Source organism: Camellia sinensis, chromosome 8 (assembly GCF_055761805.1).
Source record: "Camellia sinensis isolate YWXY chromosome 8, ASM5576180v1, whole genome shotgun sequence".
NCBI lineage: Eukaryota > Viridiplantae > Streptophyta > Magnoliopsida > Ericales > Theaceae > Camellia > Camellia sinensis.
The window spans coordinates 164367296-164509015 of NC_138968.1; the positions used below are offsets into that span (position 1 = coordinate 164367296).

The following is a 141720-nucleotide window of genomic DNA, read 5'->3' on the forward strand; positions in this document are numbered from 1 at the left end:
CGAAAGTAGGATAGGTATTTTAGATTTTAAGATAATTCAGAATTACCAAGATCTGTCTAGATTCGTTGACCGTTACGCAAATCGGTTTTTCTCTCAAACCCCTCACTCTCTTGAGTTAAAACAAATTTTAGTTAAAATATAACACCAAGATTAAGATTTTTACATAAAATTGGGCTCAAGATTAGTTTTCTGAAATTTTATAAAAATAGAGAAAGTGGACTGTTTTTCTGGTTCTGTGAGTAACAAACTTATAAAAATTGTTTAGGTGTTAAAGATACATATGTAGGCCCTACCAAAATTATCACATACTCTAGACATACCAAATATTGCACCATAAAAACAGATTTCGAGTTTATGGAGTTGTGATTGGAAAATAAATTCAAGAGAGGGAAATGATTTGCTGCTGGAAATTTAAGAAAGAAAATGAAGCATACCATTTCTTGATTAATACACACTTATACAAGAGTGTAGGCCTAGACTACAACATATATATACAAAGAGCATGTATTAGGAGGGGAAAAACAAGTGGTAAGAGAACTTGAGAGAAGAGGTGTTGTATGTTTACCTTTGTTGTACAAGACTCAACACAATTCTTCATTTTCTTCTTCTCTTCTCTCTCACACTCTCTCTCTCTCTTTTTTTCCAAGATCACTCTCTCTCACTCCTCTAGTGAATGGCTAAAAATGTATATAATAAGGGGGAGAAGTGTGCATATATATATATATAGAGAAAAGATTGGGAAGGTTTCTTGGGGACTAAGTTCCCTAAGTGCAAATTGTCAAAGTTGCCATTATGGCCCTTTCATCTATCACATGGTCAACGACTTGGGCTCCAAGACATATATATATATATATATATAATATATTTGTATGAGATATTTGTATTTATAAACATTATATAATACAAGTACATTAATTAATAAAATATTACAATTAAGGGTTGGAATGAAATAAAATAAAAGTATATAGGGATCAAGTCTAAATTTATGAAACTTTGATATTTAGCATACAATATATTAGCCTTAGAAAATAATGAAAATAATAAATTTGGATCCTGTTAAATTAAAGCGCAAACAAAGGCGAGAAACCGAGCAAAAACGACGTTACCGGGAATTAAGATTTTAAAGCGATGAATCTATAATTATAGGGTCTAATAATTAATAATATGGTTTTAAAGGTGATTATTAATCTACCGGGATCGATTAGGGTTTACTTGAATTAATCCGCGATGCTTTCCGATTCTAGGGTTTAAAACGCAATTAAATAAAAATTCAAGGGCTTTATTGAAATAAACTGAAGGTTAGGGATTTAATGGTAATTAAAAAAATTAGGGTCTCTACAATGTCGTCGAGATATGGGAGCATGCTTTAGATGCGGTCAAGTTGGCCACTTGCTAAGAGATTGCCCAAAACTTATCAATCCTACAGCCAGCCCCTTTGGACTAGCCCCAAAACCCGCTACACCTGGAGGAATGAGGAAGGACCAAGAATGCCGAGGAAGAGCTTTTGCCTTGGTACCTAGAAACCCAGAACTTACCGAGAATGTTGTGTTAGGTACACTTTCTATCTATGGCCACTTAGCTCATATTCTCTTTAACTCTGGTTTAACTCATTCTTTTGTTACACCACACTTTGCTACCAAGTTGGCCTCAACACCCGAACCCTTAGGATATTTACTATCTATGTCTTTCTCTTCTGGTAATTCCACCATTGGTACAAACATGTACAAATCTTGTACTATATCCTTAAAAGGTGAAACTTTACATATAGACTTGATTCCCCTCTGCATTAGTACCTTTGATGTGATCGTAGGAATGGATTGGTTGGCTGCCAACCATGCCTCTATCGATTATGAAGTCAAAAAAGTCTCCCTTCGGTAACCAAACCAACTTGAACTTGTCTTTGATGGAACTGGAGTCTCTCTCCCTCCAGGTGTTTTATCCTTCATGACAATCCAACGGCTTCTAAGAAAGGGTTATTGTAATTGTATCTGTTATGTGATCGATACGTAACAAGAAACCCCCATACTTAATACTATCATTGTGGTTCGAGAATTCCCAGATGTATTTCTTGAAGACCTACCTGGTACCCCGGTTCACTGAGAAATCGAATTTACCATTGCAACTCAACCTGGTACACAACCAATCCAAAAGCCCCTTACTATATGTCCATGACAGAATTGAAAGAACTAAAAACCCAACTTTAGGAACTCTTGGACAATGGCTTCATCCGACCAAGTACCTCACCATGGGGAGCTCTAGTACTGTTTGTGAAAAAAAGGATGGCACGATGAGGCTATGCATCGATTACCGAGAGCTGAACAAAGTCACTATCACGCATCAATACCCTCTACCACGAATCGATGACTTGTTTGATCAACTTCAAGGCGCCCAAGTATTTTCGAAAATCGACTTGCATTTTGGCTATTATCAACTTAAAGTCAAAATGGAAAGTATCGAAAAAACTGCTTTCAAAACACGTTACGGACACTACGAGTTTCTTGTCATGCCATTTGGCATCACCAATGCTCTAGCGGCATTCATGGATCTCATAAATCGAGTGTTCAAACCCTATCTTGACAAATTCATCATTGTCTTCATTGATGACATTCTCATATACTATAAATTGCCAGAAGATCATGAACACCACTTGCGAAGAGTTCTACAGACACTACGTGATCACAAGCTTTATGTTAAGTTGAAGAAATGCGAATTCTGGATCATTAGTGTACACTTCCTCGGTCACGTCATTAATAAAGACGACATCTCAGTTGACCCCCAAAAAGTTACAGCAATCATGGATTGGCCACGAGCTACTAACGTATCTGAGATTCGAAGCTTCTTGGGTCTAGCCGGTTACTACTGACGCTTCATACAAGATTTCTCGAAGATAGCATCACCCTTAACCCAACAAACTCAGAAGAACACACCTTTCGAATGGATGGACAAGCATGAACGTTGCTTCCAAGAATTGAAAAACAGACTTGTGACAGCTCCTATACTAGCACTTCCCGCAAAATGGGAAGGTCATTGCATATGCCTCACGTCAACTAAAGACCCACGAGAAGAACTACCCGACCCACAATCTGGAATTAGCCGCAGTAATCTTTGCCCTAAAAATCTGGCGTCATTATCTCTACGGAGTAACCTGTGAAATTTACACAGATCACAAGAGTCTCAAATATCTGTTTACACAGAAGGAACTGGATATTAGGCAACAACGATAGCTAGTATTTATGAAGAACTACGATATGGAGATCCATGACCATCCAGGCAAAGCTAACATAGTAGCAGACGCATTGAATCGAAAGATTACCAGAAGTTTGGCTTGTACCCTCGTTCCCCGCAAGATCAATAGACTGCTTGCCAACATAATCGTGGAACTCACGTTGATTAAAGAAATTAGAGCACGCCAATGCGAAGACAAACTTTTGAAGAAAAAGTACGAGGAGCAAAGAAGTACGCTCGATCTTGACTTTACGATGAGCAATGGGATGCTAAAATTTCATAATCGAATTTGTGTACCCGATCTTCCAGAACTCAAGAATAAGATATTGGTAGAAGCTCATAGCTTGAGGTTTACGATCCACCTTGGCAATACAAAGATGTATCAAGATCTGAAGGAATGCTTCTGGTGGACAAGAATGAAGAAAGACATAGCAAGTCACGTCTCCAATGCCTGCATTGTCAATGGGTTAAAGCATAACATCAGAGACCTGTAGGAATGTTGCAACTACTCCCTATTCTTGAATGGAAATGGGAGCACATTACTATAGACTTCGTCGTCGGGCTATCATAATCAGTCTTGAAGAATGATGCAATATAGGTTATCGTAGATCGATTGACGAAGTCGACGCATTTTCTGCCAATCAAAATCACGTACTCCCTTACTAAGTTCACCACTCTATATATTAAGGAAATCATTTGTTTACATGGTACCCCGGTTTTAATCGTGTCTGATAGAGGCCCCCGCTTCGTGTATCACTTCTGAAACAAATTGCAAGAAGCTTTAGGAACCGCTCTGAAGTTTAGCACGGCTTATCACCTTCAAACTAATGGGCAATCTGAAAGAACAATCTAGACTTTGGAAGATATGTTACGCGTGTGTGTGCTAGACCTCAAAGGTAATTAGGATGATCACCTACCTTTGGTGGAGTTCGCCTATAATAATAGCTATCATGCAAGCATTGGAATGGCACCATACGAGGCACTGTATGGAAGAAGATGTCGATCACCTCTGTGCTGGACGGAAGTTGGAGACAGGAAACTGATAGGTCCCGAAATCGTGCAAATTACAAGTGACAAAATTCAACTCATCCAACAGCGAATTCGCACTGACTAGAACCACCAGAAAAGTTATGCAGATACCTAGAGACAAGACTTAGAATTTCAAATAGGCGATCATGTGTTCCTAAAGATCTCACCAACAACAGGGGTTGTCCGATTTGGGAAGCGGGGAAAGTTAAACCCATGTTACATTGGGCCATTCGAGATATTGGAAAGGATTGGTCCTGTGGCATATCGCATAGCACTGCTACCTGAATTGTCCAATGATCACAATGTGTTCCACATTTCGATGCTTCGTTGATATCTTCAAGATCTAGAGCATGTTGTCGATTATGAGAACCTGGAAGTTCAAGGAGACCTCTCTTATGAATAATAATCTGTACAGATTCTCAATCATCGTGATTAGGTCCTTCGAAACAAAACTGTACCCCTTGTAAAAATTTTATGGAGAAATCATCGTGTCGAAAAAGCAATGTGGGAAACAGAGAGTCAAATGCGGACCAAGTATCTACACCTTTTCGAAAACTCAGGTACGACAAGTTTGAGGACAAACTTCTATTTAGGAGGGGAGAAATGTGACACCTCAACTGCTTAATTAATTTAATGAAAATAAAGAAATAAATATAAAAAAATAAATGATAAATAAATATTTAACTATAATACGTACTAAAATATAACAATGTGATTAATATAATGTTTGGGGCCAGATCAAAACAATTATGAAATTATTGAAATCTTTGAGGTCAACGTGAAATTAAGGAAAAGATAAATAATGGTAGCACTTTTAGCTTAGCACACCTGTGCACAAAGGTGGCATCTCAAATTTAGGCCACCTAATGCAAGGATGATGATTCACCTTGGTAAAAGGTAAATCACCTCCTTGGATTCAAGTATAAAAAGGGGCCGAGTAATAACTTGGAAAAAACAAACAAAAACAAATCAATAAGTTAGTAAGTTTGAGGAGCCACGGAAATCCAAGAAAATAAGAAGAAAATAGGGGAATTGACCAGTAAATTCCATTTTGTGGACTTGTAATCTATAAGGTCCTGAATGTTTTCTTGGTGACTAGGTGGTCCCTTAATTTGTTTGTTGACAGTTTTGCCACTGCTAGTATTATTGATTGACATTTGGTGTGGGTTTGTATGGGAGAAGGTGAATGTGTGTTTGTGTCACGTTGATCGAAAAAGTACACTAATACATTTTTTAATTTAGTGAGTGTGTGACACTCACAGCATAGGACGTGAGTTGTGACGTGAACACAAGTAGTTAGAGATTTTTTTTTTTTTTTTTTTTTGGGAACTAATTAATTTGACACAGTTTGACACGTTTCGGCTTTCCCACAGTTTGACCCTTTTTTTCCCCGATTGCCATTTGTGACGTTTCGACGTGAACCTAGCATTTGTGTGTCACGTTCTCTGTATCCCACTTCACAAATCGATAAGGTGTGGGAGTTGTGGCTGTTGGTGGCGGACTCCGAGCAGAAGCTTGACATCTTCAACAATGAATGTTGAGGTTCCTGCTGCAGTCGTTGTCGGTAGCGGAGTCCGCAGCATTGATCTCCAGCGGACCTCCCTATGGATCTCTACCATACATGCACCTATGGCAAATCTAATCAGAACCCAGATCTGAAATGGTGTTTTCAGATCATCGTCGTCTACCCAGATTTGAAGAAGTGGACATTAACATTAGAAAATTCAGTATTGATTAGTACAAAAACTGAAACCAATAGAGAGAGAGAGAGAGAGAGAGAGAATTTGAGATAATTCAGGTCCGAGCATAGCAGTGAGGGACGAATTAAACCAACCTGAAATCAATTCTTGTTTGAGAAAGGTGAAACCGCCGAGAAGAGGATTCGGAGCTACAAGAAGAAGAAAAAGAAGTAAGACTCTTCAATGACACCGACTGAGAAAGAGAGTCCTGTAGTTACGTGTTTTATATAGAGACGATGAGAAGCGAGCCACATTAATAAAATACAAATTGCAGTTGCTCATGACTCTGCTTCTATAAATAGACTCTCCAATGAATAGAGAGAGAGAGAGAGAGAGAGAGAGAGAGAGAGAACACCGGTACCACATCTCACCTCACCAAGACAGTCGGAGCCGTGTGTGTATGTACACGTAGGTGTTTCGATCTTCTCCGACCGACGTGGTACACCGACCGCCTTGCCAGATTGATGACCATCGACGTGGTACGCCGACCTGCCGGATTGATGATCATCTTGTACCCATTGTTCACGTCGATCTGACGATGCCGAGTTACCAAACGTGGAACAGGGAACGTATCTCACAAAATATGCATTCCATCCCAATATACGCCTCTAAAGGAAAAACAAAAGAGGGCCAAATCCGTCCACACACACATCATATAAATTTAAAACGGGACTTGATTGTCCACAAAACATGTTAAATAGGACTTTTCAATGCAAGAGAATGAATATGGGACCAGATGGAGTAATGGATTGGTAAATAGGACTTTCTGATAATTTCCCCAAGAAAATAGTATGGGCAATATTAAGGTGAATTATATTATATGTTGAGTTATCATAATATATTTTACGTATATTTTGAGTTACCATAATTTATTTTACACAATTTATGTTTTATAAATTATATTAAAATTTTGATTACGTAAATTATTTTCTGACCTCTATTTACTTAAATGGAAACCCATGGATATGTTTGTTTAAATTTTAGAAAGTATTTGACAATGATCTTGTAAACAATTATTTTCTGTAAGTACCATCACGGGAATCTCATACCTTGGGGGACTTAAATAACCATTGACCTCTGTTTGGCCACTTTGTGGTCCTCTGTTTGTCATGAATCCATTGACCCCTGTTCTGATTGTTACTCCAGTGACCCTTGCTCTGTTCTGTTTTGTACCGTGGTTATGATTATTTGCTTATATGATTTGCACATTCTACTTCTGTTAATTAAAATTAGTTATGTATTTCAGTTACCAAACAAATTTTTGTTTAGCCTAATAATTATCCATGGATTTTGTTTGGACCCTTGTGCTCACTGTATAATATTTCTCACTCTGCTATGTTCTTATAGTTGTTATCCCTTTTCAGGTGATGAGATTTAACGGGATCAGGATTCGAAATGAACCGCAATGTTTATTTATTTATTTATTATTTTTACTATCTGTAATTATGATCAGACTCTTGTAATAACATGAAACCCAGCTGACTATTTTCTTTTTACTAAACATTTTGGTACCCATTTATTTTATTTTAATTTATTTAATTTATCCGCTTGCACTGCTGCTATTACTACTACTACTACTACCAAAAATAAAGAATTATTTCATTTCTATTATCTTATTACAACACCAAACCTTTAAGTACCAAGTTTGGGTTGTGACATGATGAAATGGCATACTTACACCTATGACATAAGACTAGTGTTGACAAGCGAACTGAATGTATGTTGCATTTTTTTCATGTATCATTGACTTTCACTACTACTAAGGGTTGTTTGAGATGTCCTAAATATGTGTAATTTTTATTTTTTTAGACTAAAAAATTGAGGAAAAAAATATGGATGTTTGGGTTAATTTTTTGACTTTTTATGGAAAAATGTGTATTAAAAAATTGTATAAATTAGTGTGTAAGGAAAAATTAGGATTGGGAGTTGTGCAGCCATAATTTTTGACTTTTGATAAATAGTGATAACTTTTTAACTTTTTGGTCATTTTTTATTCACAAGACTAATAGTGAAATATTAATAATTGTATTAAATTAGTGTAGTATTCACTATCTAATTGGATTAATATCCCCATTACTAATAATTCTACAAATTTGTTGGATTAATTATCCATTGGATTAATAATTTCTAAACCAAAATATTAAAGCAAACATAGGATAATTGGGCCTACGGATTAATAATCTCAATCCTATGCTCTAATCCACCCAATCAAACATGCCCTTTGAATAATTTTTTAACTGTTTAACTTTTTTTCAACTTGTCAAACTTGGCCTAAATAAATATGAATACTATCATCTATATACAACCACATTTGTTCCGACCACGAAACCGACCGCTGGCTGCCTCAACAAAAAAGCGCACTGACAATGCCTTAATAAAAAGGAAAATGTCTCGTAGCTCAAAAAGGAAAATGTCTCGTTTTGGCCATTTTTATGTTGTTCTGTATTCGAAACGACGTCGTTTTGGCCATTTGAGCCATTTTTGAGCCACAAAATTTGAGCTACGTAGCATTGTCGTAATAAAAATCGGACTGACAAAAGGCGTGGATCGATTTCTGAAACTATGCAATTAAATACCGGAGGTCCTCAATTCAACAAGTTTTCGAAGGGCTCCTCTCTTGGATAGACACAATCCCGGACTTTGTGCTTCAGCTGGTCTACTTCATAAATTCTTTGCACTTTCTCATCTATATTTTGGGCTTATCCCCTGAAAAATGACATGACGAGTGTGTCATACTTTCAAACATCACAAGTAAAAAATTAATGGATGAACCTCAAATTCAAAGTATAGATGTGAATGAGAAAAGTCATCTGGAGGTAGATTATTAACGGAAACGAGGGGATTTCAATAATTGGATATTCCTCTAAGGGGATCCCATGAAATGAGCAATAAAAAGCAAAGTGGATAATATTCCAAAAAGTTTCACAAACTTGAAAAGTTAAACACATAAATGCAGGCAATCAAAGCTATAATAAAAATAAAACTAAAAAACTATAAAAGCCAAAAGTTCAAAATGTCTCAATTCAATGAACTTTTCATGCTCTCATTTGTCCACTGGACAGGGAAAAGGGGTAGAAACTCACGTATGGACTCCGGATCGATACGTACAAAGAAACTTGCAGAAACTATCATATAGCAGAGGAGGAGCATTAGTCCCTTGAAGTAATTAGAAGTCCCCTCCTGCAAGCACAATGAAGAATGACTATTGAATAAACCATGAAAAATATGAGGCGTTCAAATGCTTCAGAAAAATGATATTGAAAAGAGAAAAGTTAGGAATCATAAAATTTTTTTACGAAAATGATCATGAAAGATTTATAATCTTTAGATTACCTTGGTTAGTGTGTGGTGCTTTATTCTAAGTGTAATCCAATGGTTACAAAACTTTTATGATTATTTTCATGAAAGGTTTTTTATGATACCTAGCATTGCTGTATTGAAAAATTATTCTTTACCTAAAATTATTTAAAATTAAATAGAAACTTTATCACAATTAAAAAGCAAAAAATAAATAAATAAACAAAAGAAAGGGCAGTAACGGAAAATAAGGAAAATATATCTTTGTCAATGGACAAACCTGCAGCATGAAGGCTACAACTACAACTGTCATGAAAAGAGTTGCTGTCTCAAAAAGTTGAAAATTTAAGTCCATAGGATGCCCTAAGAACCATCCATAAACCACACGAAACGGAATATGTGTGCGACATAATAAAAATAAAAAAAATAAAAAAAGAGTTAAGAGGTAATTCACCCAAAGAACAAAAACATAAACACATTATTTGAATAATGAATTTAATATAATATGCATACATATCCAGAAAACCCATTGAAAGGATATGCAAGTTATATGGTATTAAAAGGTGTATTTCTTTATTAACAAATACATAGCATGGCATTGATGAAGCACTGGATGTAATTACAATGACAAAAATAGTTCTCAGCTAGACGGAACATTTCAGAATTTGTTATAAGCTACAAAGCTAAGCAAATCAAGAAGAAACCCAAGCCATGCCCATTTAACCAATTGTTAAGAATGCTTTATTGCTCCCAGTTTTTTCACGATGGAAACAGATGGTGCACTTCTATCAGCATCTACAGATACCGTTTGAGGATCATATTTTTTTAGTCAAAAAATTGAAAAGTCATTAAATGTTATCACATTATTCTTTATATATATATATATATATATTTATAAAAAATCAAAAAAATCAACTAAAATATGAGAATAGACAATTCTCAAACTAGGTGTGTTATGAAATCAATACAATTGACAGATTCTTCAAAAAAAAAAAAATAAACAAATAAAATAATTAATTAATTAATTTTGCATCACAACAAGTCTTGTTTGTGCATTTTAAACATAATTTTTTAAGTCTCACCAATTGATGACTTATTATCGGATGTGTAATATATGCTTTTCTATGAGGAAAAAAAAAAAGTCTCTTAATAGTCTTCAAAACTTAAAAAAATAAAAAATAAAAAATAATAAAAAAAACATCTTGGTTATAGTTGTTACATAATAGTTTTAGATAGATTCATGTATAACTAATAAAAAAAAAAAGTATTCTTTTTTTTTTTTATCAGCAAAAGTGAAACTTTATTAATGAAAAAAGATATACAAACGAAGGACTTACATCAATAAAGTAGGAAAGTGCAACAATCATCATAACTACACTCAAACAATCTCAACTAGGTTCGCACTGAAGAGGTAGCACAATCATATGCCAGTACTACACCCATGATTGGTGAGGATCCAATCAACCAGCCAATAGAAATAGCAGAATATACCCAAAGTAAAAATACCCCCAACCCAGCAAGTAAACACCCAAAGTAAACACCCCAAGCCTAATACTGCTCTTTAGCAGCAGTAGACAACTTGCAGGTAATCAGCAGTAGCAATGGAACTATCAAACTACTGGCATCAGCAACGTAACTTAACTGTCTCACCCAACTCTTCCAGATTATGCTGTTTTCCATTTAAACCACATTCATTTTTCAGTTGCCAGATTGAACAAAGCATTGAATTGGAAACAACCCTATATCCCTTTCAAAACTATAATCTCCACCCAACAAAACAACAACAGCTTCAAAACTCAACAACAACAACAGCAACCTAGCAGCAATGGCAAAGCCCACACTTCGACCTAGAAACAACCAACAACCAATACACCTATGGCAGCAAGCCAAACAGAATAGAAAAACAGAACACCCGTAGAAAAAGAACACAAATAGTAGCAAAAATTAAATAATAATAAAAAAAAAAAACAGCAACAACCAAATACAGACAGTAGCCAAAAACAATAGCACACAGATCATTAACTGAGGGGAAAAAAAAAACCAGCAGCACCTTCACTGTATCAGTAGTGAATTTGCACCAAAAAAAAAAAAAAAAACCAGTAGCACCTCCACCATATCACAGGCAACTCAAGAGGACCCCAAACAATTTCTGACTTGATTAAAGTTGAAAAACAACATCATTAACTGAGAATGAGGTACCACTGATGTAAGATCTCAGCCATATTGCTACTCTCACCTTGATACATTCACACAGATCATTAAAATTGGGTTGAACCTCCTGGAAAACACACTCATTCCTATACCTCCCCACAAACCACAATATTGCTGCAGGTAAACCCCTTCAAACCTGATTAACTTTCTTCTTAAACTTCCAACCCAACCACCAAAGTAATAGCCCTTCAATGGAACTAGGCATAGCCCATTGAAAACCCCACCATAGAGCAATAGCAGACCATATTTGCCAAACAAAAGGACAATGAAACAAAATATGGCCAATTCATTTAATTGCCTCATGACAAAAAATGCAATTTAGAACATCAACACCCTCCAAGATGCCAAACCTGTGAAGCAGTTCTTTTGTTTTCAATCTCCCTCTCCAAGCTAACCAAGAGAAAAATTTAGCTTTTGGTGGTGAGAAGTTATTCCAAATTAGGTCAACTGGTCTCTAAATGGGGCCATCATTTACCAAACCCCCTGTCTGTGTAGACTTCCAAACCAAACAATCAACTGAGTCACTTCGTAGAATAGGGCCATCCCCCAAAACAGTGGTTAATCTGACCAACTCATCTTCTTCCCAAGCCCGAAGTGCTCTTCTGAAATTGAAGGCCCACCCAGATTGATTAGATCTTCTAGCTATTTGCAGACTCAAGGATAGCTCTTTGTCTTCCACCAACTGGAACAATCTTGGAAATTGACTTGAGAGATTTGTTGAACCCAAAAAAGGATCTCTCCAGAAACTAACTCTATCTCCATTCCCTATTAAAATTTCCACATTATCCTTGTAAAAATGAAACAATCTGCCATTCCTTTGAACCACAGATAATATATCTTCCCATATCTTCAATGTAGAGCCATTAGCAGCCAAAACAGGGAACCACATTCCCCCTATAGAACCATACTTCTCACAAATAACCAACTTCCACAGAACATCATCCTCCTGGCCATACCTTTGCCACCACTTTTATAGCAAACTGTCATTGGCTAACCTAATATTCTTGATCCCCAGACCCCCTTGTTTTGTACTCCTACAAACCTCAGACCAATTTACTAGATGGAGCTTCCTATTATGCTCTAAATCTCCCCATAAAAATGATGCTTGAATCATATCAATCTCTTTTGCAACACCCTCTGGCATTTTAAAAAAAGACATATAATATACAGGTAAAGTAGACAACATAGACTTTATAAGTGTAACTCTACCTGCAAAAGATAAAACTCTTCCCTTCCACCCAGATAACTTCTTCTTGAATTTCTCCACAACTAGTCTACCTCCTATTAGAACTGGCCCCCAATGGGAGCCCTAGATACTTCAATGGTAACTTTTGACTTGAACAATTTAATTTTGCAGCAAACTCTTCAACCACCACATCTGCCACTTCCACTCCACACACAACACTTTTATAAAAATTAATCCTTAGACCTGAGATTACTTTAAAACACCTAAGGATTCTTTTGATAGCCATAATTTCCGACCATTGAGCCTCACAGAAAATCACTGTATCATCAGCAAATTGCAAATGAGATATAATCAAACCATTGCCTCCTACTGATACACCTTTAAAAAGACCCAATGCCTTAGCTCTTGATATGAATAAATTCAGTCCCTCCGCAACAACATTAAACAAGAACGAAGATAATGAATCACCTTGCCTTAAACTTTTTTGAGTGCAGAACTCAAGTGATGGTAACCCATTGATAGGAACTGAAACTCTTCCAGAAGAAATGCAGACCTTCTTCCATTTGGTCCAAGTAGATCCAAACCCAATATTCTCCAACATATGAATGAGAAAGTTCCAATTTACAGTGTCATAAGCTTTTTCAAATTCGAGCTTTAGAATTAGCCCTTTTCTATTGGACTTCTTCTACCAGTCCACAACCTCATTTGCTATAAGAACTCCATCCATAATACTCCTCCCACTCAAGAATGTTGATTAAACTCTATCAATAACGCTTGGCAATACTACTTTCATCCTTCAAGCTAGCACTTTAGACAACACTTTATAAATGGAACAGATAAGACTGATAGGTCTAAAGTCTTTAATTGATTCAGGACTATCAACTTTGGGGACTAGGGTCACAAAGGAGCAATTAATTCCATTTCCCAACACACCATTATCATGGAACTCTTTCATGAACTCCATGATATCACCGTTCATAAACTTCCAGCCCTTTTGAATGCAAGTCATATTAAACCTATTTGGACATGGTGCCTTATTTCCATCGCATTCCTTGATTGCAGCCCACACCTCTACTTCTGAGAAATCCTTCACCAAACAGTTCTGAAGCTGATGTTGATCAATGCATCTAAACTCACCCCCCTAGACTTGGCTTACTTTTCCAACCTTCTGTGAACAATTCTTTAAAGTAAGCCCACACTGCCTTTTTCATCTCCACAGGATCCTCATATAAAATACGATTAATCTTTATTGAATCAATGAGATTCCTACTTTGCCTTCTGGATGCCATTATGTGAAAGTACTTGGTATTTTTATCCTCTTTTAAGGCCCAATTCAATCTCGATTTTTGCAACCATATCCACTCTCTCCTTTTCCTAAGCTTCCATACTTCATCTCTGACTTTAATTCGTTTCCAAACTTCAGCTTCTAAAAGATCTCTTTCTTCCGCAGTTAAGTCCCAAAAATGTAACTCTGCTTCAGTTGCTTTGAGCTTGGACTCCACATTACCGAATACCTCTACATTCCAAATCCTCAATGCCTATTTAGTAATCTCGGCTTTACCATTAGTCTGAATCCAGCCCATCCCACCACTTGTGAACCATCCCAAACCTTTTTAAGTTCTTTGTTAAAGCTGGGATGTAACACCCAAGCATTCAAAAATTTGAATGGCTTTGGATCCCAATCCCTCTCATCTTCCTTCAATAAGAGTGGGCAGTGATCAGAAAACGTTTTGGGAAGGCCCCATAACTTAAAGCTAAACCATTCAAACCACTCCAGATTTAAAAGAAATCTATCAATTCTACGCCAACATACTCCTGACTGCGAATTACTTCAGGTATATTTCCTACCACACATAGGAACATTAACCAATTGAAGATTATTCAAAAACTCATTGAACTCCTACATCCCCCTATCACTTCTCACACATCCTTTCCTTTCCCCTATACTTCTGATTTCATTGAAATCTCCCCCTAAACACCACGGTTGTGGAAAGGATACTTTTAAATTGGCTAGGACCACCCAAAGATGACTTCGATCTCTACTATAATTAGGGGCGTAGACATTGCCTATGACACAATCAAGCCCATGGAAAACCAAACCTGATAGCAAAATGAAGTTCCTGGAACCACAACAATCCTTAAGCCGAAAAACATCAGGCTTCCACAAGCACAACAAGCCCCCTACACTTCCTTCTGCATCAACCCCTACATAGCCCAGATCATCTTTTGGCCAAAGAGATCTAACAAAAATTTCATCAAAACTTGGCTTCTTCGTTTCTCGAATTAAAACCATATCCACCCTTTTTCCTTTATAAAATTTCTGAGACTCCTTTTCTCAGGCTTACCCAAGCCTCTAACTTTCCATGGTAGCACTTTCATTGTAAAAACTTCTGACTCCTAAATCTCCTCAGGTGCAAAACTTAAGCACCACCATCAATCCCCTTTTTGGCTAATCTTTCCTCATCTTGATGCTCCATCTCCATGATTTTGCAAATAACACTTTCTTCATTATCCCCAAAATCAAAACCCAGATCTTTCCCCATTTGAACAGTTGCTTTAGATTCATTTCGGCTCAAAATCTGTCTATACGCCCCATTGCTGACTGACATGGAAGAAGAAATCGCAGAAGTTGCCCCTCTAAATATTACTCCTCTTTGAAATCCTTTGCAAAACTATGCATTGCCTCTTAATTTCTTTTTCCTTCTTGAACTTGACCCCTTTCTTTTACTGGTAGAAGCTTGGTCAACTTTATGTCCTTTTTCTCTTCTTGCCAAAAATAGTTGCTCCCCATGTGAAACAACATAAGCCACAAAACCATTCTTCTCTTCCCTATATCTCTGTTTTTGACGGGTAAATGCTTAGAAACTGGCATATTATAACCATCCATAACCTTCTTACCATTATCAGATCTAATAAGAATTTGCTGGTCAAAACCTACACTACAAGAAATGTCACTTTTGGCTACCAAAATATTGGTCGCCAAAAGTCCAAAATTTGGTCGCCGAAACCATTTAGCGACCAAAATTTTTTGTCGCTAAGCTCGTCGCCTTTACCCTGTCGGCGATAGTATTGGCGACTAAAATTTATTTTGTCGCCGAAAGTGTACACATTTGGCTACTAATCTTAGTTTAGTCAGCAAAAGGTATGTTTCCGCCACTAAAGTATTAGTCGCCGAATGTGACTTTTGGCTACTAACATTCGTTTGGTCGGCGAATGTGTCACTTTTTGCTACGAAAGAATTAGTCACTAAAAGTTAACATTTGGCTACAAATCCATACTTAGTCGGCAATAGTGACATTTCGGCTACTAATTTTTTAGTCACTAAAAGTTCTACATGAAAATTTTAACCAACTATTCCTTACTTTTTGCTACCAAATGTTTTAGTCGCCAAATGTTTTTGCTACTAAATTATTAGTAGCCAAAAAATTCCAACTATGTATTTGGCTACCAAAATATTTGGTGGCCAAATATTTTCTGTTTTTTTTTTATTATTTTCCAAAAAAATTCTAAACAACCTACATCCATGTTTAATACAACCTGTACGTACATAACCCAGGATTCAATATAACCCATCAACGCTAAATATATTATCAAGCATTCAACAACGTGCACACATTCTAGTTCCAACCATCCAAAACATTAAAAATAAACGTCCAATTCTATATATAATACAAATTCCATACGAACCAAGTCTAATCCAATGTCAATAATTTCATTTCATACATAATACAGGACTAACCAAATTAATTTCCAAAAAGGACATATGTACCACATGTCCTAACTTAAACTTGTTTGTCAGAATCTGTCTTTTACATACATATTTTAAGCAGATTATATGAAGGCTTATAAATACTAGACTAGGCACAAGTGCAAAAAAATAGTGAATGTTTCGATTTCTCTCAGCATTATCAAACCAAAGAATCTTTTTGAATCATGGCAGTGCAGCCATCATTGTCCGTTTTGCAGCCTCACGCTTCATCTCTGCTGCTTTGCCACTGCCACGGAAGTACATGTAAACATCCTGCATAATATAAATAAAATGAAAAACTAATAAGATTAATACCAAGTGAAGCTAGTTCCACTAAATAAAAATGGACATTTACACTCCCCAGTTTGACATCCACTAAATTAGCCTATCTCTATGCATAAAAATAGTAAACAGGTTCAACATCCACTAAATTAGTCTGATAAAGTCAACTTACCCCAGTTTGAGGGGTTTAATGAATGAAGAGCATTACAACAACAACCCACAAAAATCATAAATAAAAATGGAGATTTATATATAGGTGGGTGAAGAGGAAAAAAATAACTAACATATGAGAAACAAGCAACATTTGCACTCCCATAATATTCAAGCTGGTAATGATGAACATAGTAAAGGCCAGAAATATTCTATTTAGAAGGCAAACAATTTAGCATTTGCAGTTTGCTTCCTAAGGTAAGACAGAATCACATTAAAAGCATTGAACAAGCTTCAAGAAATTTTGTAATTGAAACCAAGTGTATTTGGATTTACGTCACATTGGGACTGATAATGATGTAAATGATAGCTAACTCTCATGCTTGTAGTTTTGTCTCCTTTTTGACTTCACTGGCAATATGGACACCAACCCAACCTCACCTCTTGTTTTGTATAGTTAAAAATGATAATATATATATATATATATATACTAGCGTATGCCCGTGCCTAAAGGCACAACGTAAATAATATTAAGATTAAAATACAGTGGTAATTTATTTTGATGATATAATTTGTGGATTAAATTTTATAATAACTAATCATCCTTAAATTTTAAAAATTTGTAATTATATCAAGTGATATCAAGGGCAACAGTGATATCAAATTTTTTTGTAACTAATTATATCAAGTGATTATATCAAGTGATATCAAAATTTGTAACTAATCAAGTGATTATATCAAGTGATATCTTTCTTGTTATTTCATCTTTCTTCTTTATTTCTTCAAATACCAAAACAAAAAATATTTTTAGTATTACTTCTTTAAATAAGCATGCACACAAATGAGCACGTACTTCCGATCATCATCTTTGGACTCTAGTTCTTTAATCCACATGCTCTTACAAAAATTTTATCCTGGCTCTCTCTTACAAAAATTTAGTGGTTTTCCACATTTAGTTGTTATGATTTAGGCGGCAGTTTTTTTTTCTTGGAGCAACAACTGCTGTTCAATAATAATTTAAGGATGAATAATAATTTAAGGATGATTGCCTCAAGTTTGGTTTATGAGACTGGAGATACTTTTTTCATGATTATTTTGGTTAAATCACATTATCAATAACATGTATGGTGTTGCTGAAGGTGAAGTATTATTTCCCATTTTTGATATAACAGGAGGTACAAAAACTACACCTACCAGATTGGAGGCAGAAATTGTGTGCTTTTACAAATGACTACACCATGATTTATAGTAGCAGAAGCAAAACAATTCCAAACCAATATGAAAGACTCATATAATTTTGATGCCCATATAATTTTGCTAAAATCAGATTTGATAACAAAAACTTAAAGCAAGATTTTTTGATGCAAAACAAATTTGATCGATGCAGTGCTATATCATGTGTAAAGCAGCTTAGACCTATAATTCTCTCCTATATTTTTCTCTAATATTACTGTTTCATATGCCTGGATAAATAAGACTATGCGCAAGAAGGTACAGTTTCAGCTTGCCAAGCTTCTATGCTGCAGAACTTACATTATTAGATGCACAGAGTTGACCGGGCAATGAAGGCAAATCCTTGTGAACAGGGGCACCCTTTATCATCTTCACTTCACAGTTTCCACCCGATCCGGGTGGGGCTTGGATTTTCCCATCAATTGACAATTCTGGGAAGCCCCAATCTTTAGTTGGGTTGGAGGAATCATAAGTTGACAAGGAGGCCAAGTATTTTGCACTAGGACTTCTCAACTTATACACCTGCCCTGAAAAAAGCAAATTTAAGTCATATCAATTATAGTCATTAACACCAAATTAGGGGAGAGATGTAACGCCCTCAAAATAATAACTTTAAACCCATTAAATAAGACATGCATTGATATTCAAAAGCTTCACATTCTTTCATTTATCAGAGTTTCATTACAAAAAGTATTACATGTTAACAACAAAAGCAAATGCCCTATGGGCTTACAGCTTTCCAAGTTAACACTTGGTTACAACAAAAGAGTACTAACTCAAACACGTTAAGCCCTTGGCTTGAATTTACAAGTAATACATCAAAAGTAAAACAACAAAAAGATCCGCCTCTGGCCTCCCAAGCTACGTCCTTGGAGGTGGCATGCTACCGGTACCTGAAAATGATATTCCCATATAGGGTGAGCCACAACCCAGTAGAAATACACTAAACCAACCATGAACAATGACTAAAAGATTAGCAACTGATAGTTGGTCAACACTGACACTTCCATTTACATCTCCCTACGTTACCATGACAGCCAAGTCTATGTTACAATTAACTTTTCATTTTTTGTTCAACTTTGAGTTTGAAAACAAGGTTCAGTACTCTGGCCAGAACGTTTGATGAGATTATAGTTCATCACTAGAACACTTTCGAAATCCAAGGTGGATACACATTATGGTGTTGTATCAATAACACATAAACTACTCCCATACTTCGCAAACAATGATGATATACATTTTAGTGCTATATCAAATCAAACAAACTTTTCAATAGATAAGCATATGAGCTATATCACTATTACAACAGATAAGCATATGAGCTGTATCAACACTTCAACCGATAAGCATATGAGCTATATCAACATTCCAACAACCGGTTTAGAGGTACATCCCCCATCTTCCCCTAAACCATTAACCGGTTTAGAGGTACATCCCCCATCTTCCCCTAAACCGTGGAGTACATCCCCTATCTCCTCCCATACACAAGTAATGCATATAAACACAGAATCACATATGCAATCAATCAATACATAAAATTAATGTATTCTATCAACCGACATGCTCTATGACACATCCAATTGATTAGTTTTAGTTTGCCTAATCATCAAGCATTGTCTACAACAATCAACACTACCCTCCACCGGTAGCCCAAAGCAATTATTTCTAAGCAGGAAATAAATGCACAATGGATATTCAATCGACATTTCAATTCGGTGAGTGATAAATAATTCAACTACACCCTTTAACCCCATGCACTCCCAATCTCAACAATTCCATTTTATTTCCTCATTTCCCACAATTAATTATCTCAATTAATTAAACAATGTAATTAGGTCATTTTCCATAATTACCATCACCACCCTTAGGTCCCATTTTCATCAATGATTCAACATTTATTCCATTTCTCTATACCAAACATGCATCTAGGTTTATTACAAATAAAACCCCAACTTTTGTAAAATAACACAAAAGGCCCAAACTTTCACAAAATTACCAAACCAACCCCAACATCTCAAATTACCAAAATTTAAAGACAAAATCCATAGAGAGGAGTAGGATATCCCTACCTCAAATTCAGAGCTCCAAGGGAGAAGATGAGTAAAACTCAGAAGTGCTCCAAATCCCAAATTTCTCAGATCTCAACAAAGCCCTCGACGATCAACACACTTCTTACAAAGGCCCAAGGTGAGGAAAACACTCTAGGTAGATCAATCCTAAGAGAGAAGTTCGGTTTTAGAGTGAGGTGCTCTCCAATGGAGGTTTTGAAAAAGTAAGAGAGAGAAAGGAAATCAAAAAGTGATCAAAAAGGTGGTTTCACGAACTGATATAAAAGCAGGTCCGCTCGAGCGTACAACACCCCGCTCGAGCGTACAGACACAGGTTCACGCTCGAGCATCCAAAGATCCGCTCGAGCGCCGGGTGCACTCTCCCAGAATTTTCTGCAGACGACCAAAATGCTGAGAGAAAGAAATTCACGCTCGAGCGTCCAAACTGCCGCTCGAGCGGAGAGGCAACAACAAAATCCCGCTCGAGCGTCAAATCGCCGCTCGAGCGGAGAGACCAAAATCTGGGCAAAATTTCTAAGTTTTAAAACACGACCCACTTATTCCCAACCTGCCCAACACAACCCAAAATTCTAATTAAAAGAGTAAGGGATAGAAATGAGGATAAGATAACAACGAATCTACGGAACCGAGTCCGGATTATAGTTAAACAACAACAGGAAATATCGGGACCGCTATAACCTCCCCCCCTTAAAGAATTTCGTCCCCGAAATTAAGGGTACGCCAAAACACAAGGTCAACTGATAACAGAGCATTCAACAATCGAGCCCCAAGGAAAGAAATTACTTTCACAACAAACCTCCGACTTACTCTTAGCAAGGAAGATACTAACCAAGGAAACACATTCTAAACAACCACACCTTAGGTACGCAAGCCTCAACAAACCAAACCTCCCCCGAAACAATTCACCAACAACCGACTAGCATTCCAAGCTAAGTCACTACTCAACAACACGACCAAAGCAAATCTTTAGAGTAGATAATAAGAAAACATTTTCTTGTTCAAGAGGCATTTCCCAAAGATGTTTAAATTTTCAACGTTAACGTTCCGGAATAAATCTTGCATGTTCCGTACGAAAACTCAAAAGCTTTGCAAACATTTTTCACAAATACGGTGTTACCCAAAAAGCAGAGTCATCCACAGTTTATTTGCCAAAAGATTAATCTGGAATTCTTTAAAATTCTTGAATTAAATCAACTTTTCAACAACGCATTTATATGGTCCAAACACTGGAAAAATTTTGTTTTCCATTTCTTTCCAAAACAGCACTATCCACAACCATCACTCATACAGTGATGCCACAACCGACACAGAACATAACATTTCTATAATGATAGTTAATAGAAATAACAACAGTACTATCAACACATAAGGTATAAGAAATTCATGGTTTTGCAATTTTATCCCGCCTCCCTTTACTTAACCACTTTATAATCATAAACACGGCTCAGAAATACACAAATGATACACATTATAGTGCTGTATCAACATCAAACTAAACACCATGCATTCATAATGTATAAAAAGCCAATCATTCACAATGATCAATCAATACATATATTAGATGTATTATTCCAACCGTCAGACTCAACGACAAAACATGTTCGATTAATTTCAGTTTTCCTTAATCAACATACGTAGTCTACAACGAACGAGACTAAACTCAAGGTGACCAATGCCATCCCAACACCCGATACCGACAAGCTGACTAGTCAACTCAATAAACTCTACACTCAGTAATCCACACACTGATGTGCTACTCAGACCACTAACCCCAACCACGGAGTTCTCTACACGAACCACAAATTTTGGAATCTCACTGGATTTCCTAAAATTTAACCGCCTCAACATCGCGTCTAAGGGAATCACCATCCCCCGCCATGGTTATCTAGCAAGCCTGCTCACTTCCTTGACCGAAGACCGACATGGTCAACCTCAATCACAACATCCCGAATACGAAGGACTACTTTGACCCACGCTATACCCATTACTTTAGAACACGAATTGCTCTTCCTTCAAAGAATGTTGGCAGCATCCACTCATAACCCACACCCAACAATGGATAACCAATCACAATATGAACACTACCCCTATACAACCAAGGGGGGTCACCACAGACTCACTATCTAGCAAGGCCCAACACACGAACCAGCATACAGGTACCATTCCCACTAACTCGAGATACAAATCTCACGTTCCCTCGAACATTCTCATATAGTCCTGCCAACACCGCGCAACTCTCGAAACCATCCCATCTAACACATTCAACCATACTAGGCAAAACCTCCTTATTTTGCAAGCCCTCTTACTCCTACACCGAATCCTCCAATAACTCATAGGGTCCACTCGTTACTCTATATCTTACTTGTCACTCATCTCGAGAGTACCATCAAGAGGCCCGGCCTCCGTGCTAAACCACTAGTCCACACTACCGCTAGGCAACCATCATGAACCAAACCCCGACACCGTCACAAGTCGCCGATAGGGCTTCCAAAGATTCACTCATCTAACTTTCCAGAGGGGTAAAAGTCCTCGCCTCCCTCGTCATTAACCCACATCTTCATCCGCAAACACCATACCACTGTGACTCCACCCACGGGTCACACTCTAACCATAGGCTATATACCCAATTAACGCTTCTGATAATATCCTCTGACTTGACCAGTGCTAAGGTACGAACTTATCACATTCAATCCAAATAAAGAAATTTGAAAACTTAGGGAGACATCCATTATACTACAGCCCGAGGTATAGTACCAGCTACTCACAACACATCGCTCCCGATACAACAATCACAACCTTATATAGGGACTGACATCCCTTCACTTGAAACGGCCAATCAGTACACCTGCAATCTTGACAACGTTACTTACCACGAAGGTACGAGTCCAACCTTGACAAAATTATGTGCCATGCCCCCGTAGGACACCATATTAAATACGTGTTACATCTAGTATTAATCGTACACTTCACATCCTCTCAAGTTCACCCGACAGTAGATCAAAAGCCATATCACGCACAAACTTTAAATGGGTAGTACTCATGTAATTCCACACACTCGGCAAGTAAAACAGTTCTCGCTCCAATATTACCTTGGCTAGGACACGTACCCCTCGGTGGTTCTTCCAAATTTTGAAAACATGGCTCTCTAGCCCTCATCCTCCCCAAATCAAGTCACAAGCATAAATTTTTTTTTTTTTTATATAGGAACTTTATACATTAATAAAATTTTAGAGCTACGACATGCTCCAATTCACCCACTCTAGGGAATTTAACAAACAAAGCATATATGTATATATATATAGATAAACAAACAATTTAGATGTTTCAACCTTCCCAAAACACATTGGTTACACAACGGAACCCAATGATCACAAAACAATAATCCACTGATTACAAAACGGATTAGTCAAAACAAAACCATCCCATCAGTATTACTACTACTACCGTCCCTTGTTGGACCGCCGAAGTTGGTCATCCCCGAACATAAGGCAACCTACGAGCTTACAAGTCACGGACAAGAACCACTGGTATGCCCCCTCTGCCCACACCTGGAACAACTACAAACTTCCCTAGCTGGGGCTTGGGAACTCGACTCTACTGAGGCCCTCGCAATCTGGCCTGCTAGTCCCCCAAAACGATACTGTTCCTGCCCAGTCGAAAGAAACTGAGCCTGGTTAGGTTGCAAAACCCCTAAAGAAGCTCCCGGCTGAGTACAAGAACGCCGAATATGACCCGGCTGATTACACACCCAACAGGTAGGCAGTGCCTGAGCACGAGATTGGTTCAGAATCTGGGCTGATGAAGACCCCAACAACTGCCTCCCCACTGAGCATTTAATCGGTCCAAAACCCGGCTGGTTGGATGATCCTGGTGGTACAACTACTGGTTGAACTGCTAACCCCACCCCTTTCTTCTGTGGGCAAACCGAAACCCTGTGACCCAGCAGACCGCATCTGAAACAAATGATGCCCCTCTGCTTACTTTCCCCCGAACCCAAATCTGACATTGGAAGGGCAGTTCTAGCCCGTCCTCCCTGTTGCGAGTTTAAAACCCTCTGCCTCTTAAAAGGCCTACCAACACCCTGAGTCACAGGAGTCACCGAGATGGCTTCCTCCCCACTCTGCCCCATTGCTAGCACTGCAGCCTCTACATGGGCGGCCGCCTCAACAAGCGCCCTATATCTTTTATGCCAAGACCCCGCTATCCTTACACGGATGTCGTCACGCAGCTTACTCTCAAACTCAAAACAACGTAAGTCCTCCGTCTCCACCAATTCTGGAGCAAACCTCGACAGATTAGCAAACCATCTTTCGAATCGCACCAAAGGTGTAGTACCTTGGCGTAATTCCACAAATTGTTTCCGCAGCTCTTCCCGAGCGGAAGGAGGGAAATCGCAACTTCCTCGCCTAGGCATCCTAGTAAAAGTAACGGAGACACGTTAGCACACTCATACATGTGCCGAAGCTAAACACTTACATCCTAACACATGGACAACTGTAATTCACTCCACATAAGCACATAAACATGTAAGCACTTACGAATTTCATTTCCAGATAATGATAGTCCCGAGGCGTTACTAGAGTTCCGATTAGAAACAGCATTGATCAAGTGCCTTTCCAACTGGACTCCCAGAAACCCAAGGATCCAATCAACATCCAAGAAACTACATTCCATACCCAAATAGTCACATAAACATGTTATCACAAAAGTACGTAACATTACGTCTAAGTCTCTAACAAGCGAGAGAAACCCATTGTGATACTAATCACTTCCTACGTACCCAAAGTATTCGAACCCGGTACGCTCTGATACCAAGTTGTAACGCCCTCAAAATAATAACTTTAAACCCATTAAATAAGACATGCATTGATATTCAAAAGCTTCACATTCTTTCATTTATCAGAGTTTCATTACAAAAAGTATTACATGTTAACAACAAAAGCAAATGCCCTATGGGCTTACAGCTTTCCAAGTTAACACTTGGTTACAACAAAAGAGTACTAACTCAAACACGTTAAGCCCTTGGCTTGAATTTACAAGTAATACATCAAAAGTAAAACAACAAAAAGATCCGCCTCTGGCCTCCCAAGCTACGTCCTTGGAGGTGGCATGCTACCGGTACCTGAAAATGATATTCCCATATAGGGTGAGCCACAGCCCAGTAGAAATACACTAAACCAACCATGAACAATGACTAAAAGATTAGCAACTGATAGTTGGTCAACACTGACACTTCCATTTACATCTCCCTACGTTACCATGACAGCCAAGTCTATGTTACAATTAACTTTTCATTTTTTGTTCAACTTTGAGTTTGAAAACAAGGTTCAGTACTCTGGCCAGAACGTTTGATGAGATTATAGTTCATCACTAGAACACTTTCGAAATCCAAGGTGGATACACATTATGGTGTTGTATCAATAACACATAAACTACTCCCATACTTCGCAAACAATGATGATATACATTTTAGTGCTATATCAAATCAAACAAACTTTTCAATAGATAAGCATATGAGCTATATCACTATTACAACAGATAAGCATATGAGCTGTATCAACACTTCAACCGATAAGCATATGAGCTATATCAACATTCCAACAACCGGTTTAGAGGTACATCCCCCATCTTCCCCTAAACCATTAACCGGTTTAGAGGTACATCCCCCATCTTCCCCTAAACCGTGGAGTACATCCCCTATCTCCTCCCATACACAAGTAATGCATATAAACACAGAATCACATATGCAATCAATCAATACATAAAATTAATGTATTCTATCAACCGACATGCTCTATGACACATCCAATTGATTAGTTTTAGTTTGCCTAATCATCAAGCATTGTCTACAACAATCAACACTACCCTCCACCGGTAGCCCAAAGCAATTATTTCTAAGCAGGAAATAAATGCACAATGGATATTCAATCGACATTTCAATTCGGTGAGTGATAAATAATTCAACTACACCCTTTAACCCCATGCACTCCCAATCTCAACAATTCCATTTCATTTCCTCATTTCCCACAATTAATTATCTCAATTAATTAAACAATGTAATTAGGTCATTTTCCATAATTACCATCACCACCCTTAGGTCCCATTTTCATCAATGATTCAACATTTATTCCATTTCTCTATACCAAACATGCATCTAGGTTTATTACAAATAAAACCCCAACTTTTGTAAAATAACACAAAAGGCCCAAACTTTCACAAAATTACCAAACCAACCCCAACATCTCAAATTACCAAAATTTAAAGACAAAATCCATAGAGAGGAGTAGGATATCCCTACCTCAAATTCAGAGCTCCAAGGGAGAAGATGAGTAAAACTCAGAAGTGCTCCAAATCCCAAATTTCTCAGATCTCAACAAAGCCCTCGACGATCAACACACTTCTTACAAAGGCCCAAGGTGAGGAAAACACTCTAGGTAGATCAATCCTAAGAGAGAAGTTCGGTTTTAGAGTGAGGTGCTCTCCAATGGAGGTTTTGAAAAAGTAAGAGAGAGAAAGGAAATCAAAAAGTGATCAAAAAGGTGGTTTCACGAACTGATATAAAAGCAGGTCCGCTCGAGCGTACAACACCCCGCTCGAGCGTACAGACACAGGTTCACGCTCGAGCGTCCAAAGATCCGCTCGAGCGCCGGGTGCACTCTCCCAGAATTTTCTGCAGACGACCAAAATGCTGAGAGAAGGAAATTCACTCTCGAGCGTCCAAACTGCCGCTCGAGCGGAGAGGCAACAACAAAATCCCGCTCGAGCGTCAAATCGCCGCTCGAGCGGAGAGACCAAAATCTGGGCAAAATTTCTAAGTTTTAAAACACGACCCACTTATTCCCAACCTGCCCAACACAACCCAAAATTCTAATTAAAAGAGTAAGGGATAGAAATGAGGATAAGATAACAACGAATCTACGGAACCGAGTCCGGATTATAGTTAAACAACAACAGGAAATATCGGGACCGCTATAAGAGAAGTGAAATAGTGCAAATTGAGAAGAATCAAAATGACTTAAAATTTAAAAATAGAAGTGACAGTAGAACATATTAGGGGGAAAAAAATTATTATATCAAAAGCACTCAAAAACGCAACCAGATTCTTGTCTAAAAAGCTTCAAAGAGATTAGAATTTGACATCATAAAGAAGCTTCACAATGTAGCATTTTCTACATGAAGAATATGTAAGCTACAATTCACACTACTATATTCTGCTGTTCAACCAGATTATCACTTGGTGGTAACAATGAAAATATGAAAAATGATGTCAATAAAGTAACCAATTAACAAGAAATGCAAAGAATTCTCCATCCTATTCTGAAGTATGTGGCTATGGAAACAAAATACACACTTCACATATTTTGAAGTACATAGTATAAAATTTTCATCTCTGACTCAATCCAAGAAATCCAAGCAGTATATTATGAAGTACACAGTATATAATCTTAGAATGTAAAAAAAAAAAAAAAAGAATTGATTGAATAATGGTTCCACCATACATGTACATTTATTTTTCCATTGCATGCTGGGTCTTTAAAAGCTCAGGTTTTCATGAATCCTGGTAACAGACAGATTATAGAGTACAACTGCCCATCTAATAAAGAAATTAAAATATCAGACCCAAACAAGTACATGTACTTAGAGTTAGTACCTGAACTACCAATGATGTTAGAGGCAAAGGAGAATCAGCAGAAGGTCTCACAGCAAATGCTTGAGCCATCCTCTCAAATTCACTGTTTACTAACTCATCATCAAAGTGCAATGTGCAATGTGGAAACATTTTGGCAGTTCGTAGGTTCTTCAACAGCTGTCACACCCTCCCTGAAATAAATAATTCTTCTTTATGATAAACAAGAGAAAAATGTAAAGAAGTGAATCCCAAAAGGTAAATTCAATAACTACCTGAAGTTCCCAAGCATAAACCCCACAGTTGGTTTTCCCTGTACAGAATATCCAACTGAAAATTCACACTTGTTACGGTATCCATTTACCATGGTGATTCGACTATACCCTCTAGTTTGCATGGAAGACCCCCTGCTCCAAAATACAATCAGAGGATAGCATCTGAAACTATAATAAAAATAAAGAGCACAGTTTGCATCTCCATAGAGCAATGAAGAGTGTTCCAATCACATGAGCTCAATGAGCTCAATGCATAATTCTTCCCCAAAATGTGCTATCAATTAGTGTTTACCAAGAGCATTTGAATTTGGTGCTATCAATTTGTTTTGCTATTATAGCTTGATATATACATACATACATATATATATATATATATATATTTACAGTAAAGTAGACTTTGCTAAACTATGTAAGCAAATTTTAGTAATTTTAGTCAAGCAAACTTTAGTTTTCAGTGAACGAAAATATAGAGAGAGCCTCATCTTGAGAGTTTGCTTAGGGCCCCAAAAAGTTCACAGTCTGCCCTGATTTTGAGCTAAGAGGAGCACGAAAACATATATAAACAAACACATACACTAAAAGATTATACCCGGAGGACATTGAATCCTTAATTTCCATAAATAAAATACGCCACTGGACCGTAATGATAAAAAACTGCACACTATAAATGCACTCACATGTAAATAACTAAACTGCAATCGGAATCAAATTGATAAGGAAATTCTATAAACTAAAACGAGCTCATCATGGAAACTTTCACAACAAATTTCAAGTATTTTGGAGCTGACCCAGGTGATCATTTCAACCCATTAACAAAACACAAACGATTACGTAGAGTAATTTCAAGAAAACAACAAATTATGCCTCCAAGTTACAAAGACATATATATATATATATATATATATACGTTTATAGAATTCCCAATATATATAATCAAGAAAACATCCATTTATACCTCCGACGTGAATCTGTGGTGACTCGGCAAAGATCATCGATGGAGGAGGAAGAAGGCAAAATTCCCAAATCTATACGCCATTGGACCCCTCTGAGCAAGGGGCGTCCGAGCTCGCCAGTGTCAAGAATAGAGCTGCAAATGGAAGACGAAAACCCTAGAGGCTGAAATTAGGGGAAGAGAGACTGAAAGATAGAGAGAGGGCAAAATAGAGAGAGGACATACCTGCCGTACCCGACGACGATGGAGACAAAAGCGAGAGAGAGAGCTGGAGGAGGGCAGAGGCGTGAGAGAGTGAGAAAGAGAGAGAAAGAGAGAGAGTCAAAGAGTGAGAGACAGAAAAACGAAATCTGAAATCTGAAGCCAATGAAATCGGAAATCTTAAACCTTTCTTTCCCGACCAATCTTTGTAGTCGCCAATGAAATTTCCCTCCGAAGTTTCCCTCCGAAGTCTGAAGCACAATTTTAAAATTTTGTAATTATAATCGCCGACTAAAATTTAGTTGGTAAAAAATATATTAAAAATATATATTAAAAGTAACAAAAAAAAATTTAAATAAAAGTAACAAATATATTAAAATTATATTTAAATAAAAATATAAGTAATAAAATTAAAAATTAAAAATATTAAATTATCTTAAATATTTGCCCTAATATTTTTTTTACTAAAAAATATAATAATATATTTTATAAATTTTATAAATTTACTCATAAGTCATGAGTGAATTTTTTTTACACACTTAGCCCTCATTTTGATAATGAAATTTTTTTCAAACTTTTTAAATATATGTTTTGTGTCTGTGAAATGATTATTTCATTAGTACTGGTAATAATATTGAAAAATTTATTAAAATGATAAATAATTGGGATATTTTGTCTTTTATTTGTGAATTTTGATTTATTCTTAATTTATTAGTGTTATTGAAATATGATGATGTAAAAAGTATAAATAGTTTAATTGTACTTTTTAAAAATAATAAATTTAATATTAAAAATTAAATTCATCAGACTGACCTGTAACTATGCCTTTAAATTTTTGCAATGTAAAATTATTGACAAACAGACAATAACAAGTTGCCCATTTTAGCATACCTTTCGCGTGAGGGTGGTGGCAGCTGCAAGGCAAGCATGCACAGAGTAAGTGGGTCTTCAATAGATGGCTTTGATTGCCTACCAAAATCTTATAAATCGTACGCTAAAGATAATAGAAATTAAAATCAATGTGAAAATTGATTCATTTTGGCCAGCTTCATTTACCTGTATAAAATAAAATAATAGATCTTCAAAGTTCAAACACAGTAAAGACTAAGTAATTGAATTTCATTTAGCACCCTTTGAACTTTTTTAAATAAAATATGGCAAGTTCCAATTTCTTGTATAAAAATACAGTTAAAAAATTTCCAAATTTTGGATTTTATTTAGGTTTGCCCAAGACATAAAATGTAATTGATACAGCAATAAAAAGTTCATAAGCAAAAACCATCCGCTGATCTCGTTCAGGATCAACCTCTGGATTTTGTAATTGATACAGCAATAAAAAGTTCATAAGCAAAAACCCTTTGGATTTTATTTAGGTTTTCCCTGTATTTTATAATTTTTTTATTTTCATTCGGCTACCAAACTATTTAGTAGCCAAAAGTAGTCCTTTGGCGACTAAAATGTAATTTAGTCGGTGAATCCCTTGTTTTTGGCGACTAAAATTTTGGTCGCCAAAGGTATTTTATAATTTTTTTATTTTCATTCGGCTACCAAACTATTTAGTAGCCAAAAGTAGTCCTTTAGCGACTAAAACGTAATTTAGTCGGTGAATCCCTTGTTTTTGGCGACTAAAATTTTGGTCGCCAAAGGTATTTTATAATTTTTTTATTTTCATTCGGCTACCAAACTATTTAGTAGCCAAAAGTAGGTCTTTGGCGACTAAAAATTCGTTTAGCCGCCAATTGTGATATGTTTAGCTACTAAACAATTTTTTAGTCACCAATTGTATTTTTTTTAGCTACTAAATTTTTTTTAGTCGCCAATAATCAACATTCCCCTATTAAAAAAAATTAGTAGCTAAAAGGTTGACTTTTGCCGACTAAAATTAATTTTGGTAGCCAATTCCCACACTTTTGGCGACTAAATTTGTTTTGGTAGCCAAAAATGGTCGGCAAAAATGTGTTTTCTTGTAGTGCTAGGTTGTCATGGGCCTAAAAAAGAACATTTGATTGGGCTTCCACCTCAGGGTTAAGTAGAGACAATAAAGCAAGTGGGCTAGGGTTCTCCACATTCTGTCTTCCCAAACCCAACTCCGAACCATCACAAAGCCCTTCATATTGGGCCTGACTTAAAACCACCTCCAAGTTAATAGTAGGCCTAGCAATACCATTATCGCTAAGTCTTCTCATCAAGCAAAAAGGCCCAAGATTCACAACAGCTCTACAGTTTTCACTACTTTACTCTATACTGATTTGCTTTGCATGCTTGTCTTGGAACAATTGAGGTAGTGAGAGAATTACAGCTATCATTATGCATTAACCCCGTCTTCTCCATGTCAACCCATTGATTCTCTGCCACCTCACCTTTAACGTCCAAGTCATCATTACGGACAACCTTGTCAGTGTTGAAGGTCACCCCATGTGAAAGGGGTGATCCTCATGTCAACAAAGGAAGACAACCAACCAAGTCAAGCTTGGTGGCCACCAACCATGTCAAAAGTCAAGAATGAAGGCTCTCCCACCTACTCCTTTGTGTATAAATAGAGACGGGAGGGAGAGGATGAGATACAGATCAGAAATTAGAGAGTGAGAGCTGTGAGTTGAGTGAGTTTCATCTCCTCCTCTGTATTTTGTATTTTGCTCCATTTTAGTGAAAACTTCTCATTTCTGTCCGTGGATGTAGGCATTGGGCCGAACCACGTAAATATTGTGTTTCCTGTGTGTGAGATATATTTCTGGGTGTGTTTGATCCTAACAAGTGGTATCAGAGCCGGTGTTGTGCGTTTTGCGGAAAAACAGAGTGTTGTTCCGAAACTGCCCAGAAATCGTATTGCTCGAAATCAGATTTTGAGCATACCAGGAGCAAGGGCTCGACGAGAGGAGTCCAGAAATATAAAGCAGACACCCAACGGAGGCAGGACGCGCCCTCACGCGCCTCTGGAAGTTGGCGCGTGAATCCCAGTCGCGTCACGCGCCTACACGCGCCGTGCAGGCTCCCGGCGCGTGGTTACAGTCTCAGACACGCGCTACACGCGCGGACGAAGGTAGACGACGCGTGAGTTGACGCGCGACACGCGCCGCACGCGCGCGCATCAAGCCGCTCGAGCAGGAGCCGCGTTGACCGAGCCGGAGCCGCTGACCGAGCCGATGACTGAGCCGATGACGCCAGCCTGACGTCAGCATAACTGGAGGAGTAATCTGGTGCTTCGCAGGCGCACCAGATTCTGCCGATCTGCACCGTTAAAATTGTTTTGGCTTGGTCTAAGCCATTTGGAGTCCGTTTTTGGTGATCCAATAGTGGTTTCTGACTATTTGGAGTATTCCGGACACATCCGTACGGTCAGATTTTACAAATAAGTTTTTCAAAAATTCACAGTTTTTATTTTGGCAATCCGAAGTGTTTTTCCGGCTAATTTGAGCAGTCCGGACTTCACAGCAAAGCCTGTTTTTCAAACAGAGATTACTTTCTAGATGATGGAGGAATCCACATCAGCTTCAGGGCCGATGATTCGGTTGAACGCTTCTAATTATGCGATATGGAAGCCGCGGATGGAGGATGTCCTGTATTGTAGAGATTTGTTTGACCCTATAGCGCTAAAGGGGGTCAAACCAGATGGAGACAAGGATGTGGACTGGATAAAAACCAACCGGAAGACTGTCGGTCAAATCAGACAGTGGATTGACCACAGTGTGTTCCACCATGTTGCCCAAGAGACAGACGCCTATGCCCTATGGATGAAATTGGAGGGCATGTACCAGTCCAAGACCGCACGGAACAAAGCCTTGATAATGAGAAGGCTTATAAACTTGAAGCTGAAGAATGGTGTGTCTGTTGCTGAACACACCAGTGAATTCCACAGCCTTGTGAACCAGCTTGCATCTATCAAAATGGAGTTGGAGGATGAGATGCAAGCATTATTATTACTCAGTTCCTTACCAGACAGCTGGGAGACGTTGGTGGTTTCTCTCAGTAATTCTGCACCCGAAGGGAAGCTGACCATGGGGATGGTCACAGACGCCTTATTCAACGAGGAGGCAAGGAAGAAAGAGATGGACGGAGAGCAGTCTCATGCCCTTGTCACAGAAAGTAGAGGCAGAGATAGAGAAAGGGGCAGAGGTAGAGGAAGAAGTAAAAGCAGAGGGCGTTCACAGTCCAGACAGGACAACACGAGGAGGTGTTTTTACTGTGATCAAGAGGATCACGTAATAAGAGATTGCCCAGAGAAAAAGGCGGACAGACAAGCCAAAGAGAAGGCTAAGGGACACGGAGGTCCCTCAACTACAGCAGTTGCAGTGCATTCCTCTGACGATGAAGAGGTGTTGCTTACAATCTCGTCAGAGTTGGAGACACCCGGCTGGATTTTGGATTCAGGGTGTACGTTCCACATATGTGCGGATAAGAAGCTTTTCTCCACTTATCGAAGAGTCAGCGGTAGCACTATCCGGATGGCCAACAACACAGTGAATAGAGTTGTCGGCATAGGGACAGTGCGATTCCTTACTAAGGATGGAAGAAAAGTAATTTTATCTGAGGTCCGACATGTGCCAGGAGTACGGAGGAATCTAATCTCCCTGAGTATGCTAGATCTAAAAGGAAATTGTTTCTCATCTAGTGGCGGGGTTCTTCATGTACGCAGAGGTGATAGAGAAATGTTGCAAGGCAAATTGTGCAACAAACTGTATAGACTGGAAGGAGAAGCTTTGACAAAGATGAGTGTTGTCAAATGCCAGTCAAAGGGTACAAAGAGAGAACATACGCAACCAAAGCGTATGATTGAGCAAGGCTTTCATCAGGAATGGCGAAAACGGTGCACGGGAACGCAAGGAGGCAGTTCAAAGGTGCACAGATCTGAGCCAGTGAAGCCAATCTTGAAGAAAGTTCAGAGCAAAGAAACCAAGTCTGTAGAAACTATGCCAGTGAAGAAGAGAGTTTCTTTTGCTCCCGTGTTAAAGACATTTTGCAACCTCTCAAAAGATGCAAGGGAGGGATGCAATTTCAAGTCGCAAAGTGAGCTTTGCAATGCACTCCAATAAGGGGGTGCAAGCACTATGCACGGAGTTGCATAGTGGTAACTTGTACAGACCGGTGGAAGGTGTCTTGGCAGAAGGGCTAACTGTCAAACATCAGAACGGACGTACAAGTGAGACAGAACCGAACATCAGGGATTGCAGCACAGACAACGGGCGTATGAGATCGCTGGGAAGTTGTTCTGAAGTGCAGAAAGCAAAGGCTGGTTGTTCAGAAATAAGCTCCGAGCAAGGAAAATTGAAGATGTTGATGTGTCAAACTCTGAAGTTTTCTAGTTGCTCCCGTGTTTCATCATGCAAGAAGCTGCACGGTAATGCAAGGGTATCCCGAGCAGGGGGTGCAGGGCATCCAATCAGGGGGTGCTTGATACCTTGGCATCAGATTTTGTTGTGGATCACCTCACATGGGCTGAGGGGGTGATTGTTGAAGGTCACCCCATGTGAAAGGGGTGATCCTCATGTCAACAAAGGAAGACAACCAACCAAGTCAAGCTTGGTGGCCACCAACCATGTCAAAAGTCAAGAATGAAGGCTCTCCCACCTACTCCTTTGTGTATAAATAGAGACGGGAGGGAGAGGATGAGATACAGATCAGAAATTAGAGAGTGAGAGCTGTGAGTTGAGTGAGTTTCATCTCCTCCTCTGTATTTTGTATTTTGCTCCATTTTAGTGAAAACTTCTCATTTCTGTCCGTGGATGTAGGCATTGGGCCGAACCACGTAAATATTGTGTTTCCTGTGTGTGTGAGATATATTTCTGGGTGTGTTTGATCCTAACAGTCAGCATCATCTTCCTCTTTGCCCAACTGTTTGAATACAGAGCTCTGATCAACTCTCACATGGCTACCATCGTTCACCCATGACTTACCTCCATTTATAAACTCTTCAGAGTGATACCCATGGCTCTGTTGCATACACTCCACCACTCTTGTTGGATACGAGATACCCTTGCTCTCCATGATAACCGTATTATCTATACATTCCACCTGTGATGTAATAATTTCCACCTTACCACATTTCAGTGATTCCATACTTAACGTTTCATCATGAATGCCCACCACTTCACCCCACATCTCTCCAATCTTTGTAAAGTTTTTAGAGTTCCACAGATTTGGTGGAACTCCATAACAAAACAACCATATCAATATTTCACTTTCGACTATCATCCATCTCTCCCATTCCGCTGCCAATTCGCACCAGTCCTCAATCCATTTGTTAATAATACTGCTTCTGTTCCTCATAGCTTGAACTGATGAAAAGGTTACAAACGCCATTCTACCCCCACCTTCCTTCACTTCAATATTTTGTAAGCCTCTGTTCTGTAGATCCTCCTTAAAATCTTTGAAAGAAAAATGGGTTTTCAACTTGACCACCAGGCTGTTGAATAGCCACCCATTCCCATATTCTTCCGCATGTAATCTCATGTCCTTGTCCTTTTTTATTGCATCACCTTTCACTGCCTCAACATACGTACTCTTCCTCCTTAGTTCCCCAACTGCTTCTCCGGTGACCTTTGAGAGTTCATATGTTGCTTTTGACAGTTGGTCCTTACCAAAATCAGCTTTCTTTACTTTCAGAATATCACACCATACACCATTTGTTTTCTGTATTGCTACTCCCGCTGCTACTGGGCAATCAAACCTCACAAATCCAAATCTTGATCTTGTGGTCTTTCTTCTTTTGGTTGGAATGAACACATCCTTCACTACCCCAAATTTAGAGAAAAGAGAGAACAGACCTTTCGGACTCATTGCTTCAGGTAGATCATCCACAAACACTGTATGAATACCAGAATTTACTCCAATATCTTGACCTCTTTTCTTGAACACCGGTTGCCAAACTCCTCTGTTAACCGCCGCACGACCTTCTCTGTCACCCATCATAAAACCATTTGATTATATTAGTCACTAAGTTTTGTTTCCTTGTGGGATTTGTAGAATTAGTGGATGATGATTTTTATAATCAAGAAAAAATAATAGTTTTAAAAAAAAAATCATAATCAATGATTCTTAATTTTTTTTTTTTTAAATCACAACCTAACCGTTCATAAAAAAAAAATAAAAAAAAGGGAGAAAAACTTATCATTTCAACAAGATCGATTTATCAATTTTGCCAATTTTACACCTCTACTATTTTGTATCCCAATACATAATAATCTCCATAAGAAGTAATCTAATAATTAACAATAGACTTTCTCACCCATAAAAAATAAAAATAAATACAAATTGTTGTATCCTAAAGTTTAAAGTTTTTTTTTTTTGTGCAACTTATTCAAGACATTCTACATATAGTTGAAAGCAGAGACTTCAACAGAGACCTTCCAATAAAAGTAACAGACTTGTCAAAAAAATTGTTCTACATGAACTAGTAACTGCCTAATTGGCTTTGCTTCATCAAATTCACTACAAAACCTTTATTCTAGCCCTAGCAGCAAAGACATTTCTCAGCTCAATTTGGAAATTGTACGGGGGTGAAATATCCTTTGCTTTCCGTACTCCTTGAACTCAAGCTTCACGCAATGACGCCTGACTTGAAGACAAAGAAATGGTGAGTTGCCCAGCGGTGTGCTGCCAGATAGACCCTTCGATGATCAAGTCAGACCACCTGAAGAAGAAGAGAGCACTTTTTAGAGAGAAAGAGAATTATTCAGATTGCTTACCTCCAACGTCCCCCATTCCTCCTTTTTCTAGGCTGGCCATGCAGCCTCAAGGATTATGCGCGCACTACCTCTGCTGTCCTTCCGTGGATAGGTGGCAGTGCTCCCCTCTCATTACCTTACGCGTGTAAAGGCTAAAACCTCCAAACAGCATGTGTGGAGCTATCAAACGGTATTGACGCGTGCTGGGAGTGGATTTCCCCTCCATCACACCATTGGTCTAGGTGGCACACTCAACCGGGATATCATGACCGACCTATCCCTTGGGAAGAAACACAACCATGATCAATACGGCCGAGCTGTAGGAAGTTCATCTTTCCGGGCTGATTGGCCGTGAGGCGTGCCAACCTTCACCCCGGTCTAAATTCATTCCGGGATATGCTTGCCTCGGTCCAGACGCACCATTGTAGATCCAACTGAATATCTAGCCGAATCACAACCCGGTCGGGCACACGCATGATTCCACACTCCGGTCGACAAATCTACCTCGGCCCTGTGTGACAGACCGGGGAACTGCTCCGACCGAGTAAATAGTGTAACCCAGTCGCTCCGTTATAACTCGCGTTACTATAGCTCGGCCGTACTTGTCCGGCGCAAATCTCCCTCTCAATTGCCCCTTAATTCCATCTGAGCTGAGCGTGATTGGGATTACCGCCATGACCAAGCTATCCTATTTGGTCGGTCTAGTGAATTGCGCCAGTAGTCTTGTCATCGATCGTACAGCCTTACTGACAGAGCCCTCTTTTCGATGCCACGTAACTTCACACCATTGGACCCGTACAGCCTCACAACTATCTTCCTCACGCGCAAAATTCAAACGGTTGCCGCCCTTTGGCTTCCCCCCTCCTTCATATACGCACATGAGGGGTCACATACGCCTCTACTGTTCATCTTCTCTCTCAAGCCAAACCCTAGCCTCCAAGCTTCTGCCATTATCGCCATTACTGCTCTTCGCCTCATTTTCATCCATTTCTGTTCCTCCAGAAGCTACAATCAAGCTCGTGGTTCATTGATCTCTTCTTGGCACCCAATATCGGTAAGTCTCTCTACCCTTCCCTCGTATTTTTGTGTCAGTGTTCTTCGTGTTCTTCGTTTATGCTTTTCAAGTTCTTTATTTGGGACTGTTGGTACTCTACTAGTCCCCTCCCCCTTTTTTGCATAAAACCTATACACTCTAAGGAAAACTAGAATTAAAGAAATGGATGGGGCCTTCGTGCCCCTGGTTTCCCTTAGCTTCGATATATGAACTTCATGTTCGGGATGAACAGAACGAGCTCTGGGTAGGGACCGAGGAGAAGCCAACATTTAGATCCATAGATAGGGTTCAGTCGAGCTAAAACTTGATTGAGGTCTCTTCTTGGGGCCTCGACCGAGCTGAAAGCAGGAGCTGAGCTAGGAAGGGCAAATCGGCCAGTTAATTGAGCCGAGGTAGAGTCAGACCGGTCAAACGCCCCAGAAAACTTTTACCGAGCTACGAACATCCACGTAGGAGCCGTGCAATTTATGCCGCGCTAACCCTTGGACTTATTTCTTAATAATGCAGAACAAACTAGGATCGACCAGGCCCGTTCAGCGTCACCAATGGTGAAGCTCAAAGTCCGAGCAAACACACAAAAACTTTTCACCGAGATACGACCTAAGTCATCCCAATAAATAAAATCGGGATAGATGGAGAAATATCGGTTCATGGTGAGTTCTCCCGGGGTACTAGCCAAGTTCCGTAAAGAGTACAGTATTCCAGATGATGTCCACTTAGAGCTTGCCAAGAAGGAGACACTCCCTGGGGCGAGCTAGACAAATGCCCCTTTACGGTGGTGTCCATAGTAGAAAGAGGCCTGCGCTTCCCGGTCCAACCGCTGATCTGTGAGTTTTTGAGGCAGACAAGGTTATGCCTGACCCAAGTCTCCAACAATACATACAAAATAATAAACGGTGTGGCCAAGCTAAATAGAATACTCGGTCTGAATCTCGGCCTCGCCGAGATATTTCACCAATATAGTCTTAGCAAAAATAAAGGTGCGCTTTGCTGGTGTCTGAAGGTTAGGAAAGGTCGAGCAAAACTCATCGAAGGTAATCCGAACAAAAAAACCAACGATGACGACTTCCTGTGGGTGTCCGGTCGTTATGAGGACACCGAGGCGCCCATACCAGGCTGGTACATTAGGAAAGATTTTGGGAGTGCCAGTGAGTATCTCGGCGAATCATATTATTTTCTTTCTGTATTGGTCTTCTTGTTGCCAATCTAACACTTGTCTTCTTTTTGCAGATTATAAGCTCTTGGCAGAGGATTACTCCCGCGCTAACCAGGAAGCTATAAGGGTTTTGCTGCGTCATCCGGCTGAGGAGTGAGAATCACCAAAGCTGCTCAACTTCGAACCGAGCTACCATTACACGGCGCTGCGCAAGAGCAGGGTGACCGACTTTCTGTGTGCGCCCTCTCCAAAACCAGATCCAAGCCTTCCACCGATCAAACTGGTCCCTTTGACGGTCGAGCAAGAAATGGCGAAGATCCGGGCTATCAAGTCAATGATCATCGGTGAGGCGAGCGACTCCCAGCCACCGGAGGCATCTGGGGGGACTTCTTCCACATCGGCCGTGCAAGAGGAGGGGGCTATGTTGGCTCTAGCCAGCGAACAAGCTGCGGGTCGGTCGAAGAAGAGACTGAGAAAAAATCAAACCGAATAACATCTGGCCGACGAGGATTCAACCGAGCATGCTTCAACCGACTTGGGGGACCATACTGAGCAACCGATCATCGGGCCATCCACACGATCCAGTGCCTCCCCGGTCTGGTCGCCCGAGTTATCATCCAAAGGTCGGGCTGTCTCTACTGCAGATTTAGTCTACGCGGACAAGGATTACTATCTTGGCTTCAACATGACCAAGGGGCTGCTCCTTCCCGCCGACATGAAAAAGCACGAAGAGCTATCTAACCTGAAGGTGCACCGCTCGGTCGCAAAGTCAATAGTGTTGGTAAGTTGGCAGTCACTTTGGTTGTCAAGTTGTTGCTCGGTTTTTCCATTCTGATAATCTTCATGTGTTTTTAGGCCGCGCAGAAGAACTACCTAGCCCACGAGCGAATGATTGCCGTGCGGAAAAGTCTGTGGGAGACAATTACCAACAACAAGGCCAAGACGGCCGAGTTGACTAAACTGAAGGCCAAGCAGGAAGCGGCGGAGGCCGAGTGCGACAAACTGACTGAACGGTTGGCCCGGGCCGAAGAGGACAAGCAGAGGGCCCTTCAGCTGACCAAGGCTTGCTACATCGCCGCGCTGCGTAAACTCCGCGGCGCCCACGAAATCGAGCTGGACAAGGCGGTCGACGATGTCGAGGACTGTGGCTATGCGGAGGGCGAGAGGGCTTACGAACGGCAAGTTTAGGGGACCAAGGACATCTTTTTCCAGTGCGGTTGGAAGGCCGCCGTGGACAAACTTGGCCTTGGTCAGGACGCCGAGGTATTCCAAAACCCGCCCGCTGCCTTCATTCCGGTTTATATACAGGCTTACGCAAGCGCCGTGCAGAAGAGGCTTATTAAAGAAGCGAAGCAGGCCGCTGAAGCAGAAGCAACCGCGTGTAACCAGTCGAGCAAAATCCTTCTGAAGCTTCTGAAGGGGCCGAGGATCGAGAGGCCGAGCAGGAAGTTGTCGCGGTGGTTGATGCTGCGGCAGATGAAGTCGAGGTAGGAGTGGCCTAACAAGATGCTCTTGTAGACTTGGATTGATCTTCTTTTTGCCCTTTTTGTTTGTTTTTTTTTTTGTTTTTTTGAATGTAACCGGGCTGGGCCCCACTTTTGTAATCAATGAAACCGTTAACTCTTTGCCCGCTATGTATCTATTTTTGTTATGCCTTCCGTATGATAAGTAAATCTTCTTCGATTTGAAATGTTTGTCGAATATAAGTTATAGCTCGGCTCATGACGGAGCCAATTGCACATTATTTTGACCGAACAAGTTCCAGCTAGAAGTGAGCAAAATCAACTCGGCCATGGTCCTGGATAGCCCAAGCATCCATTGCCATAGGCGAGCAGAAATCAGATCGGCCCCGATGCAAGTGGGCAATACGCCAACGTTTCACTTGGGCGAGCGAAATCTGCTCAGCCCTTTCTGCAATCTGGATGAAACACCGACATCTCATTTGGGCGATCAAAAATCAGCTCGGCCCCTATGTGAGTTGGACAAAATGCCAACATTCTATTCAAGCGAGCTAAGTCAGCTCGGCCCCTATGCCAGTTGGACAAGACGCCAATATTTCGATTGGGCAAGCAAAAATCAGCTCGACCCTTATGCAAGTTGGACAAGACACCAACATTTCAATTCGGGCGAGCAAAGTCAGCTCGACCCTTCTGTAAGTTGGAGAAGACGCCAACATTTCAATTCAGGCGAGCAAAGTCAGCTCGACCCTTTTGCGAGTTGGACAATACACCAATTGTTTTACGGTCTTTGTCAAACCATTGTTGGCTTCTTGCCCCTAGCATTCATAGTGGCCCAATATCCTTGTGATGTCATCGTACAGAAACACATAATATAAGAAAAAAGTAGGGCTATCTTTCATTATATGTCAGCAATTTACATCAAATTCCAAAAGGCTAAAGGTTCAAAAGGCTAAGGAACAAAAACGATTACATTTCAAAAGTAAAAAATTTTAAGATTGGCTGCATTCCATGGTCTAGGGACAGCTTTACCATCTAAGTCTTCTAGATGGTATGCCCCTTTGCCAGCAAGGCTAGTTACCTTATACGGCCCTTCCCAATTTTCACCGAGTTTGCCTTCGCTCGGGATCACCGTGTTGCCCATTACCTTTCTCAAGACCCAGTCTCCGATCTTGAATAGCCTTGGATGCACAGCCTTGTTGTATTTCCTGGAGAGCTCTTGCTGATAGCCTGCTATGTGGATCAGAGCCCGTTCCCTTCTTTCTTCAACTAGGTCAAGTTTCAAGGCCACTGCTTCATTGTTTAAGTTTGGCTGAAAACTTTCAGACCGGATGGTTGGCACGCCGATTTCTAGTGGGATGACGGCCTCCATGCCATTGGCCAAGGAGAATGGTGTTTCCTCGGTCGAGCGCTTCGGCGTGGTGCGGTACGCCCAAAGCACATTGGGGAGTTCTTCAGCCCACTTTCCTTTGGCTCTCTCTAGCCGCTTCTTCAATCCGTCCAAGATGGTCTTGTTTGAGGCTTCTGCTTGACCATTTGACTGAGGGTAGGCTGGTGTTGAGTTATAGAACTCGATCTTTAACTCCTCGCAAAATCCGCGAAAGAGTTTTCCATCGAACTGAGTGCCATTATCCGATATGAGGGCCTTCGGCATACTAAAGCGAGTGATGACATTTTGCCAAACGAACTTCTTCACATCTTTTTCCTTTATGGTTGCCAATGGCTCGGCCTCAACCCACTTGGTGAAGTAGTCGGTAGCAGCGATGAAGAACTTGCGATTGCCCAGAGCTGCTGGGAGTGGTCCTACAATATCTAATCCCCAAAGCGCGAACGACCAAGGACTTGTAAAGGGGAGCAATTCTTTGGCCGACTGGTGGATTTGGTGAGCAAATTTTTGACATTTTTCACACCTGCGAACGTATTTCTGCGCGTCCGCCTGCATGCACGGCCACCAATAACCTTGGGAAATCGCTCAGTAAGCCAATGACCTGCCCCCAGTATGACTCCCGCAGATGCCTTCATGGATCTCATAGAGGAAAGCTTCTACCTTGTCGGGGTGGACGCACTTCAGATATGGCCTAGTAAAAGAATTCTTGTATAAGGCTCTGGATAGAGAGAGCCAAAACTGCTTTGATTTGGCTCGGATTTTGTTGGCCACCTTCTTCTCTTCTGGCAAAATTCTATCTTTTAGGAAGGCAATGATGGGGTCCATCCAGGATGGTCCTAGGTTGGCACAGAGTACTTCGGACACTTTTGGTTCCTCAATGCTTGGCCGAGGTAGGAATTCTATCATCAAAGGATTGGGGAAAGCTATTTGTGTGGATGCAAGGCCGACCAGTTCGTCTGTTGTATTGTTTTCTTCGCGGTTGATTTGTTCCACTCTTATTGCGGCGAACTTTTTGATTTCTACGTGCACCAGCGCATGATGTTTGGTCATTCTTTCATCCCTAGCTTCATACTCCCCAGAGACCTGATTGACCACCAGCTTGGAGTCACTGAATACCATAAGGGCCGACGCTTTCATTCTCAATGAGCTTCTCAATCTGGCAAGGAGGGCCTCATATTCTGCCTCATTATTGGACACCGGGAAGCATAACGTAACTGTTTGTTCGATAACCAGCCCGTCCGATGAAGTCAGCACGAAACCTAGCCCGGCGCCATGTCTATTGGAGGCCCCGTCGACGAAGAGCTTCCGCATCTCGCCAATAAACAACTTCCAGCAGTCCGATGGGTTTTGGGAGCTTCTCAACACCAAGGTTCCGGTTGGTTCATTCTGGTCTCTTTCCATGTCTCGGTCGGGCGTGTCCTCTAAATGACCGGCCGTGCATTTGGAACAACGTTTAACTGGTGGCAAATTAAACTAGGATTGACGCTAGGCATATCGTAAGGCGTCCATGTGAAGGCTTCCATATTGGAAATCAGAAAGTCAACGTACTCAAGTCGTTCTGCGCTGGACAGGGATGAGCCCAAAAGAAAGAACTTGTTTGGGTCATTCTCGTCTACGCGCACCTCCACCAAATCTTCAATTGATTTCTCCTCGGCCTTTCTTCCTACGTCTTCCAGGACTTCCTTTCCCTCTAGGCCCTCTACCATTTGAACGAAGCCTTTGGCGGCTCAGCTGCCATTCATCGCAACGAAGCACTGTTTTTCCATTACCTGGTCTCCCCAAACCTCTTCTACCTTCCCGGTCGATGCCGGGAAGCACAGAACCTGGTGGTAGGTCGACGCTACTGCTTGCATGGCGTGCAACCAGCCCCTGCCCAAACTTAAGTTGTAGGTCAATGGGACTTTAAGCACCCAAAACTCCACTTGCTTCGTGACTGATCCCGCTCTGACCGGCAGTATGATCTTTCCGATCGACCATTCTAGTTGAGAGTTAAACCCAACCAATGGAGACGTTGCAGGGGCCAGGTCCTTGTCTTCCAACTTCATTTGTTTGAACGCGTTATAATACATGATTTCGACCGAACTCCCCTAGTCAATCAAAATCCTCTTGATGTCAAAATCTTTGACGTGAAGAGTCACTACTAAGGCGTCGTTGTGGGGCATTTGAATTGTCTCCAAGTCCTTAGTTGAAAAGGCAAGGATATCCTTCTCTTCGATCTTCCCTTTCTTCACGGCGGGCTGAATGGAGAGCACCTCCCTCATGTGCTTGGCTTTCTTAATCATCCCTCTCTGCTCGCAGACCCTTGCCGGTTCAATGATGCCATGGATGACATTGATTACGCCTCGTGGCGCTGCGTCCAGGGCGGCTAGGCCGTTCGGTTCGGTTTGTCCCGGTAGATCGGCTTTCATGCCCCCATCTATTTATTGGTCCAGATGCCCCACCTCTACCAGCTCCTTCAAATGTTGTTTGAGCGGCAAGCAATCCTCCGTTCGGTGCCCCTGTTCCTCATGGAAGGTGCAGCGATATCTTGAGTTGAAACCTCTTTGTGTACTCCCCAACTTGGCCGGCCAACGGACGAAAGGCTCACCTCGGATTTCACTCCGGATACGGTAAATAGGGATTTTAAAGACTGTGGTGATACCAGTTTGCGCCTTCAATTTTCTCTTGGCATCTTCCTTTTCATCACGGGGAGCGTTAGCTCAGTCGTTTCTGCGACCTTTGTTTCTGTCATCGCGGTTTGAGCCACGACGTTGATCTTTTGACCAGTCCGACTGGGAGACCTCGTTTGTATTGAGTAATCGCCAGATTGGTGGGGCAGTCGAGGATCTCATTGTAAGTTTTTCAGTATTTCGCATTGTATGCCTTCAACGAACCTCCAAATTCCATCTTGATGCCCAGGAGATGGTCGACCTCTTTTGGTGTTCGAGTGTTGGTTTTGAATCTGGTGACGAAGGCCTCCGCTAATTGCTACCATCCCTTGATACTCCCCTCCGGAAGCCTTTCGAACCATTTCAGGCCCAGTTCTCCTAAGCTTGCTGGGAATATGAGGCACATCAAGGCGTCATTGTGCCGGTATCCAGCCATTACTTGCTTGTAATGACTCACGTGCATGTACGGTTCCATCTTGCCGTCGTACAAGGTGAACTTAGGCTGGTGGAATCCGACAGGGAGTGGTGTACTCTCGATTTCTGGAGACAGCGGCATAGCCATAAGTCTCGCCAGCTCTTTGTCCACAAGCGCTGGGGCCACCACTCTGGGCGCTGGCATTGCCACTTCCTCACTACAGCAGATTTAGGAGCTTAGCCTCTGCAATGCCGGCAATCTCTGAGTCTCCCTACGGCGAGCTCTTTCCTCTAACACATCCCTCAGGTCGCCGGAACGGGCGGAAAAGGAGTATCGCGACGTCGACGATGGGTGTGAGGGATGGTAGGTGCTGTCACGAGTGAGAGATTTGCCCACCTGTGGGTCGAAGTCCCCGACCCCATAGCTTCTGGTGATAGAGAGAGAGTGCGTCCTTTCTTTGCAGCGACTGCCAGAGTGAGGAGATGGGGTGCGCTCACTGAGGCTGCCTTCTCCAGCAATACCCTTCCCCTTGATCTGGCATTTCAGCACCTCCATTTCAGCCGCCATCTTACGAATGAGGGCGTCCTGGTCTTTGAGTTTGTGCTCCAGGCATTGCACATGCGACTTCCCCTGCCGTCGATGGCCCTCTGGACTCTTCGAGCGATCAGTACTCCTTGCGCGTTTATCTCGCGCACCTCTCGAAGAGGTCTCCAGGCCCGCCATGGCTGGGATAGCAGGGGGCCTTCTCTCCATCAAACAGACTCTGGTGTGACACCATCGACGACGGATAGTGGAGTTTCATCGTTGTTAGCCATGGAAACGGTCGAAAAAGCTTGAAGAGCAAGGTTTGAGTATCAAATTTTTTCCCACAGACATCGCCAATTGTACGGGGGTGAAATATCCTTTGCTTTTCGTACTCCTTGAACTCAAGCTTCACGCAACGACGCCTGACCTGAAGTCAAAGAAATGGTAAGCTGCCCGGAGGTGTGCTGTCGGATAGACCCTTCGACGATCAAGTCAGACCACTTGAAGAAGAAGAGAGCACTTTTTAGAGAGAGAGAGAATTGTTCAGATTGCTTACCGCCAATGTCCCCCATTCCTCCTTTTTCTAGGCTGGCCATGCAGCCTCAGGGATTATGCGCGCACTACCTCTGATGTTCTTCCCTGGACAGGTGGTAGTGCTCCCCTCTCACTACTTTACGCGTGTAAAGGCTAAAACCTCCAAACAGCATGTATGGAACTACCAAACGGTATTGACGTGTGCCAAGAGTGGATTTCCCCTCCATCACACCATTGGTCCAGGTGGCACACTCAATCAGGATATCATGACTGACTTATCCCTTAGGAAGAAACACAACCATGATTAATACGGTCGAGCTATAAGAAGTTCGTCTTTTCGGACTGACTGGCCATGAGGCGTGCCAACCTTCACCCCGGTCTAAATTCATTCCGGGATGTGCTTGCCTCGGTCCAGACGCACCATTGCGGATCCAACCGAATATCTAGTCGGATCACAACCCGGTCGGGCACACGCATGATTCCACACTCCGGTCGACAAATCTACCTCGGCCCGGCGTGACGGGCCGAGGAACTGCTTCGACCGAGCAAATAGTGTAACCCGGCTGCTCCGTTATAACCCGCGTTACTGTAGCTTGGCCGTACTTGTCCGACACAAATCTCCCTCTCAGAAATTATAAGCCCCTCCATGGACCCAACAAAGGCTACAATGGTCACAACCAAACAAACTGCTCTAAAAGCCTGAAACACAACCCACATTCTTGTCCAAGCCTTTATATTTCTTTGCCTGAGGTACATTTCCGCAGGGAAGTATATAGCCAAAGGCCAAAATTTCAAAGCACCCAGTACTCCTAAAACATCGTTGAAGTAAGGAAACAGTAAGGCGATTCATGTGGTAGATGCAACGTAAGTAGTTCTAAAGCATAGCCGGAGAAGATTCAATTTGAAAACTGTCAGCATTGAGAGCTTGATGGTGTAAACATTGTTGACAAATTCGTTGTCGGGGAGTTTCTTTGTTATCCATCTTTCTGCTTCAGCAAATAATGGCTGACTGTACACCTACCAAATGAAAAATATTAAAGAGAGATAGTGTATACTTACCAGCAAGAACATTAAGAAAAACACATTAAAATAAAATAAAATAAAATAAAGAACCCTGAATTTAGAATTTAACCATATGCATCCACAAAATCCAGTTTGTGCTGTACTGGTTGACTTTAGTTTATACAAGCGTTAAGCACGCTAATCATTTTTAAGTTAGTCTAAAGACACTTGCATATAAATTTAAAGGATATATAGCTGATTTGTTTTTAGTTCCAAGCAGATAGTTATGTTTTTAGTTGGTTTTAAGTTAGGACAAGAGTTAAAATTTGGCGACTATGTGTATGCGAATTAGCCATAACTGGGTATGTGGACATGTGAGAGCATAAGAATTTCATTTGTATGTCTACTGAATGGTGATCGAGGTCAAAAGATTAGGGACGTAACAATTTTCAAAATGTTAGGATATAGACACTGTAAAGATAAAAAAGAAAAAATTATATATTTTTGTTTTGTTTGTTTGGAATATAAATTTAGGAACAAACGTATGATATGATAGAAATTGATGTATATGTGGGGATATTTTTAGTTTTTTTTTTTAATTGAAGAAATGACTGAAAGGAGGTTTAAAATCACTGTGAATTCCTAACAAGTTAATAGTAGCAATGTAAATTTGTTCACTGAAATTTGTATAAAAGATGTATGTTAAATTCAAGTACAGTTGGAGCATAAGCATATCCATGATTAAACCTCAATTGCAGCACAAATATGTCATATTTAATTTCATGAATTACGGAGCACCTGATATCCTCCGACGAGATGCAGAACGACACATGCGTTAGCTAAGTCAACAAGCCAATGCGGTTCATAGAATCCAAAGCCAATCAACATTTTTCTAGGTAAGGCAGCATACCCGAAACAAGCACAGCAAAGATAGAGGGTGGTAGTAAGAAGAATAGCTGCTACAGAGGCCTTCTTCATGGTCTGATTTTCTGGTGGTGGCGACTTCAGGGTGTCCTTCATCTCAAAAGTTATTAAAACTATTTACATTTAACATCTGAAGAAAAAAAAAATGGAAGGTTGTAGTAAAATGTGTGATATTTTTAGTGGTAGCACAATTGTCACACCTTTGTCTCCGATTGCTTGGGCAACAACCCATACTTTTTCAACTACAGTAGTTTTAGAAACTCCATAAATGTCCCATTTAATCTTTCCATCTCCTGCAATTACATTTTATAAAAGCTAAATGCAAAAGCAATGAAGGAATACAAACTTAGATGGATCACCCAGAGGCTTTTCTGTTTCCTCATAGATTGATAAATAAATCCACACATCAACACAAAATCCCCAAGAAAAACCAAAAAAACGAAATTTTTTCTTTCAATGCCTGTCTTGCTTAAAAGTTGAAACAAATTGGATTCAGGTGCATAAATATTTAACAGCACAATATACTATTTGAATCAATTCTTGCTATTAGGAAACATATCCATACTGGATAAAGAATTATTTCACCCCAATATGGTTGTGCCCATCGGTATGTTCAGTACTATGCTTGTAAGTGATAATAGTAAACAATATGAACTGTCAGTTACCTATTGTTTTTGCTAAGCCGAGTCCCAAACCAATGGAGGAATACGAAAAAGACATTATTGCAGCAATTATTGAGAGCCATGCCATGTTATGGAAGTCAGGTATCTGAGAGAAAATAACTTGAACTGCTCCAAATAGCAACATATGTTGATGAAAATATCAGAAAAAATTATATTTTATTGATAAATAATGCAAAGAAAATGAGATACAAATAGATCAGACTGAGGCACAGATATCTCATTTTTTTAAAAAGATCAAGCCCACTGCGGTAGGAAGAACCAAAATACTGATGCAGCAGTCACAAAATTATGACTTTTCCCCTCCAGCATACAACAACACGACTACTTATCATATGGTTCAGGCCAACTCTGTACAAGATGGTGAACCGAAAGCTCCACCAAGAAAAATACCCTTCTTTGCTAGTAATCTCTCTTGTATTAAAAATAGTTGGTGTGTTGGTGTAGAAAAGAGTAGATGAGAGGAACTATATATAGGCCACTAGGACTTTACAAAATACATCAAAACATAATAATGACCATGAACCTAGAGAAAAGGAAGAGTGTATCAAAATATTAACGCACCACCAAGTTCATGAATTCTAATTAATCTCCATTCATGAACAAAACAAATGGTCCCCAAAGTAATGAATCTCCACTCATGAACAAGATAAGATTCATGATCAAAACAAAAGAAGATTCATGAACAAAATATATAAATAAATAAATAAAAGATATTAAAATGGTCCAACAATCCTCCACCCATTTTAATAGCTACAAGGACAAGAGAGATTACCAAACAAAGATAGACTAGATGCATCATGAAGGTGTACTCTATATTGAACCTTCATTAGTGAAACAACAACTTCTACTCCAGAGTGAGTAGTGGTCTCAGACTTGAACTATGACGGCTTAGGGGAAATAAAGTATTACTGCTCACACATAATAATCCAGGTGTGGACATTAGCTTTTAATAGCCAGCACATTACGGCCTTGTACTTATCCCAGTTTTCATGAACATATTTGAGAATAAGCCTTGTTCTCATGGAAAACGGCCCCACTTTCATGCTCACATAGGTGAAATCTGTCAAGGATGTTCCTGTAATTGACACACCCCACTCAACAAGAGCTACAGAATTTCATTAAGAGTATAAAAACTCAACCCTTCAACATTACAGGACAAATGCACTTACATCATAGGGATGGATAACAAAATATTAAAAAGTGCATTTTTACAACCACCACTACAAAAAATTCAGGTTTTTGAGACGGCAAAAATGTCGTCGCTAATACTCCTAATGTCGTCTAAAAAAACTTTTAGCGACGGCAAATGACTTTTAGCTACGGCAAATGGGGGCGTCACAATAGAGGGCGTTGCAAAAACGTTTTAGCGACGATATCATGCCGTCGCCTTTTTTTTGCGACGGCAATTGCTGCTTTTTGCAACGGCATTTTTGTAGCGATCCCGATTTTGACCTGGTCAACTTTGGGGGCCGAGCTGCCCGGTCAGCTCGCCGAAAGCAAAAATGCAAAATGCATTCGAAATTGCTTACGGGAAAGTGTATTTCACGCTCGAGTGACCTTGTTATATCAGTTCGTAAATGAGGGTTTCAGCTCATTTTCTGCAGCCCACTCTCTCTCTAAAACTCTCCAAATTTCCAAGTCTAGAGCTTCTCTCTCTAGAAGTCATTTTCTCTCTTTGATTTCTCCAAATCCATTGGGATTTAGGCCTAAGTTCTTCACCAAAGTTGGTTATCACCTCGAGGGCTTCATTGTGTGTGGTGGAGATCGAGTTTTGACACCATAGATTTTGGGGTTTCATCTCAGAATTCTCTTCAAAACTTGAGGTAGGGATTTTTTACACTCTAATATGGTTTTTAGCTTAGTTATTTGCTATTGTGTATAGATGATGAGATTTGGTTGTGGTTTGGACAAATCTAGGATTTGGGTGTGAAATGAAAATAAGGGTTTTGATGAAGATGAGGTAAACGAGTATGAGGCTTGAATATAAGATCATGTTGTGTCAAAATAGTTGATTTTGGTGTTTAGGTTGATATTTGGTGAAAGGGGGATTCTGCCCTAATTTTGATTAAATTATTATTTTGCTTAAATAATTGGGACTAACATTGAAAACATGAAACTGGAAGGTTGTGATTATAAATGGTGATATTAGATATGTATTATCTCACCTATGGAAGTTTTGAATAAACTATTTATTTTCATATTGAACATCTCTTTAGAAATAATTGCATTGGGCTATCGGTGGAGGATAGCTATGATTGTTGTAGAAATTATATGAAGATTAGGCGATTTAATGCTAATTCATTGTTGTTGTCATTGAACATGACCATGTTATAGATACATTGTTTATGTATGTTTATTGGGAGGAGAAAGGGGATGTACTCCATATGTGATTATGTTTATAAATATATTGCATATGTATATTTGTTTGGGAGGAGAAAGGGGATGGACTCCATTTAAAGCAAGTTGGCCGGAGTGTCCTGGGTGAAAGACCCGAAATTTTATATATAAATGGGTGTCGATTCCTTCAGACGAAATATCCGTAAAATGGCAGGTTTGAAGTGTTTATGTGAGTATTGCATAATTGGAAAATCATTGAGTTGTAGTCTCATTTTGATTGTTGAAAGATAACGAATTTAACTCATGAATTGAGTAGCATATATGAACTGGAAATGAAATTAAAGGAAAATGGAATAAGGTTGGTCTTAGTGGCATATGGATATGCAGGTCTTATGGATGTTTCAGGATCGGTATTGTTTATGTACGTGGTATTTATACGTTTGCTAAACCTCATAGATTGTGTTAGATTGTTTTTACTGGGCTGTTGGCTCACCCTATATGGGAATACCATTTTCAGGTACAGGTGAGATGCTTCCTCCAAGGCAATAGTGTGGATGGAGTTTTGGGAAGCAAGAGCTTCTTAATTATGCCTTATGCGTGTATGTTTGTTATTTGTAAAGCCAAGGGCTTAAGATACAATGAGCGAGACTCAATTTTTGTAACCAAGAATGTTGTTGGATAAATTTGTAAGCCTGTAGGGCACTTATTACCTGTTTGGCTTCCATTTCGTACTTGTTGTAAAATGCATGTTTGGGATTTAATGGAAATGGGTGTATGGATTACTTAGCAATATATATGTGTTTGTCTATCAGGTGGGTTTTGTTGCATAAATAGATATATCCTGCCCAATTTTTTTGGGGCGTTATGACTTGGTATCAGAGCGTACCGGGTTTGAATACTTTGGGTACGTGGGAAGTGGTTAGTACCACAATGGGTTTGTCTCGCTTGTTAGAGACTTATGTATGATGTTATGTGCTTATATGATAACATGTTTATGTGACTATATGGGTATGGAATTTAGTTTCTAGGATGTTGATCGAATCTATGGGTTTCTGGGAGTTCTATTGGAAAGGGACTTGATCACTGTCGTTTTTAACTGGAACTCTAGCAACGCCACGGGATGGTCATTATCTGGAAATGAAATTCGTAAGTGCTTATGTGATTATGTGCTTATGTGGAGTGAATTACAGTTGTCCAATGTATTAGGACGTGAGTGAAATAGCTTCGACACATTTGTGAATGTACTAATCCTTTGTTACCTTTATTAGGATATCCGGACGAGGACGTGGTGGTAGGCGTGGTAGGCCTAGGAGGTAGGAGATGCCTATATCGGATGAAATTCCGGTGCAGCAGTAGGGAGTTGATCAGGCCAACGTGGCCGAGCCAGTAGGTCAGCAGGCCATCGGCGCCTTAGCCCGCGAGATGGCAGGAGCATTGAAGGAATCCATAGACATTCTCAAGGTTGAGAATCAAGTCTAGGCCCATGTAGCTGAAGCAGGGCCATCTTTTCTGATGAGAGAGTTCTTCCGGTTGAATCCGGATGAGTTTTTGGGTGACCCTAAGGAGCCACTAAAGGCTGATGAGTGGCTTGAATAGTTAGCAAAGACATTCGAGATGCTTGGCATCGAGGATGATCGGTTGAAAGTGACCTTGGCGTCTTTCCAGTTAAAGGGGAATGCGGGGCAGTAGTGGAAGTATGCGCGGAGGGGCATTTGAAGGACTTGGGAGGCATTTGTTGACGCCTTTCAAGAGAAGTTTTTGCCTCCCACTATTAGGGAGAAGTTGAGGGATCAGTTTTGTCAGCTCAAGCAGCTGAATACACCAGTGGCGGAGTTTGAGGCCACCTTTACTAGTCTATCCAGGTTTGTACCTGAGTTAGTGGCGATTGAGGAACACCACTGTCTGGAGTTTGAGAAGAAATTGAGGACCGAATTCATGTTTCGAGTGGCCGATTCCATGATTAGAGATTATGGTCGCCTTGTGTAGTCTGCAGCCCACCTTGAAACTATTATGCAAGCAAAAGATGAAAGGATGAGGGGCTCCAGGAGGAGTCAAGATAGTCAAGGAGACAGTAAGAGGCAGAGGGGTTCCTACCCTCAGCAGTCCCAGGGAACTTAGTCGAGGTCCACTTTTCCAATACCGAGTTCAGGTTTTGGGAGAGGTGGGCAAGGAGATTTTACTTGCTCTAAGTGTGGTCAGTTGGGCCACAAGTCTTCAGCTTGTCCTCAAAGAGGAGGAGGACAGCGAGCAGGATCATCTTCGGCTCGTTTTCCGAGCCAGAGTCAGGGAAAATGCCAGCCGCTCACTTATTATCAGTGCGGGCAGGCGGGGCACCTAAAGAGGTTTTGCCCACAGTTGGGTGGTACACCTGGTGTGTCTGGTTCTAGATAGACACAAAGTCACCAACCAGCACAGTCAGCATAGGCCTCAAAGACCAATCAGGGAGTCTCTTCGGCTCAGTCTGTGCATTAGGCTTATATTCCGAGGGGTGAGCAGATTGAGCAAAGGCCTACTGGACGTATGTATACAGTTGTAGGGCCAGATCTTGTACCTGATCCTTCTGTAGTGAGAGGTACCTTCTTGTTTTGCAATTCAGTTGCTAATGTGTTGATTGATATGGGTGCATCCCATTCTTTTATTTCGTATGCGTTTGCATCAGTTTTGGGTTTGGAGTTGGCATAGTTAGCATCTCCTATTTGTGTAGAGTCACCTGTTGGTGGTTAGACTATTTTGAGACAAGAACGTCGGAGTTGTGACATCGAGGTTGCTGGTCGTCGATTACCATTTGCATTTGTATTAATTGACATGCTTAGTTTTGATGTCATATTGGGTATAGACTGGTTATCGTCATACCGGGCTGTTATAGATTGCTACCGTCAGAAAGTTACTATATGTACCTTGAGTGGTGATTGCTTTTATTTCTTGGGGGACCGGGTGGATAGAGTCTTATCACCGGTATATAATCCGTATGGGCGGAGTGAACTTAGTTGTCTCCATGCTAGCTTTTTGAGTAGTGAGTGTGATGAAATTCGGGTTAAATTGCTGAGTGTAGTTTGTGAATACTCGGATGTTTTTCCCGAGGATCTTGTTAGTTTGCCGTCTCACCAAGAGATCGAGTTCTCTATTGATTTAGTGCCTGGCATGGCACCGGTTTCTATGGTTCCATATAGATTTGCACCTGCTGAATTAAGTGAGTTAAAGATTCAACTCCAGGAATTGTTAGATAAGGGTTTTATTCGCCCTAGTGCTTCACCTTAGGGAGCGCCGGCTCTTTTTGTTAAAAAGAAAGATGGAGCATTACGGCTTTGTATTGATTATCGAAAGTTGAACCGGGTTACTATTAAGAATAAGTACCCAATGCCTCGTATAAATTATTTGTTTGATCAGTTGAATGGGTCTTGTTGTTTCTCTAAGATAAACCTGAGATCGGGTTATCATCAGTTGAGAGTAAGGGAGGAGGATATACCGAAGACGACATTTCGTACGCGGTATGGCCATTATAAGTTTCTTGTAATGCCTTTTGGGCTAACTAATGCTCCAACTGTGTTTATGGATTTAATGAATCGGATCTTCCGTGAATTCTTAGATCGTTTTGTGGTTGTCTTTGTGGACAACATTTTGATTTATTCATCTTCTGAGGAGGAGCATGAGGAACATTTACGAGTAGTACATGAGTTACTTAGAGCCCATAAGCTGTATGCTAAGTTTGAAAAATGTGTCTTTTGGCTGGAAGAGGTTAAATTCCTAGGGCATGTAGTATCAAGGGAAGGGGTGACTGTAGATTCATCCAAGATAGAGGCAGTGCAAGATTGGGCACAACCTAAGAATGCTTTCGAGATTCGTAGTTTCTTGGGGTTGGCTGGGTATTACCGTTGTTTTGTGAAAGATTTCTCTAAACTAGCTTCACCTTTGACTAAGTTGACGAGGAAAGGAATCAAATTCGTATGGAGTGAGACTTGTGAGAAGTCATTCCAAGAGCTTAAGATTAGACTCACCACTGCTCCAGTATTGATTATACCGGAGAGGGGTTTGGGTTATTTAGTTTATTGTGATGCTTCAAGAGAAGGTCTAGGTTGTATATTGATGCAAGAGCGTAAAGTAGTAGCCTATGGCTCACGGTAGTTGAAAACACATGAGAGAAATTATCCCATCCATGACTTAGAGTTAGCAGCAGTGATATTTGCCTTGAAGATCTGGAGGCACTATCTGTATGGTGAGAAATTTGAAGTGTTCTCTGATCACTAGAGTCTGAAATATCTATTTACATAGAAAGACTTGAATTTGAGACAAAGGAGGTGGATGGAATTCATAGAGGATTATGATTTTGAGTTGCATTATCACCCCGGGAAGGCCAATGTTGTGGCCGATGCTTTGAGTTGAAAGCCAGCTAGCAGTGTAGCTTCTATCGCCATCCGAGAACGGGAAATGTTGGGTACTCTTAATGAGTTTGACTTGTATCTAGGCGAGTCTGTTGAGTCTACAGCTTTGTTTTTAGTAGTTGCACAACCTACACTTGTGAATCGAGTGTTGGAAGCGCAAAAGGGTGACCTTGAGGTGGAGTCATTCAAGAGAAGATTTCCAATGAGAAGGTAGAAAGAGGTTTGATTGTGTATCCCGACCAAAGTGTGAGATACCGTGACCGTTTGTTTGTACCGGAGTCTTGTTGAGAGGAAGTACTCCGAGAGTTTTATCATTCGCGTCTTGCGGTGCATCCGGGAGGCACAAAGATGTACCATGATCTTAGTCGCCAATTTTGGTGGAGAGGTATGAAAAAAGATGTGGTTGTGTTTGAATCAAAGTGCCTTACTTGTCAACAAGTGAAAGCCAAGCATCAGAGACCAGCGGGTTTGTTACAACCTTTACCTATAGCCGAGTGGAAATGAGAGCGTGTTACCATGGATTTTGTAGTTGGGCTTCCTAGAACACAACGAGGCAATGATGCCGTTTGGGTGATTGTTGATAGGTTGACTAAGTCTACCTATTTCATTCTGGTGTGCACCTGCGACTCGGTTGAATGCTTGGCAAAGTTATACATTAGAGAGATAGTTCGACTTCATGGAGTCCCTGTGACTATTGTGTCGGATAGGGATCCTTGTTTTACTGCCCGGTTATGGCAAAGCCTTCAAGAGGCGTTGGGAACTAAGTTGAATCTTAGCACTGCTTATTATCCTCAAACTGATGGACAGTCGAAACGTACCATCCAGATTTTGGAGGACATGCTTAGAGCTTGTGTCCTTGATTTTAAGGGGCCTTGGGAGAAACACTTACCGTTGGTTGAGTTCGCCTATAACAATAGTTATCAAGCTAGTATTGGGATGGCACCATTTGAGGCCTTGTACGGCCGACCTTATAGATCACTAGTTTATTGGATTGAAGTGGGTGACGCACCGTTACTAGGTCCGAAAATTGTTAGAGAGACAACTGAGAAAGTGGTTCTCATTCGGAAGAGGTTAGCTACAGCCCAAAGTCGACAAAAGAGTTATGCCGATAAGAGGAGACGACCTTTATCTTTTGAAGTTGGTGATCATGTGTTTCTAAAAATCTCACCAAGGCGGGGTTTGATGAGATTTGGTAAGAGTGGTAAATTATCTCCAAGGTTCATTGGGCCTTTTGAGATCTTAGAGCGAATTGGGGAAGTGACATACCGGTTAGCTTTACCACCGCAACTTTCGGGAGTTCACAACGCATTGCATGTAGCTATGCTTAGGAAGTATGAACCCGACGCTTCTCATGTGCTTGATTGGGTTGACTTGGAAGTAGATGAGGATGCCTCTTACGAAGAACGACTAGTTCAAATATTAGATACCCAGGAGCAAGTGCTACGGGAAAAAACTATACCGTTGGTAAAGGTGTTATGGAGACACCATTGGGTTGAAGAAGTGACATGGGAATGAGTGGCGGCAGTCCGCTCTAAGTATCTGGATTTGTTTGAAAATGCTTAAGTTGTGTTCCTTGTAATATTCCCTAGTGTTTGAGGGAAATGTGTTAAAATTGTTGACCACATGTTGTTATGTATGTTGTTATGTTAAGCATGAAGTAGTTACGAATTGTCATTTCTTTGCATCATGTTTAGGTTGATGTGGATAGTTGTTGTTGATAAGATAACCATGGTGGAAATGGCAAAAAAAAATTGGTTGAGAGTTAATATTGTGATTTAAAAATGAAATAGTGTGGTTTTGATCGCTAGAACCCCCTTTGTTTGGGTAGTTTGATTCGAAATTTCGGGGACGAAATTCTTTAAGGGAGGGAGGTTGTAGCGATCCCGATTTTGACCTGGTCAACTTCGTTAGTGAAGGTGTGCTCTGCATTGAACCTTCATTAGTGAAACATCAACCTCTACTCCAGAGTGAGTAGTGGTCTCAGACTTGAACTATGACAGCTTAGGAGCAATAAAGTATTACTGCTCACACATAATAATCCAGGTGTTGACATGAGCTTTTAATAGCCAGCACATTATGGCCTTGTACTTCTCCCAGTTTTCATGAGCATATTTGAGAATAAGCCTTGTTCTCATAGAAATCAGCCCCACTTTCATGCTCACATAGGTGAAATCTGTCAAGGATGTTCCTATAATTGACACACCCCACTCAACAAGAGCTACAGAATTTCATTAAGAGTATAAAAACTCAACCCTCCAACATTACAGGACAAATGCACTTACATCATAGGGATGGATAACAAAATATTAAAAAGTGCATTTTTACAACCACCACTACAAAAAATTCAGGTTTTTGAGACGCCAAAAATGTCGTCGCTAATACTCCTAATGTCGTCTAAAAAAACTTTTAGCGACGGCAAATGACTTTTAGCTACGGCAAATGGGGGGATCACAATAGAGGGCGTTTCAAAAACGTTTTAGCGACGGTATCATGCCGTCGCCTTTTTTTACGACAGCAATTGCTGCTTTTTGCGATGGCATTTTTGTAGCGATCCCGATTTTGACCCAGTCAACTTTGAGGGTCAAGCTGCCCGGTCAGCTCGCCGAAAGCAAAAATGCAAAATGCATTCGAAATTGCTTACGGGAAAGTGTATTTCACGCTCGAGTGACCTTGTTATATCAGTTCGTAAATTAGGGTTTCAGCTCACTTTCTGCAGCCCACTCTCTCTCTAAAACTCTCCAAATTTCCAAGTCTAGAGCTTCTCTCTCTAGAAGTCATTTTCTCTCTTTGATTTCTCCAAATCCATTGGGATTTAGGCCTAAGTTCTTCACCAAAGTTGGTTATCACCTCGAGGGCTTCATTGTGTGTGGTGGAGATCGAGTTTTGACACCATAGATTTTGGGGTTTCATCTCAGAATTCTCTTCAAAACTTGAGGTAGGGATTTTTTACACTCTAATATGGTTTTTAGCTTAGTTATTTGCTATTTTGTATAGATGATGAGATTTGGTTGTGGTTTGGACAAATCTAGGATTTGGGTGTGAAATGAAAATAAGGGTTTTGATGAAGATGAGGTAAACGAGTATGAGGCTTGAATATAAGATCATGTTGTGTCAAAATAGTTGATTTTGGTGTTTAGGTTGATATTTGGTGAAAGGGGGATTCTGCCCTAATTTTGATTAAATTATTATTTTGCTTAAATAATTGGGACTAACATTGAAAATGTGAAACTGGAAGGTTGTGATTATAAATGGTGATATTGGATATGTATTACCTCACCTATGGAAGTTTTGAATAAACTATTTATTTTCATATTGAACATCTCTTTAGAAATAATTGCATTGGGCTATCGGTGGAGGATAGCTATGATTGTTGTAGAAATTATATGAAGATTAGGCGATTTAATGCTAATTCATTGTTGTTGTCATTGAACATGACCATGTTATAGATACATTGTTTATATATGTTTATTGGGAGGAGAAAGGGGATGTACTCCATATGTGATTATGTTTATAAATATATTGCATATGTATATTTGTTTGGGAGGAGAAAGGGGATGGACTCCATTTAAAGCAAGTTGGCCGGAGTGTCCTGGGTGAAAGACCCAAAATTTTATATATAAATGGGTGTCGATTCCTTCGGACGAAATATCTGTAAAATGGCAGGTTTGAAGTGTTTATGTGAGTTTTGCATAATTGGAAAATCGTTGAGTTGTAGTCTCATTTTTATTGTTGAAAGATAACGAATTTAACTCATGAATTGAGTAGCATATATGAACTGAAAATGAAATTAAAGGAAAATGGAATAAGGTTGGTCTTAGTGGCATATGAATATGCAGGTCTTGTGAATGTTTTAGGATCGGTATTGTTTATGTACGTGGTATTTATACGTTTGCTAAACCTCATAGATTGTGTTAGATTGTTTTTACTGGGCTGTTGGCTCACCCTATATGGGAATACCATTTTCAGGTACAGGTGAGATGCTTCCTCCAAGGCAATAGTGTGGATGGAGTTTTGGGAAGCAAGAGCTTCTTAATTATGCCTTATGCGTGTATGTTTGTTATTTGTAAAGCCAAGGGCTTAAGATATAATGAGCGAGACACAATTTGTGTAATCAAGAATGTTCTTGGATAATTTGTAAGCCTGTAGGGCACTTATTACCTGTTTGGCTTCCGTTTCATACTTGTTGTAAAATGCATGTTTGGGATTTAATGGAAATGGGTGTATGGATTACTTAGCAATATATATGTGTTTGTCTATCAGGTGGGTTTTGTTGCATAAATAGATATATCCTGCCCAATTTTTTTGGGGCGTTACAATTTTGCTGTCGCCTATAATATGTAAAAAAGTGAAACCTTTTGCGACGACACTGCTTTACGGTTGCTAAAAGTCTTATTTGAGACCACAAGTAATGTTGTCCGGAAAAAAAAAAAAAACCTGCAATAAAATTAATAAAAAATTTTAAAATTACCTTTTTTGCGACAGCAACAAAGAAAAAAAAACAGTAATATAATTATTAAAAATATTAAAATTACCTTCTTTTTTTTTTTTGCGACGATGTGGTGCCAAAAAAATAACTGCAATATAATTATTAAAAATATTAAAATTACCTGTATTATATGAAAAACAATTGAAAAATAAACCAATAATTGCATAACAATATAAAAATTCCTAAATAGAAATAACAATTTCTTCATAATAAAAACATTCTTGCATCCATAATTACACATCAACAAAATTACCTCACTACATAATGTTCTATAATACATATATAATGTTTAAATATATAAAGTTGTTCATAATTTAAAATAACATAAACGAAAATTAAAAGTTTTCGTCATCATTCTCCGTGGGTAACAAAAACAAAAGTTAATCGCATTTTTCACAGTCATGCATTCCACAAGAAGTAAACTCCTACTTGGAAAATATTTGAAAATAAAAAATAAAAATAATTAGTGACAATATAATTATGTGTTAATATGTTAATTACAAAAAAAAATATAAAAATTTAACTACTATACAATTATAATGATAATTAAGTAAATAATTTGGCCTGGAAAGAAACTAATTTGTCTAGAGTGAAATCTGGCTCTAACTCCCAAACCGAGAATCCGATTCGAGTCTCGTCTTCTCCCACAAGTCTCTTGTGCCTAGGCGGTCGTGTGCGCCAAGTTTCGTGCTACTCCGACGCCGTTTGGTGATTTTCGGTCATTAACACCTGGAATTCTAAGTTTCTTAAGAAACTAATTTGTGTAGAGTGAAATCCGGCTCTAACTCCCAAACTGGGAATCTGATTTGAGTCCCGTCTTCCCCCAGAAGTCTCTCGTGCTTAGGCGGTCGTGTGTGCCAAGTTGCATGCTACTCCGATGACGTTTGGTGATTTTGGGCGTTAACACCTCGAATTATAAGTTTCTTAAGAAACTAATTTGTATAGAGTGAAATCCGGCTCTGACTCCCAAATCGGGAATCTGATTCGAGTCTTGTCTTCTCCCACAAGTCTTTCATGCCTAGGCGGTTGTGTGTGCCAAGTTTCGTGCTAATCCGACGTCGTTTGGTGATTTTGGGGCGTCAACACCTTGAATTCTAAGTTTCTTAAGAAACTAGTTTGTCTAGAGTGAAATCTGACTCTAACTCCCAAACTAGGAACCCGATTCGAGTGTTGTCTTCTCCTATAAGTCTCTCGTGCCTAGGCAATCATGTGTGCCAAGTTTCGCGCTACTCCGACGCCGTTTGGTGATTTTGGGGCATTAACACCTCGAATTCTTAGTTTCATAAGAAACTAGTTTTTTAGAGTGAAATCCGACTCTAACTCCCAAACCGGGAACCCGATTCGAGTCCCATCTTCTCCCACAAGTCTCTCGTGCTTAGGTAGTCGTGTGTGTCAAGTTTCATGCTAATTCGATGCCGTTTGGTATTTTGGGGCATCAACACCACGAATTCTAAGTTTTTTTAAGAAACTAGTTTATCTATAGTGAAATCCGGCTCTAACTCTCAAACTGGGAACCCAATTCGAGTCCCGTCTTCTCCCACAAGTCTCTCATGCCTAGGCGGTCATGTGTGCCAAGTTTCATGCTACTCTGACGTTGTTTGGTGATTTGGGGTGTTAAAACCTCGAATTCTAAGTTTCTTAAGAAACTAGTTTGTCTATAGTGAAATCTGGCTCTAACTCTCAAACCGGAAACCCGATTGAAGTCCTGTCTTCTCCCACAAGTCTCTCATGCCTTGGCGGTCATGTGTGAAAAGTTTCGTGCTACTCTGATGCTGTTTGGTGATTTTGGGGTGTCAACACCTCGAATTCTAAGTTTCTTAAGAAACTAGTTTGCCTAGACCGAAATCCAGGTCTATCTCCCAAACCGGGAACCCGATTTGAGTCTCGTCTTCTCCCATGAGGTTGTCGTGCTTAAGTGGTCGTGTGTGCCAAGTATCGTGCTAATCCAATGCTATTTGGTGATTTTGCGGCGTCATCACCTCGAAGTATGTATACATCTACTTAAAGTGTTTTCCAGTAACCTTACAATTCAGAGAAAACAACTCTTTCAAACTCTAATTTAACTTCCGCACCAATTACAGCTAGATTAACAACAGCCTAAATCAAGGCATACTCCAACGAGAAAAGGAAATCAGGAAAATGTATCAATTAATTGTTAAAATAAAAATATTTGATAATGAAAAAAAAGAAAAAGATCATATACTTACCTAAATGATTTCATGAAAAAATTTGAATCCATCATAATGAAGAAAAAGTCAAGGAATTCAGAAGATCATAAACTTGCCTTAATGATTTCAAGACTGCGATGCAGACGATACCAATCATTAGCAGGCAAAGATTGGGCACACGGATCAATTGCTTTGACCACCAACTGGACAGCTGCATCCCAGTCAACATTTTTCTGAAAATGTGCAAGCTTTGAGTACACTTCAGAGGTAATCTCTGGAGAAGCTTTTGGAACATCTGGCTTTCCATATATATACCTGAAATATCAAAAAGAAACTCGAGTCTTTATGCGCCATATAAGTTGGTTTTCATTGAAACATAGACATGACAATACATTCACAGGTACCCAAAATGCATGTTAAAGTTATCCAACATATGTTGGTAGGCCTTCATCAAATATTTATAACAATCTATCTGTAGGCAATCCCAAATTAACTTGTTTCATGCAGTTACAAAGGTGTTTACTAACAGTAAGCATTCAGATAGATACTGCCTCATTTAATTCTTTCAAGTTGGTAAACTTCCCGTGTCTACAAGATTTCTTGTCAATTGTTCTTCATGTGAACAGGCAAGTAGCCCACAGCATGGCCCGTTGATCGTCCATTAGAAATTTAAGAGAAATGTAAATCTATTACTACCAACCAAGAAAAGAATGACAACCGCTACATAGAAGGAGGTAAGAGGTACACATGCTCCTCTTGCAATGATGCCAAAAAAAAGTATATAACTTATGTTTGATAGAGACACACCCTAGACTCTCATATCACCATGGGCAGGCAGCATGTCTTAGTAAAATTCCATAAAAATGTCTACTCGCAGAACAGAAGGTAAATCACCAGATCATACAATCCAAACCAATAAGAGGTGTACCCTTGATTGACAAAAGGTATACTACCCCAGCAACATTTTCATAATTAAATACCATTCAGATTCCTATAATCTGGTCCTACAAGCAACATACCTTCAGATGGGTGCAATATATCAACCAAATGGTGCGGCACTTCCCACAAAAAAAGATACAAAAATTATGAATATAACAATTGCACCAACTAAACAAAATTTATAGACAAGTTCTAGCCTTTGAATGTGGACCAAACAAGCCAACATAGGCAGCAGCCAAAGAGCGTGGACACTCCTAAGAAGGTGGCATGTCATGTCGGACACGGTATTATATGAACACACATCCTAATAGGTCCAATATTGTTTAAAAATTTCTAGACTCTAACACGCTTCAGACACTTGAAAAACAAGTATTTATCGTCTAGAAACATATGAAACACATTAGAAGTTTGAATAAAAATAAAACTTAAAAAAATATTGTAGATTTCTATATATTCTACTCCTTTACTTTAAAAATATACATTTTCAGTTGGGATAAAGCCATAAACATAGTTAGTGCTCGCGTGCTCGCGCGCACGCGTGTGTGTGTGTGTGTGTGCCAGAGAGAGAGAGAGAGAGAGAGAGAGAGAGAGAGAGAGAATTAATTACAAGAGAGCGGAGTTTTCAATTGATCTATTTGTTTTGATGCAAGGAACACACCTAGAAGATTGAAAGCTTCAATTTACTTGAGCATATGATCCCCATAATTATAAAAGAAGACTAGGAAAGAATGTTTAGTAGATAAGGAATCCTTACAACTAGTCACAGTGCTCAACTACTCTATTAGTAGACTACGTATTTTGTTTTCTTCTCCTCATATGACTAGACACAGGAGGAAGAATTAAAACCATAAGCTATTGAGCAAAGAACTCAAAATTGACTCCTTGCTCTTGTTTAACGAAGACTTTTTAATTATGAGCCCATTATAGAAACCATTTTTGAGAAAGGGTAATGAACAAACAAACTCTATGGAGTCTTATCACTGCCATGGCCAAGATTAAAAGTTTAGTCACTTAATGAAGATTTCAATTTCTGAACAACGGAAGGAATTTAATGGTTTACAAACAAAGAACCTAAGGGGCACCCAACTACAAATCTTTCATGCCTTCATGGTTTCAATTTTAGGCAAGTGTGTTTCTTGCTTTCCAAATGACACAAATCTCCAACCATACGTGGAGCTAACCATCCTCACCACATGGTAGTTCTTTACCTACATCCTAATTATGGGATGAGAATCATATGTTTTTGGTTGGGATATCCAAAAGAAATTGTAATTGGACTTTGCACAAATCGCCCAATAGAACTATGATTTGTTTTATACACTAGTGTATCATGGTGTTTCCTAATCTTCATACACTAAGCTACCTTTTTTTGATAGATCTTCTAGTTGGACAGAAACTTGTAAACCCATTGATTGGGGTGTTGCCACAATAGTGACCAATCGACAGACAATCATGCTAAAAAAAGGGTTCAATTCAAAGCATAAGCATACATACACGAGGTACGAGAAAGAAATAATCACTTACAAAAAATTAGATAGACACTTTCAAACTTTCACATAAATAATTTTATAAAATTAAGCAATAACAACCAGATGGCCATGATACATAATACATAATACAAGACGTGTGAGCTATCTACATTCACATTCTCTAGGGTTTTACTCAAATTCAAGCACATTCTGAGAAATGCATTCCAGAAAATAAGGTTCCATGATTTCAACCCATACCCATAACAAGATACTATGCAAACAACTACCAAGCCAGCTTAATCTTATCCTTATTATTATAGAATATAAGAACACATCTGCAAGCTCTGAAGACTGTTATGAATGAATGTTCTTGCTCTCTCCCATAGTTCTAGTCTAGTTATGAGGCTTCAAATTATTTTGAAACAAGAAAACAAACAAAAAACAACACTACAAGTCTACAATATTTAACCCTATTTTCTGACATGACTTTTGAAGTAAAGAAAGCTTCAATTAAAAATAGAAAACTCACCCCTTTTGACAAGTAGATTTTTCTTTGCCATCTCTGTGTGCAAAACAGACTTTGATTCTGCATCAAACACCATCTCCTAAACCAGAAAACCAAACCCAGTAATAATTTAGTACAATAGAGATAGATTAATCAAAACAAATAATATAGGTAAAGATTGTGAAGATGAGAACCTGAAGGGCATCTTTGGCAGCAAAGGCAAAAGGAGGAGTAGTGAAGAAAGCGAAACCCATAGGATGTTCACCTTTGCAGTTAACTTGCGAAGCCTCATAACCAGGTAACTATCTGATAAGGTTCTGGAGTTCTCTCTCATTCACGTCCTTGGGGAGGCCCGATATGAAGATTGTTCAAACCTAGAAATCATCTAATGGATCTACTAATGATTTGAAAATGAATCGATCAAATTGATGAGATGAAATTGAAAATGTACCTCATCGTTGGAGAGGCGATTAGGGTTTTCCATGGACATGGAATGGTGGTGATGAGGAGGAGCAGCCACGAGAGTAGGAGGAGGTGGAGGAATAGCCGCTGGTGGCCATTGTAGATGGTAAGGGTGGATTTTTTATAGGGCTTTTTTTTTTTTTTTTGGAGGGGAAGGGAAGAGGGAAAAATGAGCGCGAAAGGAAAAATAAAGCTGAGCACTCAGATTGCTTTTTTTTTCTACGACTCCATGTTTTAACATCACAAATGAAAATTTAAACAATAAAACGCGTCGTTTAACTAAATTTTTTATTTGTTTCTATTTTTTTTTTAATTTTTTGTTTGCAACGGCACTTATTACCGTCTTAAAAAACATTCTTATTTGCGATGGTAGTTCATGTCGTTGCAAAAAACTCACTTTTTGCGATGGTAAGTAGTGCCATCGCAAATACTTCCGTGTTATATGCCCCCTTTTCTTATAGTACACCATATGATTCGTTCTTCCCATTGAACCTAGTTACAGGATCTCTGGTCCCTAGGTTGGGTATCCTCACACATCGTTTATGATTTTATAGGCTTCAAACCCATCCCCCTCGATGTACTCCAGACCCTATCTCTCGCCAAGGCCTTGGTTAACAGATCCACAAGATTATCACAAAATCTTACATAATTCACAGTTATGATGCCATTACTCAAATAGGATCTCACATTACTGTGTTTCCTTTGAATAGGTCTGGATTTACCATTATAAAAAATGGTTGTTCACTCTACCAATAGCAGTAGTGCTATCACAACGAATTAACACATGAGGAATTGATTTTTTCCAAAAAGGGATTTCATGTAACAAATCCCTCAACCAATTCACTTCCTTACATACTATAGCTAACGCTGTAAGTTCAGCTTCCATAGTAGAATTAGCAATTATAGTCGGTTTTTTAGACTTCCAACATATAGCACCACCACCCAAGATAAAAATAATACCCGAGGTAGAGAAAGAATCACCTGACAAAGTGTTCCAATCGGCATCACTATATCCCTCAAGTACCGCAGGATACTTGTTATAAAACAAACCATAATTTTTCGTACCAGATAAATATCTTATAATTCTTCCCATGGCTAGCCAATGATCTCGACTTGGCTTGCTAGTAAACCTGCTAACTACTCCAACAGCATATGCAATGTCAGGTCCAGTACAGTCAGTAGCATATCTCAAACTACCAATCATGCTAGCATATTCCTTTTGATTAATCACTTCTTTTTCATTTGTTACAAGAGATAAATCTATGCTTGCATCAAAAGGAGTAGCAACTTGTTTACAGTCTAGAAAGTTATATTTCTTTTAAGTTTTCTCAACATAATGTGATTGATCAAGAAAAATGTCATCATTAGTCTTGGTAATTTTAATTCCCAAAATAAAATTGGCATCATCAAGATCTTTCGTATCAAAGTGGCTATTAAGCATATTTTTAGTCTCATTTATAATATGCAAATTAGAGCCAAAGATAAGTTGATCATCCACATATAAGCTAATAATCACATGTGCATTCTCACAAGTTTTATAATATATGCATTTATCACATTCATTAGTCTTATAGCCATTCTCAAGCATGCATGAATTAAATTTCTCATGCCACTGTTTAGGAGTTTGTTTTAAACCATAAAGGGATTTAGTTAGCTTACACACCTTGCTTTCTTGGCCAGGCTCCACAAAGCCTTCGGGTTGGTCCATGTAAATCTTCTCATCTAGATCTCCATTTAAAAATGTTGTTTTCATATCCATTTGATGAATTTTTAAATCATGAATTGCAGCCACTGCTATCAACGGTCTAATGAATGTGACTCTAGTAACCGGAGAAAAAGTATCAAAGAAATCAAGATCAACTTGTTGCTTAAAACTTTTAGCGACAAGCCTCGCTTTATATTTATCTATAGTACCATCCGGTTTAAGTTTTTTACGAAGGACCCATTTACACCCAATAGTTTTACAACCTGGAGGTAAATCCACTAGTTTCCATGTTTTATTTGAAAATAGTGAATCTATCTCATCATTTACAGCCTCTCTCCAGAAATAGCATCAGGTGATGATAAAGCTTCTTGCACCGTAAAAGGAATTTCTTCCACATTGTAAAGATAATAGTCAGGGCCAAAATATTTTTCAACTCTAGCTCGTTTACTCCTCCTTGGTTGGATTTGAGAATTTCTCTTGTTTTTGAAAATCTTGAGATGGAGTAGAAGAGCTAGGCATGGATAAAATATTTTCAGAAATTATTTGACCCCCACTATTTCTAGATTTGAAAGGAAATTTATTTTCATGAAAAATAGCATCACCTGATTCAAAAATAATATTATTTTCTATATCAAAAAATCTATAAGTTGTACTATGCAACGCATACCCAAGAAAAGCACAGGTGGTAACTCGTTCACCCAATTTAGGTCGTTTAGGATCTGCAAGCCTCACAAAAGCTAAACAACCCCAAACCCTCAAATAACTTAAATTTGGTTTATGCTCCCGCCACAACTCATAAGGTACAATTATAGTCTTTTTGTTTGGCACTCTATTTATCACATGGCAAGCCGTCAAAATAGCCTCGACCCAAAGATTTGAGGGAGCACCTGAATCAATAAGCATAGCATTCGTCAAATCAATTAACGTTCTAATTTTTTCTTTCAGCTATGCCATTAGATGAAGGTGAATATGGTGGAGTAGTCTCATGAATAATTCCCAATGACTGAACAAAAGAGTTGAATCCAAGAGATTCACATTCCCGGCCTCTATCACTTCTAATTCTCTTAATCTTTTTACCGAATTGATTTCCACTTCAAGAAGGAATTCTTTAAATTTCTCAAAAACATCACTTTTATTTTTAATAAATATACGTTTGTGTATTTTGAAAAAGCATCAATAAAAGTGATAAAATATCGGTTATCACCCCGCGTAAATATTCCTTTAAATTCACACAAATCAGTATGAAATAATTCTAGCAATTCAATATTTTTTTCAACATTTTTATGAGGCCTCTTAGTAATTTTCGCTTTACTGCAAACTTCACATTTCTCAAAATTTTTTATTACTTTAGGAATTAATCCTAAACTACTCATGATTCCCACATATTTACTGTTAATATGACACAAGCGAACATGCCAAACAATTAATAGAAGACAAAGTGTAAGTAGTGTCATAGTAATCATAAAATTGATCAACAAGGCAATTTAAGAGATAAAAGCGACATTCATACTCATCTATATTATAGAAAGCCACTTTTGCTTCATGTGCCTCGTAGTCTTCATCATTCATCTCCTCGGTTGAAATTTTGTTTGGGTTCTTCTCGGTAAGAACATATGCAACTTTCAAAAGGCTGAGATAAAAAAGAACTTTTCATTTCCACCTCTTAAAATGAACTCCCTTAAACTTGAAAGGCTTGTTGAGATCTCCAATTCTATCATTGGTTTTTTCTGGTACTTGATCCATGGTTGATCCCCTTAAAATTGTTGGTGAAAATACTAGAAAAAATTATATTTTATTGATAAATAATGCAAAGAAAATGAGATACAAATAGATCAAGCTGAGGCACGGATATCTCGTTTTCTTTAAGGAGATCAAGCCCACTATGGTAGGAAGAACCCAAATACCAATGCAACAGTCACAAAACTATGACTTGTCCCTTCCAGGATACAACAGCCCGACTACTTGTCGTATGGTTCAAGCCAATTCTACACAAGATGGTGACCCCAAAGTTCCACCAAGAAAAACACCCTTCTTTGCTAGTAATCTCTCTTGTATAGAAAATAGTTAGTGTATTGGTGTAGAAAAAAGTAGATGAGAGGAGCTATATATAAACCACTAGGACTTTACAAAATACATCAAAACATAATAATGACCATGAACCTAGAGAAAAGGGAGAGTGTATCCAAATATTAACTCACCATCAAGTTCATGAATTCTAATTAATCTCTATTCATGAACAAGACAAATGGTTACCAAAACAGTGAATCTCCATTCATGAACAAGATGAGATTCATGATCAAAACACAAGAAGATTCATGAACAAAGCATATAAATAAATAAATAAAAGATATTAAAATGGTCCAACAGCATATGTAGACTGTCTTCATATTCACATGGAGCATTGTTCCATTCCTTGTGATAACAGTCTGATTTTTGAATTGCTCTACAACAACTAATTAACTAATAAGTACAGATTACTGAAAAGGAAATATTAACTACTTGAAAGTTGCAGAATAGAAATAAACCAAAAAGAAAAGATGTTAGAGGGATATGAAGATTTTTGTACAACAGTATACTGTTAATGTGGTGGGAGGGTCAAGGAAAAGAGTGAGGCTGTTTGGCAAAACTTATTTGTAGCTTAAAAAAAATCTCAAACCCAACTTCAAAAAAGTTAATTTTTGGAACTTTTTTTGAGGTTTTTTAGCTGAAAAATAAAATAAGTTGCAAAAATTTTACCGAACATCCTTAAATTTTCTAAGTACTCCTGGTTAAGCATGGAATTGTGAAATCCAAACTAATAAGTTGCAAATTAGTTTTTCCAAACGGTCCTGCTGAAGACAAAGACCACTCCCAGGATTTCCTTTTGAACTCAGGGTGAAAGATTGGAAATATTTCTTCCCACCTCCTGGCCTCTCTCATCCAGTTATACTTGGATAACCTAAAGATAATTTTCACTAACCAAATGAATTTCACAGAGAAGCTTTTACCATAAAATCTTTTGGAAAGGGAAAATTGTTTTTATTTTAGCTACATAGGTGACAATTTAATGGAGACATTTTCAGTCATCGTAGTTTCTTATACTAAAAAGTCAATTCAGATTCCCATGCCATATTGTTGGAAAAACATTAGTTCCTCTAGCTATGGCTTTCTCTTCTCTTCTTTCTAGTCATTTATACAAAAATCTGAATCATATTCCATAATGCAAAAGAAATCCAATGATTATAGCATTTTTTAATGCTTCTATATAGAAAAGTGATTAAAGAAAGAAGAAAGAGATATTATTGCAATAATGATGCATAACCAGCCCTCATTCAAGTAGGACTTCACAGCTGCGGTATAGGATGGATTTCTAGCAGGAACAAATTGTGGATCAGGAGATCTATAGCAATCACAAAGAAGATATGAAACAACTACAGCAATCACTCCAAAGACCATTATGCACAAAGGACCTGCAATCTAGCCAAGCTGAGCCCACACTCCAGGCTAGTGATAGCACTCCAGATCCTATTACCCCTGTTATTACAAAACCCAAAATATAATTAAATTGGTTGTTTATCCTGTCACCATTGGATTCAATTCCTCATAAACATTCAATTGGATATGCATTCATATATATAGCGATCCCGGGTTTACCCTTGTTGTACAGTGATCCGGACAAGTGTCCGTGGATGTTGGTAGTTGTTTATTATCTTGTTTGCATCCTCTTTACTTTGTTTATTGAGTTATAGGATGTGTCGGGCAGGTTTGTTTCAGGTTGGTTGTGTTTGGGAGCCTAGTGTTGCTTCCCAGATTTTTGGACCTTCGCTCGAGCGAGGAGTTGGTCGCTCGAGCGAGAGTTGAGTTTGTGTCAGGTGGGTCGAGCCAGAGTGGCTTCGCTCGAGCGAGTGATGGCGTCTGGTTCTGGACCTGAGAGTTGTGTTTCTTGGCTCAAGCGAGCTTTTCTTGGCTCGAGCGGTCTGGTTTGTTCTTCGCTCGAGCGAGAGGTTTGTCGCTCGAGCGTGCTTCTGGTTGCAGACCTGAGGGTTTGAGTTGTTGGCTCGAGCGAGCATTCTTTCGCTCGAGCGCACTTTTGAGCTTTTGGCTCGAGCAAGAGTTCCTTGGCTCGAGCGAGAGTTTCTGTGTCTGGTCGCTCGAGCGACCAAGTCTTCGCTCGAGCGAGCGTGTTTTATATCAGCGGACAGTAGCGATTTTGAACTTCACTTTTTCACTTTGTTTTTTGATCAAACCCTAGATTCGAGACCCTCTCTCTCTAAACTTACACTCTCTCTAAGAATTGATCTCCCTAGAGTGCGAATCTAGCCTAGGGCCTTTGTTAAAAAGATAGAGGGCGTTGAGAGCTTTGTTTTAATCTGAAAAAGTTTGGATTTGGAGCACGTTGATCTTCGAGTCTTCATCTCCTTTTTGGCTCAAACTTCGAGGTAGGGATATCCTACTCCTCTCTATGGATTTTGTCTTTAAATTTTAGTATTTTGAGATATTGGGGTTGGTTTGGTAATTTGGTAAAAGTTTGGGGCTTTTGTGCAATTTTACAAAAGTTGGGGTTTTATTCATAATAAACCTAGATGCATGATTGGAGTAGAGAAATGGAATAAATGTTGAATCATTGATGAAAATGGGACCTAAGGGTTGAAATGGTAATTATGGATAACAACCTAATTACATTGTTTAATTAATTGGGATAATTAATTGTGAGAAATGAAGAAATGAAATGTTGATTGAATATCCATTGTGCATTTATTTTCTGTTTAGAAATAACTTCTTTGGGCTATCGGTGGAGGATAGTCGTGATTGTTGTAGACAATGCATGATGATTAGGCAAACGGAAACTAATCAATGGAATGTGTCATGGAATTTGACGGTTGATAGAATACATTAACTGTATGTATTGAGTGATTGTATATAGAACCAATGTGTTTGTATACGTTATGTGTAGAGGAGGAGATGGGGGATGTACTCCGCGGTTTAGGGGAAGATAGGGGATGTACCTCTAAACCGGATAGTGTTGGGAGAAGATAGGGGATGAACTCCGTAGATACAGCTCATATGCTTGTCTAGAGAAGTGTGGATATAGCTTATATGCTTATCTGTGGATATTGTTGATATACATATCTGTTGTAGAATGTGGATATAGCTTATTTGCTTATCTGTGAATGTGGATATTGTTGTTATACATATCTGTTGAGAATGTGGCTAGTGCTTATATGCCTATCCGTTGAAAAGGGGAAAATGAAAAGTAATTTGGACTCATTAGTCGTATGACATAAATATGTGATTTATGTGAATGTATCTGTGTTGGCCATCTATCAATTGCTAATATTTTAGTCATTGTTCATGGTTGGTTTAGTGTACTTCTACTGGGCTGTGGCTCACCCTATATAGGAATATCATTTTCAGGTACAGGTAGCATGCCACCTCCAAGGACGTAGCTTGGGAGGCTAGAGGCAAGCGGACTTTTGTTGATTTACTTTTGATGTATTACATGTAAACTCAAGCCAAGGGCTTAACGTGTATGAGTTAGTACTCTTTTCTTGTAACCAAGTGTTAACTTGGAAAGCTGTAAGCCCGTAGGGCATTTTTCTTTTGTTGTTAACATGTAATACTTATGTAATATAACTCGGATAAATGGAAGAATGTGGAACTTTTGCATCTCAATGCATGTCTTATTTGATGGGTTTAATGTTATTATTTTGAGGGCGTTACAACTTGGTATCAGAACGTACCGGGTTCGAATACTTTGGGTACGTGGGAAGTGATTAGGATCACAATGGGTTTGTCTCGCTTGATAGAGACTTAGATGTAGTATCATATGCTATGTGATTGATTGATAACATGCTTATGTGACTATGTGGGTATGGGATTTAATTTCTAGGATGTTGATTGGATCCTTGGGTTTCTGGGAGTCTTGTTGGAAAAGCACTTGATCAATGCTATTTCTAACCGGAACTCTAGTAACGCCTCGGGACTATCATTATCCGGAAATGAAATTCGTAAGTGCTTATGTGTTTATGTGCTTACGTGGAGTGAATTACAGTTGTCCATGCATTAGGACGTGAGTGTTCAGTTTCGGCACATTTGTGAATGTGCTAATGTTCTGTGTTACCTTTATTAGGATGTCAGGACGAGGACGAGGTGCTAGGCGTGGTAGGCCTGCGAGGCAGGAAGCACCGTTACCGGGTGAGATTCCGGCAGTGCAGGAGGGGTTGGCCAGGCCAATGTGGCTGAGCCAGTGGGTCAGCAGGCCATGGGTGCCTTAGCCAGAGAGATAGCAGGAGCTTTGGGTATTCTTAGAGCTGGGAATCAGGCAGCTGAGGCAGGGCCTTCCTTCTTGAAGAGGGAGTTTTTCCGGTCTAATCCGGATGAGTTTATCGGGGATCCGAAGGAGCCACTGAAGGCTGATGAGTGGCTAGAGCAAATGAGTAAGACGTTCGAGATGCTTGGCATCGAGGACGGAGCACTGAAAGTGACCTTGGAATCCTTCCAGCTGAAGGGAGATGCGGGTCAATGGTGGAAGTACGAGAAGGCTCGTGTTGGTGGTACTTGGGAGGCGTTTGTGAATGCTTTTCAGGAGAGGTTTTTGTCTGCAGCAGCTAGGGAGAAGCTGAGGGATCAGTTTAGCCAGCTTAATCAGCAGGGCTTGTCAGTGGCCGAGTTTGAGGCTACTTTTACCAGTCTGTCCAGGTTTGCACCTGAACTAGTGGCGTCTGAGGAACGCCGTTGCTTTGAGTTTTAGCAGAAGTTGAGGCGGGGCCTTAAGTTGAGAGTTGGTGGGTCTTATATCCGAGAGTATAGACACCTAGTGGACGCTGCAGCTCATATGGAGCTCATGATGCAGGAGGAGGATGAGGGGCAGAGAGGCTCCAAGAGGAGCCAAGATGGCCAGGGTGATGGCAGGAGGCAGAGGGGTTCTAACCCTCAGCAGTCGCAGGGTGGTGTTGCTAGATCGACCTTCCCAGTGCCGAGTGCAGGCTCCGGGAGAGGTGGTCAGGGGGATTTCACCTGTTACAAGTGTGGCCAGTTGGGTCACAAGGTTTCTGTTTGCCCGCAGAAGGGTGGGGGTCAGAGAGCTGCTTCTTCTTCAGCTAGACCGCAGAGTCAGAGTTTGGGCAGGGGGCAGCCCTTGTTTTGTTATCAGTGTGGACAGCCTGGGCACCTGAAGAGGTTTTGCCCGCAGTTGAGTGCCACTTCGGGAGCGTCTGGTTCCAGGCAGACGCAGGGTTTTTAGCCAGCTCAGTCTGTGCAGGCCTCGAGGGCCAATCCGGGAGCTTCGTCATCCCAGTCTGTGCAGCAGTCTTTTGCTCCGAGAGGTGAGCAGGTAGACCAGGGGCCTACGGGGCGTGTGTATGCTGTTACCGCGCAGGATTTAGTACCGGCTCCATCGGTAGTGAGAGGTACTTTTCTGTTTTGCAACTCGGTTGCTAATGTGTTGATAGACACGGGTGCATCTCATTCTTTTGTATCTGCTGCATTTGCATCTGTTTTGGAATTGGAGTTGGCACAGTTAGCATCTTCTATTTGTGTGGTATCGCCTTTGGGTGGTGAGTTGATTCTGAAACAGGGTGTTAGAGGATGCGATATAGAGGTCGCCGACTATAGGCTTCCTTTTCCGTTTGCTGTCATGCCCATGAAGGGTTTTGATGTTATTTTGGGTATGGACTGGCTATCGTCATACCGGGCTGTTATCGATTGCTACCGCCAGAGGGTCACGTTATGTACCTTGAGCGGGGAGTGGTTCCATTTCTTGGGAGACCGGGTTGGTAGTGTTTTGCCCCGGGGTATGATTTGCGAGGGCGAAGTGAGCTTAGTAGTCTACTTGCCAGCTTTGAGAGTGGTGAGAGTGGTGAGACCCAGCTTGTGTTGCCGAGGGTGGTTTGTGAGTATTCGGATGTCTTTCCCGAAGATCTTGTTAGTTTGCCACCTCACCGAGAGATAGAGTTCTCTATTGATTTAGTGCCTGGTACGGCGCCGATTTCTATGGCACCTTACCGTTTTGCTCCAGCAGAGTTGGTTGAGTTGAAAGTTCAGCTCCAGGAATTGCTAGATAAGGGCTTTGTTCGCCCTAGTGTTTCGCCGTGGGGAGCACCGGCCCTCTTTGTTAAAAAGAAAGATGGTGCCTTGAGATTGTGTATTGACTACCGGAAGTTGAATCGGGCTACGGTTAAGAATAAGTACCCTATGCCCCGTATAGATGACCTGTTTGACCAGTTGAAGGGTTCCCGTTGTTTCTCTAAGATAGACTTGAGATCGGGTTACCACCAGTTGAGGGTCAGGGAAGAGGATATTCCGAAGACGGCATTCCGTACGCGGTATGGCCATTACGAGTTTCTGGTGGTGCCATTTGGGCTTACCAATGCACCGGCAGTCTTTATGGACTTGATGAACCGGATTTTCCTGGAGTTCTTAGACCGATTTGTGGTCGTCTTCGTGGACGACATCCTTATCTATTCGCCTTCTGAGGAGGAGCACGAGGAACACTTGAGAGTGGTGCTTGAGTTGCTTAGAGCCCATAGGCTGTATGCCAAGTTTGGGAAGTGTGAGTTCTGGCTGAGGGAAGTCAAATTCTTAGGCCACGTGGTATCCGGGGAAGGGGTGTCTGTTGATACATCCAAGGTTGAGGCAGTGCAAGATTGGGCACAGCCTAAGAGTGTGTTTGAGATCCGCAGTTTTCTGGGATTCGCTGGGTATTACCGTCGGTTTGTGAAAGATTTCTCCAGGCTAGCGTCACCGTTGACTAGACTGACTCAGAAGGGAGTCAAGTTTGTGTGGAGTGAGACTTGTGAAAAGTCGTTCCAAGAGCTGAAAGTTAGATTGACCACCGCTCCGGTGTTGATTATTCCGGAGAGAGGGTTGGGTTATGCGGTTTATTGTGATGCCTCACGAGAGGGTTTGGGTTGTGTGTTGATGCAAGAAGGGAAAGTGGTAGCTTATGGCTCACGTCAGTTGAAAATACACGAGAAGAATTACCCCACACACGACCTAGAGTTAGCAGCAGTGATCTTTGCCTTGAAAATCTGGAGGCACTACCTTTATGGTGAGAGGTTCGAGGTATTCTCGGATCATAAGAGTTTAAAGTATCTGTTTACCCAGAGAGACTTGAATTTGAGGCAGAGGAGATGGATGGAGTTCATCGAGGATTATGATTTTGAGTTGCACTATCATCCGGGAAAGGCCAATGTTGTGGCCGATGCCCTTAGTAGGAAGACCATTGGTGATGTAGCTAGTATAGCCATCCGGGAATGGGAGATGTTGGGAGCACTTGGCGAGTTTGATTTGCTACTGGGCGAATCTGTTGAGGCTGCGGCCTTGTTTTCTGTTGTTGCGCAGCCTACACTTGTGATTAGAGTGTTAGAGGCACAGAGAGGTGACCTTGAGGTAGAATCCCTCCGAAAGAAGATCTCCAGTGGGAAAGTTGAGAAGGGTTTGACGGTGTATCCCGACCAGAGTGTGAGATACCGAGACCGTTTGTTTGTACCGGAGTCTTTCCGAGAGGAGGTACTCCGAGAGTTTCATCATTCGCGCTTTGCGGTGCATCCGGGAGGTACTAAGATGTATCAGGATTTGGGTCGCCAGTTTTGGTGGCGGGGTATGAGGAGAGATGTGGCAGTTTTCGTATCGAAGTGCCTTACTTGCCAGCAAGTGAAGGCCGAGCATCAGAGGCCAGCGGGTTTGTTGTAACCCTTGCCTATTGCCGAGTGGAAGTGGGAGCATGTCACTATAGACTTCGTTGTAGGTCTTCCGAGGACTCAGCGGGGTAGTGATGCTATTTGGGTGGTTGTAGATCGGTTGACTAAGTCGGCGCACTTCATTCCTATGCGCGTGAGAGATTCGGTAGATCATCTTGCTGATTTGTATGTTCGGGACGTAGTGAGATTGCATGGGGTCCCAGTGAGGATCGTCTCAGATAGAGATCCTCGTTTTACTGCTAGGTTGTGGCAGTGTAACGCCCTCAAAACAATAACATTAAACCCATCAAATAAGACATGCATTTACATATAAACTAACCACATTCCTTTATTCCTTAGAGTTCCATTACATAAGTATTACATGTTAACATCATAACAAAATGCCCTACGGGCTTACAGCTTCCCAAGTTAACACTTGGTTACAACAAAAGAGTACTAACTCGTTTACACATAAAGCCCTTGGCTTGAAGTTACATGTAATACATCAAAAGTAAAACGACAAAACATGTCCGCCTCTAGCCTCCCAAGCTATGTCCTTGGAGGTGGCATGCTTCCTGCACCTGAAAATGATATTCCCATATAGGGTGAGCCACAGCCCAGCAGAAATACACTAAACCAACCATGAACAATGACTAAAATATTAGCAATTGATAGATGGCCAACACTGATACAATCACATAAATCACATATTTATGTCAAACGACTTACAAGTCCCAATTACTTTTCATTTTCCCCTTTTTCAACAGATAGGCATATAAGCACTACCCACATGCTCAACAGATATGTATAACAACAATATCCACATTCTCAGATAAGCAAATAAGCTATATCCACATTCTATAACAGATATGTATAACAACAATGTCCACAGATAAGCATAAAAGCTATATCCACACATCACAAAGATAAGCATATAAGCTCTATCTTCACTTCTTTAGACAAGCATATGAGCTGTATCTACGGAGTTCATCTCCTATCTCCTCCCAACACTAACCGGTTTAGAGGTACATCCCCTATCTTCCCCTAAACCGCGGAGTACATCCCCTATCTCCTCCTCTACACAAAACGTATATAAACACATTGGTTCTATATACAATCACCCAATACATACAATTAATGTATTCTATCAACCGTCAAGTTCCATGACACAATTCATTGATTAGTTTCAGCTTGCCTAATCATCATGCATTGTCTACAACAATCACGACTATCCTCCACCGATAGCCCAAAGCAGTTATTTCTAAACAGAAAATAAATGCACAATGGATATTCAATCAACATTTCATTTCTTCATTCTTCTCAATTAATTATCCCAATTAATTAAACAATGTAATTAGGTCAATTCCCATAATTAACATTTCAATCCTTAGGTCCCATTTTCATCAATGATTCAACAATCATTCCATTTCTCTATGCCAAACATGCATCTAGGTTTATTATGAATAAAACCCCAACTTTTGTAAAATTGCACAAAAGCCCTGAACTTTCACAAAATTACTAAACCAAGCCCAACATCTCAAAATACCAAAATTTAAAGACAAAATCCATAGAGAGGAGTAGGATATCCCTACCTTGAAGTTTAAGCCACAAAGGAGATGAAGACTCGAAGATCAACGTGCTCCAAATCCAAACTTTTTCAGATTAAATCGAAGCTCTCAACACCCACTATCTTTTTAACAAAGGCCCTAGGCTAGATTCACACTCTAGGGAGATCAAATCTTAGAGAGAGTGCAAGTTTAGAGAGAGAGGGTGTCGGATTTAGGGTTAGATCAAGGAAAAGAAGTGAAAAAGTGATGTTTTAGACGCTGCTGTCCACTGATATAAAACATGCTCGCTCGAGCGAAGGCTTGGTCGCTCGAGCGACCAGACACAGAAAACTCTCGCTCGAGCCAAGCAGTTCTCGATCGAGCGAAGAAAAATCCAGACCGCTCGAGCGAAGGAAGCTCGCTTGAGCCAAGAAAGACAGCTCTCAGGTCCAGAACCAGGTGCAACCGCTCGCTCGAGCGAGCCACTCTGGCTCGACCCACCATACTCGAACCCCACTCTCGCTCGAGCGACCAACTACTCGCTCGAGCGAAGGTCCAAAATTCTGGGCAGCAACACTAGGCTCCCAAACCCAACCAACCTGTAACAAACCTGCCTAACACATCCTATAACTCAAATATGAAGAAAAAGGAATGTAAACACGATAATAACCAACTACCAACATCCACGGACACATGTCCGGATCACCGTACAACAAGGGTAAACCCGGGATCGCTATAACCTCCCCCCCTTAAAGAATTTCGCCCCCGAAATTAAGCACAAGTTTTCAAAAACAAGTTTTCCTTCATTTTAAACAATGTTACACTTTAACATTCAACAATTCGACCCATTACCGGTTATCCCATCCCTTTAACAAGAGACATATCGCAATATGTAAACAACATATGTATTTTCAACATGCATCAACATTATGCACCATCTTTGCAATTTCAACAATAAAATCAACATATATAATGTTACATTCAACTTCCAAATGAGGCAAGTTCCCAAAACATACTTCCAATAACCAAAACATTTTCAATGTTTCACAACTTAAGACATATATAAAAGCTCTTAAGTTCAACAAAATGTAAAATTTAAATAGAAGATTACATATCAACAAACAAGTCCGGATATTTCTCACGGACTCCCAACTCACGTTCCCAAGTGGCTTCCTCCACTCCGTGATGTTTCCACAAGACTTTCACCAAAGGAATGGTCTTGCCACGCAGGACTTGATCCCGCCTATCCAAGACCCGAACCGGTCTCTCCTCATACGAGGCATCCTTATCTACCTCTAAATCAGTCCAATCCAACACATGTGATGGATCTGGCTCATACTTCCGAAGCATACTCACATGAAACACGTCATGCACTCCGGATAACTGCGGCGGTAAGGCTAACCGATAAGCAACCTCACCTATCCTCTCAAGAATCTCAAAAGGCCCAATAAACCGAGGGGATAACTTCCCACTCTTCCCAAACCTCATCAGACCTCGCCTAGGTGATATCTTCAGAAAGACATGATCACCTACCTCAAACGCCAAAGGTCTCCTCCTACGGTCGGCATAACTCTTTTGTCGACTCTGGGCTGTAACAAGCCTCCTACGGATAAGCTCAACTTTCTTCGTCGTCTCCCTGACCAACTCCGGACCCAACAAAGGTGCATCATCCACCTCGGCCCAACACACTGGAGACCTACACGGTCGGCCATACAAGGCCTCAAACGGTGCCATACCGATGCTAGACTGAAAACTGTTGTTGTAGGCAAACTCTACCAAAGGTAAGTGCCTCTCCCACGTCCCACTGAAATCAAGGACACAACCCCGAAGCATATCCTCGAGGATCTGGATAGTACGCTCGGACTGCCCGTCAGTCTGAGGATGATAAGCCGTACTAAAGGTCAACTTAGTGCCCAAGGCACTCTGCAAACTCTGCCACAACCTAGCAGTAAAACGAGGATCTCTATCTGAGATGATCGTCACTGGGACCCCGTGCAATCTCACTACGTCCCGAATATACAAGTCGGCAAGATGATCTACCGAATCTTTCACGCGCATAGGAATAAAGTGCGCCGACTTAGTCAACCGGTCTACAACCACCCAAATAGCATCACTACCCCGCTGAGTCCTCGGAAGACCTACAACGAAGTCCATAGTGACATGCTCCCACTTCCACTCGGCAATAGGCAAGGGTTGCAATAAACCCGCTGGCCTCTGATGCTCGGCCTTCACTTGCTGGCAAGTAAGGCACTTTGATACGAAAACAGCCACATCTCTCTTCATACCCCGCCACCAAAACTGGCGACCCAAATCCTGATACATCTTAGTACCTCCCGGATGCACCGCAAGGCGCGAATGGTGAAACTCTCGGAGTACTTCCTCTCGGCAAGGCTCCGGTACAAACAAACGGTCTCGGTATCTCACACTCAGGTCGGGATACACCGTCAAACCCTTTTCAACCTTCCCACTGGAGATCTTCTCTCGGAGGGATTCTACCTCAAGGTCACCTCTCTGTGTCTCTAACACTCTAATCACAAGTGTAGGCTGCGCAACAACAGAAAACAAGGCCGCAGCCTCAACAGATTCGCCCAGTAGCAAATCAAACTCGCCAAGTGCCCCCAACATCTCCCATTCCCGGATGGCTATACAAGCTACATCACGAATGGATTTCCTACTAAGGGCATCGGCCACAACATTGGCCTTTCCCGGATGATAGTGCAACTCAAAATCATAATCCTCGATGAACTCCATCCATCTCCTCTGCCTCAAATTCAAGTCTCTCTGTGTAAACAGATACTTCAAACTCTTATGATCCGAGAATACCTCGAATCTCTCACCATAAAGGTAGTGCCTCCAGATTTTCAAGGCAAAGATCACAGCTGCTAACTCTAGGTCGTGTGTGGGGTAATTCTTCTCGTGTATTTTCAACTGACGTGAGCCATAAGCTACCACTTTTCCCTCTTGCATCAACACACAACCCAAACCCTCTCGTGAGGCATCACAATAAACCGCATAACCCAACCCTCTCTCCGGAATAATCGACACCGGAGCGGTGGTCAATCTAACTTTCAATTCTTGGAACGACTTTTCACAAGTCTCACTCCACACAAACTTGACTCCCTTCCGAGTCAGTCTAGTCAACGGTGACGGTAACCTGGAGAAATCTTTCACAAACCGACGGTAATACCCAGCTAATCCCAGAAAACTGCGGATCTCAAACACACTCTTAGGCTGTGCCCAATCTTGCACTGCCTCAACCTTGGATGTATCAACAGACACCCCTTCCCCGGATACCACGTGGCCTAAGAATTTGACTTCCCTCAGCCAGAACTCACACTTCCCAAACTTGGCATACAGCCTATGGGCTCTAAGCAACTCAAGCACCACTCTCAAGTGTTCCTCGTGCTCCTCCTCAGAAGGCGAATAGATAAGGATGTCGTCCACAAAGACGACCACAAATCGGTCTAAGAACTCCCGGAAAATCCGGTTCATCAAGTCCATAAAGACTGCCGGTGCATTGGTAAGTGCAAATGGCATCACCAGAAACTCGTAATGGCCATACCGCGTACGGAATGCCGTCTTCGGAATATCCTCTTCCCTGACCCTGAACTGGTGGTAACCCGATCTCAAGTCTATCTTAGAGAAACAACGGGAACCCTTCAACTGGTCAAACAAATCATCTATACGGGGCATAGGATACTTATTCTTAACCGTAGCCCGATTCAACTTCCGGTAGTCTATACACAATCTCAAGGCACCATCTTTCTTTTTAACAAAGAGGACCGGCGCTCCCCACGGTGAAACACTAGGGCGAACAAAGCCCTTATCGAGCAATTCCTGGAGTTGAACTTTCAACTCAACCAACTTTGCTGGAGCAAAACGGTAGGGTGCCATAGAAATCGGTACCGTGCCGGGCACCAAATCAATAGAGAACTCTATCTCTCGGTGAGGTGGCAAACTAACAAGGTCTTCGGGAAAGACATCCGAATACTCACAAACCACCCTCGGCAATACAATCTGGGTCTCATCACACTCACCACTCTCAAAGCTAGCAAGTAGACCACTAAGCTCACTTCGTCCTCGCGAATCATACCCCGGTGGCAAAACACTACCAACCCGGTCTCCCAAGAAATGGAACCACTCCCCGCTCAAGGTACATAACGTGACCCTCTGGCGGTAGCAATCGATAACAGCCCGGTATGACGATAGCCAGTCCATACCCAAAATAACATCAAAACCCTTCATGGGCATGACAACAAACGGAAAAGGAAGCCTATGGTCGGCGACCTCTATATCACAACCTCTAACACCCTGTTTCAAGATCAACTCACCACCTAAAGGCGATACCACACAAATAGGAGATGCTAACTGTGCTAACTCCAATTCCAAAACAGATGCAAATGCAGCAGATACAAAAGAATGAGATGCACCCGTGTCAATCAACACACTAGCAACCGAGTTGCAAAACAGAAAAGTACCTCTCACTACCGATGGAGCTGGTACTAAATCCTGCGCGGTAACAGCATACACACGCCCCGTAGGCCCCTGGTCTACCTGCTCACCTCTAGGAGCATACGACTGTTGCACAGACTGGGACGACGAAGCCCCCGGATTGGCCCTCGAGGCCTGCACAGACTGAGCTGGCTGAAAACTCTGCGTCTGCTTGGAACCAGACGCTCCCGAAGTGGCACTCAACTGCGGGCAAAACCTCTTCAGGTGCCCAGGCTGTCCACACTGATAACAAGACAAGGGCTGCCCCCTGCCCAAACTCTGACTCTGCGGTCTAGCTGAAGAAGAAGCAGCTCTCTGACCTCCACCCTTCTGCGGGCAAACAGAAACCTTGTGACCCAGCTGGCCACACTTGTAACAAGCAAACTCCCCCTGGTTGCCTCTCCCCGAGCCTGCACTTGGCACTGGAAAGGTCGATCTAGAAACTGATTCCTGAGACTGCTGAGGGTTATAACCCCTCTGCCTCTTGCCATCACCCTGGCCATCTTGGCTCCTCTTGGAGCCCCTCTGCTCTTCCTCCTCTTCCTGCATCATAATTTCCATATGAGCAGCGGTATCTACCAGGTGTCTATACTCTCGGATGTAAGACCTACCAACTCTCAACTTGAGGCCCCGCCTCAACTTCCGCTCAAACTCATAGCAACGGCGTTCCTCAGACGCCACCAGTTCAGGTGCAAACCTGGACAGACTGGTAAAAGTAGCCTCAAACTCGGCAACTGACAAGCCCTGCTGTTTAAGCCAGCTAAACTGATCCCTCAGCTTCTCCCTAGCTGCTGCAGACAAAAACCTCTCCTGAAAAGCATTCACAAACGCCTCCCACGTACCACCAACACGAGCCTTCTCGTACTTCCACCATTGACCCGCATCTCCCTTTAGCTGGAAGGATGCCAAGGTCACTTTCAGTGCTCCGTCCTCGATGCCAAGCATCTCGAACGTCTTACTCATTTGCTCTAGCCACTCATCCGCCTTCAGTGGCTCCTTCGGATCTCCGATAAACTCATCCGGATTAGACCGGAAAAACTCCCTCTTCAAGAAAGAAGGCCCTGCCTCAGCTGCCTGATTCCCAGCTCTAAGAATACCCAAAGCTCCTGCTATCTCTCTCGCCAAGGCACCCATAGCCTGTTGACCCGCTGGCTCGGCCACAGTGGCCTGACCAACTCCCTCCTGTACTGCAGGAACCACCTCCGGTAACGGTATTTCCTGCCTCGCAGGTCTACCACGCCTAGCACCTCTTCCTCATCCTGACATCCTAATAAAGGTAATACAGAACGTTAGCACATTCACAAATGTGCGAAAACTAAACACTCACGTCCTAATGCATGGACAACTGTAATTCACTCCATGTAAGCACGTAAACACATAAGCACTTACGAATTTCATCTCCGGATAATGATAGTCCCGAGGCGTTACTAGAGTTCCAGTTAGAAACAGCATTGATCAAGTGCTTTTCCAACAAGACTCCCAGAAACCCAAGGATCCAATCAACATCCTAGAAATCAAATTCCATACCCACATAGTCACATAAGCATGTTATCAATCAAGCACATAGCATATGATACTACATCTAAGTCTCTATCAAGCGAGACAAACCCATTGTGATCCTAATCACTTCCCACGTACCCAAAGTATTCGAACCCGGTACGCTCTGATACCAAGTTGTAACGCCATCAAAAAAATGACATTAAACCCATCAAATAAGACATTCATTGACATATGAAATAACCACATTCTTCTATTCATCAGAGTTTCATTACAAAAATATTACATGTTAACAACAAAAGCAAAATGCCCTACAGGCTTACAGCTTTCCAAGTTAACACTTGGTTACAACAAAAGAGTGCTAACTCATCTACACATTAAGCCCTCGGCTTGAATATACATGTAATACATCAAAATATAAAACGACAAAAGTATGTCCGCCTCTAGCCTCCCAAGCTATGTCCTTGGAGGTGGCATGCTACCTGTACCTGAAAATGATATTCCCATATAGGGTGAGCCACAGCCCAGTAGAAGTACACTAAACCAACCATTAACAATGACTAAAAGATTAGCAATTGATAGATGGCCAACACTGATACATTCACATAAATCACATTTTATGTCATCCGACTTATGAGTCCAAGTTACTTTTCATTTTCCCTTTTTCAACAGATATGCATATTAGCTCTATCATCATCTCAACAGATATGTATAACAACAATATCCCACATTCACAGATAAGCATATAAGCTATATCCACATTCTCAACAGATATGTATAACAACAATATCCCACATTCACAGATAAGCATATAAGCTATATCTATACTTCACAAAGATAAGCATATGAGCTCTATCTTCACTTCTCTAGACAAGCATATGAGCTGTATCTACGGAGTTCATCCCCTATCTTCTCCCAATACTATCCGGTTTAGAGGTACATCCCCCATCTTCCCCTAAACCGCGGAGTACATCCCCCATCTCCTCCTCTACACATAACGTATACAAACACATTGGTTCTATATACAATCACCCAATACATACAGTTAATGTATTCTATCAACCGTCAAATTCCATGACACATTCTATTGATTAGTTTTCGTTTGCCTAATCATCATGCATTGTCTACAACAATCACGATTATCCTCCACCGATAGCCCAAAACAATTATTTCTAAACAGAAAATAAATGCACAAATGGATATTCAATCAACATTTCAATTCGGTGTGTGATAAACAAACCAACTACACCCTTTAACCCCATGCACTCCCAATCTCAACAATTCCATTTCATTTCCTCATTTCTCACAATTAATTACCCCAATTAATCAAATAATGTAATTAGGTCATTTTCCGTAACTACCATTTCAACCCTTAGGTCCTATTTTCATCAATGATTCAACATTTATTCCATTTCTCTATACCAAACATACATCTAGGTTTATTATAAATAAAACCCCAACTTTTGTAAAATAACACAAAAGCCCCAAACTTTCACAAAATTACCAAACTAACCCCAACATCTCAAAATACTAAAATTTAAAGACAAAATCCATAGAGAGGAGTAGGATATCCCTACCTCAAGGCTTGAGCTCCAATGGAGATGAAGACCAAAATCAAAATGTTCCAAAGACCAAGATTCTCGGATGAAAATGACGCCCTCGACGATCAACACGACTTTTACAAAGGCCGAAGGTGAGGAACTCACCCTAGCTAGATCAAAATCTAGAGAGAAGGCAAGATTTTAGAGAGAAGAGCTCTCAAAATAGCTTTTAGAAAAAGTAAGAGAGAGAAAGAAAAGCAAAAAGTGATTTGAAATCACCCAGCGGATAACTCATATACGTATGACCCGCTCGAGCGGAGAACACGACGCTCGAGCGCCAAGAACAAAACTCTGGACACGCTCGAGCGCGATAAGGCTCGCTCGAGCGCCAAGACACAAGAATAAAGTACATCCCCTTGAGCGCGAAAACCAGTCCGCTCGAGCGTGGATTTCCTCCTCCCAGAACTTATACTCTGGAAGCACTACCCGCTCGAGCGACCACAGACCCGCTCAAGCGCCACCGCTCGAGCGTAAACAAACCCGCTCGAGCGCAAAAATCACATCTGCAGAAGTTTTGCAGAGACACGAAATGCTGGATGGGTGTGTTCCACGCTCGAGCGCAAGAAGACCCGCTCGAGCGGACAGGCCAAAATCTGGGCAACTAGTTTTGGTTTCTAAACTCAACCAACCTATAACAAACCTGCCCAACACATTCCATAACTCAATTACAAAGTAAAAAGGATGTAAACAAGAAAATAATCAACTACCAACATCCACGGACACATGTCCGGATCACTATACAACAAGGGTAAACCCGGGATCGCTATACATATAATGCAATGTGCACCTTGGCAAGTCCCCAGTTTCCCGCACATGAGGTCTTACTTCCTATACATGCGGCCCATCTTCCGCACGTGCGGCCAAGGCCCCCGCACGTGCTGTTTTGCCCTCAGCCCAGAAAATTTTCCAGTTTAAATGAAAAACCCCCGGATTCAACTTCAAGCCTCCCGAAACAAGGGAAACTTAGAATTGAAATAAATAGGGACAAAAATTTTGAGAAAGAGATTTCAAAAGTGATGAACCCAACAATTGACAAGACCTCAAGTTAGACCCTGACACTCTAACACGATGAATCCTAACACGTGCAAAAGAAAAGTATGACAGGTTACGTACTTGGTCATCACATTGAGCCAATGGACGAGATCATGCGAGAGGCTACACCAGGCGGGGCTTTATGGTTCGCCTTCGAGGAAGCTTTGATCGAGGATGCAATGACGTATCCAGTTCAAGCAAGTTAAACCTCTGCACAGTGAGGTTGAGAAGGTTAGATATAATTACCAGTCTAACATCACAGGCATAGTGAAAATTGTGTTCGTATCCAGGTTAACCAATGTCCACCGAACCCACTTGATGAAGACACTGTTTTGGTTTATGTTTCAAGCGATGCTGGACAATCAACTTAAGTAGCAAAAGTTCAAAAAGTGTGACGAATTGGTGTTTAAAATCATACAAACTTATGTACCAAGAGAAAATTCGTTTCACATTCATAAACACAATGCCAAAAGTCACAAAAAAAATGTCCACAAAATTTGTTTTGGTGTAAATTGTTGGAAATTTTAGTTTTATAGGCTTATTTTGGGCTAATTTTGAGTCCAAATTTAAGTGGGGTCCACACATCTTTTGAAATGGATCCAAGTGGTGACATATTCCTTGACACGTGGCAAGTCATATGGTGAAGACGGTTTGTCAAAACCATTTATGGGTGAATAAGAAGTTGATATCATTTTTGGTTATGTGAAATGAAAAATTGAAGAGTCAAATGTGGGTTACCTTGTTTTGGTTGTCCCACATAGAAACATTGAGAGAACAAGTATGAGTATATAAATTTTAGGTTGACATACTTGGGATGGGTCCCAAGAGACACCCCAAGTTTTGTAAGGAGGGGAGTTATGAACAAAATGGGTTCGACCTAAATCCACCACGCGCATACGTCGTCGTGCTGTACCGGGCCAAGCGAGTGGTGTGGGTTATGGGTCAAGTCCTACCTGTAATTTTTTGGACAAAATTCGTTTGAATGTTTTCAAATTCTTGCGGGAAAATTTAAATTTCCAAACGAATTAAATCAAATTTTTGCATGAAAATTTGAAATTCATATTTTCTGTCTGAACCAGTGCCTCTCCGGTCACATTCCTTTATCTTTTCTGATAGTTCAAATTCACACCTATTTGGAGGGGTTTTCTGTCCTTTCAAATAGGTACCACAATGCCTATAAATACAGACATTTTTCAGCAGATTCATTCGTTGATTTCCTTCTAGTTTTCTTTCTTTCCTGCATCGTTTCTTCATATTAGTTTATAGAAATTTAGAAAGTGCAGAACTCAGGTTTTGGTTCACAAGACAGATTGTTTATAGTACTACTACAATCTGTGAGAGTGATTATTGTATCTTCAGAGATAGACGCCGATAGTTTGTGAGCACTTGTGCCGCTGTGAGTCTGTCTTAAGAACAGAGTTTCACACACTCAACTTGATTATCATTGTGTTATTCCATTTTCTGGTGCAATTCTGTAGGTATTTCAATTTTGTTGTTTAAGTTTTTTTGTTATTACACAGAATATTATTCCAACAATACGTGAAATGTGTGGGGGTGTGGAATTGTCAAACAACCAACATTAAAAACACAATCCAAACTAACACTACCATTGTGCTCATAACTCAATGTTTTCGCAATAATACAATTGAAATGAAAAAAAAAATTTGTGCACTGTCGTTGATACACAACCCCCACATGGAATCCCCCAACAATGAAACAAAGCAAAACATCACATTTTTCCTTATATGAACCAATGTCCGAGCCACCTAAATATGGAACAAAACCTTACTAAATCGAACGTTAAAAAAATCAGAAAAAAGGGAATGAACACAAACAAACACATTACAATGTGAAATTTCGGGAGACAATCCTCTGCTTTCACACAAGGACTGAATACCGTTTACAAAACACACCACCCCCATGCTGTCAAACGTTTGAAACAACTCCCCACACTGACTCACTTTTCAATTACCCCAAACCCTACACCCTACCTCTGGAAAGAATTTGTTCATATCAATTATTTCCAAATATGTGGACAATAACCATGATTGAAGGAATTCAAAATCCCTGCTAACCTTGCCACCCCATCAAATGAAGAAGCAAAATCATCACCAAAATCCATACCACGTTTCCCTACAAGACCTCATGGATCACATTCCTCCCAATAGGACTTCGTGGTTCATTAAAAAAAAGGAGACCATTCAGATCAAAACTCCCCCAAATAAGACTTTCCAATAATTTTCCCTTTCTAATTTGAACAAGTGAACCCTAAATTTTTTTTTTAAAAAAAAAAAAAAGGCATTTATGAACTTATACTTCATTTAATCCTAACTAAGTTTTTTTTTTTTTTTACCTTAAAGTCCCTTTAAATTTTTAATAGTCAGAGTTGTCCTTTAAATAATAATTGTTTATCATTTTTGATTATCTATAAAGGAATATGATGATTTGACATTTATTTTGATTTCAAAACTTCAAAACTATCAACTTTCAAATTGAAAAAACTAAATATGTACCAAATTTTTTTTTAAAAAAAAATGAATTATTTTTTTGTGCAAAATTAAAAATTTTGTGTCTATAAAGAAGCATGATGGAACATTGATGTGCAAAATTGTAGCGATCCCGATTTTGACCATGGGGTTGAAGAAGCGACGTGGGAACGGCTCGCTGAAAGCAAAAATGCAAAATGCATTCGAAATTGCTTACAGGAAAGTGTATTTCACACTCGAGTGACCTTGTTATATCAGTCCGTAAATTAGGGTTTCATATCACTTTTTGCAGCCCCCCCTCTCTCTAAAACTCTCCAAATTTCAAGGTCTAGAGCTTCTCTCTCTAGAAGTCATCTTCTCTCTTTGATTTCTCCAAATCCATTGGGATTTAGGCCTAAGTTCTTCACCAAAGTTGGTCATCACCTCAAGGGCTTCATTGTGTGCGGTGGAGATCGAGTTTCGACACCGTAGATTTTGGGGTTTCATCTCAAATTTTCTTCAAAACTTGAGGTAGGGATTTTCTACATTCTAATATAGTTTTTAGCTTAGTTATTTGCTATTGTGTATAGATGATGAGATTTGGTTGTGGTTTGGACAAATCTAGGATTTGGGTGTGAAATGAAAAGAGGGGTTTTGATGAATATGAGGGAAACGAGTATGAGGCTTGAATATAAGATCATGTTGTGCCAAAATAGTTGATTTTGGAGTTTGGGTTGATATTTGGTGAAAGAGAAATTCTGCCCAAATTTTGATTAAATTATTATTTTGCATAAATAATTGGGATTAACATTGAAAACGTGAAATTTGAAGGTTGTGATTATAAATGGTGATATTGGATATGTATTATCCCACCTACGGAAGTTTTGAATAAACAATTTATTTTGATATTGAACATCTCTTTAGAAATAATTGCATTGGGCTATCGGTGAAGGATAACTATGATTGTTGAAGAAATTACATGAAAATTAGGCAATTTAATGTTAATCCATTGTTGATGTCATTGAATATGACCATGTTATATATACATTGTATATGTATGTTTATTGGGAGGAGAAAGGGAATGTACTCCATATGTGATTATGTTTATAAATACATTACATATGCATATTTGCTTGGCAGGAGAAAGGGGATGGACTCCATTTAAAGCAAGTTGGCCGGAGTGTCCTAGGTGAAAGACCTGAAATTTTATATATATAAATGGGTGTCGATTCCTTCGGACAAAATATCCGTAAAATGGCAAGTTTGAAGTGCTTATGTGAGTTTTGCATAATTGGAAAATCATTGAGTTATAGTCTCATTTTGATTTTTGAAAGATAACGAATTTAACTCATGAATTGAGTAGCATATATGAACTGGAAATAAAATTAAAGGAAAATGGAATAAGGTTGGTCTTAGTAGCATATGGATATGCAGGTCTTGTGGATGTTTCAGGATCGGTATTGTTTATGTACGTAGTATTTATACCTTTGCTAAACCTCATAAATTGTGTTAGATTATTTGCACTGGGTTGTTGGGAATACCATTTTTAGGTACAGGTGAGATGCTTCCTCCAAGGCAATAGCATGGATGGAGTTTCGGGAAGCAAGAGCTTCTTAATTATGCCTTATGTGTGTATGTTTGTTATTTATAAAGTCAAAGGCTGAAGATGTAATGAGCGAGACTCAATTTGTGTAACCAAGCAATGACTTGGAAACATGTAAGCCTACATAGCATTTAACTGGTTGTAAAACAGTGAACTCTGATATATGAAAGTATGTTGTTTCTCCTATTTATTCTGCATATGAGTTATCTCTATTGTATTATTTTGGGGGCGTGACAAAAATTGAAAAAAAAAACTTTAAAAATGAAAAAATGGATAATGTTCTTAGTATTCAAAACTAAAAAAAAAAAAAATTGATAATGTTCTTGGTTTTATTTGATTGTTGAATCAAACCAATAAGTAGAAGGGCAAAGGCATTTAATTTCATACTCTCTGTTTTTTTTTTCCTCAGTTAGTGAAACAATTATAATGAAAATTACTATGCACAATTGCTAATGTTCTTAGTTTTAAAAATTAGAAAAAACTGATAATATTCTCAGTTTTACTAAATAGAACTTATTGGTTCAAAAAATCTTAGATAAGACTTGAGCTACCATAATATTTGTAGATAAGACTTCTAGATAATTAACTCATAAAAAAATGAACACAATTTCAACCCTGAGTGTATTTTTGTTAATTATTACTCACAAGGAAAGGGTATTCTGGTCAATTTATTACTCCTTCATTTGATTACACTTTTCACTAATTATAATTTGAATTAAATTTTATTTTAATTTCTATAATTTTAAATTTAACAATTTGATCCTTATCCTTTAATTTCAATTTGATCCTTACCCTTTAATTTCAATTTGATCCTACTGTATTACTTCCACCCCCTCAAAAACCCTACCCCAGCCCTCCTCCACCCACCCCACAAACCACCAAATATTAAAGCCAAAATCAGCTACCATCAATACTCAATCAAGCCTCAACAAGCCATTCCCACTAACATCCAACCACCCCAAAATTAAAACCCCAAAATCAATAAATAAATAAATAAATAAATAAATAAATAAATAAATATATATATATATATATTCAAAGACCAAATAGAATGATCAACCAAATGATAAGTATTTACATGATGATAAAGACAAAGAGTGATCACTAACAGAGTGATAAGATGAAGTTAGTGCTTTCATCCAACAAAATCATAGAACCCAAATTGCAGATGAAAGATGACGTCTTCTTTCAAGGCTGGTTCGTCTTCGTCCAGATTCGTCATCATAAGTGACATGGTGTTGTATAAAAAATTTTTTTTGGGGGGGAAACTAACAAATCAGACTATATTTTGAAAAAAAAAATTCAGATTAATGATAAATTTTGTAAATTTTAATTATTTAGAGTATAAATTTTTCCTCGTATATTTAATTATTTTTTGAAAGTATAATTGATTTAAAATTTTCTTAATTTTTTTTTTCCGTTAATCAAACTATAAGCGAATTAATCAATGGTTGAAATTGTGTTCATTTTTTAAGTTTAGAGTTTAACTTTTTAAATATCTAATTTTTTTATTGAGCAATGATATATTCACTTTCTTTTTAAATATCACCAGAAAAATGTTCATTTTCTTTTGGGAGCTGTTAAGATGTGCACCTCAATAAGATGTGCACATGATATACACATTTATTTAAACCATTAGATTTTTACAAATTAATCTCAGCCACTGAATAATTTGATTAAGAATATTGACAACCTCTTCAACCGGTTACCTTTTTTCAAATTTGTTCAGTTTTTTTTCCAAAGCCCCTGTTTTTAGACAGCACGGTGAAACCAATGCTTCTGAACAGTCGACAATTTCATTAGTTGGAAATGAAATCAGGGCAGAAGATGCTGTGGCACTGTTATTGAAACATAAAAGAGGGTACCATGCAGCTGATGATGACGCAGGACATAACATTGAAGACGATAAAATGCCAAAAAGAGTGCTTGGACCAGAGAGACCTTTATTTCTTGATGGTAAAATGGATTATGAATCCTGGGTGCCTCCTAAAGGTGAACTACTGTCTTTGGTTTATTGATTATCACTTTACTGTGAGTTTTTATTATTATTTATTTTATTATTTTTAATGTTATTGTTGCTGATCGTATATTTGTGATGCTTCATCCAGGACAATCAGGCGATGGACAGACTTCACTAAATGATCGTTTTGGTTACTGAAATCTCGGCATCAGAGGAAGGAATTCCTGTAAGGGAGAGTTATATGCTGCTTAGTTGTTTTACTTGGTTACTGTGTATAAAAATGAGTTTTTTGGTGTATCGGCTTTTATGCCAATTATCACTCATCAGAGTTATGAGGCTGTGAACTTTGGTGTTTAGAACTATTGTTCGTTGAGTGTATATATTTCACAATTTTTCTTCAGCCCATTGTGTTGATCATGATGATCGACGAAAATTATGTTTTGTGCTGTGTTTTTAGCTTTTCTGCGGAGCTGAATTGTCATTGCATTTACATTTAGAGCTCTGCCCACTGCTTTTTATTCTGATCAAATGATTTTTTGAATTAAGCTTGAACATTTTATACTCAGAGCTCCACACTTAATAAAAATTTATTCTGATCAAATGAGTTTTAGAATTAAGCTTGAAGATTTTATACCTAGAGCTCCACCGAACAAAAATTTTATTCTGATCAAAAGATTTTTAGAATTAAGCTTGGACATTTTATACCTAGAGCTCCACTGAATAAAAATTTCTGCTTATGTCTGGATAACATATTCTTGGTAGAGTTGTTTAAATAGGTTTCCTCATCAATCTGATTTAGCTCCTGGTTGGCTAGTAACTTAAGCTGACTAAGTGCCCCAAAAGATGTATAGACCTGTAGAGTGGAAGGGGTTGAAAAAGATTGTGTATGCTCTTGATTTCATTGCAGTTTAAATGAGAAAAAAAAAATCTAAAAACATAATACTAATACATAATGTTGCTGGCAACAATTGCATTACCGAAACTATTAATTTCAATTAACATAATACTAACACAAATTTACATGACAGGAGAAGCATATAATATTACAATTAGTGAGCCATATGGACCATACTTCACTCAAAAACCCCTCATGAGACTATAAATTGTAATTCATCTGTGTATGCAAGGTCAGCTATCCTGAATGGGTTCCGCAACTTTCAGAATTTCTCCTGTCAACCCGATTCTGCAGATCTGTATCCATTGGAAAGCTTAATATCCTTCATGTTCGAAGACATGATTCGCTGAGGAAGAATGTGTACTATTGCAAAATTGTACATTGGTGACCTCTTGAAGCTTCTTGCACAATGAATCTACTTTAGAAAATCTTCTAAACCATATCAGAGCAGACATGCACCGCTAAAGAATCACTTTGTTGACTGTATTCGGAAAACTGGAGTTTGCAGTTGCAGGTTGAATTGTGTATATAGTAGTATTGTACCTTTGAGAGATCATCTCAATGCTCAAACGATCCATGCCTCAAGCCTCCTACCAGATTATAAGCAGAGATTGCCCTCTTACTTTGCCATGCCCATATACGGTAGCAAACAGAAAGACCAGAGACCATGAAACATGCACAGAGGCACCATGTCACAGTATACATAAGAGGAAGAGTAGGTTTTGGTTCAGATCAGTTGTAGTAGGGTGACCCTAGTACATTTCTCAGATCAAAGTCACCGTGTCACTGTACAAGTAAGAGAAGGAGTTGCTTTTGGTTCAGATCAGTTGAAGAAGTAGGGTGACTCTAATACATCTTTGAGATCAAAATCTTCCCGTTCGGGCAAGGGGGGGAAAAGATAATGTGGGGAAAGCCTTCTGAAAGCTCTCCAACAATTGTTACACAAAGGTACAACAATTCAGATCAACTGTGGCTAAGTATATGACACTATATTTCAACATTTAAAACAACTTAGTTCTATAGAGTAGTAAAACACTTGTTACTTCAGAAATACAATCTAAATGGGGTTTATTGATTGCTTTGGAGTTGGAATATACACTAAACCATCCATTATACTAACGTGTAGTGTCAGTTGGATTTCCAATTCCCATGTCCAAGGACAATATTCATATTTCTTAATATTATAAAGCAATAGAGAGCATTGTAGCTGATTAAAATTTTAGTAGTAAAAAATGTGAGACTTTAGGCGACCAAATGTTTAGTAGCCAAAAGAAGAACTTTTTGCCGACTAAAATTTTAGTAGCTAAAAATGTAGAACTTTAGGCGACTAAAAGTTTGGTCGCCGAAAATGGTCTTATTTAATTTAATGTCCAACCTTTTGATGACTAAAAGTTTAGTCGAAAATTGTATACATTTGGCGACTAAAATTTATTTTAGTCGCTAATTACCTTTACCGACAATTCTTTGACGACGACTATTGCGATCAAATAATTTAGTTGCTAAAACCCTTCGGCGACTAAAAATTAACTTTTTGTGACTAAAAATTTAGTCGCCAAAAGTGAAAATTCTTGTAGTGTATCATTCGTTAGTAAAAGTTATGACATTTTGTTAATCTTATTATGATTGTGGAGAAAAAAGTTGTGGTTATGATTCATTAATAAAAGTTATGACATTTTGTTAATCTTAGTATGATTGTGGAGAAAAAAGTTGTGGTTATGATTCATTAGTAAAAGTTATGATTTGTACTACCAAAAGTTATGATTTGTCATGGTGAATCATAATAAAAAATGTTACGATTCAAATGTTATGATAATTGATTAGAAATAACTATATTTGTTATGAGTTGTCATTATATTGTTATGATTCATATTGTCTTTGTTATGACACTTTGGTGAATATTATGACATTGTTATGATTAATTCTAGTATTGTTATGATATTTGAAAAAAAGTTATGATTCTTTCTATAACCTGTTACATGACCCGTTTAGCAGGTCATTTTTTATGATGTGGCACGATATGGACCATACAATAAGTGCATATCATATGCCCTTTTATAAGGTGCACATTGTAGATTTTCCCTTTTCTTTTTAATCACACACTTTTGTTTTGGCTTGTATAATTTCTTTAAGCAATTGATGAACTAAGGATATTTTTATTTTAACGGATGATATTGCGAGTATGATAAAATAATTAGCGTAGAAATATTAAATTAAAAATTAAGATCAATTGTATTGTATTAATGAAGTTGTATTAAATTGATTGATATTAAATTTATAAAATTACATAAAAGATTATGTTTATAGAAATCTATATAATTGTACAGAACCTTATATGACACAATTGCACCAAATGTTTATTCGCCATATTCCTGTGATTTTTAATTTTTTTTCCCTGATATCTTTAGCGAAAACTGAATAAATTTACATCATTTATTTGACCTTATGACACTACAAGAAAAGTGGGTTTAAAAGACGGAATTTTTGCGACGGCACATTTGCCGTCACAAAAAATGTGACTTTTTGAGACGGCACAACTTGCCGTCGCAAAAAATAAAGTATTTGCGATGGCATAAAATGCTGTCGCGAAAAAGGAGAGTATTTGTGACGGCAGAAATTGATATCGCAAAAAAAAAAAATAGAGTATTTGCGACGGCAGAGATTGCTGTCGCAAAAAAAATAGAGTTTTTTGCGACGGCACCAACTGCAATCGCAAAAAAAAAAAAAAATTTGCGACTGTAATAGGTACCGTTGCAAAAAAAAAAAAAGTAAACAAAAAATATATATATATATATATATATTGTGGCTTTGAGATGACTTCATATATATAGTCACAAAATGGTTTATGTCACACCCCTAAAATAATACAATAAAGATAACTCATATATGGAATAAATGTGAGGAATAGCATACTTTCATATATCAGAGTCTACTGTTTAACAACTAGTTAAATGCTATGTAGGCTTACATCTTTCCAAGTCATTGCTTGGTTACACAAATTGAGTCTTGCTCATTACATCTTAAGCCCTTGGCTTTACAAATACCAACATACACACAACAAAACATAATTAAGAAGCTCTTGCTTCCCGAAAGTCCATCCATGCTATTGCCTAGCACTCGGCCAAACAACAAATGAAGTAGTACAATCCATCACTACATTCCACTTATGAAATGGTAAAACCCATTGTTTGATCTTCAAATCCGAAAAGCATTCCTTGTACACATGTACAGGCAGGGGGTGAGCAAAGCCCACCGAACAATCTCATATTAAAACATTAAAAGATATGCAGAGACAAAGATACTTATACATAGACGTGAAATCATATCATGTCATAACCATATGACTTTATTGCATAATCTCTTATATCCAATACCTGCATATTCATATGCCACTAAGACCAATCTTATTCCATTTTCTTTCAACTCATATTCAGTTCATATATGCTACTCAATTCATGAGTTAAATTCATTTTCTTTCAACAATCAAAATGAGACTACAACTCAATGGTTTTCCAATTATGCACAACACACATAAACACTTCAAACTTTGCCATTTTGTCCGAAGGAACCAGCACCCATTTATATATAGATTTTCGGGTCTTTCACCAGGACACTCCAGCCAACTTGCTTTAAATGGAGTCCATTCCCTTTCTCCTCCCAAGTAAATATACATATGCAATGTATTTATAAACATAATCATATATGGAGTACATCCCATTTCTCCTCCCAAATAAACATACATATACAATGTGTTTATAACATGGTCATATATGGATTGCATCCCCTTTCTCCTCCCAATAAACATACATATGCAATGTATTTATAACATAGTCATATTCAATGACAACTAGCAATAGATTAGCATTATATCGCCTAATCCTCATACAATTTCTACAACAATCATAGCTATCCTCCACCGATAGCCCAATACATTTATTTCCAAGAGATGTTCAATATCGGAATAAATAGTTTATTCAAAACTTCTGTAGGTGAGATAATACATATCCAATATCATCATCTATATCAATAACCATTCAATTTAACATATTCAATGTTAATTTCAATTATTTATACAAAATAATCATTTTATCAAATTAGGGCAAAAATCCCCCTTTTTTCATTATTGACCCAAACACCCAAAATCAACTATTTTGGTACACCAAGATCTTATATTCAAAACCCACACTCATTTATCTCTTATACATAAAAAATCCCTCTTTTCATTTCACACCCAAATCTTAGATTTGTCCAAACACAACCAAATCTCATCATCTATATACAATAGCAAATAACTAAGTTAAAAACCATATTAGATTGTAGAAAATCCCTACTTATTAAATATTACCATTTTGATCAAAATTCTTGTTTCTCATTTCTCATTTCAATATAATTTCTAATACAATTCCAAGAGATAATACAACCATATCCATATTCATATAGTCTCCACATGTTAATCAACATTCCCAATTTAGTCATTTCAAGACAAATTTATAACTTATTATATATCAAACTTCCAAAGTTCCATCATTTCACATCCTTCCAAGAAATCCCTCATTTAAATGCAATATGATAAATTTTTACCGATAGCCAAAATAGTTATCTCTAACATATTAATTAAAAGATAACAACATGGACATACATTGGAATCTCCCATGATTCCCAACATTTAGAAACAAATCATATTCCACATTTTATCAAATATGAACAACTACACTAGTTTTCATATCACAATCACGTCCGATAACCTCTCAAAGTCCATTTCTAACCGTGTCGGTTTTATTCCAACAAATACATTAAGTAAAATAATACCGTTAATGCCCAAGAAAATATCATTTTCTTTCCAAACTCATTCTTCAAGCATTATTCAACTATGACATCCTATTTTGATCGAAAGCCTCAAAAAGTTAAACGTAATTCCTTTATTTTCTTTAAAAATGCTCTTTTGGCCACAAACCGGTAAAATTTCAAAAGCAATCGAATCGAAGTCCGTTTTTGTTCAAATTAAAAATATAACTCTTTCATAACCTTACAAACATATTCCAAGTTTACACTTTCGCAATTTAGGCATCAACTTTTTATTTTTCTCAAAATTTCCCTTTTAAGCAAATAAATCACAAATTTTTCAAAAATTCTAATTAAATTATATACAACTCTAAACTCCATATAATCAATTAAAAGTGCATAAAGAAGTGTAGGAAAAATTCCTATTTAACAATTTACACAATATTCCTCAATATCAATTTATTTTTCTCAAAAATAAATTCTAAAACTCAAGGATGAGATAAATATTTCAACATTAATTTCTCAAAACAAATTATCTAACCATAATATGATGTAGATACAATCCATACAACTATTAAATTTTATTTTCAGATTTCTTTGCAAAATTATCAACACAAAATGATTTTTTTCAAATCAATCTCAAAATGCCAACATTCTTAACATTTCAACATAATTTTTCTTCCAAAAATTACCAAACAAAAATCTGAAAATATATCTATATGCAATACCTTTTATAATGATATATTTTCTCAAAACAACCCTAATAGCTTTATTATAAAAATAGGAAGAAAGTCTCTACCTCAAATATGAAGAAAAACATATCTGAAAATGCAAACGTCGCCCGATCATGAATCCGAGAACACCATTGCCAAGATCACGACGAGCTCTCCAACTTTCATTTACAACACTTTTTCAAAATCTCACTCTAAAGACTCCCACTCTAAGCTCAAAACTTGAGCAAAAATGGAGAAAAAGAAAGGAAGAGAGAGAGAGAGAAGAGAGAGCAGAGAGATAGAGAGAGGAAGAGAGAGATATAACTCAGCAAATGAAAAGAAGAAGAAAAGAAGTCAAATTGATTGAGATGGGCAGCCCCCCGGCCCCCTCCCCCAACCCCCCCATGGGCTTGTTGCCTCAAGTCCCTTTTTCTTTTTCTTTTTTTATTATTTATTTTTCTCAATCAATGTACACCCATAAATATATATATATATATATATATAACTAAAGGTATATTTTAGGAACATTGGAATATTTTGAAACATAAACAATAAAATGATATAATTATTTGCTCACCACAAAACATATTTTGTTTGATGATGCACACCACAAAATATAATATTTTACTGACCACGAAATATACGCCCATTTTATTTATTACAAAAATATATAATTTTTCACCATATGGTACACATCATAAAATCAACTATCAAATGTTTATTATAATCCTATATAATAAATAATAACAACTCCCAAGGTGGTTATTACCAATCATATTTTAAAAGGACCAAACAGTCAAATGTGAGTCATTAAACAAACTCAATTTAAATTAAATCTAAGTCATGGGTCTCACCCATAAGTCAAATATGGACCAATTATATACTAAAATAGACCCAACAAATTTATCTCAAAATCCTGGTCCGAACACCCAAAACTCAATTTCAAATTCTGCTATAAATTAAACTGAACACCAATTAGTCTGTGAATTTTTATAAAATAAATACTCATCAATAAATTATGATATTTTTACCCAACGTGTTAGACTCGTATGTGAACAACATAGAAAAATTTCATAATTTTCTGAGATCGGTAACTATTTTTAAAAAATACAAAACCGAACAGTTTTCGCACAGAATTTACACAGCACTCAAATTCGAAAATTTGCTCAATTAAATTATGCACTGGCTATTTAAAAAAAATAAAAAATAAAAATTCTGGGTCACTACAGTTTAAATAAATGCAATGGTATTAATCTGTCACAAAAACAAAAAGAAACGACGTCGCCTTACTCTTTTGAACATTTCTCTTTTCACCCATTTTTTTATCTTCCATCTCTCTGTCTCTCTTCTCTTTCTCTCTCTCACTCATCACTCTTCTATGTCTGTCTCTCTCTTTCTCTATGTGTCTCTGTCTCTCTTCTCTCTCTCTCTCTCTTTCTCTCTCTCACTCACTCATCACTCTTCTCTGTCTGTCTGTCTCTCTCTTTCTCTCTGTCTCTCTTCTCTTTCTTTCTCTCACTCATCACTCTTCTCTGTCTGTTTGTCTATCTCTCTCTCTTTTTCTTTCTATGTCTCTTGTCCATCTCCCTTCTCTCTATCGCTCTCATCTCTCTGTCTCTCTTCTCTCTCTCTTCTATTTACCTCTCTCACTCTCTCGCTCATCTCTCTCTGTCTCTGTCTCGTTTATCTCTTTTTGCTCTTTTTTTTCTCTCTCTCTGTCTATATCTTTTCACCCATTTTTTCGTTTTTCTCTCTCTCTTCTCTTTCTCTCTCTCACTCATCACTCTTCTTTCTCTGTTTGTCTGTGTATGTGTCTCTCTCTCTACGTCTCTCACTCATCTATCTCTTCTCTCATCTCTTTTCTCTCTGTCTCTTTCGCTCACCTCTCTTCTCTCTATCTCTCTCATCTCTCTCTGTCTCTCTAGCTCATCTCTTTTCTCTCTATCTCTCTCTTTGCCTCTCTCTTCTCTCTACGTCTCTCTCGCTCATCTCTCTTCTCTCTATCTCTCACTGTCTCTCTGTCTATCCCGTTCATCTTTCTTCTCTCTCTGTCTCTTTTTCTGTCTCTCACTCTCTATCTCTTTCTCTTTTTGTCTCTCTATCTCTCTCTCTCTCCCCCACTGTGTTTGCGTTGCTCACTCTCTCCCTCATGTCTTCTCTATTTACTGAGCTCCCTCTCGATTTATCGATCCACTACAAGAAAATACACTTTTAGCGACCACTTTGTCTCTCTCTCGCTCATCACTTTCTCTCTCTCTCTCTCTCCTCTATCTGTCTCTCACTCATCTCTCTCTCTCACCACCCATCTCCTCTACCACCTTCACCACTACTGCAAACGCCATTACACTACCACCACTACTACCACTGTCGCCACTTCACCTCTACGACTACCATTACTACTACTGTCACGACCCCAAACCCGACCCTATGGGTTTAGCACCGTAACCGGCCAGTAATCCGAGATTACCGAAGGCCTGCTTAACAGTAGTACAGTAAAACAGAGTTCAGGGCCCGGCAGAAGCCAATACAGTAAATAAATAATGTCCATTGAGCTGTGACAGTCTGTATGCCAAAAGATTTTTTTTTATGCATTCATACATACAAACAGTACAGTCTATACAAAATTTACAGTCACACAGTACAGGGACCTAATCCCTTGATAACAGTACAGTTAGTAGCTGACAGTCTATACAGTAATCCAAACAGTATGGAGACAAACGGGGGAAAAACAAAACGCCCCAAAGCCATAGCATGGCAACTCGGAACCTCTAAGTGAGGCACAAAGGCTGGCTTGACAAAACTGGAGTCTAACCCACGCTCCTAGCTCCGATTTGGTGGCTGAGCACCTACATATATATATAAACAGTGAGCTAAAGCCTAGTGAATAACATAATGCGTAAAGAGGTTAAGAATGAAATGTCCTTACAGTAATGAAAGCAGTTCATTAAACGATACTTCAGTCTTTCAGTCAGAACAGTTATTCAGTCATATGTGGTACATCCATTAGCATAGCAGTAAACAGTAGGTCTTAAGGACCGAACAGTAATAATGGCCATCAATCAGTAAACAGTAGTGGTTCCACGAGGGAACTGGCAGAGATCTCTGTAACAGTAGCAGTAACAGTATACAACAGTTGCTAAGGATGCCACAATACATTTCAGAATATAGGACATGCATTCAAACAATTAACAATAATTACTTCAGAAAATAGTTTCGTTAAACAGTCAGAAAACATTCTCAGTTGAACATATCTTTACACAATTGTTACTCACAGAGTTTGGGCTACAGTATGCTAGAGCGTGTCTCCCCAGTCGCCAACCCTACACAGTTCACAGGTTGAACACACACTAAGCTACACAGTTGGGAAATATCATAACTTAATCCCTAATTTGCCTTGGTGTGTTCTACATCTATATCCTCATTAAGATGCCTTAAACTAGGCCTAAGAATGCCTAGTATGGGATGAGGATGCAAAAATGCACTTTTAGAAGCATTTTCAGAGTTTTCAGAAAATAGAGTCCCGCTCGAGCGCAGGATTCGCCGCTCGAGCGGACATGCAACAAAGGTACACGCTCGAGCGTACAAATCTTCCGCTCGAGCGTACTGTAAAAGTACTGGATGGGTGAAATATCCGCTCGACTCCCGCTCGAGCTTGAAACACACGACTCCGCTCGAGCGCCCAATCCTCCGCTCGAGCGGACTGTAAAACAGTGCAGAGAAATATTAGATGCTCGGATTCTCCGCTCGAGCGCCCATTTCCCCGCTTGAGCGGGAGTGCAAAATCTGGAAAACCCAGATTGCACCTCCAAGCTCAGACCAAGTTTTAGCAACTCAAAACTCGACCTCTTGGGCTGAATTTCCAGAATACATTTGTAAACACATAGAATAACATGGTTCAAAGCTCAATTTTGAGAAATCAAAGCCCAAGGGTGTTTAATTCAAATTCAATTTCAAACCATTTTCCAAGAACAAGATGAACATGCAAACATGCATGAATTCAAATCATTTTGAAGCTTCAATTTGATGCTCTAAGGAGCCAATTGATCCAAAAACAAGATGAAAACATGGACCATTACAAAATCATGGACATGCATGTAACAATTTGCCATGAACTCAACTCAAAATCCAACAATTCAAACATGCATGCATGGATTATGCTCTATATCAACATGTATGAACTAAAACATGACTTAGCTCTACAATTTAACATGAACCATGCAAGAATTAGCTCAAACACAAGAATGAGAAGATGAAATCCTTACCTAAGTCTTTGAATTAGAAGACTAGGAGCTCAAATATGTAATATATACTTCAATTCTTCAAGCAATTCTACCAATGAACTCAAGATCCACTCAATTCTCTCTCACTCTCTATCTTGGTCGGTTGAGTCTAAGGAATGAGCTGATGAAATGTGTATGTGTGAGTGTAATGAGGCTCAAAGATGGTTCAAGTAGTGGGCCACTTAAGTGGCATTAAGGTAATTAAGTCAAACTTAAGCAATCTATCAATATTTAATCTAATTTAATCATATCTAATCAGTTTTCAGATAAATTCACCATAAAATCACATTAATTGTGAGGGTCGAGAAACATCAATCAATTCCCAGTTCGGCCGCCGATAAGGCCTTCAATTAGCAGTTTAAACATAAAACGTGAACAGATCAAATAAACAATCGAACAGATAGAATACAAATTAACATACATACTCAGTCAATTCAGTTCCAGTTTTCAGTCAGTCAGTCAGTTCAGTACTTTAATCAGTTCAATTATCAGTCATAATCAGTGCAGTTTTGACGGTAATTCATGTTTATCGGTAAGCAGTGATGAGGGTTATTACAGTCTCCCCTCCTTATAAGGAGTTTAGTCCTCTAAACTCGAGTTACCTTCATTCTGGGAGAAAACAAGATCAAGCGGGAACAGATCAGGATATCGCTTAGCCATGTCATCTTCCCTTTCCCAAGTGGCATACACACCACCATGGTTCTGCCAGTCAACTTTCACTAGCGGGATCTCTTTGTTTCTCAGTTTCTTGATCCGTCTGTTTACAATCTGTATAGGCCGTTCCTCGTAAGTGTAGTCATCACTCAACACTACCCGAGTAGGCTCAATTACATGGAAAGGATCCCGGAGATAATCTTTTAATATCGAAATGTGGAAAACATTATGCATGTGCTCCATTTCAGGAGGGAGCGCAACTTGATACGCCACCAGATTAATTTTCTCAATAATCTCATACGGTCCGACGTATCTTGGCGCTAACTTGCCTTTGACTCCAAAACGAGTTTGGCCCTTCATTGGTGTCACTTTCACAAAAATGTGATCACCCACTTCATACTCTCTGTCCCGACTTCTGACATCCGCATAACTTTTCTGTCTACTCTGTGCAGTTTTCAGTCTTTGCTGTATCAGTTTTATCTTTCCAATCGTCTCATATACGATCTCGGGCCCAAGCAAAGGCCCATCTCCAACTTCTGCCCAGCAAATCGGAGATCTACATTTTCTTCCATACAATGCCTCGAAAGGCGCCATACCAATACTCGAATGGTAGCTGTTGTTGTAGGCGAATTCAACTAATGGCAGATGACTTTCCCAATCTCCCTGAAAATCAAGAACGCACATTCTCAGTAAATCCTCCAGAGTTTGGATGGTCCTTTCTGACTGTCCATCTGTCTGAGGATGATAGGCACTACTCAACCTTAGTTCAGTACCCAATGCAGTCTATAGACTTTGCCAAAACCTCGATGTAAACTTCGAATCCCTGTCAGAAACAATAGACATAGGCACTCCATGCAGTCTCACAATTTCATCAATATAGATAACAGCCAATTTGTCCGCATTATAGATTGTCTTGACAAGTAAGAAGTGAGCAGATTTGGTTAGTCTATCAACAATAACCCAAATTGAATCCATACCTTTTCTGGAGCGAGGTAACCCAACGATAAAATCCATCGTGATATGCTCCCATTTCCACTCTGGTATGGGTAGGGGTTGCAATAATCCGGCAGGTCGTTGATGTTCAACTTTGACTTGTTGGCAATGGAGACATTTGGACACAAAGTCGGCAATTTCTTTCTTCATTCCCGGCCACCAGAAATTCTGTTTCAAATCTTGGTACATTTTCGTATTCCTTGGGTGGATAGAAAATTTTGAGTTATGGCCCTCTTGCAGAACTCTTCTTTTCAGTTCAGTGTCATTCGGCACACATAGTCTTCCTTGAAATTTCAGTACATTGTTTTCAAATTTGAATCCCGGTCTCGGTTTAGATTCCCTTTCTTCGATGATCTTCCTCAAGAAGTCATCCTGTTGCTGTTTTTCTTTAATCTCCTCAGTCAATGCCGGTTGAGCAGAAATAGCGGCTAGCGTTCCACCTTGTTCTCTCAAAAAAACTTCAATTTCAAATTTTTCAAGGTCACCAAGCAGCTCTTTCTGTCCGGTGAGCAAACAAGCTAAGTTGGCAATTGACTTTCGGCTCAGTGCATCGGCAACGGTATTGGCTTTTCCCGGGTGATACAGAATCCGTAGGTCATAGTCTTTAATCAGTTCTAGCCACCTCCGCTGTCTCATGTTCAGTTCTTTCTGTGTGAAGAAATATTTTAAACTCTTGTGGTCGGTATACACTTCACATGTCACCCTATCTGGGAATGCATAAGCTCTGTGTAGAAGCTGAAGAGTCGAAACGCCTGATGGAAGCCATCCATGGGGGGGAGTGCGGTGCACACATGAATGGAGTAATGCTGGCCAGAAAGATCCTCAGACAGGGCTACTACTGGTCAACCATGGAGGAGGATTGTATTAGTTTTGTTCGGCGATGCCACAAGTGTCAAATTCATGCAAACCGCATGAACATCCCGCCGTCAAAGCTGTACAACATGACTTCACCATGGCCTTTTTCGGTCTGGGGAATTGATGTGATCGGAGCTGTTACCCCGAAGGGGTCAAACGGGCATGAGTTTATCCTAGTAGCGATAAATTATTTCACAAAGTGGGTCGAGGCCCAATCATACGCGGTGTTGAAGGCGTTGCATGTCGCAAAGTTCATCAGAAACAACATCATCTGTCGCTACGGGGTGCCAAACGAGATAATTTCAGATAATGGTTCCCACTTCAAGAAAGAAGTGATAGACTTGTTGGAGAAATACAATGTGGCTTTCCATAAGTCATCTACATACCGGCCGCAGACCAACGGAGCGGTAGAGGCCGCCAACAAGAATATCAAGCATATACTGTAGAAGATGGTGGGAACCTACCGGGATTGGCCAGACAAGCTGCCATTTGCTCTGTGGGGCTACAGGACTTCAATCAGAACTTCTACTGGAGTAACTCCATATTCATTGGTCTATGGAATGGAGGCTGTTCTACCCATTGAGATTGAGGTTCTGTCGTTACGAGTATTGGCTGAATGCCAAATAGCCGAGGCAGATTAGCAGCAAAGCAGATTCGAAGAACTCATGCTCTTTGATGAAAGAAGACTGAAAGTACTGTACCACATCCAAGGCTATCAACGCAGAATTGCCCGGGCTTTCAACAAGAAGGTTAAGTCCAGGAATCTGAAAGAAGGAGATTTGGTGCTCAAAGACAACCGAGCTCCCATCCACGACCCAAGGGGCAAGTTCAAACCCAATTGGACTGGTCCTTACATCATCAAAGCTATCTGGTCAGGTGGAGCTGTGGTTCTGATGGATCTAGATGGCTTGGAGTTCTCACAACCGATCAATATGGACAAGTTGAAGAAATACTATCCTTGAGGGGCTCGCTAGGCCGAAAACCCGAAAGGGAGACCTAGGCAAAAGTCAGAGCACAAAAAATTAGAAAATATAAAAACTGAGCTCGCAAGATTGAAAACCCGCAAAGGGCGGCCTTGGCAAAAGTTAGAGCGCAAAAGGAGAGTGAAAATACTCGAGTGAACCTGAGCCTGAACTACGTAAGGCTTGATTCCCATTTTTGGGATACGTAGGCAACTTCACCTTGAAGTTCAGCCATAAACTTTTCCCCGATCAACTCTGTCCATTTCGATCATCTCAGTCATCTTTGTCCATCAGCATTTATCGCGACCTCCGGTACAGTGCTGTTCAGACTAGGGGCAACTTTCCGTTGCCGCGACAGTGCAAAGTTACTCAGACAAGGGGCAACTTTCCGTTGCCATGAAGTGTCGCATTGTTCTTCAGACTAGGGGCAACTTTCCAGTTGCAGGGATCTGGGGTTGTGCATCTCAGTGACAGATCTTCGGCGTGTCTAGTTCTGATCCACATCGAAAATAGTTTTGAAAAGTTTTAATGAAAGTTGACTTTGTTCAAATCAATCTTTTACGACTAAGACCATTTTTGGACCAAAAGCGGAAAATTTTCAGTACCACAACTTTCAATTTCATTGATTTCAAAACTGAGTTCTCCTGCTCTTGCATACAATCGAGGTTGCTTTTTTAGTACATTCATAAAGAAAACTTGAAAATGCTAAATAAGCAATAAATTTGGGGCATAGTTGAATCAAATATCTCTGCGTCCCCTCCCAGAGCTGGACGAAGCATCTGAAGCCAAGCTAGGCCCAACCTGTGCCTCCTCATTGAGCCAATCCAAGCACTCATCGGACAAAGTGCAACTGAAAGTAGAAGCAGGGGCCAGGAGCTCTCTAGTCCTCCATGCTGTGGCATATCGGGCAAGGTGTGCACCCCGGATCGGGAAAGCAGCTGGGTACTCAATCCCCTCCGGTGGGCAGGTCTGATCATGACCAAACTGACGCAGAAACCGGAACGGAAAATAGAATACGCAGTGGGTTAGACCAATCAATTGGATCCCAATCAGCCGAGACATATTATAGCTCATTGCCGGGAGGTTGAGCCAAGGACAACGCCAAGCAATGCCGTCTGCGGACAAGTTGCACATCCAATCGAACCACCACCTTTCGTCAAGAGCATTGACTAGGCGCTGTCGAAAGAAGTAGCCTCGAGCTGAATAAGCTGGGCAAGAGTCCACAACCTGCAACTTATCCATTAACCATACCTAGGGGAGGGATGGAAAATGAGAGAATAAAGAACAGAGAGATGTACGATGAGAGAAAAGTAAGACAAGGGTTTTGTGAGAAAAACCGAGCCTGAGGGTCGAGTGATGTGAGCAAATATATATGTGAGGTCGGGTGGGAAATATTACCTGCAGCAGCAGTGGACTCCCAGCAAACCTAGTTGCCTCCCGGCGATAGACAGAATCTAAGCCCATCAGTGTCTCGGCCAAGGTCATGGCAATACAGCTTTTTCCTTCTCTCAAGCCTTGGGCGACTTCAATCAGGCGAATGCTAGCCCCGCCGAAGCCCGAGGAAAGCAGAAAGTGAGACAACAAACATAAGCAGAGGGCGTGTTGCCGGAAACCCTGCCAATAATGGTTGCTGCGGTCACCAGCGTCGGAAAAACGATGGATCAAGCCGAGGATGTCCAGTTCCCCACTACAGATCAGAGATCGAGCGTCATGCGCCGTGAGCCCACACATCCGCCCTAAAGCCTGAGCATGGCCAAAACGGAGCTGGGGCAAGATCACTTCAGAGCATTCAGACTCCATCAGAACCTGAAAATCTTCGAAAGTAGGACATACCTCTTGGCCGCCGAAGCTAAAAACGTGCGTCACTGGGTTCCAGAACCTTGCCGCGGCATGGAGAAAAGGGAGCTGTAGCGGAGTACGGCTCAGCGTGAATAGTGCATTCAAGCCGAAACCCCAGAAGTTCAGCTTTTCCGAGCCATCTAGAGAAGAGATCCAAGATGTGAGATTTTCCGCGAGAAACGCCTCCATCTTTGTCTAAAACTAAGATGAAATGAATATTCCCGAAGTTGAGGCTTTTATAGAGGGAAAAACACTATTCACGGGGACACGTGTCAAAAATCAGGTGGCTGCAGGACTAAGTGGCCGGCCGGCCACCTTTTCTGGCTGGCCAGCCATTTACTTTTTACAAAACTGGCCGGCCAGCTGTCTCTCTCCACAAAATTGGTCGGCCGGCTCCCAAAGGTGGCTGGCAATGCTGCAGTGTATCTCCTTGGCCCTGTTTTACTCTTCGAGGGAAAGTTTCAAGCATTTCCATGCAACGGGAGAGTCAAAGGCCTTCATTTCCCTCTGTTTCGGATGCGTCCTGGTGCCCAGATCGTCAGAAGTACGCTCTGTTGTTGCTGAGTTTTGTTTATCGAGTTGTTGTTTTGCTTATCGAGTTGTTTGTCGAGCGGACGTGTTTCGTGTTGTCGAGTCATTGCGCTCTGTTTAAACAATCTTTGTTTAAAGTCTTGTTTATTTGCATTGTCAACGTTGTTGCATTTTGCTTATCGAGTTGTAAACTTCCTAAGGTTCTGTTATATCTTAGTAAGTTGAGTTGCTTAGTTTGTTGCGTCGGTTCACTACCTGACTTGGTGATTACACAATGCACATTCCCATTCAAATTCTTTTTTGTGCGAAATAAAATGATGCGATATGATGCTAAAAGTTTAAAATACAAACACCTTTTCAAAAGCTATTTCATTCCATCATGCTTTACAACAAACAAAGGTACAAGTTTTACAAAAAATAAAACTGCCTGACAAAATGCAAAGTGCTACAAACTACTAGCAAAAAGAAAAATAAAGCAGGAAATAACAGCATCAATATCCTCGGGAGCGGGAACGAGAAGCACTCCTCATCCTCTTCTGCGGGACAACCTCTGCACCATCATCATCATCTGAGTCGGAGCTGTCATCCTCAGGATCCCCCTCAGCCTCGCCTCTGTTCCCCGAACCAAGACCGGAGCCCTCCTCAGCAGATGTCTCTGACTGACGATCGGTGGCCTCCTCCTCCTCCTCCTCAGCATCCTCCTCCTCCTCATCAGGCTCCACCTCTACAATGTGAGCCCTGCGTCTGCGGACAGGCCCTCCTCGAGCTCCTCGAAAAGGCCTAGATGGCCCGGCTCCTCGGAAAGGCCGGGATGGCCCCGCCCCCTGAAAAGGCCCGGGTGACCCAACTCCCTGAAAAGGTCCAGATGACCCAGCTCCCCAAGGAGGCCCAGGTGGCCTGGCCTGCGGCTGACCGGACCATGAAGGCATCTGAAAACAAAAAATTCAATTCAAATACATCAGTCCAAATATATACATCAGATGCAGATACAAGCAAAAGCTACGTGAAGTAGGTGCATGTAAATACAGTGTCCAAGTGGGGTGTGTGTCAGATGTGCTCTACACAAGTAGTCTATCGATGCAGTAGAAATCAGCATGTCATCAGGAGTATGATAAATGCCAGAAAACTGAAGGATACCTGGATGCCCGCGACAGACAACTGTGCCTCCCTACGCAGGACCATGCCCTCGAGTGTGGCCACCAGTCCAACCACCTCCTCCATGTACCCTCGCGATGGCTGTAAATATGAGCTCATAATCATCAGTGAACAAAAGAATGTCTAAACATCTGAATGATGAATGAAAAAAAACAGTGAAGCATACCAGCGGTGAGTCAGGATCAATGGCGTATCGATCACTGGGCATCGGAGGCTCTAGCGGAATCGGGGTCGGAGAGATAGCCCCATACTGCCACGCCATCAACTCAGTCGGCATATCTGGCCATCCAGGATGAGGATAAGTCGACGGAGTCGGAGGAACCGGTCTACCCCCACCTCTAGATGTACCAGCCCTGCTAGTAGAAGGGGCGTCTGCAGCCCGAGCTCGGGCCTGGCCCAAGGATGACATACCGGCAGGCCTCGTCATCGGGGTGCGAGCTCCCGTCAATGGAGGCATCAAATATATGTGACGGTAAGTGGCGTAGTCCCCCTCCTCAAGATATAATAAAGCATCGCTACCCAGCATAGCGCCAACTACCTCCGAGTAAGAGAGCATGTCAGCAGTCCGCATACTGACCGGGGGTACCGCGGGAGGATCCTGAGAAAGATACCCCCACACCTGACGCAGAAAGCGTTCCCCCAGGAACCATGCCCTGCCAACCGGCCCTTCGAGCAGGACCCTATACTGGGAGATGTCCGATCCTCCGGTATACTGAAGTCGGAGACCATCACCCAGGGACGCCCAAGGCTGCCATGAGATCTGGGATGATAAATGTATAAACCAATCAGAAATCGGGAATATACATAGCAAATCAAAGATGAAAATGAAAGGAACTGAAAGTTCTGAAGTACCTCCGAATGTCGCACAGTGTCAAAGTACTGTCGCAGGTAAATGAGGGTCTCTCGGGGTCTCGGCCGATGCGGGCCCTCGAACACTAGTGAGTATGGGGTCATGGGAACCCCTGCCACCTCCAACTCTGGGGCCAATGCTGGGAAGTATACATAGACCCATAGCTGAGAAAAGCAGTGCAGAATGTAAGTACGAAATGCTGAGAGCAAAATACAGACTATAAAAGTGCGCTGTGTGTGCAATGTACAAGTAATGAAGAGCAGAAATGTAAATCAAGGGGACAGAAAAGTACCTCCCAAGCTCTCCAGTAGCCGCCAAGTAAATCTCCCCGCCCGCGGGAGGTCGCGCTCATGTAAAAGTAAAGGGTAGCCAGGCCGGCGCCACCCCAGTCATATCGATGGACCTGTGATAGGTCAACCAGAGCGCTCAGCAGGTATAGCCCGACTATGTTCCCTCTATCAGCGAACAGGGTAGTCCCGAAGAGGAACATAAGGAAACCACGGGCGTACTGCTCCGTCTCCTCAGGAGTCTCGGGCACCATCTCCGCCCGCCGGAAGTGGGAAGAGAACCAAGTGTATCGGACTCTCCCAGAAACCCTGTCAACAGGCGGGCGAGCCCCCAATAGATACATCCAAGCGGCCTCCCACTCGCCCATATCCTCATCATAGGGGATAGACCAACCTCCTATGTCTAAGCCAGTCAACACAGCGAAGTCTAGAGGCGTCATGGTCATGTCCCCGGTAGCAGAGAAATGAAAGGAGTTGGTGGTGTCCCACCATCTCTCTACCAAGGCCGCCATCAGAGTCCTCCTGGCCGAACAACGTGACAACCCAACGCAGAAGGGCCCGAACCCTGCCAAGTCTATCAAATCCCGGACAGCCTCCGGGAGCTCAGCGTACCAGTCCCGTGCGGCGGTGGAACCATACCCCCGTACGCTGCGGGAACCAACCTGCATTCAGAATGAATACATGTGTCAATAACGAAATGAATAGGCTGTGTGCCAATGAGATGAAATGGGCTGCGTGCCAATGGAATGAAATGGGCTGTGTGCCGATGAAGTGAAATAAGCTACATGCAAATTTAATCTGGGCTGCGTGTTTAGAAAATTTAAAGTTTGGGCTGCGTGTTCAACTTTCTATCAGTGTGGGCTGCGTGTTCACTATTTAATCTGGGCTGCGTGTTCAGAAAATTTGAAGTTTGGGCTGCGTGTTCAACTTCCTATCAGTGTGGGCTGCGTGTTCACTATTCAACTGGGCTGCGTGTTCAGAAAAATTAAAGTTTTGGCTGCGTGTTCAACTTTCTATCAGTGTGGGCTGCGTGTTCACTATCTAATCTGGGCTGCGTGTTCAGAAAATTTAAAGTTTGAGCTGCGTGTTCAACTTTCTATCAGTGCGGGCTGCGTGTTCACTATTCTAAATCTGGACTGCGTGTTCAGAAAATTTGAAGTTTGGGCTGCGTGTTCAAATTTCAACTACTGTGGGCTGCGTGTTCACTATCTAATCTGGGCTGCGTGTTCAGAAAATTTGAAGTTTGGGCTGCGTGTTCAACTTCCTATCAGTGTGGGCTGCGTGTTCACTATTCAACAGGGCTGCGTGTTCAGAAAAATTAAAGTTTGAGCTGCGTGTTCAACTTTCTATCAGTGTGGGCTGCGTGTTCACTATTCAACTGGGCTGCGTGTTCAGAAAAATTAAAGTTTGGGCTGTGTGTTCAACTTTCTATCAGTGTGGGCTGAGTGTTCACTATTTAATCTGGGCTGCGTGTTCAGAAAATTTGAAGTTTGGGCTGCGTGTTCAACTTCCTATCAGTGTGGGCTGCGTGTTCACTATTTAATCTGGGCTGCGTGTTCAGAAAATTTGAAGTTTGGGCTACGTGTTCAAATTTCAACTACTGTGGGCTGCGTGTTCACTATTCAATTGGGCTGCGTGTTCAGAAAAATTAAAGTTTGGGCTGCGTGTTCAACTTTCTATCAGTGTGGGCTGCGTGTTCACTATCTAATCTGGGCTGCGTGTTCAGAAAATTTAAAGTTTGAGCTGCGTGTTCAACTTTCTATCAGTGCGGGCTGCGTGTTCACTATTCTAAATCTGGACTGCGTGTTCAGAAAATTTGAAGTTTGGGCTGCGTGTTCAAATTTCAACTACTGTGGGCTGCGTGTTCACTATCTAATCTGGGCTGCGTGTTCAGAAAATTTGAAGTTTGGGCTGCGTGTTCAACTTCCTATCAGTGTGGGCTGCGTGTTCACTATTCAACAGGGCTGCGTGTTCAGAAAAATTAAAGTTTGAGCTGCGTATTCAACTTTCTATCAGTGTGGGCTGCGTGTTCACTATTCAACTGGGCTGCGTGTTCAGAAAAATTAAAGTTTGGGCTGCGTGTTCAACTTTCTATCAGTGTGGGCTGCGTGTTCACTATTTAATCTGGGCTGCGTGTTCAGAAAATTTGAAGTTTGGGCTGCGTGTTCAACTTCCTATCAGTGTGGGCTACGTGTTCACTATTTAATCTGGGCTGCGTGTTCAGAAAATTTGAAGTTTGGGCTACGTGTTCAAATTTCAACTACTGTGGGCTGCGTGTTCACTATTCAATTGGGCTGCGTGTTCAGAAAAATTAAAGTTTGGGCTGCGTGTTCAACTTTCTATCAGTGTGGGCTGCGTGTTCACTATCTAATCTGGGCTGCGTGTTCAGAAAATTTAAAGTTTGAGCTGCGTGTTCAACTTTCTATCAGTGCGGGCTGCGTGTTCACTATTCTAAATCTGGACTGCGTGTTCAGAAAATTTGAAGTTTGGGCTACGTGTTCAAATTTCAACTACTCTGGGCTGCATGTTCACTATCTAATCTGGGCTGCGTGTTCAGAAAATTTGAAGTTTGGGCTGCGTGTTCAACTTTCTATCAGTGTGGGCTGCATGTTCACTATTCAACTGGGCTGCGTGTTCAGAAAAATTGAAGTTTGGGCTGCGTGTTCAACTTTCTATCAGTGTGGGCTGCGTGTTCACTATTCAATCTGGGCTGTATGTTCAGAAAATTTGAAGGTTGGGCTGCGTGTTCAAATTTCAACTAGCGTGGGCTGCGTGTTCAGAAAATTTAAAGTTTGGGCTGCGTGTTCAAATTTCAACTAGTGTGGGCTGCGTGTTCACTATTCTAAATCTGGGCTGCGTGTTCAGAAAATTTAAAGTGTGGGCTGTGTGTTCACTTTCGAATTCAGGCTGTGTGTTCGACAAATTAGTGTTTGAGCCGTGTGATCACCTCTTAACTAATGTGTACTGTGCGTTCGCAATTAATTAATGAGCCGAGTGTTCAGAAATTCGAGTGTTGAAACTACATGTTCAGGATGCAAGCAAAGTACTATGTCATAAGCTAAACTGCGTGTTCAAGCATGGCAAAGGTGCTGAAATGTACGAAAAATACAAAAAATGAGGTAAATACCTCTCGGGCCTCATGAGAGAGGTGATGCTCTGGCTCTCGGAGAAGCAGATCCCCGGGTGCTCGCTCGTCAAAGCTAGTGAAGTGACGGAAGACAGCACGAGGGAGGACATGTGCTGGCGGATGGTACCTCCCGGGAATAAAAGGTCGGGTCCTCGGGGGTAGAGTCATGGGATCAAAATCGTCTCCGGCACCTGGAAAGCCTCCGCCGTGGGGAGAATTACCCGCCATTTTCAAAGAATCTGCAAAAGGAGCAAAAATGAGCGAAAATGAGCCAAAATTGGAAAAAGTCAACAAAAGTCAACTCTCGGGAAATGAAAAAGTCAACAAAAGTCAACTCCCGAGAAAATCTTCCAAATATTGAGACAAACTTACCTCAAGTGGCGAAAATGAGAAAAGAAGCTCCGAAACCGAAATTTAATCGCTTCAAAGTGTTTAAAACTGAATGTTTTTGCGGAAACAATTTGTGTGGGGCGTTGGAAAACGCGTATAGAACTCAGATCTGGAGAAGAAAGTGTTGTAGAAGGTGAGAAAGGGGAAGATCTCGGCTGCCTTATATAGGCTCAAGGTCTTGGTTGAAGGAGCATAAAGAAAGAAGGTAAAAGGACCAAAGTGCCCCCGGATTTGGGCAGATGGCCGGCCGGCCACTTTTTCTAGCCGGCCAGCCATTTCCTTTTTGGAAAACCGGCCGGCCAGCCTTTTACTTTATGGAAAACCGGTCGGTGGCCTCCCCTTGGGAAGATAAACGGCCGGCCATGTCCCTCACAGGCTCACCTAGCTCCCTGCAAATTTTGAGGAAGATTGGAGTTCCCGGGACCCGAAAAAATTCAAGAAAAGTACACTTCCGGTCGCGAAATTGCTCCGTCGGAACTTCGGCTTCGAGATCTGACATGTGCCTCATCATCATTCATCAAAATCAAAGTGTATCCTTTTTGAATGAGTTGTAGCCCTTCCGGGAAGCGGATCGGAGGCCGTGATCGAGTTACCTTCGCCGAAACATGCATTTCCGTACTCGTTATTTCATGACAAACGGGCACCCTGATTCATGCTCGTTTCGCACTATCATGCACATAACTTGCATTCTCATGAGCATACCTGCATTAACGTGCACATTTCTTGATATTGGCATACCTCTATGCTTGAGCATGCGTTGTCACGAATGTTCCACTCTTGCATTGCGATGCATTCACTCGCCGGCACTGCATGTGTCGAACTTTCGGAATCACATTAAATATATATTGGTAGCATATTGTACTTGTTGCAATTTCTCTCTTTTACAAGCACGATATTGTATGTACGGTTCAATTGAGGCTGGTGCGACCAGACGAATCGCGCAGGTATCGTATCTTCTCCGTGTGAGACGTGGCGGGGATTGAATAATCCTCCGCATTTCTTAACTGCATGAAATGTAGTTGTTGCTTTGCATTCTTGCTTAAAACTGTTGCATCTATTTGCGAATATTTGCCTCATTACAGCTTGCTGCATTCGCATGATCATGAGTGATGACCGGCTTCGCGTAGCGTATAAGTCCAACTTTCAAAACCGGCTTCGCGTAGCGTATAAGTCCAATCTTCAAAATCTTCTTGCATTATCATTTGCACTTTGCCCCCTGCCTGCGGGCATGCCTGCGGGCACATCTCTGTTTATCTTGTACGTTTGTCTAAGTCTTCGGGCGTGTCAAAAATGGGTCATCTCTGGGCTTTGACATTCACTCCCGTCACTTGTGACTTCCGAGTTCTGTCAAAGAGGGGCAACTGTAGACACCCCATTTTTGACCGACCTTAAAACTCAGACGTCACTGATTGAGCGCTTGGTGATGTTGCATAATGTGCTCGTTCAGAAGTTTCAGAGTTGCGGCCGTGAGCCCTGCCTCCGGACTTCCGAACCCTCTTTTGTGCTTTGCCTCGGTTTTCTTTGTTTCTTTTCCTGAGGGAAGGGAGAGGTCCCGTAGACCATCTCTCAATGTCCGTAGGCTACATTTTGTGGTCGTAGGCCATTTTGCCCATTTCGGAGTCCGGTTTCCGGTTTTTCGGGGTCGTTGGCCGTGTGCCTCGGTTCGGGACCGCCTAACCATCTCCGTTTGTTTTGATTTTTGGCATACATCTTATTTAATCCCTTTTGAGAGACACTGGGGTCTGAGAAACCCACTTCGTGGCCGAATGCCACTTTCGGTGCTTAACAGCCCATTTTCGGGACCTCGAACTGCGCGTTTTGGTCCCCGAGCATTCATTTTTGGCAGGTACCTCTGTTTTATCACCGGGGAGGTCACTGAAGGGTGAAAGGCCAGTAATTGTTGCAGCAACCAGTTATACATCCTCCGACGCCCTCCGGCGCCCGTTTTTCACACTTCCGGGCTAATGTTGAACACCTTGGGGCCATCTTCTTGAACTTTCAACCACATATTTGTGATGTACACACTTAGGAGGATCCTAAAAAATGGTGGCCGGCCATTAATTCAATTTGACCCTTTTGAACCCCTCCTTCCGGGCTAATGTTGAGCACCTTGGGGCCATCTTCTTGAACTTTCAACCACATATTTGTGATGTACACACTTGGGAGGATCCTAAAAAGTGGTGGCCGACCAGTAATTCCATTTGACCCTTTTGAACCCCTCCTTCCGGGCTAATGTTGAACCCCTTGGACCCACATTCTTGAACTTTGAACCACATATTTGTGATGTACACACATGGGAGGACACCATCATGTGGTGGCCGGCCACTAAATCTGCTTGACCCTTTTGACCCCTAGCCGGCCAGCTAGGGGGTGTGGCCGGCCGGCCACCTGCAGCAAAAGTAACTGGTCGGCCGAGATCCTTGCACTGTTCACTTTACAGCTGTAGAGTTTTATCCCCCAGAAAATATCAATATCCGGGGCATATTTTGTGGGGGAAAGTTGCCCTCCTTTTCCCCCACCTTTACACCCCCTTTTTTGCCCTTATAACCAGCAAGCCATATCATATGTTGGGGTTAGAAAAAATTGTCTTCAAGCTTCCATAGACAAATCCCTCTCTATCCCTCTCATTTCCTAAAAAACTTCCAAGTCCCTAATCACCATTTCTTCTACACCACCAAGCTCTACCATCACCACTTCATTTCCAGCAACAAGGAGGGCTTCTCAAAGGCTAAAGGAGCTGCAAATTGGTCCAAGAAGCAACAAAAGCCTTAGTCTTCAAGGGTCCTTTCATGGTTTGGGATCTCCATATGCCACTTCATGTTATATCTCTCTTTTATTCCCCATTCTTGCATGTTTAGTTAGCCTATCATGCTTTTGTTTTTGGCCATTTTACAGTTCTGGAAATAGTCCTACTTTGGCCCATTCTACATGTTTTATTAAGGGTCTTTGGCTGTTTGGTGAATATTTTGCATACCTCGTGTTATAGCCACTTTTGAGCCTCATTTTGCATCGCATTTCTATCATGTTTGTATACTGATTTTGAGGCTTCCATAAACTGTAAATGTGCATATTTTTGGTCCCTCTTCAATGTTGTAGAAGGAAATTTTTCATTTTGGATTTTGCTTATATCACTTGCTTCATTACCCCTCTCTTGGCCCCTATTCTTGCATGCCATTTTTGCCCTACCTATGCTTGCTGTTTGGCCATGTTTATAACTGTGAAAGTGCCTTTTTTGGGACTGCCTAGCTTCTGTCTTTGCATTACATGTCCATATTGTGCATGTTTGGCATAGCTATAGGCCATTTCGGGTGCCTAAATTCGCATTTCGGGACAATTCCATGCATTTAGTGTCACTTCGCCTCATTTCGGGACTGTTTCCCCCCATATTTTAGTGCTGGAATTCTATTAGAATGATTGCTTTCCATTTCTATGTCATTGCATCGCATTCTGTCATTGCCTCGGTTTGCGTGCCCGTGTGCACGCATTTCGAGGCACGTCATTTTTCATCCATCGGCATCCTATGTGAGTGTGGCTGAGGCTCACTCATGTTGGTATAAGCCCATATCATGTTTTCATGTCATTTGCATCGCATTCTGCCATTGCCTCGGTTTGCGTGCCCGTGTGCACGCATTTCGAGGCACTTCTTTTTCATCCATCGGCCTCTTATGTGAGTGTGGCTGAGGCTCACTCATGTTGGTATAAGCCCATATCATGTTTTCATGTCATTTGCATCGCATTCTGCCATTGCCTCAGTTTACGTGCCCGTGTGCACGCATTTCAAGGCACTTCTTTTTCATCCATCGGCATCCTATGTGAGTGTGGCTGATGCTCACTCATGTTGGTATAAGCCCATATCATGTTTTCATGTCATTTGCATCGCATTCTGCCATTGCCTCGGTTTGCGTGCCCGTGTGCACGCATTTCGAGGCACTTCATTTTCATCCATCGGCCTCTTATGTGAGTGTGGCTGAGGCTCTCTCATGTTAGTATAAGTCCATGTTGCATTCAATATGCCATTTTCCATGCCATTGCATTGCATATACCATTGCCTCGGTTTGCGAGCCCGTGAGCACGCATTTCGAGTTCATTTTCATTCATCGGCCTCTTATGTGAGTGTGGCTGAGGCTCTCTCATGTTAGTGTAAGCCCATATCATGTTCTCATGTCATTTGCATTGCGTATGCCACTGCCTCGATTTGCGTGCCCGTGTGCACGCGTTTCGAGGCACTTTACTTTCATCCATCGGCCTCTTATGTGAGTGTGGCTGAGGCTCACTCATGTTGGTATAAGCCCATCTCATATTTCCATGTATCTTAGATTGCATTCTGTCATTTTCTCAGTTTGCGTGCCCGTGTGCATGCATTTCGAGGCATCTCATTTTCACAGCATAGTGCATACTAGGTTGTATCTTAGATTGCATTCTGTCATTTTCTCGGTTTGCGTGCCCGTGTGCACGCATTTCGAGGCATCTCATTTGCATTGCGTATGTCATTTTCTCGGTTTGCGTACCCGTGTGCACGTATTTCGAGGCATCTCATCTTCATAGCATTGTGCATGTTAGGATTGTATTTTAGTCGCATTTCATGCATGTCATGCATATTGCATCGTGTTCGGGATAGGAGTTAGTCCGGGCACGGGAAACGAGGTGCATTTCGTACTCTGAGTGACGGAATGTGCCTCAATTTCCCAGTCACCGACACTCCAGATCATCCATGATGGAGTTAGGTTTTGTTATGTTTTCATGTGCATTCATCCTACATTAAATTGTGCAATTCGACTCCTCGGCCATCATGCCTCGGTATGCGTGATTGGTGGTACGAGGATCGAGGTATGCATATATCTGTGAAAATACACTGCTATGCCCCTTTCCTGCTCTCTGTTGCAGCAAAATCAGGAATCAGCAACTTTTCGGGACTTGGCACGCTTTTCAAGAATAATTGTAAAACAGAGGCTAATCGGGGCATCCCGGTGGATTTCCGCGCAAGACAACTCCGTCAGAAGCAAGGCAGTCCCTGGCTTGCACGCCAGTTCTATTTACTTTCTTAGTTAATTCATTAATTAATTAGGAATTTGTAATATTTGGACTGTAATATTTGGACTGTAATATTCTTTCATTCGGGACTGTATATTTATTCGGACCCTCTGCGCGATGCGTGAGTGTGATGTATGTCTTCCAATCCCACGTCTTCCTCCCTTTTATTTATCCGCTTACGATGGTTAGATTAGGGCATATTTCGATTAGCATACAGTATGATAACATGTTTGCATCATTCATCTGTATTACATGCACCGGGCTCGGCGCATCATACTAACTGCATTGTACCTTCAATTCCAATTTGAATACATGATAGTTGTAGCATTTCATATGCCATCTTAGAATAGCCGAGCCTGCTATAATTGCATTTTTGCATGTGTTGCATTAGGCATTTCTGTATACTTAGGGGTCATGCATGATTTCTAATGAGTTCCTATTTTGGCTTGGAGTACTCGGTAAGTTTTATGCTTTAGCATCCTTGCATGCGTGTGAGTGAATGCCATGAATAGCATGCTTACTATGAGGCTAATTGCTTATATGATATAACTGCCTGAATGCCTGTGGGTGAAGGTTGGGTTATCTGAATTGGAATAAATCATCAAATGTTTCAAGCCTACCTGCGGGTAGCAAACCATTTTCAAAAGCAAACATGAAATGTTTTGCTCCAATTCAAATGATCCAGTCTATACTTGTATGTTGTGCGCATGACATAGTAACCTAGGCTAATAACCGGAATAAGGACACACAAAGTTTTCAAAAATTGATATCATGGTTAGTAGAGGCCGGTCTATGACCGGGCGAGCAGGGGTGCTCACGAAGTGACCTTCCCCAATCGTACCCAAGTTCCCGAGCCGAGGCAACTTTGGTGATGACGGGCACGTGGCCTTTTGGCACCGAGTCAGGGTTTCCTAAATTTCCCAAAATAAAATATTTAGGTGGCGACTCTGTATCTGGCAAAGCAGTCCATGTTTGGCACTTCTTTCAAAAATCTGTTTTCTCAAAACGATTTGCCGGATTTGGACTCTTTGGTTCAGACTTAGAACCGTGACTGACAAAAGTCGAGTCCGAGCTGTAGCGAGGTCCCCCCGCGGGCTTGTTACAATCGTATGCTGGGAACTTTATGCCAGAGGAGCCTCCGCTACTGGGGCGAATTGTAATTGAGCTCAGCCAGCCTGAAGCTATCTCGAACTCCGACAATGACGTATCAACGACAACGGGGCTTCGCACTGAAGCAACAACCCAAGCTGAGGCTAGTGGAAAGAACAAGGTGAAGGCAGATGCAGATCCCTATGCACAACTCCAGCAAGCTGTTGAGGCTCTGAAAACCGGGGGGTTGAATAAGCAGCAAGTACTCGCGGTTTTGGCTAAGACCATAGATGACATCTTCCCCACTCAAACCGAGAGCAGTTCAAGCCAAAGGGAAAATCGAGATAGGGACCGTCGTACCAGAACCGTTCCTCTCAACCCTAATCCTGCACCTGGAAAATATCAGAGAGCCAAGGCAGCACCTACCGATCCTTTTGCTAGTGCGTCCAGCAAAGGTCCACAGACTTCGAAGGACCTGCCCCAAGGGCGCAGGGTTTTTCATGCCCTTTACATGCCTTTGACCAAGGCTCTTCGAATCCTCACGGAAAAAGGTCATCTCAAACCTCTTGAGCCTCAGCCTCTCTCGAGTAATCTCCCTCTCTTACAAGATGCTACCGAGTACTGTGCGTACCATCAACAGGCTGGTCACACCACCGATAATTGCTTTTGTCTTCGCCATGAAGTGCAAGACTTGATCGATAAAGAGGTCATCCTCCCACCCAGCTCAGAAAAGTCTGTCACCACTGAGTTTCTGGACTTCGAAGATAATGCAAGTATGTGATCAGGGGTTGGCCCACCTGCGGGTGGTGCTCGGTTTACTTCAGATGTGGCGTGTGGCGCGCACTGTTTTGAGCATCTGCGAATGCTAACTTTTGTAGTTTCTGACTCGGGTGTTGAGTTAGTTCTGTGGTTTTGTTTTGAGTCTGTCTCTTTGTTTTGAGTCAATCTTTTTGATTAAGGGTCTGTCTTGTTGTATCGAGTCAGTCCTGTTGTATAGAAGTTGGGTGATTCCAGAGTTGTTGCTTCGGATATCACTATTTTGTTTTGTGTTCATCCTTTCTTTTGAGCCTGTTTCTATCTTGGAGCCAGTTACACCATAAGATCTGAATGAAACAGCAGTAATTTTTACACTCTCGTGTTTGCTTCTGCCTTGCGCCAGTTATACTAGAATCTTGAATGAAACAGCAGTGCATTTCACCTGCTCTTCTGTGCCTTCAAATCATTGCATTGACCTAAGTTTTTCAAAACTTTTTGAACATTGTGATGAAAACGAAGAGGAAGGAATTCCTCGGGTTTTGCAAATTTGATCAAATTGAGAGAAAGAGAGGCATACTAAGCCCTTAATGAATGAGATCATGTTTGTTAATGTGAGTACTGAGAAGGATCCTGGCTTGACCCAGATCGGTTCTACCTTGTCTTCAGCACGAGCGATTCGTCGCTTTCTTAAAAGTTTTCAAAAAATGTTTTGCGCGGTCTTGCGAAGACCTGTGTGGAATCGCTTTTGGGATTGTGTAGCCTAGGATCGCTCTCAGCCTCGAGATTCAACCTCTTTGCTCTCAAAACCTTGAACTTGGGTTCAGAATGTTCAACGGTCAACCACAATGTGAGGCCTGTGTGGCTAGATCCGAAGCAACCCTTGAACAAGAGGCACCAAAGTCAGATCAAGAAGATCAGATGTCGTCAAAAGAAGCTTGTGAAGCTAGATCAAAAGCGCCCCTCGAACTAGGGGCAAAAATGTCAAATGTGCTTGAAGGGCCGAAGATGGATCATTCTGCAAATCAACAAAGAGTGGCAAGAATGCCAAATCCCAGAACGGGAGAAAATGGATTCAGATAACTTTGTGATCTCAAAAACCATTTGACATGGACAAAGCTACACTTTTACTCTTGAGAGGCTCGCTCGGCCGAAAACCGAGAAGGGCGACCCAAACAAAAGTTAGAGCAAAGAAAAAAGAAGAACAAAAAAGAAAAAGAAGAAAAGAAAAGAAAAAAAAATGAAAAGAAAAGAAAAACAAAGCTCGCAAGGTTGAAAACCCAGAAGGGTGGCCTTGGCAAAAGTTAGAGCGCAAAAGGAGAGGTTAATACCCGAGTGTACCTTACCCCGAACTATGTAAGGCTTGATTCCCATGTTTGGGATACGTAGGCAACTTCATCCTGAAGTCCAGCCACAAACACTTCTAAATCGACTGTGTCCATGTAATGGTTTTGATCATCTTTGTCATTCCTGTATCCAAGAGTTCAGTTGTGACCATCGCTATGAGGATTGATTACAACGCACTGCGGTGCCATCCAAACAAGGGGCAACTTTCCGTTGCCAATGCGCCATGACGCCATTCAAACAAGGGGCAACTTTCCGTTGCCGTGCAGTGCCATTCAAGCAAGGGGCAATTTTCTATTGTTATGGATCCAAGGTTGCGTATCTTGAGAGTAGGTTCCGTGCTCGTTGAGCAGTGACCATTTGCAAAAATAGTTTTTGAGAGTTTTTACTGAGGTTGACTAATTTTCTCGAAAATTATTCCATTTTTCCAAAACCGGACCATTTTCTTGGACCCAAAAAAGAAAATTTTCAGTGTTCACAACCTAACTTGCATGATTTTAAGTCAGAAAGTTGAATGAGCATGTTAATCAAACTTTTGTATTGATCAAAATTGTTTTAGTAGAAAACAAAAAACAAAAAAGGGCAAAATGATGAACTAGGGGCACAATTGAATCAGGCTTCCTGTCTTTTCCCCGTTATCCATGTGTTTGCCAGAAAGGGCACTCTACCTGCCAGAAAGGCACACAGCTGAAGCTAACAACAAAGGGCCAAAAGCTCTCAACATCCTCCGAGCAACGAGGTATCAAGCCAAGTGCGAAGCACGAATTCGAGTGGATCAAGTTACTCCACTCCCTCATCCAGGGCCTTAACTAAATGACACCGGAGGAGATAGCTGCGAGCTAATAGTGTTGGGCATAAACCCACGACCTTTTGTTTATCCATCAAACAACCCAGGGGAGGGATATAAAAGAAAAATGAGAGATTGAAGAAAAGAGAGATGTGCGATGAGAGAAAAAGTGAGGAAAGGGCTTTTTCAAGAAAAACAGAGATTGAGTGCCAGAGTGATGTGAGAATCACCAATGAGAAAGGGTGGGAAACAATACCCGGAGAAACTGGCCTCTCACTTTTGTAACACGTCCGAATGTCGTGTTTTTTATTTGTCTCGATTCTTGTCTTGAGTCGTTTCAGGTGTCTGTGTTTGTCTTTAGGTTGTATACCTTTCGTTTTCTGTTGTTGAGTCTTTTTTCGCTGTGTTTAGTCATAGGCTCAATACCCAATTGAGAACTCATTTCTTGATTTTCAAAATGAATTGTTTTGTGCTCAGAGTGCTGTGCCATTCTTCACGTTTGTTCTTTCGCATTTGGAGCATTTGAGTATGTCTCAACTTCTGCCAATCTCATCTTTACATCCCGTCTGTTCGGATCGAACTGTTGGTTCAGAATTAGCTGTATGCCGAATAAACCGAATGCTGTGTTATAGACTGTGAGTTCGGAATGAGCAATGTTCAGAATGGGCTATATGTTCAGAATCAACAGTGTCTTGCATGGGCCGTATGACCAAAATGAGCAGAGTACTGTGTTGCGAGCGGTGTGTTCAAAACGAACACTTTATATGTTGAACATATTGAGAACTCGTGATTAGTTCCATTTCCAGTGCCTTCCGGTGTTGATTTTGTAAAGTCACACCTGTATTACTTCCATTTGCTTATCGAGTTGTTACTCATTTTGCTTATCGAGTTGTCGCTCATTTGCTTATCAAGTTGTGACTCATTTGCTTAGTGAGTTGTTACTCATTTGATTACCAAGTTGTCGCAATTTTTTTTATCGAGTTGTTACTCATTTTTCTTATCGAGTTGTCGCTCATTTGCTTATCGAGTTGTTACTCATTTTGCTTATCAAGTTGTCGCTCATTTGCTTATCAAGTTGTTACTCATTTGCTTATTGAGTTGTTACTCATTTGATTACCAAGTTGTCGCAATTTTGCTTATCGAGTTGTTGCTCTCTACTTATCGAGTTGTAAACTTGTTAAGGTCTTATTTTTGCTTATTGAGTTAATTTGTTACATTGGTCTACCTGACCCGGCAGTACATGCATGTTCAATTTCCATCCGATTACATTGTCATGTGATATGGTGTGATGCGATGCGATGCGATGTGATGTACAAATGCAACACTTTTTCAGCAAAAAGCTTGTTTCATTCCATCATCCTTTCAAATACATAGTTTTGGGAAAGTAAAACCTGCCTCAAGCAGTACAAAGTGCTCAAACTACTAGCTAAAAGGAAAACAAAACCAGAAAAAGGAGAAAAATAGCAAAAGTCTAGATCAATGTCAAATGGTCACAGGCATGAGAGTCTGTCCTCGTCCTCTTCCTGGACAAAGGTCCAGGAGCATCGTCGCCGACTCTACCATCTGAGCTCGAGCCCGAATCATCTCCAGTCTCATCCTCCGATGACTCTGCCTCTGCCTCTGCCTCTGCCTCTGTCTCGAACGCATCATCGTTCGAAATCGGTGCCCGTGAGCTGCTCCCAACATGAGTGCACCCCGTCTTGGTGCGGGGGTGTACTGCGGTCCCTTGCCCTACTCTCCCTCCTCCTCGGGCAGATGCAGACGGTCCTGCTGGAGCACCCCCTGCAGCCGACATCTGGAACGGGGCCTGAAAAGGACAAATGGCGAATGCATCAGTTACAGATAAAATAGAATACAGTGTGTGAGTATAGTGTATGAATGCCGTGAACAGTATATCAGAACAGAATACAGTGTGTGAGTATAGTGTATGAATGCCGTGAACAGTATATCAGAACAGAATACAATGTATGAGTACAGTGTATGAGTACAGTGTATGAGTGCTGTGAGCAGTATATTGGTACAGAATACAGTGTGTGAGTGCAGTGTATGAAGGCTGTAATGAACGCTGTGAACAGTATGCGGGTTACAATGTATCAACGCCGTGAGGGCCGTGTATCAAGTGCTGTGTTGATAATGCGATACGTCAGATTATGTAGGGTTTGAGATTATAGTCGAAAGAACTTACTGGGATACTGTAAATAGCCAGCAGGTCGAGGCTCCGCTGTAGCATCCCCATCACGCAGGCAGTCAACTCCAAGGACTGGCGCGTATACTCGGCAGAAGCCTGCAAGGGTATTAGAGATATCGGTATTCGGCGGAACATGAAGAGAAATGAAATGACTTTACATGATGCAAAATGTAGTTATACATACCGGGGGCAAGCCGTGGAATCTGACTAGCTCATGATCAGCCGGAGGGGGAGTAATGGGAATCTGGTAAGTCTCCACCCTGCCCTTGGCAGGTCATCATCGTAGGTAAAGCTGGCCACTCGCCTCTCTGCTCTCTCCGAGATCCGCTCCTGTCGCAAGCCCGAGCCGCCCTCTGTACTCCTACTCCGACCGCTGGTGTCGCAGGCCTCTCCCTTTCAGCTCGGCGAGGACCGGTCAGAGGTGGCATCAAATAGGCCTCGATATACTCAGTGTAGTCGTCCTCGCCTCTGAATCCCTCGGAGTCCCAGCCGATCGTGTAGTCTATCATCTCCTCCAGAGTGTACATCTCTGTCTGCTTCATGGTTGTAAAAGGCAGCTCCGGAACTGTCTGCTCTGGCATGCCTAAGGTCTGCCACAAGAAGCGCTTGCCCAGGTACCAGGCGCGGTAGACAAGGCCCTCTAGCAAAACTCTGAATCAGGCCGTCTCTCAGGCACCAGCATACCGGTCCCAAACTGCGTCAGGCAATGGAGCCCAAGCCTGCCAGGTAATCTGCAAATACAATACAGTTTGTTACCTACTGATATTGAAAGAGCAATGTAAAGCGGAGCTTAAATGAACTGTAATGTTTGACATACCTCGGCTGCGGTGACAGTATCGAAATAGCGGCGAAAGAACATGAAAGACTCCCGCGGCCTCCGCTCACATCTCACGTCGAAGCAATGAGAGAACGGGACACCAAGGGGAATCTCCTCGTCTAGCATAGGGGCAAGCCTCGGGAAGTAGGCATACACCCACAACTGTACAGTGTGACAGAACAAATATGAGCATGCTTATCAGATAAAGCGGTATACAGATAAAGAAGTATGCAGACAAAGCAGAAAGCGGTATGTGCAATGTATTGTGCAGAGTGTACAGTGTGTGCAGTGTACAGAGAATGTGAAATAGAACTGGGAAAACAGAAAAGGGAATATGTACCGCCCAAGCTCGCCAGTAGCCTCCGAGCAACAGTCCGCTGAGGTGGGAGGACGAACTCATGTAGCCATAGAGAGTGGCCAAGCCTACGCCACCCCAGTCATAGCGACGGATCTGTGTCACATCCACCGGTGCGCTCAGCAGGTAGAGGGCGACGGTGTTCGCCCAGTCAGGGAAAAGGGTCGCCCCTAGCAAAAACATGATAAAGCCACGAGCATACTGCTCTTCCTCCTCCTAGGTAGTAGGCACCTGGATCCGAAATTGGTCCTCGAACCATGAGTATCACACAAACCCTGCCCAAGCGAGAGGTGGCCGAGCGCCGAGCAGGTACATCTGAGTGGCGTCCCACTCGTCCATGTTTGTATCAAAGGGGATCAGATCCCCCCCACTCCGATGCCTGTGAGCATGGAGAAGTCAAAAGGAGTCATCGTCATCTCCCCAGTGGCAGAAAGGTGGAAAGAGCCGGTGGTGTCCCACCATCTCTCCACCAGAGCAGCAAGGCGGGGCCTACTCGCAGTAAGGCGCGAGAGTCCCATGCAAAAAGTCCCAAAGCCAGCTTGGTCAACGATGCGACGAACTGCGTCAGGTAGCTCCATGTACCAACCTCTGGCGGTAGTGTTCCCATACGCCCGGAAGGCATGGGAATCTCCCTATGATCAAAATAAACAGTTGCGAAGCAGTGTTACAAATACAGTGTTGAATACACTCAGAATTGATGAGAATATAGCGTGTGTACACGTGTTCAAATTCAAACAGATATCGGGTGTGGGTGTGCTCGCAGTGAACTACAACATGTGATGTATCAGTGTGCTTGAGTGGTTTAGTTGGGAATACAGCGTGTGTACACGTGTTCAGATTCAAACAGATATCGAGTGCGGGTGTGCTCGCAATAAACTACAGCATCTGATGTGTCAGTGTGTTTGAGTGGTTTAGTGAAAAATACAGCGTATGTACACGTGTTCAGATTCAAACAAATATCGGGTGCAGGTGTGCTCGCAATCAAATATAGCATGTAATGTACTAGTGGGCATGAGTTAAGCAGTTAAAGAACATCATCAACTATTGCAGTTATGTATTCTACTTTGTGGAAAATGAAACGCAGAAGAGTGTACCTCGGAGGCGCCGAAGGACAGATGTGACTCTGGCTCGCGCAGTAGAAGCTCTGGTGCCACACCCCTCGCAAAGCTGCTGAAGTGGCGGATGCCGTCGGGAGGCAACACATGTATCGATGGCCGGTAGGCCGCCGGATCGAACGGCCGGATATAAAGAGGTAAGAGCTCAACCTCGGGATCCACATCCATCTCCGGGGGAGCCCTGCCCTATGGGAGATCGTCTGCCATGACGAGAATGGTGTGAAAATGGCCAGAAGTGCGAAAACCGGGCAAGAATGCGAAAAGTCAAATGAAAAAACAATCCCGAGAGGATGAAGGGAGAAAATGTCGAAGTGCGGAAAAGGGCACGAAGACCGAGGGAAACTTGGGAGAAACAAACCTTAGGTGATAAAAATCAAGAAAACTACACCGAAATCAAGTTTTGTTCGGTTCAAAATGTGTGAAATCGGAAGGATTTTGCGAATCAAACAACGAAATGGGCCCGAAAACCAAGAAAAAACGGGGACCGAGAGGAGGAAAATCACCTAGAGAGAAGGGGGGAAAGTTTTCGAGCTAGGGCAAAGTGAAAATATGAGGTTTAGAACCTCATATTTAAAGACCCGTGGCCAATTGACAAAACTGTCCCGATACAGGCATTTTTGGCCGGTCGGCCAAATATTTGGCCCATGACCTTTTTCTGTGGCCGGGGGATGGCCGGTGATCTTCTCCGGTGGCCGGTGAACCTCCTACACCCTTGTTTGGGTCATTGATGTGGTTTGGGACCCTCTTTGCTCAACACAGTGCAAGAAAGTGCTTTTTGAAGCTTAACTGGCCTCCGTGTTGACCTCGAGCCGTGTCTTCTATGTGCGACACTTGATACGTACGAGGTGTATCCTTTTTTGTCTCTTGCGAGATTCGGAATTTGCTTTACAACGTTTTGTCGTGCTTATAATGAGTGTGCGTTGGTTATACGTCATTTCGCTCTCGCATTGTCATGCGTGCAATACATGCATACATTACGTCACGTGCATTGTTATGCACATCCTTTATCTCGCATTGTCATGCGCACCTCACAATGCATTGTTATGCGTTTTCCTTACTATGCATTGTCATGCGTTTCCTTACTTGCATTGTCATGCATTTTCCTTATGACGCATCGTCATGCGTACCTTACATGCATTGTCATGCATTTTAAAAGGAAAACGTGCGTAATCGCACATTTTAGTTCATTTGCATTGTCATGCATTTCAAGAAACATGCGTAATCATGCGTTCGAGTTCATTGGCATTGTCATGCATTTCAAAAGGACAATGTGCGTTGTCGCGCATTTTAGTTCATTTGCATTGTCATGCATTCAAGAAACATGCGTTGTCGCGCATTCGAGTTCATCTACATTGTCATGCATTTCAAAAAAAAAAAAAAAAACAAACGTGCGTTGTCACACATTTAAGGTCATTTGCATTGCCATTCATTTCAAGAGACGTGCGTTGTCACGCATTTTGAATTCATTTGCATTGTCGTGCATCCCAATAGTATGCATTGTCATGCATTTCAATAAGTCATGCATTGTCATACACTTCAATTACACGCATTGTCATGCATCTTTCATCTACATTTCAGTTCATGCATTGTCATGCATTCTCTTTCATGCATTGTCATGCGTGTCTCATTTTGCATTGTAATGCATCTCCATATCGCGCATTGTCATGCATTTCAGTACATGCATTATCATGCATTCCCTTATCACGCATTGTTATGCATTACATGCATTGTCATACACTTCAATTACATGCATTGTCATGCATTTCAATCTATGCATTGTCATACGTGTCTCATTTCGCATTGTCATGCATCTCAAATTACACGCATTGTCATGTATTTCAATAAGTCATGCATTTCAATTACATGCATTGTCATGCAATTCATGCATTGTCGTGCGTGTCTCATTTCGCATTGTCACGCATTTCAATTACATGCATTGCCATGCATTTCAATCCATGCATTGTCATGCATTTCTCTCATCGTGCATTGTTATGCACACCGCATTTGCATTGTCATGCATTTCCTTATCATGCATTGTCATGCATCTCCTTACTTTGCATTGTTATGCATTTCAGTTCATGCATTGTCATGCATTCCCTTATCACGCCTTGTCACGCATTTCCTTATCATGCATTGTCATGCATTTCGGTACACGCATTGTCATACATTTCCCTACTTTGCATTGTCATGCATTTCAGTATATGCATTGTCATGCATTTTCTTACCTCGCATTGTCATACACGTTTCATTTGCATTGTTCCTGCTATACACATTGCATGCGTTTTCGCGCATGCTTTACTTATATATGTATATTTATGCTTCTTTACACATTGCATGCGTTTCCTCATGTGCTTTACTTATATGTGTTTATGCATCCCCCCCAGGTGGTTACACATTGTATGCGTTTTCGCGTGTACTTTACTTATATGTGTTCATACCTTGCTTGCTTTACACATTGCATGCATTTCCGCGTGTGCTTTACTTATATGTGTTTATGCATCCCCCCCAGGTGGTTACACATTGTATGCGTTTTCGCGTGTACTTTAATTATATGTGTTCATACCTTGCTTGCTTTACACATTGCATGCGTTTCCGCGTGTGCTTTACTTATATGTGTTTATGCATCCCCCCCAGGTGGTTACACATTGTATGCGTTTTCACGTGTACTTTACTTATATGTGTTCATACCTTGCTTGCTTTATACATTGCATGCGTTTCCGTGTGTGCTTTACTTATATGTGTTCATGCATATTTTCAGGAGGTTACGCATTGCTTGCGTTAGCGCGCATGCTTTACTTACATGTGTTCATTCCTGCCATACACATTGCTCACGTTGTCGCGTGTGCTTTACTTATATGTGTTCAAGTTCTTTTATTTTCACACATTGTACATGTTGTCACATGTGCTTTACTTACATGTGTACATTTTATTCCTTACTTTACACATTGCATGCGTTGTCACGCATGCTTTACTTACATGTGTTCATACTTATCTTCACAATTTCCTCACACATTGTACATGTTGTCGCATGTGCTTTACTTACATGTGTATACTTTTCTTCACCTTCACACATTGTACACGTTGTCGCGTGTACTTTACTTATATGTGTTTGTGCCTTCGTAGCATTGTTATGCTTGTTTCAAATCGCATAGTTATGCACACACCCGGGTTGCGTTGTTATGTACCCCTTCCACCCGCATTGTCATGCACCCTCTCACTTGCGTTGTCACGCACTTTTCACTTGCGTTGCTATACATGTATTTAACGATATTGTACCTGTTAAGTTCTCTTTCTTTTTCAGGCACGATGTTGTATGTACGGTTCATTTGAGGCTGGCACGACCAGACGAACCAGACAGGAACGATATTGTATGTACGGTTTATTTGAAGCTGGCACGACTAGGTGAACCGCACAAGTATTGTATTCACCACGTCAAACGTAGCAAGAATTACATAATTCTCTTACATCCTTTCTACATTGTAATGTAGTTTGATTTTTGGTTTGCTTAAAACTGTTGCATTTATTGTGTGTATTTGCTTCGTTACAGCTCTCTTTGCATGATCATAAGTTATGTTCGGCACCATGCATTGTACCTGCATTTTGCCCCTGCCTTCGGGCCCATATCTTGTTATCTTGCATGCTTATCTAAGTCTTCGGCCTTGTCAAAAATGGGTCGTCTCTGGGCTTTGACATTCACTCCCATCATTGTTATGACTTTCGAGTTCTGTCAAAGAGGGGCAACTGTAGACACCCCATTTTTGACCGTCCTCAAGACTTGGACGTCATCGTTTGAACACTCGATGATCATCCATGTTTGTGTTCGTCTTGAGTTCTCGGAGGTTTCGATCACGCGTCTTGCCTCAAGACCTATCAACTTGTTTACTTTGTGCTTGGTTGTATACCAAATACTTGTGCTTTTGCTTCTAAGGGCAGAGGGTGGCTTGTTGGCCATCCCTACACTCCACTGGCCAAGGCTTGATGCCACGGGCCCCCTTTTATAGCCATCGGCCAAAGGTTGTGGCCGGTCAGCACCTTTTGTGGTCGGTCGGCCACCTTTTTTGGTCAATTGGCCATTTTGGGTGGTCGACCCCCTTCCATCTGCTTTTGGCAGATATTTTATGCCAGCTGTCACAGCTGGCATCCACTTTTCACCCCCTCCATACACGTGTATGGAGGGATTTGTCTCTTGCTTAGCTTGTTTTGGAAGCTTTGCAAGATTGGAATTCTATAAAAGAGGGAGCTTCTCCTCCCTCCAAAAGGGTTCCAGATTTCCAGAATTAGGGTTAGCGAATTTTGTATCTATCTATCTCTATTTCCTTCTTTTTGCCTTTGAGTGTGTGTAATAGTGTTCTAAAGGTGATTTTGTTCTTAGTTTTGCACTAAGACACCTAGTGTTACCCCATACCTTGGAGTTGAGGTCCCTTGAGGCTGATCTTGGGGTTCTTAGGTTGATTTAAACTCAGAAAAAGTGTTGGAGTGGTGTTCTGGAAGAAAGTCAACAAGGGTGAGAAACTTACCCTTTTATTCCCCATTTTTGCACAAACTTTTAACCTACCTTGCATCTGTTTTTAAGCTTAGTGTATAACTGATAAAAGTTCTGTTTTTGCATGCTTTTGAAGTTTGTTTAAGATCACTTTTGTGTTTAGGGTTGTTTACCCCCTCTTAGGCCTGGTTTGGCCTCATTTTTGTGCTTTTTTTTTTTGTGAGTTCCGGGACCACCTTGTATTGGCCTTCTCACCACTGAAATCCAGAGGCATTTCAGTGGTGGGGATGGTGTTTTGAGGTCCTAAGAAGGAGAGGGCCATCCCCTCTCCTTATTGTCTTTAATACTTGTCATATTTGCCTCATGTGTGAGTACCTTGTTTAAGTTCATGTTGGCCATGTCTTAGTTGATATTTGGTGTTATTTTTCCATGATTTACCTCTGTCCAAAGTTGGTTTAGACGTGCCATACATGCTATGTGTACTTGTCTTGTAATCCCTTGATTTTCCCTTAACATGCACCTAGCATTTATACCACTATGCTTACTTGTTTTGGCTTGACTCCTTGAAGTTTTTATGCATGTTTTGGCATGCTTTAGGTCGGATTTTGGTTGTTTGGGCCATCCATGGCTTGCCTTGTATAGCTACCATGCAACCTAGCTTGCATGCTTTGAGTGTTGGCTCCTCTACCATGCTCTATTTGCATCATTTCAGTGGTTTGGCACCATTAGTTATGATATTTCAATCCTTGTTTCATGCTCACATGCTTACATCTTATCACTCCTTTAATGCTTTAAAAGATTGGTGTTTTATGCTCCATGATTGGGTCATTGTGCATGCCTTTAGACTTAGGCCATTTAGATGCCATCTAAGTGGGTTTTTGGGCTCATCTTAGCATGCCATATCTCTGGTTTTGGTCGCCTAAATCATGCCATGTTTGGTTGTCTTAGGTGTAGTGTAACACCTCTTTGGTGGCCCTGTATGCCTCATGCCTTGCCCCTTTTGTTTTAGCTTATTTTAGCTTTGGCCATTGCATGTTTTAGGCTTACTTTGGCATGATTTGGAACTGCTTTGGTCCACTTTGGTCATTTGCTTCATGTGTCACATGATCATGGTTTGAGCCTTTGGGCTAGTTTCAAGCTTTTTGTGCACGACTTGTTTGCATTATTAGGTTGATTTGGCATCATCCTTTGCATGTTTTCAGAGCATTAAAATGCTTGCCATATGTCCATTTTTGTCCCTTTTAAGTGTCCTTAAAAGTTGCCCTTTTATGCTTAAGTGTTGGACCATTATACATGCATGTTTGTATGTGACTTTGTCCCTTATCCCTTAGCATATTGGCCGCTGATTTGGACCTATTTGAGAATTGTCCATATTGGTTTAAGACCATCCTCGCATGTTGTCGCATGCATGTCTTGCATGTTGTCTCATGCTTGCTCAATTTTACCTTTTGTTGCATGCCATGTATGGTTGCATTGTTTAGGTCATAAGCTTATTGACATGTTGTCCATGTTGCATCTTGCATGCTTGCATGCTTAAGTTGCATTTTGCATGCTTGTTAGCTTGCATCTTGTCATATGCTTGATATGTTGTCACATATTATTGTATGCTTGTCTAGGTTGCATTGCATTTGGCATGCTCGTCGCCTTAACATGATCATGTTGCATTAGTCTTGCTTGCATGCATGCATCTCTTGCCTCTTGAATCAAACATGATAGAGGTTGGAGGCCTCTTATTTGTCTTGTGTGCATTTCATTTGACATTGAAATTGCACACTTGGCCTCTTTGGCCATCATGCATCGAAACGCGTGATTGATGGCCCAAGGGTCGAGAACCACACTCCTTTGAGTTCATAACATGATAAGGAGGGTGTTTGTGCATATATTGCATTGTAAATGCTTTGCCATGCTCTGTCTGTCCTCTGCTGCTGTCAACCAGTCTTCTGCAGGAGGAGATGGCCAGTCGACAACTTCCAGTGCTGGCTGACTACCAAAATAGTGCTGGTGATCTAATTTTTGGTCGATGACCATAATTCCTTGGCCAGTGGTGTTTCCTCTTGGTCGGTGACCTCCCACAGTGCTTAGGGAGTAGTCCAAAAGTAACCTTGAGACTTGTGCAGTCCTCAGAGGTGCAGAGCAGTGTAAACAGAGGCAACATGAGCATGGCGGTGGATTTCCGAGCGAAGCGAAGCGTGCATGCATTCTTCCCGAGGCTGTTTTACTGCTTTCAGTAATTTAATTAATTTGCTTAATTAATTAAGGGTCTGTAATATTTAATTAGCTTGTTAGTTAATTAATTTGTATTATTCATTCGGACCCTCCGAGAGAGGGTAATTTTGTAATAAGCGTGCGTGTGTGTGATGCATGTCTTCCAACCACCATTTCTTTCTCCCTTTTACTTAACCGCTTATGATGGTTAGTTCTAGGGCATGTTTCAATTAGCATCCTTATGCTATGCATGTTTGCATCATTCATCTGTATTGCATGCACTGGGCTCGGCGCATCATACCTACTACATAGTATTTCAAAATTCCAAGTTGAATACGTGTATCGAGTTGTTGCATTTCACATGCCATCCTTAGATTAGCCGAGTCTATTCTAGTTGCATTTTGTATGCAATGCATTAGCCATCTTAACATAGCTTGGATAATACATTTGATTACTAACATGTTCCTTGTTTTGGCTCGGAGTACTAGCTAAGCGTTTATGCTTTAGCATACTGCATGCGTGTAAGTGTTGCCATGATAGCATGTTTACCATGAGGCTATGTGCTTATATGATATAACTGCCTGAATGCCTGTGGGTAAAGGTTGGGTTGCTTGAATTGGAATAATTCATCGAAACCCGTGTTTTAGTCTATTTGCGAATAGCAAATTTCAAACCATTTTCCAAAACAAGACGGACATGCGATGCTTTGTTCCAAATTAGGCGATCTAGTCTATACTTGTGTATTGTGCGCATCACATAGTAAATTCTAGCTAATTAACTGGAGTAAGAACACATATGTTTTCAAAACAAAATAGCATGCTTAGTACAGGCCGATCTTCGGATCGGGCAAGCGGGGGTGCTTATAGCTGACCTTTCCCAATCATACCCAAGTTCCCGAGCCGAGGCAACTTTGATGATAACGGACACGTGGCCTTAGGCAACGAGTCAGGGTTTCCTAAATTCCCCCAAAATAAATATTTAGGTGGTGACTCTGTATCTGGCAAAGCAACCCATGTTTGGCACTTCTTTCTAAAAATCTATTTTTCCAAAACGATTTGCTGGACTTGGACTCTTTGGTGATTTATCAATCTTGCATTGCACTTTGCGAGATCAGATTAAGAACCATGACATTTGAGTCTGAACTGTAGTGAGCCCAAATGAACAAAACGGGATTCCCTCCCGAAACGTTCGGGGACATCTACACCACTACTTCTCTTCACAATCTTTGTCGGACCTTTAAAATTTTACTCCATTTTATTTTATGATTAGGATTAGATTAATCACTAATTATCTATTAGCTTAGTTAATCACCCCATAATTTTAATTAATCTTTATCATAATTTAATTAATCATAACTAATCACAAGTCCCACATAATTTGATTAGTTTAATTGGCTTCAATTAAGGCCCAATTAATAATATATATATATATATATATATATTTTACCATTCTGAATCAGATTTTTAATCAAACTCTCAAAAGGCTCCAAATACTAAATTAAACTTATTGTCATCATCAAATTTTGATTTCTCAAATCATTTAGACCTTCAATTTCTAATTAGACTCAAATTTCTGTCAATAAATTACATATTCAAATTGGACACCCCATGAATAAATTTAATTTATAATAATCACAATTTTCAATCCTTATAGTTTAATTAATTTAATTAACTCCAATTCGAACCTAATTAATCAAATCTCAATTTTACCAAACTGAATCAATTATTTAATTAAACCCTTATATGGTCCGATACTCAAATTTAAAATAATTTAATTCGTCAATTTCACCTTCTTGAGCCACTTAAGCTTTTAATTTCTATTTCCGAAATAGCTCTTTTATAAGATTACATATGGATCAATACCAATATTGTTCATCAGTTCCACAATTAAATTAAAATAATAATTAATTAAAATCCAAATCACCTTGATTAATTTAAATATAAAATATTATATGTGGCAGTGTTGTCACAACTTCCCTTGATCTTTCATGATAGGGAGGTGGTTTTGAGAGTCTTATTTTGTTGTATTTATTGAACTTACACACTTTGGTTCATAGGCCATCATGCAATGAACTTGCATAGGTTGATGGTTTGTGAATCAGGTCTTATTACTCCTTTGAGTTGTTCAAATGATAAGGAGGGGTAAATTATGCAAACAAACCCTCGAGAATACATTGTCTCTGCTCTGTTTGCTCTTTGTTGCAACAGGAAAGTCCAATCATCAGTGGCCGGTAGGACACCTTCAGTGGATGGCAGGCCCTCTGTCGGCCACCAATGCAAAATCCAGCAGTGTACTTTTAAAGCAGAACATAGTTGGTCTGGAGGTGGAAATCAGTGGAAGTGTTCTACTGTGCAACAGATGCATTTGGCAGCAGAAATAGTGGCTTTTTCAGGTGAAAAGTTCATACATGCATGAGCATTCCTCGTTTCCCGAGGTGAAGTAATTAGAATAGCTAGGTTTGCCCTCTTTTCATGTTGTATTCATGTGACTAATTAGTTCAATTAGTTAGTTGATTTGTTGTAATAATTAGTTAGCTAGAATAGTTAATTAATTCGGTTTGTAATAATCAGTTAAGTAGTTTAGCTAAATTATTCATTTGTTGTTGCAATAGCTAGCTAGAATGGTTAGCTTCATTTGGGTTTGTGATAGTTAATTAATTAGCTTAGCTCTAATTAGTTAGCTAGTTTATTCATTCGGACCCTCGTATGTGGGGGTGCAATGTTATAATAATGTGTATGTCTTCCAACTCTACGTCTTTCTCCCTTTTATTTACTAGCTTATGATGGTTAGTTTAGGGTATCATGTTTTGTTTAGCATATCTCATGTTTGCATCCACTTGTATTGCATGCACTAAGGCTCGATTCATCATTTTAACTTGCATTGTTAGTTTAACATTTTTTTGAATATGTGTTTAGACCGCATGCCGTCAAATTGATTCACATGCCATATTAGTAGTCGAGCCTAGTAATTGCATATCGCATGTGTTGCATTAGTCATATTGCCTAGTTAGGATCATGCATTTTTCTAACTTTATCTCTTTTGGCTTGGAGTGCTAGGTGAGCCTTTACTCGCTTTAGCATATCGTATGTGTGTGATTGTTGACCATATCAGCATGCTTGCCACGAGGCTGAATGCTTAATTGCTATAAGTGCTTGAATGTCTGTGGATGAAGGCTAGTTACTTGAATTGAAATAATTTGAAAAATGTTCATATGCGATCACTTTTTCAAGTGGTACATAGTCAAAACAAACATGAATCAAGTGTTCTAATTCTTGCAAGTTAGTCTATACTTTTGTGTGCGCATCACATAGTAATGCTAGCCTAAATAAATCGGAACAAGAGCATATAATGTAGATAAGATTCATATCATGATTAGTAGAGGCCAATTTTCGATTGGGCGAGTAGGGTGCTCAATTCATGACTTTCCTCTCTCGTACCTAAGTTCCCGAACCGAGACAATCTTGGTGATGACGGACACGTGGCCTTTGGCATGAGTCATGAGTTTCCTAAATTTTCCAAAAAATATTTAGGTTGCGACTCTATATCTGGCAAAGCAGTCCAAAAGATTTGCCAGATTTGGGCTCTTTGGTGATTATCTATTTCAAATTGCACTTGTGAGATCAGATTCAGAACTGCGGGAGTCCGATACTGTAGAGCTTATTCGTCTTCTGAAAGGGGACACAAAAAGTTGAGCTACAGTGGTAGACGAGGAATTGAAGTTGCCTCATATCAAAGAGCTTTTACCGAAGAAGGGTCCCGAGGGCCCTAATTATTGTGTTTTCCACTGATCACTAGGACATCCTACAGAAAAGTGTTGAACACTTAAGAAGATCTTTAAAAAGAAAGTTGAAGTAGATGAGCTAAAGCTCAAACGATAGGGGCTCTAGGATATCCTAGAAAACATGGATATGATGGCGTATGATAGACCAATAATTAAAACAATTGAAAACTCAAAGGATGAGGAACACTTCCTCGAAGACGCCTTTAAGCCAGAAGATGAAGAGCACTCATTCGAAGACACCTTTGAGTCAGAAGGCGAGGAAGTTTCTTATAGTGAACCTTTCAATCCAGAAGGAAGACTTGGTTACGAAGAATCCTTCAATCCAAGAAGAAAACATCATGTTTGTATGCCATCCTACTTCAATGAGACTGAGGAGTTGGTCAACTATGAGCCGTCGAGGATAGAGAATGATCCAGATCACTATGCAAATACTCTCCAAGATAACATCAAGTTCAAACAGTTCTTCAATCAGCTTAGGCGTTCTATGGAAGTGAGAACTGAAATTACCAAGTCCATTATCAACATTGCCGAGGCACACCATGAGGGAGGTGTGACAGTTAAGGGATCTATTCCAAGGAAAGCAAGGGAGCAGACTAGTGCTATAATCTTTTCTGAGGCAGACTGAAAATACCCTTTTCCACACAACCGACCACTCAATGTGATCTCTTACATCAATGAGGTTGAGCTCAAGAGGGCTTTGCTAGATAGCGGAGCTTCCATTAGTATTATGACCCGGCAACTCTAGAGAAGGCCAGGATTTCCAAAAACCACATCGTGAAACAACCAGTGGTCTTCACGGGTTTCAGAGGAGAAGAGAGAGTTACTCTGCGGTATGTGACAATTGATTGGGTCGTAGGGGAGATTCGCTCGGCCGCTAGATTTCATATTATTGACTTTGAGACAAACTATCATATTATCTTGGGGAGGACTTTGATGCACAAGTATGGTGTCAGGCCGTCAAGTTATCATCAGTGTGTCAAAGTTAAGTGGGGAAATGAGACCGTGAGTATAGAAGCTTCAGAAAGACTTTTTGGTACATGCGAGCCTTGTTACTTGAATGACAAGCCGAAGGTCGAGTCAAGCAAATGGCCATTGTCCCAACTTTCCTCTTTGCCCAAAAGCTCTCTTATCCCTCAGAAGATGATGAACGTCTGAGAGGGAGGCAAAATAGTGTACTACTTATGAAGGTGTGGGGGGTCAGTGTCTCCCATAGTTGGCCCCGAGTTGAAGGAAGAACCTCCCGGTGATGGCATAATGTTAAAGCTCGAAATGGCTCCAGAAATGTATGCAAGATAGACCGAAACCATAACCCGAGCAACTGGTAAAAGCTTTCCAAATGACCTTGCACCTTTAAAGGCAAAGGTTGACATTTCGTAGAAAATTTATCTATGACATTTATAATTTGTATTTACGGCATTGTCCAAGAAATTCTATCTCTCTTATGTTATGAAGAAATTTATTTCCTCCATATTGCGTATCTCCATTAGTTTCTCTGTATTGTGTATCTTCATTGTGTTATGTTACTTGAGACAGTTTTCAATTTTTTTCACCCTTTGATGAAGAAGGAGGAGTAATAGACTCGATTGCCAACCAAAAAGGATCATTCTTGTTGAAGTAGAGTGTGTGCTCCCACTCAGACTATCGAAGAACAAGCCTCGCTTCCATCAGTGCAAGCTTCAAGTTTCTTTCTTACTGAAGTAGTGTGTATGCTTCCACTTAAACTTCCGAAGAACAGCCCTTGAGACTCAGTTGCCTGTTAGAAGGGATCTTTCTTGGCAAAGTAGCATGTGTTCTATTATTCGAACTCATGAGGGACAGCCTTGCTTCCATTCAGACTTTAGAGGGACATCTTTTGCTTTCATTAGTGTGGGTTTGGACTTCCGAGAGACAACGCTTCCTTCCTTTTGGACTTCCGAGGGACAACCCTTATTTCCATCAGTGCGAGCTTCGAGGATCTTTACTTGTTGAAGTAGAGTGTGTGCTCCCACTCAAACTTTTGAAAGACAAACCTCGCTCCCATCAGTGCGAGCTTCAAGGATCTTTCTTATTGAAGTAGAGTGTGTGCTCCCACTTGGACTTTCTAAGAACAGCCCTCGAGACTCGGTTACCTGTCAGAAGGGATTTTTTTTGCCGAAGTAGGGTGTATGCTACTATTTAGACTCCTGAGGGACAACCTTGCTTCTGTTCGAACTTCTGAGAGACATCCCTTGTTATCATTAGTGTAGGTTCTGAGGGCCCCGGGGTCTTGGATTTGGCGCAAGAATTCATTTGCCTGAAATATTAAAGCCGACAAACGAGATAAATAATATCGAGTTTAGATTAAGATTCAAGCGTTACCGAAATAGAGGCGACATCAACAATAGTCAGTTCTTCTCAAGCTGACATAAAGCTACAAAGTTCAAATCATGATTACATTCTCTCTCAACACCAATTCTTTATTTTCAACATCAAGCCTCTATGTATGTCAAGATTATCAGCACAGGTTCA

General features: G+C 40.8%; 2 protein-coding genes and 1 pseudogene across 2 annotated transcripts; 1 reads left to right on the forward strand and 2 right to left on the reverse strand.

The window, feature by feature from the left end:
- The first annotated feature begins 3248 nt into the window (after positions 1 to 3248).
- Positions 3249 to 3719, forward strand: LOC114304203 (uncharacterized). Its single transcript, XM_028249377.2, has one exon. It carries the CDS (start codon positions 3249 to 3251, stop codon positions 3717 to 3719), a length of 471 nt encoding a protein of 156 aa, XP_028105178.2.
- Positions 3720 to 42524: 38805 nt separating this feature from the next.
- On the reverse strand, positions 42525 to 43340 carry LOC145798245 (uncharacterized). The gene has a single exon (XM_082885753.1). It carries the CDS (start codon positions 43338 to 43340, stop codon positions 42525 to 42527), a length of 816 nt encoding a protein of 271 aa, XP_082741879.1.
- A 3222-nt stretch (positions 43341 to 46562) lies between these two features.
- LOC114304205 (putative amino acid permease 7) lies at positions 46563 to 89069 on the reverse strand (annotated as a pseudogene).
- Between the last annotated feature and the right edge of the window lie 52651 nt (positions 89070 to 141720).

Bases quoted from the DNA above. Each gene is read 5' to 3' on its own strand.
- LOC114304203 (XM_028249377.2), top strand. From the start codon at position 3,249: ATGGAGATCCATGACCATCCAGGCAAAGCTAACATAGTAGCAGACGCA.
- LOC145798245 (XM_082885753.1), bottom strand. From the start codon at position 43,340: ATGGAAAGAGACCAGAATGAACCAACCGGAACCTTGGTGTTGAGAAGC.